Source organism: Carcharodon carcharias, chromosome 11 (assembly GCF_017639515.1).
Source record: "Carcharodon carcharias isolate sCarCar2 chromosome 11, sCarCar2.pri, whole genome shotgun sequence".
Classification (NCBI taxonomy): domain Eukaryota; kingdom Metazoa; phylum Chordata; class Chondrichthyes; order Lamniformes; family Lamnidae; genus Carcharodon; species Carcharodon carcharias.
Genome location: NC_054477.1, coordinates 20,672,268 through 20,816,446, shown reverse-complemented (window position 1 = coordinate 20,816,446; position 144,179 = coordinate 20,672,268). Strand labels below are relative to the sequence as shown.

The 144,179-nt window shown below is 43.8% G+C and overlaps 1 protein-coding gene across 2 annotated transcripts; it reads right to left on the bottom strand.

Moving 5' to 3' along the window:
- Positions 1-37,994: 37,994 nt before the first annotated feature.
- Positions 37,995-113,907, bottom strand: asmtl (acetylserotonin O-methyltransferase-like). 2 transcript variants are annotated; one of them, XM_041199874.1, is made up of 14 exons: positions 113,829-113,907; positions 104,895-105,030; positions 96,303-96,434; positions 79,543-79,590; positions 74,999-75,063; positions 72,497-72,561; positions 71,076-71,184; positions 63,623-64,058; positions 56,898-57,069; positions 49,354-49,520; positions 48,160-48,274; positions 46,100-46,243; positions 42,791-42,913; positions 37,995-38,392 (listed from the first exon to the last, which is right to left on the bottom strand). In XM_041199874.1, the coding sequence occupies exons 2-14, from the start codon at positions 104,985-104,987 to the stop codon at positions 38,178-38,180; spliced, it is 1,884 nt and encodes a 627-aa protein (XP_041055808.1). In that variant the 5' UTR covers positions 104,988-105,030; positions 113,829-113,907; the 3' UTR covers positions 37,995-38,177. The 2 variants fall into 2 exon arrangements, with proteins under 2 accessions (XP_041055808.1, XP_041055807.1); XM_041199873.1 differs by having other exon boundaries at positions 104,895-105,025; positions 113,829-113,897.
- Between the last annotated feature and the right edge of the window lie 30,272 nt (positions 113,908-144,179).

The following is a 144,179-nucleotide window of genomic DNA, read 5'->3' as shown; positions in this document are numbered from 1 at the left end:
TTTTGGAACTTTCTTCCTTTTTGTCTTCTTCTTCCTGCCACAGTGTTGAGTCTTAGCCTTATTTTTGACATCACTGTCGGCCAGACTTCTCTCAGTTGTCTTGTCTTAGTTCAGTAGTTGAGCTACCCATGACTTCATTATCCCCTCGCATCTTGGTAAGATCTATGACTTGTTCTATGGCTTAATTCAGCTGATTCTTCAGCTCTTCCATCTCCTTCTTGTTGGCTTCCTCCCGGAACCTTGAATATTGCTGCATCTTCCCTGCCAACTGGTTCTTCAGTTTGTTTAGAGTGGCATTAAACTCTGCCTGTTTCTCTTCATAATTTTCCAGAGGTACAAACTTTGACCTGGACGATCCTTGTAGTGTGTGAAGGTCTTTCAACAGCTTTTCCCTTTTTCAGTGAAGCTCATTTACTTCATCTTGAATTCCATAATTCAGCAGAGTCTCCTTGGGTTTCTTTTGCTGTTTTTCCATGCTGTTGCTTAAGATGGTCTTAATTTCTTCAGGTTGCTGAATGGCGACACACTCCTTTTTCATCCAGTTGCAGTCCTTGGACTCTCCAGGCTCTTTCTGAAGTACCTTGCCTTGTTCCTTTTTCAACTCAGGAACTTTTCCTGCTTCCTTTTGAAATCTTACTGGCCAATTAAGGTTAATTTCCCTCAACCAATTTTGATTTAGAAGGCTTGCTCCTCCATCTTCTAATACCATCAATGGTAGATGTGCCAAATGGTGACTGCAATGAACAGTTAGTCTGGTGATACCTTTTACCTGGATTTCTTTGCCTGTGTACGTACTCAACTTGATGGTTGTTTGTTCCAAGTTTAATTGTTGATCACCTTTATTTAAATATCTAAGTGTGTGTTCTCCTATTAGAAGCACCTGCCTCTACTTCCATTTTTAAGGGTTTACCATTCATTTGCACTGTGACAATAATTGGTTCTGTCTTCCCAATTTTCATGTTGAATATGGAATAATTGTCAGAATTGGTTGTTTCTGGCTCTTCTACACTATATACTTCATTAGACTTTGTTTGTTGCCTGGAAGACTGTTTGAATCTTGCTTTGCAATGTTTCAATATGTATCCATTTCTGTGACAAAAATAATTCTCTACCTTTTTAAATTGCCAATATTTAGGAGTATGATTGTTTCCACGTCAATAAAAATTAGTTTTCGACTTTGTTGCTAAGCTGTTTCCTCTAAGTTTTTGGTTAGTGGGGGCTGTTTCCTGCTTCATGGTGAAGTCCTGGCTTTTCGCATCACTTTCGGCTGAATGTCCCCATCCAGCTAGGAAAATAGCACCATTTTACGCCCCCGAATCGCTTGTGAATCCCTTACAGCGCGTTCCATCACCGGCATTATTTCTAACGCTTTCTTAAAATCGAGATCCACTTCAGCCAGCAATCTTCACTGAATAGTATCCTCTTACATGTCTCAGACTAAATGACCCCTAAGCATGTCTTTCAGGGTTTCACCAAAATTATAATATTCCATTAAATGTTTTAGCATTGCCATGTAGGTAGCGATAATCTTCCCTGGGGGTCTATTCTGTGAAATGAAGTTAAACCTCTGCATTGTGACTGAGGGCTTGGGTTGGAAATGTCCCTAAATGAGGTCTACTAATTCACTGAAAGACTTCTTATATATGGGGCACTGGGGGCCGTCAAGCTTCGAATTAAACTGTAGGTCTTGCTCCCACAAATACTCAGGAGATTCGCTCTCCTCTTTTCCTCCCTCATGACTTTGTTGGCTTGAAAGTAGAATGCAAGGCGTTCTATACTATGAGTCCAGTCATCTGTGGCTGGCTCAAATGGATTGATTCTGCCAAACTGTGGCATCTCAGATGAGTATATCTTCCTTTCTTTTTAATAAACTTAGATACTCACAATCATTGGGCGAGGTACAGCACCAATCCTGATTTATTCTCATTGCCAGTTTGTGATAGAGTTGATTTTCCAAGCAACTTTTCTTGGATCGACACATTTAAATTTATTTACAAATAAATAAAGCAGCAACTACATGTTTGCGTTGAACTCTATAACTAAAGAAGAATTCTCCCCAAGAGGTTCCCCACACTGCTAATTCATTGGTTTACCCAGATCATGTGATCTTAAAACACAGGATTATTCTTAAAGTTACAGTCCTACATTATCAAAACTATAATTATTACTTGAACCAACCACTCAATCTTTTATAAACTCTTTTTCATTGGTATTTGTTGTTAATTTATTATGCAAAACTCTGCATCCCTCAGCCATCTGGGCAGCAAAGCTAGTGCAGGCTGGCATTGCAAAGACGCAAGTTTATATTTTGCGGCATTATGTTTGAATCACAGAAAAGTAAGAGTATATCTTCTATTTTGCCTCATGATATGACGCTAAACTTGAATTCAACTGTTTCTACAAAGCAGCTTTTAAAAATAAACTTCAGTCGTTATTGTTATTAGGAAATATTTCCTTCTGATACCATGTACATGGCACAAGTCAGAAGTGCAATTGTCCGCTTGCCTGGGTGAGAGCAATTTGCCTAAAATCATTAAAACCAGCACAAAGTACGGCAGATTTTTAGGTACAAAATGTGTTTCCACAATCTTTTGCTCTAGTTTTTTAAATATACCACAGTAGAAGCTGGCCACACCCATGTAACTGGTCACTCCCTCTGATAAAATTAGATATCACGCCGAGTTTCTGCTTATTTTGCCCGTTTACAGGCCTCCGGGCAGGTTCTTAAAATTAAACTGGTTCTTTTGAGGTCAAGGACACTAATGGAAATGTTTTAAAAGCTTTGGGTATTTTCTTTTTCAATTTACTAAGAAACTAATTACTGTACCCCAAAGTAACTAGCACATGGTTCTGTATAGCTTGTAAGGTGTTATGTGAAGAATTGGGCACTATGATTAAAATGCTCATTTTTGGTGACAAACCCATTATCAACATTAACAACCAAATTACACCAACTTGCTCCTCTTAAATATACTAGAGAGAGTTGCAGAATTTTGACCCAGCGTCATTGAAAGAACGGTGATATAGTTCCAAGTCAGGATAATGAGTGGCTTGGAGGTGAAACTTGTACGTGGTGGAATTTCCTCAGAGTTGCTTACATTCCATTGTCGTAGCAATGACTCCACTGAAATTCTCAGACTTTGTCTTCCATTTTAAAAGAAAGGCCTTGCATTTATATAGCACCTTTCCCAATCTCAGGACATCCCAAAATGCTCTATGACAAAAGAAGTGCTTTTGAAATGTAGTTGCTGTTCAAATGTAGGAAACATGGCAACCAATTTGCTAACAGCAAGCTCCCATGAACAGCAACGAGATAATGACCTGATAATCTGTTATAGTGACTTTGGTGGATGGATAAATATGACACCCGGAAGAACTTTCCTGCTCTTTCCAATAGCGCCATCACATCTTTTACACCCACCGCAGACATGACCTCGGTTTGATGTCTCATCTGAAAGACAGTGCAGAGAGTAAAAAAAGTAATTCCGTAATAACTCTTTAAATTAAAATGCAAGATTAGGAAGGATTCAGGCATTGCAGACAGTGCAGAGATCAGCCACAAGACTGATCCCTAAAGTCAAGAGTCAGAGTTATGAGGACAGAAGGGAGAAATTTGGGTTTTTCAGTCCTGAAACGTAGTCAGATTGAGATGTTAATATTGTTAAAAGAATGGAAGAAGTAAACCTGTAAATTAAGTTGCAAAGATAGCACCAGAGAACAAAGGTTCAAAGCACTAAAAGGCAAAGAGTCATGTGTTGTTGAGATGGGAATTCATGATTTGATGAAACTTGGTTATTCTGGATGGGTATCCAGAATAACCAAAGGAAAACCTTGAATTATTTAAGAACGTTTACCTGGTGATCTTGATCCCTTATTGTCTCTCATTGAAGTGGCTAACTTGAACAATTTCTAAAATGTTCTACTTGAGTAACTGGAATTACCACCATCAAGAAACTAAGTTTTTTTCATTTTGAAGAAAAGCAGGGAAGCTGTCCCATAAATAAAAACAAAAAAACTGCGGATGCTGGAAATCCAAAACAAAAACAGAATTACCTGGAAAAACTCAGCAGGTCTGGCAGCATCGGCGGAGAAGAAAAGAGTTGACGTTTCGAGTCCTCATGACCCTTCGGTCGAAGGGTCATGAGGACTCGAAACGTCAACTCTTTTCTTCTCTGCCGATGCTGCCAGACCTGCTGAGTTTTTCCAGGGAAGCTGTCTCTGTCATTCTGGTCAATGTTTATTCAACATCTGTGAATAAAACAGATTGTCTGGTCATTAATACATTGTTGTTTGTGGGAGTTTGGGCTGAGCAAATTGGCTGCCACACTTCCGACGTCACAACAGTGCCTACTCTCATCCAAGTAGAGCACCTTGGGACATTTTGAGGTTTGTCTTCATTTAACACTGTAAAGTCCTTTAACACCCACAAGTCACCGGATCAACAGTTCTTTAACAAGCCAGGTTTCTCCTTTCCAAGAATGGGGGAATAAATTAAGCACAAAGTAATAAATTTGTTGTTCTGTGGGGTGGGATGGGGGAGGGGGGGTGGTGGGTGGTGGGGGGTGTTGAATGGAGGAACGCTGAGCTTAGATTGACCACATTGGAACAAAACAAAATGTGAGTCATCTCATTCATACTTTTTTTTAAAACTCCAAATTTAACTGTAAAACCTTGTCATCAATAGGATTAACAAATGGATTCTGAATAAATATGCCAGATGTTTTTATTGGCAAATATGACTTCCAAGGAAACTGACTGACTCTTTTCTGGTTCTGAATGATCATATTACCACAATATCTTTACAGTTCAGAAGGAAGTCATTTGGCCCATCAAGTCTGCACTGGCTCTCTGAAGCAGCATTCCACCTCGTCTCACCCCCCTGCCTTATCCCCGTAATCTTGCACATCCTCTCTTTTCAGGTAGCAATCCAATTCCCTTTTGAATACCTCGATCGAACCTGCCTCCACCACCCTTTCAGGAAGTTTGTTCCAGACTCCAACCACCCTCTGCATGAAAAAACTTTTCCTGACATCACATTTACTCCTGTTGCCAATTATTTTGAATCTGTGCCGTCTAGTTTTTGATGTTCTCTTGAGTGGGAACAGTTTTTCACTATTTACCCTGCCCATACCCCTGAGGGTCTTGAATACCTCTATCAAGTCTCCTCTCAGCCTTTTTTTCTCCAAGGGAAAGCAGTCACAACCTCTCCAATCTATTCTCAAAGCTATAATTCTTCATCCCGGGAATCATTCTTGTGAATCTCCTCTATACTCTCCCCAATGCCTTCACGTCCTTCCTCACATATGGCACCCAGAATTGGACAAAGTACTCCAGATGAGGCCTAACTATTATCTTATACAAGTTCAACATGACCTCCTTACTTTTGTATTCAATGTCCTTATTAATAAAGCCTAAGATACAATATGCTTTATTAACTGCTCTCTCAACATGCCCTGCCATCTTCAATGACCTATGTACATATACACTGAGGTCCCTTTCATCGTGCCCCTCCATTAGAGGCTCTCACTTTATTTTATGCTGTCTCACCATAACTTTCCTGCCAAAATGAATCATCTCACACTTCTCTGCATTGAACCTCATCTGCCACTTTGTCTGCCCAATCCACCAACATCTCTATGTCCTTTTGAAGTTCAAGACTATCCTCATCACAGTTGACAATGTTTCCAATCTTCGTATCATCTGCAAATTTTGAAATCATGCCCTGCACACCACAGCCTAGGTCATTAAAATATATTAGGAAGAGCAAGGGTCCCAACACTGACCCTTGAGGAACTCCACTGCAAACCTTCCTCCAATCTGAAAAACAACCACTTATCACTACTCCCTGTTTCCTGTCACTCAGCCAATTTCTTAACCAAATGCCAACTTTCTCTTTTATTCAATGACTTAGAATTTTGCTCACAAGTCTGTTGTGGGCACTGTACCAAATGCCTTTTGAAAATCCACATACACCACATCAACAGTGTTTCCTTTATCAACCTTCTCTGCGACCTCCTCAAAAACTCCGGCAAGTTAGTTAAACACGATTTTCCCTTCATGAATCCATGCTGGCTTTCTTTAATTATCCTGCACTTGTCTAATTGATTATCGAATTTATCCCATACTTTAGTTTCCAGAAGTTCCCCTACCACTGAGGTCAAACTGACTGGTTTGTAGTTGCCAGCTTTATCCTTGCACCCCTTTTTGAACAAGGGTGTAACATTCACAGTTTTCCAGTCCTCTGGCACCTCCCCTGTGTCAATGGAAAACTGGAAGATTATCACTAGTGCCTCTGCAACTTCCTCTCTCAATTCTCTCAGTACCCTTGGATGCATCTCTTCTGGTCCTCATACCTTATCTATTTTAAGTAAGGATAGCTTTCCAACACCTCCTTCCTCTCAACTGTAAGTTCCTCTAGTGTACCAGTTACCTCCGCTCTCACCTCGGCCTGGGTAGCTAGTTGTTCCTCTACAAAGACAGATGCAAAGTACTAGTTCAAGTTCTCTGCCATCTCTCCAGCCTTCACATGCAAGTCCCCTTTTTTGTCCCTAGTCCCATAGGCTCATAGACGTTTACAGCACAGAAGGAGGCCATTCGGCCCATCATGCCCGCACCAGTCAACAAATATTTGACTACCTTAATCCCATTTTCCGGTGCTTGGCCCATTGCCCTGGAGGCTGTGGCAACGCAAGTGAATATCTAAATACACCTTAAATGTTACGAGAGTTTCTGACTCAACCACCCTTTCAGACAGTGAGCTCCAGACTCCCACCACCCTCTGGGTGAAAAAATTTCTCCTCAATTCTCCTCTTAGCCTTCTACCTGTTACCTTAAATCTATGCCCCCTGGTTATTGATCTCTCCACTAATGGAAAAGTGCCTTCCTATCCACCCTATCTATGCCCTTCATAACCTTATACACCTCTGTCAGGTGTCCTCTCAACCTTCACTGTTCCAAGGAAAACAACCCTAACCTATCCAATCTGAGCCTTCCTATAATGTAGTGACCAGAACTGCAGTACTCCAGTTGTGGCCTAATCAGCATTTTATACAGTTCCAGCATAACCTCCCTGCTCTTGTATTGTATGCCGTGGCTAATAAAAGCAAGTATTCCATATGCCTTCTTAACAACCTTATCTACCTGCTCTGCTACCTTCAGGGACCTGTCGATGTGCACACCAAGGTCCTTTTTATCTTCAGTACTTTCCTACCATTCATAGTGTAATCCTTTGCCTTGTTAGCTCTCCCCAAGTGCATTACCTCACATTTTTCCAGGGTGAATTCCATTTGCCACTGGTCTACCCACCTGACCAGTCCATTGATATCCTCCTGCAGTTTACGACTATCCTCCATGATATTTACCACCCTGCCAATTTTCATGTAATCTGCAAACTCCTTGATCATATCCCCTATATTTAAGTCCAAATCATTTATATACACCACAAACAGCAAGGACCCCAGCACCAAGCCATGCAGAACCCCACTGGAAACAGACTTCCAGTCACAGAAACATCCCTCTACCATCACCCTGCCTCTCAGCCAATTTTGGATCCAGCGTGCCACTTTGCTTTGGATCCCATGGGCTCTTATTTTCTTGATCAGTCTGCCATGAGGGACCTTATCAACAGCCTTACTAAAGTCCATGTAGACCACATCAAATGCATTACCCTCATCAACACTCCTGGTTACCTCCTCAACAAATTCAAATTTGTCAAACATGACCTTCCCTTAACAAATCCATGCTAACTATCCCTGATTAATCTGTATCTCTCCAAGTGCAGATATATTCTGTCCGTCAGAATTCTTTGTAGTAAATTACCTGCCACTGAGGTTAGACTGCCTGGCATGTAATTTCCTGGTCTATCCCTTCCTCCCTTTTTTCATAATGGGATAACATTAGCAGTTCTCCAGTCATCTGGCACCTCACCCAAGGCCAGAGAGGATTTGAAAAATACTGCCAGGGTCCATGCCATCTCTTTCCTTGCCTCCCCCAACAGCCTGCATACATCTCATCTGGGTCTGCAAATTTATCCACTTTTAAGGCCACTAAACCCACTAGTATCTCCTCTCTCTCTCTCTCTATGAATTCCCTCTAATATTTTACAGTCCTCCACCCTGATGTCTATACCTGCGTCGTCCTTTTCCATTGTGAAGACTGACACAAAGTATTCATTGAGGACTGTATCCACATCTCCCAGGTCCACACACAGATTACCTCCTTGGTCCCTAACTGACCGTACACTTGCCCTAGTTATTCTCTTGCTCTTTATATATTTAAAAAACCCCTTTGGGATTTCCTTTATTCTACCCACCAATGCTTTCTCATATACTCACTTAGCTTTCCTAATTTTTCTTAAGTTCCCCTCTGTACTTTTTATACTTCTCTAGGGACTTTGCCATATTGAGCCCTTGGTATCTGGCATAAGCTTCTCTTTTTCCTTAATCCTAACCTTTATGTCCCTTTACATACAGGGTTCTCTGGACTTTGTCCCCTCCTTTGTCTTTACGGGAACATATTTGCCCTGTACTCTCGCCATTTCTTCCTTGAATGCCTCCCACTGCTCTGACACAGTTTTATCTGCAAGTAGCTGCTCCCGGTCCACTTGGGCCAAATTGTATCTCATCTTAGTAAAATTAGCCTTTACCCAGTTTAGAATGTTTATTCCTGGCCCAACCTTATCCTTTTCCACAACTATCCTAAATCTAACTGAGTTATGGCCACCATCTCCAAAATGCTCCCATACTGGTATGACTTCCACCTGCTCAGGCTCATTTCCAAATATTAGGTCCAGAACTGCCTCCTCCCTTGTTGGGCTTTCCCATTCTTTCTTTTACCACCCTTTTATTATTTATGTGTTGTTAGAAGACCTTGGGATTCCCTTTTATGTTTGCTGCCAGCCTCTTTTCACGCTCTCTCCTTGCTTTCCTTATTAGTTTCTTCACTTCCCCTCTGACCCTTCTATATTCAGCCTGATCCTCTTTTGTATTTTCCATTTGACATGTGTCTTATGCACACTTCTTCCTTTTCATCTTTACCTCTATCTCTCTCAATATCTAGGGCGCTCTGGAATTAGTTGTCCGACCTTTCCCCTTCAAGTGAATATACTTTGACATTATCTGCAATACTTTTTCTTTGAAGGCGGAAATTGTTCAGCCGTTGTCTTTTCTGCCAACATTTGATTCCAACTCACTCAACTCAGATGTATTCTCAACCCATTGAAATTGGCTTTTTCCCAATTATTTATCCCTGGTCTGAATTGTTCTCTGTTCTCTTCCATGATTAACCTAAACCTTATGATACAATGATCACTGTCCCCTAGAGACTCTCCCATTGATATTCGATCTACTTGGGCCAACTCATTCCACAGAACCAGGTACAATTAGAATGCAAACATACTACTGTAGAAAATTATCTGGAGCACATTCTTGGAGCTCTCACCCTTTTTGTCCTTTTGTACTATTCCTACCCTAGCCTGTATTTGGATAATTGAAGTCCTCTATTATGATTACTCTTTTACCCTTGCACCTCTCTGTAACTTCTTTGCAAATGTGTTTCTCCACATCCCTTCCACTGGTTGGTGGTCTATATACTACACCAATAAATGTTATTACACCTTCTCCATTCATTACCTCTGGAACACCTCTTTCCAGTACTATAATACCATCTTTAACCAATATTGCCACCCTCCCCCCTCCACCCCCACCAACTTTTCTTCCTTTTCTGTCTCTCCTAACCACCTTGTACCCAGGAATATTTAACTCCCAGTCTTTGAGCCAGGTCTCTGTTATAACAATAATATTATAATTCCATTTGTCAACCTGTGCCTGCAGTTCACCAATCTTATTAATCACACTCTATGCATTCATATTCATGCACATTAGCCCTGATTTAGGCTTTTTTTTTTACTTTCCTGCTTATTCTGACACCATCTAATGACTTATTGTTGCCTACTCTAATCCTACCAAATTCTCCAAGTATTCTATCTACCTTGATACTACTCTCTGATATATCCTCATTATCAGTTGATACTTCACTACTTCCCATTGCCAGTTTTTCTCCTCTGTACTCTGAATATCCCCCCAGGTTCCCACCCCCCTGCCAATCTAGTTTAAACTCTCCCCAACAGCACTAGCAAACCTCCCCATGAAGGCACTAGTCCCAGTCTGGTTAAGGTGTAACCCGTCCTCCTTATACAGGTGCCACCTGCCCCAGAACCAATCCCAATGCCTCAGAAATCTAAAGCGCCCCCTGCTACTCCATTTCTCCAGCCATGTACTGAACTGCTCAATATTCCTGTTCTTTTGCTCACCAGCAGTTGGCACAGGGGATAATCCTGAAATTACGGCTCTTGAGGTCCTGCTTTTTAATTCCCTTCCTAACTCTTTCAAATCTGCTTTCAGGACCTCATCCCTTTCCCTACCTATGTCATTGGTGCCAATGTGAAACATGACCTCTGGCTGCTCGCCCTCCCCCAAAAGAATGTTCTGCAGCCGCTCTGTAACATCCTTGACCCTGGTGCCAGGAAGGCAACATACTATCCTGGGGTCATGTCCACGGCCACAGAAATGTCTGTCTGCTCCCCAAAAAATGGAATCCCCTACCACTATAGCACCTCTACCCTCCCTCCTCCCCTCCTGTGCAGCTGAGCCACTTGTGATGCCATGGACATGTTCTAGCTGCAGTCCTCTGAGGACACAACTCACTCACCAGTATCCAAAATGGAAAAGCGGTTAGACAGCGAGATAGCCTCAGGGGATTCCTGCACCACCTGCCTCTTTCTCTGAGATACTCTGGCGGTCACCCATTCCCTCTCTGCTTGTGTACTTATTAGCTGTGGTGTGACCACCTCTCTAAACATGCAATCCATGTAATCCTCAGCCCTGTGGATGTACCACAGTGACTCCAGCCTCCGCTCAAGCTCTGCAACTCAGAGCTCAAGTTTCTGCAGATGGTGACACTTCCTGCAGATGTAGTCATCGAGGGCACTTCGAGATGGCTCAACTTCCCATATCTTATAGGATGCATATTCCACATGGTGAAGCTGCACTGACATACCTTATACTTTATGTAAAGCATTTACTACAGTATTTACTAATTTATTTTAATTATCTTAATTCAGAATAATTCTTATGTATGCTACAATTTACTATGTTTATCTCAGTCTCGCTCCTTCTCGCACTCTTTTAACTCCCAGATCCGGTCTCAATTTTGAAAACTAATCACAGAATAAAGTACATTCTTACCAACATGTTACACTTACCTTCCAGGAGGGAAGAATTTCATGAATATAACACCACTGATCGTTTTGTATTCTGTTTTTGCAATTAGTTACGTTTAGCTGAAGTACTACTTTTTACTGAAAAGTGAAAAAAAAGTTGATTTTGTAAAAGCAAAATACTGCGGATGCTGGAAATCTGAAACAAAAACAGAAAATGCTGGAAAAACTCAGCAGGTCTAGCAGCATCTGTGGAGAGAGAAATAGAGTTAGCGTTTCAAGTCTGTATGACCTTTCTTCAGAGCTGATTTTGTAGTTTGTCACCAGTTCCATGTCACAGAATAGGGAAACCTCTGTGAGACCAGCACATGTGGAAACTCAATAGATTAGCAGTCCATTGCCTTATTACCTCGACCTTCTTGCTCCAATCATTCAAAGGCCATTGCCGATAATGAACTGTGATGACGGAGTTATATTTTTAAAAGAACATCGTACTGAAAATTAATCCGATCAAGAAAAATGAAAGAAAGAACTTGCTTTTATAGGGCCGGATATTTATTCTGTGGGACTCCGACATCAAGAAAACTCTTGGGTCTTGACCCCATCCTGCATGGATTTGAGACACCCTCAACTAATTTCAAACCACCAGGCCAATTAATGGTCAAGGTGGAAGCTCACAGACAATTAAGGAAGGTGGATGGGTTCTGGAGGTTGGAGGGCCAATGAGCAGCTTTGCAGGAGTGACACATTTGCAGCTCTACTGGTCAAGGTGGGAGCTGCCGAGGTAGGCGAAGAGAGAGAGAGAGAGACCCTTAATATGGAGGCTCCCAATGAAGAGAAGGCTAGTTTTCATTGAAAAATGATAAGCTCCACGCCATCACTGTAGAGGGACAGCCATTGGATGTAGCTGTGGCTCAGTGGCTATAGCAGAGTGGGGTGGGATGGGTTGGGTGGGGTGGGGTGGGGTGGGGTGGGTGTGTTTCTAAAATGGCTTGGGGTCACGATCGTGATGATGAACATGAAATTCCAGGCTCACCCACTTCACGTCATGATCCTACTGGGATTTAACTGTTCAGCCCATATAATCTCTTTCATGACCTCAGGGCGTCCCACAGCACTCTATGGCCAATGAAGCACTTTTGAAGTGTAGTCATCGTTGTAATGTAAGAAAGTTGGCAACCAATTTGCACACAGCAAACTCCCACAAAGAAGCAATGTGATAATGATCATTTATAGCAATGTTGGTTGAAGAAGAAATATTGACCAGGGCACCATGGAGAACTCCCCCGGGGCCCTCAGTTTAATGTCTCCTCTGAAAGGCAGCACCTCTGACAGTGCAGCATTCCAGCAGTACTGCACTTAAATTTTTAAAATTAATTTACAGGAAGTGGGTATCACTGGCTATCCAGCATTTATTGCCTGTCCCTAATTGCCCTTGAAAAAGTGATGGTGAACTGCCTTCTTGAACCGCTGCAGTCCATGTGCTGCAGGTACACTCAAAGGATTTTGACCCAGCAACAATGAAGGAAAGGCAGTATACTTCCAAGTCAGGATGGTGAAAGGCTTGGAGCGGAATTTCCAGGTGGTGGTGTTCCCATATGTCTGCTGCCCTTGTCCTTCTAGATGGTAGCGGTTGTGGGTTTGGAAGGTGCTTACTAAAGAGCCTTGGTGAGTTCCTGCAGTGCATCTTGTAGATGGTCCACATACTGACTCCTGAAATATCAGCTTAAATGTTATACTCAAGTATCTGGGTTGAGCCGTGACCCAACAACCTACTGATTTTGTTGTAGGGTGGCTGAGTTGCTATTAGTGATAGAGCTGATCCTTGGATGAAAACATTAAGTTTATTTACAATGTACTCAGCAGTAACTACTCTTGTGTGCTTTCAACTCCAACTCCATCTCTACACTGACTGCTGAGGTAGCCCGTGCTACTCTCTGATTGGTTACTACAGATCATGTGATCCTCCTTAACAGGTATTACTCTCAAAAGGTACATTGCCCACTAAAGAAAACCATACTACAGATTTATTTTGCAAAAATATATCTTATTCATAAAATATCTACAAAAACATTTAAAAAATTTCAAAATGGCCATCAAATGTGCAATGATGTTCAAATGTTCTGCATAGGTGATGCTGCACTCTGAGGTGCTTCAATACAATAAAAAGAAACATTACAAACATTTCAAAATGGTCATTACTCAGAATATTGAAATTTTCTACACAGAACATGTTGCAACAACCTGCTGACAGAGAGATGAGACTGTTGCTCACTAACCATATCTGACATGTAAAAAGTCCCTTGTAAGAATGTCTCCTGTACTGTCATCTCTTTTAAGTGAGGCTAGCTGTACAAGACTTGTTGCAGGCTAAACCAAAGCAGACCTAACTGGATAACCAAAGACAGGCAGATAAAAAGTAAAGTAGGAATATTTGCAATTCTGAAAAGCTGATAAAATAAACAATAATTTGCATGTTGATGGTGCCAATAATGCTGCAGATCGTCCCAAATCATTGGGGAGTAAAAGAAGGCTGAAAGGTTTTGCTGCACAAGGTAAGTGTTTTTACAGCACTCCTTGTGGGCCAGGAGGAGCAAGAGTGCTTCCCCTCAACTCAGCAATCTCACCTGTTTGCATCTCCACAATTGCTGACTCATCACCAATCTGCTCCCCCCCAACCCCCAGTCTCCACCAACCTCCATGCTCTCCCCCATTGACATCAATCTCTTCCCCTATCCACTATCTCTCCTCCAATCACAATTACTCCCTTATTATGATCTCCCCACCATCCATCGTCTCTTCCCCTGATGACTATCCAATTTATCCAGGATCCAGTTATCTCCACAGCTATCTAATTTAAATAATTTCCAATTGCCAGCACAACTTTCCTCATTAATTTCTCTATTGCTGCTTGATTAAAGTGGGAACGGTCTCTTCTGTTCCCATCATTTATGTTATAAGAACCAGCTTTGTTATTCACAAAGGAATCATTGTTGTTTTGAAACCAGGTTTCTAACCATTTATGAGCATAACTAATTTGAATTAGTTAATTAATCAATTAACTGATTAATTTTACCAAATGTCACCCTTTTTCAAACAGTAGAAGTATACCATAGAACTTGCAGTGCTGTATATTCCCTATCTTTGCAACCATGTGTATGTGCTGTTTAATGCCCCAGACTCTATTTCAATGTGCTGTTAGCCCCTTTATAGAGTTTTTAAAAAATTCTTTCGCAAAAGGTGGACATTACCAGCAAGGCCAGCATGTATTCCCATCTCTAATTGCCCTTGAGAGCAGCAACAACTTTATATTCATGTAGCAGCTTTAACATAATGAAACACCCCAACACACTTCTCAGGAGCCCCACAGGAGCGAAATAGGTCAGATGACCAAAAGCTTGGTCAAAGAGGTAAGTGTTAAGCAGTGTTTTAAAGGAGGAAAGAAAGCTAGAGAGATGGACAAGTGGAGGCAACTGAACACACAGACAGCAATAGTAGATCAATTAAAATTGGGGATGGAGGAGATTACAGAGATATGGAAGGGTGAGATGGAGGGATTTGAAAAGAAGGATGAGGGTTTTAAAATCAAGACTCTGCTAAACCAGGAGCCAGCACAGGGGTGAGGGGGAATGAGACTTGCTGCAATTTAAGACAGGGACAACAGAGTTTTGGAAGAACTTAAGTTTACAGAGGGTAAACCAGCCAGGAGTACATTGGAATAGTCAAGCCTTAATGTAATGATGGTATGGGCAAGGGTTTCAGAAGCAGATGAGTAGAGACAGGGGTGAAGTCTGGTGATGTTACAGAGGTGGAAAAGGCAGTCTTATTGATGATGTGAATGTGAGCTTGGAAGCTCATCTGGGACGATTTAAAGGCAAGAGGGGCAATACCTGGGGTGACAGAACCGATTACAATGTCAGCTAATATGGGTGCTGGGAGGGAACATTGGGTGATCACTATTTTAGTGGAAGTAGGATCAAAGGGACAGGAGGTGGGCCGAATGGACAAGATGAGCCCAGGGAGGGCAAGAGGGGAGATAAGTGAGAAATGAGAGGAAGGTGTGAATCTAGGGTTAGGTCAGTGGGAGCATTAAAGGAAGTGAGAAGGTGATGGTGAGCCACGTTCTTGAAGCAGTTTAGTACATTTCTATGGCTTGTTAGGTCATTTTAGAGGGCAGTTAAGCTGAGGGCCCAGAGTCACATACAGTCCAGACCTTGTAAGGACAGCAGGTTTTCTTCCTTAAAAGACATTTGTTAACCAGATGGGTTTTATGACAGTCCAGTATTTCATGGTCACCATTGTTAGAAACATAGAAAATAGGAGCAGAAGTGGATAATTCAGCCCTTCGAGCCTGCTCCAACATTCGATATGATCATGGCTGATTCTCTATCTCAATGCCATACTCCTGCTCTCTCCCCATACCCCTTGATGCCTTTAGAGTCCAGAAATCTATCTATTTCCTTCTTAAATATATTCAGTGACTTGGCCTCCACAGCTCTCTGTGGTAGGGAATTCCATAGGTTCACCACCCTCTGAGTGAAGAAGGTGCTGCTCATCTCAATCCTAAATTGTCTACTCCATATCCTGAGACTGTGACCCCTTGTTCTAGAGCTCTCCCCCAGAACCAGAGGAAACATCATCCCTGCGTCCAGTCTGTCCATCCCTGTCAGAATTTTATACATTTCAATGAGATCCCCTCTCATTCTTCTAAACTCCAATGAATACAGATCTAGTTGGCCTGATCTCTCCTTAGATGACAATCCTGCCTTCCCAGAAATCAGTCTGGAGAACCTTCACAGCATCCCTCTATGGCAAGTATATCCTTTCTTAGGTAAGGAGACCAAAACTGTACACAATATTATAGGTGTGGTCTTACCAAGACTCTGTACAGCTGCAGTAAGACATCCTTGCTCCTGTACTCAAGTCCTCTCGCATTTGCCTTCTTAACTGCTTGCTGCACCTGCATGCTTGCTTTCAGTGATTGGTGTACAAGGGCACCCAGGTCCCTTTGTACATCAACATTTCCCAATCTTTCACCATTTAAATAATACTCTGCCATTCAGTTTTTCCTACCAAAGTGGATAACTTCACACTTATTCACATTTTACTGTATCTGCCATGTATTTTCCCACTCACTCAACCTGTCCAAATTACCTTGAAGCCTCTTAACACCCTCTTCACTGCTCACATTCCCACCAAGTTTCATTTTATCAGCAAATTTGGAAATATCAATTTTGGTTCCCTCATCCAACTCATTAATATATATTGTGAATTGATGGGACCCAAGCATTGATTCCTATAGTACCCCACTGGCCATCACCTGCCGCTCTGAAAAAGATCCATTTATTCCTACTCTCTGTTTCCTGTCTGCTAACCAATTCTCAATCCATGCCAATATATTACCCCAATCCCATGTGCTTTAATTTTACACACTAACCTCTTATGTGGGACTTCATCAAAAGCTTTCTGAAAATCCAAATACACCACATCCACTGGCTCTCTCTTATCTATTCTGCTAGTTATGTCCTCAAAAAACTCCAGTAGGTTTGGTAAACATGATTTCCCTTTCATAAACTTTGTCTAATCCAGTTGATATTTCCTAAATGTCCTGTTATCACATCCTTTGTAATAGGATCTAACATTTTCCCTACTACTGAGGTTAGGCTAACCGGTCTGTAATTCATTGTTTTCTCCCTTCCTCCTTTTTTAAATAGTGGGGTTACATTTGCCACCCTCCAATCTTCTGGGACTGTACCAGAATCTACAGAATTTTGGGAGATGACAACTAACACATACATTATTTCCATGGGCACCTCCTTTCATACACTGGGGTTTAGTTTATTGGGTCCTGGGGATTTATCAGCTTTCCGTTCCATTAATTTCTCCAGCACTATTGTTTTAGTAATACTAATTTCCTTCAATTCCTCCTTCTCATGAGACCATTGGTTCCCTAGTATTTCTGGGAAGTTATTTGTGTCATCCCCTGTGAAGATAGAACTAAAATAGTTGCTTAATTGCTCTGCCATTTCCTTTTTCTCTATTATAAATTCTCCTGTTTCAGACTGTAAGGGACCTACATTTGTCTTCACTAATCTTTTTATTTTTACATACTTGTAAAAAGTTATGCAACCTGTTTTTATGTTCCTTGCAAGTTTACTCTCATACTCTATTTTTTCCCTCTTAATCAATCTCTTGGTCCTCCTTTGCTGAATTCTAAACTGCTCCCAACCCTTAGGCTTGCTACTTTTTCTAGCAACTTTATATGACTTCTCTTTGAATCTAATACTATCCTTAATTTATCTTGTTAGCCATGATTGGCCACTTTTCCTGTTGTGTTTTTGCGCCAGGAAGAAATGTATAACTGTTGCAATACATACATTAGTTCCTTAAATATTAGCCATTGTCTATCCACTGTCATGCCTTTTAATGAATTTCCCCAATCTATTTTATCCAACTCACGCCTCATACTTCATAGTTTCCTTTGTTAAGATTTAGGGCACTAGTTTCGGATTGGATTACTTCACTTTCCATCTTAATGAAGAATTCTAACATGTTATGGTCACTGTTCCATAAAGAACCCCGCACAACAAGATTATTAACCAAACCTTTCCCATTGCACAATACCAAATCTAGGATAGCCTGTACCCTAGTCGGCTCCTCGACATACTGGTCTAAAAAACCCATCTCATAAACAGTCCAGGAATTCATCCACACAGTATTATTGCTAACTTGTTCTGCAGTCTATTTATAGATTATCAATACTAACTTTTCAATTACAGATTGATTTAATTAACTGAACGTAAATTTCCCAGCTGCCATGATGAGATATGAACTTATATCATTGGATCATTAGTCCAGGCCTCTGGAACATTATTCCAGTAACATAGCCATTGTCCTTCCATAGTTCTCCTACAGTGACCTGCACAGTATCATTTCTAAAATTTCCTTGTCACATACTGCTACTGCTCCAGTTAGACAGTTGTGGATCCCATCTTTCTGACAGTTGTGATTTTCTATGTTCCTGAACAAAGTGTTCCCATAAACCAGTTTCTCTGAGACCTATTGGGACTGAGCCCCTGTCCAACCTGTCTCCTCTAGCTATCTGGAAAAACTCAGCAGGTCTGGCAGCATCGGCGGAGAAGAAAAGAGTCGACGTTTCGAGTCCTCATGACCCTTCGACAGAACTAAGTAATTCTGTTTTTGTTTTGGATTTCCAGCATCCGCAGTTTTTTGTTTTTATCCTCTAGCTATCTGTTCTTTGGGGACTTGTGCGGCAGTGTGTAGTTTTCCAAACCTCCAGGATGGGTCTCGGCAGCTCTGCAAATTGAAGGTTAATCTCCAGGACACCGAAACAAGTACTATTGCACATGTTAAAATTGGGAGAAACACTGAATCCCTGGTTCCCATGCTATGATCTCATAAATATAAAACAGCGACAGTAGACAAAACTCCTGATGTAGGTATACAAGTGGAGTTACAGTAATTGCTGACAAGAACAACTTTGAGTCTAAAAGGACTATTTTACTGAAAAGTACTTCTAGGCCAGGGTTTCGAGATCGTTGAGCGGGCACGGCTCGCAGGGCCGGAAGCAGCTGCGAAACAGTCCACTGCCCGCAATCGGGCTCTGACCGCGAATTCATGCTAGCTGGCTAATTAAAGGCCAGCCAGGGTAAAAAAAGCGCGCTGAAACGCTCAGTGCCGCCGAGATGGGAGCAGGGGCTGAGGGCACTGAGCTGCCTCAGGGAGCTGAAGAATTGGAGAAGCAGAAATAAAAATTGTAAAAATGATATAAACATGTGACTCGGTCGCATGAAAAAGGGGGCCTGGTTAAAATGGCGTTCAAAAATATTTAATGGATTTTTATTTACCACGGAAAACCTCATCCCACCCACCATTAGGTTGGACGGTCAGCGAAAGATACAAACTAATTGGTTGCTTAAGGGCCTTACTAGGCCTCTTAACTGTCGGTGGGCTCGCTGCCGACTCTGGCGGTGCCGGCCGACCGAAAGATCGCGAGGGTGTGCAGTGATGTCGGGACGCTCGCCCACCGTCGTCGAGCCTGATTTTTATGCCCGATCAAGTCGGATGCAGGCCCACCCGACGAACGTAAAATCCTGCCCCTAATTTTTAAAATCTGTTCCATAGAATGTGGGCGTCCCCTGACAAGGCCACCATTTGTTGCCCATCCCTAATTGCCCTTGAACTGAGTGGCTCGTTGGGCCAATTCAGAGGGCAGTTAAGAGTCAACTTCATTCCTGTGGATCAAGAGTCATATGTAGGCCAGACTGAGTAAGGACGGCAGATTTCCTACCTTAAAGGCCACATTACAACTAACGAAACCAGGGACCAGCAGACAATTTGTCTTCCCAGGCTGCTCCTATAAGAAAGGGAGAGACATCAAAACTCATTATTCCTGCAGAGGTGCTAATAGCCACCATCTATTTCCTAAGGTGAACAATGGATTTTGATCAAAGGCATAGAAACTGCTTGTTAGCCTGCAATTGGCTCATTAATGGGAAACATCAAATGACCTAAGTTTCTGGCACTTTAATATTACATTTCTAGATTTACAAGTCATTCTGCTGTTTAACTTTCAGCCTGCAAACATCAAAGGAGGACTCCAGGCTGATCAACAGCCTACATCAGTCTAATCCTCCTCAAAGCCTGATCTCTGATAGATTCCTGCCTTCACCTGCTGAAAAGACAAAGTCCCTGTACACCAACCTAAGGAATTTGACAACTCCTGCTTCGGCTACCTGACCATGCCTGAACTCTAACTCCTCTGTGAAGGAACTCTTACTGGACTCTGACTTTCTGAACTCTGGCAATCACATGAACTGATATCTATATCTGTGGTCCTTTTTCTTTTAAGTTATTCATGGTTGTAAAAGCTCCTCTTTCCTATCTTCTAATTGTGTGTGCGTGTGTATGTCTGTCTGTGTGTGTGTGTGTGTGTGTGTGTGTGTGTGTGTGAAGTTGCCACCATTCCCTGGGTTTGAATGTATGAATAGACAATACTTCTGACTTAACTCTAAAGAGAGTCTGCTGCGAGTCAATTTAAAAATTGACCTCACAAATCAAGGGTTTGGGGAGACACGCCACAGCCTATTTCAAAAAAATAAAACACCTCTGCTTATGGACACATGCAAGAAAATAAAGGAGTTCAGATTTACCTCTCATCCCTGTCTGTATCACTATTCTTTTTATTCATTCAAGGGTTATTGGCATTGTTGGCAAGGCCACCTTTTATTGCCTATGTGGTAGTACACAGGAAACCCAAAAGTAAGTAGAGCATGTCTCTCAGTGGCTTTTGAACCCAGCCAGTGCATTAATATATTATTTCTGAGTTTCCAAACCAGTTAACGTGAGTGGGTGTGATGACAACAGTGTGAATTGATTTCAACTCCAATATTTAAAGGAACAGTACAAACATAATATTTGATGGATTTTGAAGTTGGGAGTAGAACACAAGGAAATGGCAGATTGTGCCCCCTAGCCTGAAACTCCCCAACCAGCAGAACTAGTTTCTTCATTTGCCCTATCCACCTCAGTATTGTTGAATGCACAAATATGTTCAAATAATATGCAAGAGTCCTCTTGGAAGAACTGAAAGAAAGCTCTTTCAAAGAGCTGGCTCAGACATGATGGATCAATGGCTTTTTCTGCTATAGGTGCCTACGGAAGAGCAAAAGCAGTGTGATCCTAGCAAGTCAAAAGGATACGATTTTGTTCAGTTCAAAAAGCAAAGCATACTCCCACAATCTGAATTAAACGCTACAAGCATTTGTGGCTTGTAATAGAAGATTAGTAATTCAATTCTGCTTAGAAGACAGTCTATTCTTCCATGTGTGGCAAAACAAAAAGTTGATACTGGAAAATAAAATCAAACTTTATTCCTCCCCTCTTTCGATCACGCAACCCACCCCTCCCCCGAGGAGACATGACACATAAATTGCATTGGACCTGCAGGTTTCTTAGTGATCACTTGTTTTAGTGATGCCTTCCTGGATGGTGCTGGGGCTGCAGGGAGATATAGTTTCCTATTGATGGGATGAAGTAACCTGCCAGCGAAATCAAGAATGTGTGGTTTTCGTAGCAGCAGGAATTGTAGTGCCATGGTCATAGATTCACCGCCGAAAGTGGTTTGATGACCAAAGCAGGCGAGGAAGGAGGCATGTGCAGTGGTACATTCAACTACATCCTGATACATGTTTCATGCTAATTCCTTCTGAAGCCTATTCCAATACATCGCTCCTCACACCAACTCACCTTGGAGGTGCACCCTTCCTCTCTCCTCTCTGTGTACTCCCACACATCCTCATTCACCCATTTGCAGGATGAAAGTATCAAAGTAGCTGCCCGGCAATCTTGCACACGCCTGCCCAAAGATCTTTTTGTAGCTGCGCACCAGTAGCGCACCGATGCAGTTGATCAATACTCCTGGGTGACCTGGGGATGATTAAATGCCTACATGCAGTTGACAATGCCTTGCTCCTGTGGGGAGCCAGCTACAGCCGTAAACACCAGTGCCTGCTCAGTCAGACTGGCATCATCGGTGGCAGATTTGACTGAGTTTCCTGCCCTGGCAAATGTCACCTGTCTTATGCATCTGTGGATGGCTGACTGTGAGATCCTTCAATTGTTTCAACTGGACCCCTGAAGGAGCCAGAGACAAAGAGGTTGGTGGTGATTTTTCCAGCCACCAGGTCCACTTGGCAGCAGGTCTTCTTCCAGCAGACTGCAAATGTCTGCCATCACTTAATGTGAGACTGAATCTGCCCAGACTCTGGTATTCAGACATATCCAGGAAGCTGTTTCTCTGCCTGCGCTCCCTCTGCAGCTGATAGAGCCTCCTGCAAACCTCACCTCTCTGCTCATCCCCTGTGGAGCGGCAGGTCTGTAAGGAGAAGGCTGCTGCTGCTCCTGTTGCTGCAGCTGATGAGGCGTTTGTTGTTGCCCTGTCTTCAGCTGGTGCTCTTCCTGCTGCAGCTGAAGCTGATGATGCCATTGGTCATCTTGCGCCTCATCTTAGGTCCAAGCGGAAACAGCTTAAGTGGCACACATGCTAATCTGATATAGTAGAAATGCAAGGTTGGATTTTACCAGCCCTCTGGAGATGGGCTGGGAGTAGGGAGGGACTTGTAAAATGGTGGCGGAAGGCACCGGGAGGGGAGCCGATAGTGGGAATGGACACAGCACAGACATTTGCTGACTGGACACAGAAGGCCAGTTGAACCAATTAATTGGCCAATTAGCAAACATCAGGACAGATGCAAAAATGCCAAATTTCAAAGGAAGCAACAATTTATACTGCAGGAGAAAAGATTATACTGCATTGCGCCTTATTTGAATTAAACAAAAAAGTGGGGGAACAATAGCTCTCTGGTGAATTCTCCATGGTATTGCCTCGACCAATTGGAGACAACTTGCCAACCAATTAGCACCCTTTTCTCATGCAGTATAAATTGTTGTCCCCTTTGAATTGCTAGTTTTGAGTCTGTCCTGATGAGTGCATGACGAAAGGCTTCGACAGCATATCTCTTTTTTCAGCAATACTCAAGTTCTGTACTACCAAGTGACAATTAGCAACTACTTCCCACCCCTGACAGCATTGTACTGAAGTCAGGAGAGGGCCATTGCTCCATGGAGAGGCTGCTAGGTAAACCAAGGCAGCCTCCCAACAGGTTCCTGTGGCTGCTCCATGGGCTTCGGAGGAGCCTCCTGGTGGAGAGTGCACCCCTCTGATCACCGGGGCCCACCTATGTGGCCTTGGGACAGAGAGAAGAAATCTTACCTGGCCTTTGAGGGTGCCTTAATGTGGAGGTGCCTTCTTCATCTCTCTGCTGCCTCAGCTGCCTTGGCTGTGGAGCACCTGCCCTCTGATTGAGTCAGTAGCTCTTGGAGGTGGGCGACTGTCCTCCATTGGGCGGAGGTCCTGCTGGTGGCCTCATAACTGGCCAGCGCCGTCTGTCTGCGTGGGCTTGGGACCTGCTTTCAATCCTGGCAATGGGACTAACTGCCTTTTGATAAAAGCCTGACCGCATAGTGGAGATCAAATGCACAAATCTCCCAAGCAGCGAGACTGATCTCCAAAGCAGTAGAAATTTCTTGTAAAAAGTAACTTGTAAAGAAGTGAAAATCAAATCTTAGAGCAGGTATTGCGACTGTAAGCCTTTTTTTACAATTGGGCAAGGAAGTCAATGTGCGATCCCAAAGCAAGTCATCCTCGACAGGTGAGCTATGGTGTGTGTCAGCAACCAATCAGATTGAAGAAAGCTCGCTGAGACACGCAGTGGGGGTTTTAACTTGCAGGAGTGAGTGAATTTGAGGGTGGTTGGAGGGATGGGGGTGGGGAGCGTGTGCTAAAGGCGCAGGAAATGAAGCTCCAAGATCTATGATGCAGGACACCAGCAAGGTCATAAAGGACAGACAAGAGCTAAGTTGAGAAGTAGTAATTCCACAAAATTTGGCTGAGAAAGCTAGTTGATTTGAGAAATAAGGAAACAATGGAGGAAAATAAGAAGTTTCACAATAATAAGGGCCTAGGATAATTTTGTCATCTTAATGCTGACTTCAGATAAGTCAGCAGTCATTAAGTAATGCCCTGGTCAAGTCTCTGAAATGATGGGACTTATTTTGCTGACAAATTAATTTTTAGAAGGCAGGCACTGTTGGTGATTAAGTGGTAAAGGAAACCATTTTCTTGGGTAATTTCTGTTGTTTAAAAACCCTAATATTGAAATGCATGCATAGTAAATACCAGAATACTGACATTAAAATGGTAGCATCTAACCTTGGGAATCATGCATGAGGTGTGGTAGTTTACAAAACAGTTCAGCACCCATGGGTTCTGCTATAGCCCAAATAATTGTTCACATAATTCCAATTGGTACAACGCTAGTTCAAACAACTAAGTATTAGACTATCATGGAAAACCCAGAATTTAGAATTGGCTGCATTGATTAAAGGATAAGGGAAAGTTTGAACATTCTGAAATCCTCACTATGAAGGAATAGGTGAAATCCATTAGCCTTGAAACTGCATTGAGAATAATGGAGAGGCTATGCTCAATGATACCGTGGAGAAAATTGGATAACAACTTCTGGAGTCTACACTGTGGAATTCCAGAAGTTAATGCCCGAGTTGTTCAGTTTGTTCACAGGCTTTGCTCTACCTGTAATTCGCCCATAGATTTGGCATTAAAATACATATAAGGGTTTGAAGTTGATAGACTTGCACATTAGTTAGCCACTAAACATGCTAGAAGCAGGTGCAGTCAGATATAAGTAAATTAGTAATAGTGGGATGTGTGATAATTACTGACAAACAACATCTCTGCCCCTGGAAATTTAATTTTAATGCAGGGACTCTCATTCTTTCAGAATTTAATTGGTGTTGGAGATTTTAAAAAATATATTTTTCTTTTACTTTTTCTTTCTGGCTCTTTTATCTCTCTCTCTCTTAATCCCATTTGTCTTTCTCTCTTTCTATTTTGCTTTCTGTGCATGATTTAACATTGAATTAAATGTTCTAATTTATCATAGAATCACAAAATCGCACAGTACAGAAGAGGAATCTTCACCGACACATGAGAAACACCTGGTCTACCTACCTAATCCCATTTACCAGCACTTGGCCCGTAGCCTTGAATGTTATGACATGTCAAGTGCTCATCCAAGTACAATTTAAAGGATGTGAGGCAACCCGCCTCCACCACCCTCCCAGGCAGTGCATTCCAGACCGTCACCACCCTCTGGGTAAAAAAGTTTTTCCTCACATTCCCCCTAAACCTCCTGCCACTCACATTGCACTTATGACTGACCCTTCAACTAAAGGGAACAGCTGCTCCCTATCCGCCCTGTCCATGCCCCTCATAATCTCGTACACCTCGATCAAGTCACCCCTCAGTCTTCTCTGCTCCAACGAAAACAACCTAAGTCTATCCAACCTCTATTCATAACTTAAATGTTTCATCCTGGGCGACATCCTGGTAAATCTCCTCTGCACCCCTTCCACTGCAATCACATCCTTCCTATAATGTGGCGACCAGAACTGCACACAGTACTCCAGCTGTGGCCTCACCAACGTTCTATACAACTCCAACATGATCTCCCTACTTTTGTGATCTATGCCTCGATTGATAAAGGCAAGTGCCCCATATGCCTTTTTCATTACCCCACTAACATGCCCCTCCACCTTCAGAGATCTATGTACACACACGCGAAGGTCCCTTTGTTCCTCAGAACTTCCTAGTATCATGCCATTCTTTGAATACTTCCTTGTCAAATTACTCCTTCCAAAGTGTATCACCTCACACTTTTCAGGGTTAAATTCCACCTGCCACTTATCTGCCCATTTGACCATCCCGTCAATATCTTCCTGTAGCCCAAGACACTCAAACTCACTGTTAACCACCAGGCCAATCTTTGTGTCATCTGCAAACTTACTAATCCTACCCTCCACATAGTCATCTATGTCATTTATATAAATGACAAGTAATAGGGGACACAGCACAGATCTCTGTGGTACACCACTGGACACTGGCTTCCAGTCACTAAAGCATCCTTCTGTCATCACCCTCTGTCTCCTACAACTAAGCCAATTTTGAATCCACCTTATCAAATTACCCTGTACCCCATGTGCATTTGCCTTCTTTATAAGTCTCCCATGTGGGACCTTGTCAAAGGCTTTGCTGAAATCCATATAAACTACATCAACTGCACTACCCTCATTTGCACACCTGGTCATCTCCTCAAAAAATTCAATCAAATTTGTTAGGCATGACTTCCCTCTGACAAAACCATGCTGACTATCCCTGATCAAATCTTGTCTCTCCAAGTGGAGATAGATTCTCTCCTTCAGAATTTTCTCCAATAGTTTCCCTACCACTGACATCAGACTCACTGGCCTGTAGTTCCCTGGCTTATCACTACAACACTTCTTAAATAGCAAAACCACATTAGCTGTTCTCCAGCCCTCTGGCACCTCCCCCATGGCCAGAGAGGAATTAAACATTTGGGTCAGCGCCCCTGTGATCTCCTCCCTTGCCTCCCTCAGCAGTCTGGGACACAAATCATCCAGACCTGGAGATTTGTCCACTTTTAAGCCTGCCAACACCTCCAATACCTTGTCACTCCCTTTATCAATTTGCTCAAGAATCTCGCAGTCTCTCTCCCCAAGTTCCATACCTTCATCCTCATTCTCTTGGGTGAAGACGGATGTGAAGTATTCATTCAACACTCTAGCGATATCCTCTGGCTCCACCCATAGATTGCCCACTTGGTCCCTTATGGGCCCTACTCCTTCCCTGGTTATCCTCTTCCCATTGATATAATTATAGAATATCTTAGGATTTTCTCTATTTTTACCAGCCAGAGCTTTCTCATATCCCCTCCTTGCTCTCCTAATTGCTTTCTTAAGCTCCACCCTGCACTGTCTGCATTCCAATAATGCCTCCGCTGATTTGTTTCCTTGTACCTGCTAAAAGCCTCTCTTTTCCTTCTCATCATAACCTGAATATCTCTGGTCATCCATGGTTCTCTGGGCTTGTTACTCATTCCTATCACCCTAGAGGGAACATGTTGAGCCTGTACCCTCCCCATTTCCTTTTTGAACACCCCCCGCTGCTCCTCTGTAGATTTCTCCACAAGTAGCTGTTCCCAGTCTACCTTGGCCAGATCCTCCCTTATTTTACTAAAATCCGCTTTCCCCCAATCCAAAACTTTTTTTGTAACTTGTCTATTTCTTTGTCCATAACAAACTTAAATGGTACCATGTTGTGGTCACTATCGCTAAAATGCTTCCCCACCACCACCTCAGCCACCTGTCTGACCCCAGAATTAGGTCCAGCAATGCACCGTCCCTTGTTGGACCCTCTACATATTCACCTAAAAAGTTCTCCTGTACACATTTGAAGAAATCCACTCCATCCAAGCCCTTAACACTATGTCTATCCCTATTAATGTTGGGAAAGTTGAAATCACCTAATATATTTACCCTGTTGTTATTGTTTTTACACACCTCAGCAAATTGTGCACATATTTGCTCCTCAATTTCCCGCTGACTATCCGGGGGTCTATAATAAACACCTAACAATGCGGCTGCCCTTTTTTTATTTCTAAGCTCTACCCACAAAGCTTCATTCAATGCCCCCTCCAAGATATCATCTCTCCTTACTGCAGTAACTGACTCCTTAACTAATAATGCAATGCCTCCTCCTCTTTTACCCCCTCTCCTGTCTCGCCTGAAGATTTTTTATCCTGGAATGTTGAGCTGCCAATCTTGCCCCTCCTTCAACCACGTCTCAGTGATGGCTACTATATCACAATTCCATATGTCAATCCTCACCCTTAACTCAGGGATAAAAGCAAAAAGCTGCAGATGCTGGAAATCCAAAACACAAACAAAAATACCTGGAGAAACTCAGCAGCTCTGACAGTATCTGCGGAGAGGAACACAGTTAACGTTTCGAGTCCGTATGACTCTTCAACAGAAGTAAGGGAAATAGAAAAGAGGTGAAATATAAGCTGGTTTAAGGGGGAGCTGGACTCATCCCTTAACTCATCCATTTTACCTGTAATACTCCTGGTATTAAAGTAGAGGCCATCCAGCCTTGCCTTACTCCCCTGAAACTTAATGCATCTGTACTCCCTCTGACTTGATTGTTTTACTGTATTATGATGTGTCCCTATTCTGCTAATATTCTGTGTCCCCTCACCCTGCCAAATTAGTTTAAATTCCCCCCAACTGCACTAGCAAACCCGCCTGCAAGGACGTTAGTCCCGCTCTGGTTCAGATGTAGACCATCCCGCTTGTACAGGTCCCACCTTCCCCAGAAACAATCCCAGTGATCCAGGAATCTAAAACCCTCCCTCCTGCACTAACTCTTAAGCCTCGTATTCATCTGCGCTATTCTCCTATTTCTGAGCTCGCTAGCATGTGGCACTGGGAGTAATCCAGAGATTACAACCCAAGAGGTCTTGCTTTTTAGTCTACTGCCTAACTCCCTGAATTCTTGATGCAAGGCCTCATCCCTCTTTCTACCTATGTCATTGGTACCAACATGTACCATGACCCCTGCCTTATCACCCTCCCCCTTCAGCATGTCCTGCAGCCATTCAGTGACATCCCAGACCCTGGCACCAGGGAGGCAACACACCATCCTGGAGTCACGTTGACGGCCACAGTAGCACCTATCTGTTCCCATGACTATAGAATCCCCTATTACTATTGCTCTTTCTCTCTTCCTCCCCTTCTGTATGGACAGGCAGCTTGTGGTGACAGAAGCTTGGCTCTGTCTGCACTCCCTGGAGGAACCAGCACCCTCATCAGCCTCCAAAACGGAATACTGATTTGTGAGCTGGACCCCAGAGGACTCCTGAACTACCTGCCTGTTTCTCTTGGACTGCCTGGTGGTCACCCATTCCTTTCCTTCCTCAAGTCCCTTGAGCTGCAGTGTGACCACCTCTCTAAACGTGCTATCTACAATGCTCTCAGACTCACGGATGCTCCACAGTGTCTCCAGCCGCCGTTCCAGCTGTGAAACCCAAGCTTCCAGGAGCTGCAGCTGGACACACTTCCTGCACACATGCTGGTCCCGGGCACTGGAAATGTTCCCAGCTTCCCACATGGAGCATGAGGAGCACACCATGGCTTTGAGCTCTCCTACCATGACTTATCCCTTTAAATTAAACCTGTTAAATCAATTACTCTCGGGCCCTTCTTTCCTGATCCTCATTCCTACAGAATATACAAACTATAAACCACAAAAAGACCTTAAACTATAAGCAATAAAAGTAGTAAATACTTACCCAACCTTACCCACTACTTACCAGTGATTCCTTTCCCTTGTAGCCTCTACTGCTGCAGAAGGGCAAGACCACTCTCTGAAGATTTAAGAAGTTGGATAGCAAAGAAAAAATGCAAAGAGCACCTCTTCCCCTCTGCACCAAATTCCCACTGTGCATCAAATTGCCAATACCCACACTCACTCCGGCTGTGTCTCACTCAGGATGAGGTCTCTTCCCTGTTCATGTGCAAGCACACTGTAGTGTATTACAAATCTTGGTTTAGCATCTGCACCTCCTGGAAGTGGCTCAGCCAAAATGTTAATGCTACCCAAAAAGCTTTTTTTAGAAACTTTACATTCTCGTGTGTACCCAGCACAGGATTACTCAAAGCCAGGGTCCGCAAGTGTAAGACCAAGTGCTGCCCTCTTCTTTTCCTTCTTCTCCCTGTTTAGCATCCCCTGGACCTGAACTGCAAGGAAGGCAGAAGAGTTAACAAGCAGAGACAGATGAGTGGCTTCAGAAAACAGTTGCACTTTGTCATGACTCATGTGTATGTGTGAGATTTAAGTGAGAGGTAGTGAGGGGATAGTTTTTCTCTCCGTCATGCCCACAACCTGCTCTTCAAGTGGGTCTAGCATTTGCATGATATGCAAACTCCTTCTGTGGCTGCCAACTCCCTATTATTGCTTCTGACTTTTCCCTGCAAAAGAGGGAAGGCAGCAGGTTAAGTAAAGGCGGAATAGTTTTGCTGTTGTGTGTGAGATGGTAGGTGTGTGAGGGAGGAGATGAAGGAAGGAATAGTGAGGGGAGTAGCTGGTGCAGATTGGGATAGGGTGAGCTGAAAGAGGTGTAGTGAAGTGTACTACAGTGATTGCAGCTGAGGGTTAATGATGGAAATAGGGGAGTGGTAGTGAGAATTGGAGCAATAGGAAGTTCAGGGCTATGCATAGAGTAATGAGAATGAGGAAACTTAACTTATCCAGCCTTGTAAGATCTTTGAATTTCTTTCTACATTGCAACCATGGCCTGGGGCAAGAATCCCCACAAGGACATGGGAAGCTTGCCCAGAAAACTTCCTGCCATATGGTGGATAGGAAGTCAACCCCTATCCTATGACCTCTTCACCAAAACCTTCAAGTTCACTGCCCAAAAATCTAGATGACCCTTGGACCCTGATCACTTGGCTGCCATTGTCCACAGAGTTGCCTGAAGTCAAAGTTTGAGCTGCAGGCTTTCTCATCCGATGCTGCTTGAAGCTCAGTAAATGCACCTTTTTAATGTGTGGCTGGTGGTTGGAAACCAGTCACGAGAAAGAAGCAGATTACTACAGTTTTCTTTATTTATCCAATTGGACAGAGGTTCAAATATCCAAATGTGAATCTACCGCACAGAACTCGTTTTGAACAATATGTGATGGTTTGTGAAGTTGTACGTTTGTGCTTGAGGAGGGGAGGACCTATGGAATGTGCATCCTGGGGAATGTGGGAAGTCATGCAGGCGCAAAGTGCCCTCAGTGATTATGTCTGCAGGAAGTGTCATCAGCTGCAGAAACTTGAGCTCTGAGTTGACGAATGTGACCAGTGGCTGGAGTCACTGTGGAGCAGCTGCAAGGCTGAGGATTACATGGATAGCATGTTTAGAAAGAAGTAGATAGACAGAGAGGGAATGCATGACCACGAGAGTACCTAAGAGAAACAGGCAGGTAGTGCAGGAAACCCCCGAGGCTATCTTACTCTCTAACCACTTTTCCATTTTGGATACTGGTGAGCAAGATGGTTCCTTGGAGGACTGTAGTGGGGGCCAGGTTCGTGGCATCACAGGTGGCCCAGCTGCACAGGAGTGGAGGTGGAAGAGTGGAAGTGCTATAGTGGATTCCATAGTTAGAGGAGCAGACAGGCATTTTTACAACTGTAGACATGACTCCATCATGGTATGTTGCCTCCCAATGACATAGGCAGGAAAAGGGACAAGGCCCTGAAAGCAGATTTTAGGGATTTAGGAAATAAATTAAAAAGCAGGACCTCAAGGGCACTAATCTCAGGGTTACTCCCAGTGCCATGTTCTAGTGAACATACTAATGGGAAGATTGAGCAGTTCAATACATGGCTGGAGAAATGGAGTATGATGGAGGAGGGCTTGAGATTTCTGAGGCTTTGGAACCAGTCCTGGGGAAGGTGGGACCTGTACAAGGAAGACGGATTACATCTTAACGTGACTGGGACTAGTGTCATGGCTAGAGGTAAGGAATGAAAAAGGTGCAATAACATTGATCGGTGTAGTATATAGACCACCAACTAGCGGAAGGGGTGTGGAGAAATTTGCAAAGATATCACGGAGATGTGCATGAATTATATAACTATTATAATGGGCAGCTTCAATTATCCAAATATAGACTGGGATAAGAGTAGTGCAAAGGGATATGAAGGGAGAGTTCCTGGAGTGTGTTGAAGATAATTTTCTGCAGCATGTTTCCAGTCCAACGAGAGGGCAGGCACTGTTGCACCTAGTTCTGGAGAATGAGTTGGCCCAAGTGGATCAAAAAAGAGTGGAAGAGCAGGGAACCACAGTGACCATTGTATTATAAGGTTTAGGTTGGCCATGAAGGACAAGGAGCAATCCAAAGCAGGGATAATTAATTGGGGGAGAGCCAACTTCGATAGGATGAGAATGCATCTGAGTCGAGTGAGTTGGCATCAAATGTTGGCAAAGACGGCGGCTGAACAATGGGCTACCTTCAATATTGCAAGCAATATCAAGGTATATTCCCTTGAAGGGGAAAGGTAGGACAAGTGAATCTAGAAAACCCTGGATGATGAAAGAGATAGAGGAGAAGATGAAGAGGAAGAAGTACGTGTATGACAGACATCAGGTAGAATATACAATGGAGAATCAGGCTGAATATAGAAGGACCAGAGGGGAAGTGAAAAAAACTGATCAGAAAAGCAAGTGGGGAGCATGAAAAGAGACTAGCAGCTAACATAAAAGAGAATCAGAAGGTCTTCTACAAGCATGCAAATAATAAAAGGATGGTAAAAGGGTAGGGCCAATTAGGGATGAAAGAGACTTGCATTGGCAGAAGTAGCGGAGGAATTAAGCAAGTATTTGCAACTGTCTTTACAAAGGAGAAGGATGCTACCCAGGCTGAGATGAGAGTAACTGTACACTCAAAGTATTTACAATTGAGAAGGAAGAGGTATTAGAAAGGCTATCTTTGCTTAAAATTGATAAGGTACCATATTATGACACAGCTGATGGTAAAGGCTGGGTTGTTCAAATCTCACAGGGAAACTTGAAACAACTGTCATAACCCATTTTTGCAATTTGTAATTTCGAGATACAGACTAGGAATAAGGTCCAGTCCTGTGATTTTTATATAAAACTGAATTAAACATTTATTAGTTTAACAACCAATTAAACACATACACATGGCTACAAATTACTACTACTATAATAACTTTTTAACCAATCCCCAAATTAATCATCTCCAGGTAAATCTCCACTAAGGCACAGTAACACACAGACTTTAAATGGACACCAGGCAAAACACATTTGACCTTGCAACTTCCAAATGAGGTTCCTTTGCAAGTTTTTTGGAGGCGTACAGGCTAGTTAGATCTTAAATGTCTTTACCTTACACATACAAACTCCTTTCTTTATATACCTAGCTTTCCCTTTGAATGTAAATTTTCCATTGTATCACTAGGTCTTTCGAACTTCTGCTCTTCTAACAGTAAAACTCCTTTCATCGCACTAATTTTAATAGTAAGCTGAAAAAAATAAATACCTCGTTGGCTTCTAGCTAGGTGCAAGATTTTACCCGCAGTCTTGAATGGTTTTTTCAACAAATGCAAATGAACACTTTACCTTACTTTTCTCCTTATTGTTCACCCAATTGACATCTCAAAACTACTATACATCAAAGCACTCAGAATGACTGGCTTTAATCCAATTAAGACACATACCTAGACACAGACCACCACCAGAATTCTACTTTAAAACATAATTTCCAATAACATTATATACATGAATATCTTTTAATGACATTGTTGTCCCCCAGGGGTCTGTGTTGGGACCCTTGCTCTTCTTGATATATATTAATGACATAGACTGTGGTGTGCAAGGCATGATTTCAAAATTTGTGGATGATATGAAGATTGAAAGCATTGTCAACTGTGATGAGGATAGTCTTGAACTTCAAAAGGACATTGGCATATTGATGGATTGGGCAGATGAAGTTCAATGCAGAGAAGTGTGAGGTGATTTATGTTGGCAGGAAGAATGTGGAGAGACAGTAGAAAATAAAGGAGGTGCAGGAACAAAGGGACCTTGGTGTATATGTACATAAGGCATTGAAGGTGGTAGGGCATTTTGAGAGAGCCGTTAATAAAGCATATGGTATTCTAGGTATACTAATGAGGACATTAAGCAAGGTCATGTTGAACTTGTATAAGACACTAGTTAGGCCTCATCTGGAGTACTGCACCCAGTTCTGGGTGCCATACTTGAGGAAGGATGTGAAGGCATTGGAGACAGTACAGAGGAGATTCACAAGAATGATTCCAGGGATGAAGAACTGTAGCTATAAGGATAGATTGGAGAGGTTGGGACTGTTTCCTTGGAGGAAAAGAGGCTGGGAGGAGACTTGATAGAGCTATTCAAGATCCTGAGGGGTGTTGACAGGGTAAATAGTGAGAAACAGTTCCCACTCAAGAGAACATCAAGAACCAAAGGGCACAGATTCAAAATAATGGGCAAAAGAAGTAGAAGTGATGTGAGAACAAAATTTTTTACTCAGAGGGTGGTTGGAGTCTGGAACAAACTTTCTGCAAGGGTGTTGGAGACAGGTTCAACTGAGGTGTTCAAAAGGGAATTGGATTGCTATCTGAAATGCTCTGGGATGCTCTTTCAGCGAGCCAGTGCAGATTCGACAGGCCAAATGGCCTCCTCCTGCACTGTAAAGATACTGTGATATGCTTTTAGTGACACCTTTAAATGGAAAAATCTCATTAGATTACTCCACTAGACAAAATAATTTTTTCCCATTTATCCCGACAACTTACACCATGGTACCTTAAACATAGCAAAACGTCCTAAAGTGCTTCACAGCAACGTTATGAAACAAAATTTGAAACCTGGATAAAAGAAATATTAGGGCAGCTGATCACAAACCTGGTCAAAGCGGTAGGTCTTTAAGGAAAAGAGATAGAGGTGGAGAGGTTTGGTCCAGAGCCAAGGGCCTAGTCATCTGAAGGTGTGGTCACCAACGACGGAGCTTTAAAAAAATGGGGGTCGGGGGTGAGGGGTGCTGTCAAGCAGCCAATATTGGGGTGCAGAGTAATACTGCCCTGCATACCAATGGTAGAAAATCTAGCAGACCGATGGAAACAAACAGAGAGAGAAAAAATATTACAAGTTTGAATCGAGCAGTCTTGTTGGTTTCAGAAGTGTATCCTTTTTGTGGAGCTGTCTGCAGTAAGGGAACTGATTAATGAAAGCTGACAAAGCAGAAGCTAATTAAGACTTTAGCGGAAGGAAAAGAAAGACTCCTCTCAGTTTGCTACACTGCCTATAGTATACAGAAAATATTCAGTTTAATGGGGCATGAGTCTTCAAGTCAACTCAAACATCAATCATATTCAACCTCAAAACAAGGTTTGTGAAGATTATCATCAACGGCACAGTCTGCAAATGGTGGGGGACAGGAAGATGCGCACAGATTGTCCACTGTCACATGAAAGGACTTTTGAGAGCATTAAAATAAAAAGGAAAGAGTTGGTGACTCAGTAGCGACACAGACACTGTAAATCATAAGGCAAAGCTTTGAACACAAAATGTCAGCAAAAATCAATTTGCTAACATCTGGCTTAGTTTAGTGTAAGCCCTCAGGATGAAGATGAGCCCATTAACTTCATTTTGCACGTGCCAGCATTGGTAATTGCCATGGCAACACAGTGCCATTTGCTGTCCCCTCCAAACATGTCAAGTCCTATGATGTTTTTTTGAAAAGAAACTAGGAATAATTAGCAATCTGGTGGACGTAAAAAGAAAACAAAAAAAAATCCTTTGTTACATGTTTCTCTAACATTTCTGTTAAGACCTTGCTAGGTTTGGGGTTACCACCCTAAGCGTGCCTCAGCAGACTGTCATCCCTCTGGACTTAATTGCATCCCCATATTACACATCTTTTATTTCCCCCATCCCACAAGTGCTTCTTTTGGAGAGATACTTGCTATGTTGGAAACCCATGGTTTCAAAACACCACTCCTAAATGTTAAGAAGTAATTTGAATCAAGTGAATATCCCACTTGAGGGCAGGTTGTTAAAATAATGCATGATGTATGTTCTCACAAATCGTATGTGGTTTGTACATTTCATTCCGCTCTTCGCCCCCACCCTTATCGTTACTGACTTTGTCAAGTGCTGATCTGATGCTATACAAAGTATGTTACGGATCTACAAACACCAAAAGGCCCATATACAATTTATCAGCAGCTCACATCATCAGATTTTTGTCCAACTGGGACTGAGCATTCCGTGTCTTAGAATTTTGTACTCTAACAGTATTCTATTTCTGTATTTGTTGACATATTAGGGAGCTGACTTAAAAGCAGGAAATGCTCGACATCGACTAGTAATCCAGAAGACCCAGGGTAATTCTCTGGGGACCGGGGTTCAAATCCCACCCCAGCTGAAGGTGAAATTTGAATTCAGTAAAAATCTGAGTACCATGAAACCATTGCTGGTTGTCGTAAAAACCCATCTGGTTCACAAATGTCCTATAGGGAAGGAAATCTGCTGTCCTTACTTGGTCTGGCCTACATGTGACTCCAGACCCACAACAATGTAGCTGACTCTTAAATGCCATCTGAACAGGCCAATTAGGGATGGGCAATAAATGCTGGCCTGGCCAGTCATGCCCACACCCCATAAATGAAAATTTAAAAAAGCAGCATCTATGAAAAGACTTGCAGTATTAATGTAGCTCTTCACTAGTAAAAACAATGTTTTATCTGCAATAGCATTGGCTTCCTTTCAATAGCTGACCCTGCCTTTCTGAAGCTAGGATGACGGGTTTGAGGAGTGTCAATATTTGTAAGGGATTCTCCCCTCTCTTCTCCTATCCCCTGTGCTCTTGTAAAGGACCCTGCTGGAAAGGGACTGCGTGGGAGAAATTTTCACTCGGCGGACGGGCATGCGCCCGATCTGCTCAAGCGTGAAATGATGCGCGTCGACGTTGGCCGAGTATGCCGAAGTCAACGTGCAGTCACGCAATAGTTCAGTCAGTGAGCATGTGCTGGAGTCGGCAGCGCACCCACTGACAATTAAAAGGCCTGTTAAGGCCATTAAATAATCAATTAACCCAAATTTTACACTGCCCAGCAGGTGAAAAGGCCAAGTGGCCTTTGCATTATTTTTGGAAGCTTCATCAACGGGCAGCATGAGGTTTCCAAAAGCAAATCAAAAGTTTTATAACATGTCCCTGTTCATGTGACAGAGTCACATGAGGGGGCATTTTTTATTACATTTTTATTTTTTTTTTAAACAGCGCTTGATCTCCCTGAGGATGCCCTGTTCCTCAGGGAAATTATGAAGGGCTCACTCATGCACATGCCTGAAGTTGGCACTCCTCCCCACTGCTGCTCGTGTTTCACGCTGGGCTGGCCTTAATTGGCCCACCGGTGTGGAATCGCGGTCCTGTGCCAATTGCGGGAGGCGTTTGGCTTCCCTCCCGTTCCCCAGCTGAGCCTGCATGCCAAGGGTAAAATTCCGCCCCATGTGTCAGAAGGTAGGAAACAAACAAAAATTTGCAGTGGAGCCCTGCACAATGCTCAACAGTGGGATATGCATGGTATAATGTACATGCCTGAATGTTGAAGTACTAACATACAGCACCATGGAGTGCCAGGGTTCAAAACCCCAATCATGCTAACTTCCCGTTCTTGTCCATGGAAGGTAAAAGTTGAGGAGTTTCCTGGCAGAAGAGAAGAAGGGGAGAGGATATTTGTGTGGGGTAGTAACTTATACTTTTTAAGATGTACATCTGGAGTGAGCTGTCTGGCTGCTCCCTTTGCAGCAGAACAGAAAATTCAGACTTAAAAATAGGGGAAAACTTACCTGAAATAAGAATCGCAAATAATAATATAAATAAATGGCAGCATGTGCAGGTGCAGTGCTGGTTTCTCTTTATGAAAGAAGCATAGAGGAATTGAGAAAAGAGAATCAAATTAACTGCACCACCTTCTCCATCACTATTATCACCAGTGACACCAGCACTGCCCTCTTTCCTACTTCTTATGTGCTAATACAATTCATGTGCCTTATTTATAACAATTGATCATTAACTGGGGTCCTCCTTTGATGCTGGTGCTCTATCCACATGTTGAGCAACTTCTCCATTTCCTCCAAGTGTGGATCTCTCCTACTTATAAAAGTTAACCTGGCAGTACGACTGCCAGAAACACTAACACTGGCCCTTATTTTTTCTTTAGACTGCTGATGTACCTGATTATGGATTCATTGACAAAGTATTCTTTTCCCATGGTGGCACTTGCACCATTTTTTAGTCTATCTAAGATTGTGCCTTCTTGTGCAAGTGTCATCACTTCCCAGGGATGTTTTTGGTTGGCTCTGACTCACTCATTTTCAGGAAAGTGCTGCACGGTACCTGCACTGCAAAATACTGGTCGGGAATTATCAAATCCTGTAAATCACAGCAAACCATGTGCAGTTAGAGACATCGCATGAACAGTGCGTACTTTCTACATGGGAAATACCTCGTTTTCTATGGTTTCTAAATGCTGACTTTTCTTCCTTTCGGGACCAACGTATGTTCAGGTAAAAACTTTTAATGTTTAAAACGCTGACGGGCAAAGATTTGGGGTCGCGATGGGTGATCAGGTGTACAAACACTTCCGCCTGGGTAAGCGAATTTGAGAAAGAAAAAGGTTGCGTATGGCGGGAGTTTACTGTATATAATTCAAAGTCGCAACTTAATAAAAAAAAAGCAATCATTTAATATCAAGTTCATTTTACAGAAACCACAATGTTACCAAAAGTTTAACCAACCTTACTGCCCCACTCCATTGGAATCAAGTGCTCATGTGCTCACAAATACATTTTGCCCTTCATTTAAGAAAAAGACCACCATTTATTCATAAATTGCAATGAGAAAATTATTGCTTTATACAGAAGATGGCATCCAGAAAAGCTTCTGTGTGCTTGATCTGTACAGCTGTGAAGCCATACTTATTTAAGAGCTTCCTGTACTCTGATCCACCCCTCTCTCTCCCAGCACTTTGCACAAACGTGTTGAGGGACTGAAGTGCTGCCCTGCTGGACTTGGTCTTCCGGTCACACAGCACAAGCTCAGCTAGGAGTAGGCCACCTCCTAAACATATCCAGAACAGATTAACCAATCAGCAAAAGTTCAGAACAATTTAAATTGATCAGAAATATTTCAGAACAATTTAATCAGCCAAAATAACATCACATTTTGCAATAAGTTAAAACAAAGTTGCAAAAACAATGAACAGAAAAAGAACAGAATAATGCAATATGTCTGGGCCATGGTTATGGGGAACAGGATCTCAGGCAAAGTGCTTAATGCTGTGATGATTAACACCAATGAGGAAAGAACTATATGAATATTTAGTTAAAACTGTTTATATTTGTTGCCCATCCCAAATTGCCCTTGAGCAGGTGGTGGTGAGTTGCCTTCTTGAACTGCAGCAGTCCATGTGGTGTAGGTACACCCACAGTGCTGTTGGGGAGGGAGTTCCAGGATTTTGACCCAGCAACAGTGAAGGAACGGCAAAGGAAGGAACACCAAATCAGGATGGTGTGTGACTCGGAGGGAAACTTAATTAAATAAAATTGGAATAAAAAGCAAGTATCAGTAATGATGACAACAAAGCTAGTGGATTGTTGTAAAAACACATCTATTTCACTAATGTCTTTTCTGGCATGGACTCAATGACTATCTTCTTTGCTTCAATGACAAGAAGTTACAAGCAAGTTGTTTTTGCCAAAAACTATTATTAGCAGGAATTGGTGCCAGGAATGGAGAATTTTAATTACAAGGAAAGACTGGATGGGCTGAGGTTGTTTTCTTTCAAAAAGAGGACGACGCGGGGGGATTTAAGTGAGGTGCATAAAATTAAGGGCCATACACAGGCTGGATAGGAAGGGCCCTTTTCCCTTAGCCAAGAGATCAATAGCCAGGAACACGGACATAATGTAATTGGTAGAAGGATTAGAGAGCAAGTGAGGAGAAGATATCTTCACTCAGGGTGTGGTATGGGTCTCGAATTCACGCTTCAACGGAATGGTAGAGGCAGAAATATCGCATTTTTAAAAAATACTTGGATATGTGCTTGAACTGCCATAACTTACAGGGCTATGGACTAAGAGCAGGAAAAGGGTGGATAATTCTTTGTCAGTCAGCACAAACATGATGGACTGAATGGCCTTCTTCTTGATAGAAACATGATAGGGTCCCCCTTGTCCTCACTTATCTCCCCACCAGCCTCCGCATTCAAAGGATCATCCTCCCCCATTTCCGCCAACTCCAGCATGATGCCACCACCAAACACATCTTCCCTTCACCCCCACTATCGGCATTCCGTAGGGATCGCTCCCTCCAGGACACCCTGGTCCACTCCTCCATCACCCCCCTACTCCTCAACCCCCCCTCCTGTGGCACCACCCCATGCCCACGCAAAAGATGCAACACCCGCCCCTTCACTTCCTCTCTCCTCACCGTCCAAGGGCCCAAACACTCCTTTCAAGTGAAGCAGCATTTCACTTGCATTTCCCCCAACTTAGTCTACTGCATTCGTTGCTCCCAATGTGGTCTCCTCTACATTGGAGAGACCAAACGTAAACTGGGCGACCGCTTTGCAGAACACCTACGGTCTGTCCGCAAGAATGACCCAAACCTCCCTGTCGCTTGCCATTTTAACACTCCACCCTGCTCTCTTGCCCACATGTCTGTCCTTGGCTTGCTGCATTGTTCCAGTGAAGCCTAACGCAAACTGGAGGAACAACACCTCATCTTCCGACTAAGCACTTTACAACCTTCCGGACTGAATATTGAATTCAACAACTTTAGGTCTTGAGCTCCCTCCTCCATCCCCACCCCCTTTCTGTTTCCCCCTTCCTTTTTTTTCCAATAAATTATTTCGATTTTTCTTTTCCCACCTATTTCCATTATTTTTAAATATCTTAAAATCTTTTATGCTCCCTCCACCCCCACTAGAGCTATACCTTGAGTGCCCTACCATCCATTCTTAATTAGCACATTCGTTTAGATAATATCACCAACTTTAACACCTATGTGTTCTTTTGTTCTATTGTTGTTGCCATCTTTTGATGATCTGCTTCTATCACTGCTTGTTTGTCCCTACAACCACACCCCCCTCCACTTCTCTCTCTCTCCGCCCCCCCCCACACACCTAAAACCAGCTTATATTTCAACTCTTTCTTGGACTCGAACTCAAGTTCTGTCGAAGGGTCATGAGGACTCGAAACGTCAACTCTTTTCTTCTCCGCCGATGCTGCCAGACCTGCTGAGTTTTTCCAGGTAATTCTGTTTTGTTTTGGATTTCCAGCATCTGCAGTTTTTTTGTTTTTATTTCTAAATTTTATGTTTTAGTATGCTCAGAGTACAACGTTTTGTTTCATGGAGCATAATATTAATTCAGATCATTCCAGAACAGCCTCATTTAATTTCTATTTCTTTCTCTTGCAGTCAATTTTTTCCCCTTTTCTTTTACCTCTCTGTATATTTTTTCATTACTTTTCATTTTCCGATTTCTGAAACCTGTCAGATAATTTTTTGTATTCCATTTTCACTGGTCTCAGTTTTTCAAAAACATATTCCATCTCCTTTACTTTTATAACGCATATTCACATTTTTCAGATTGGATCCTGGGTTTCCAGCAACATACATCAGGCAGCGAATCTGAAATGCTTAAACCAACTTTGAACCACAGAATGGTTACAGCACAGAAAGGAGGCCAGCTGGCCCTTCATATCCATGCTGGCTCTCTGCAAGAGCAATTCACCTAGTTTCACTCCTCTGCCCTTTTCCCTTGGCCTCACAATTTATTTCTCTTCAAGTGCTTATTCTTTTGAAAACCACAGTTGAAGCCTCCACCACATACGCAGGCAGTTCATTCCAGATTGTAACCACTCACTCGTAAAAATATTTTTCCTCATGTTGCAGTTGCTTATTTTGTCTTTCATCTTAGCGTCCTCTGCCAATATAACAATGGAGTTCCTAACAGACAAACCCCATTCTGACAGTTACAAAGCACAGAATCGTCAAACATTTCTAAGTTCCTCCAAAACAAATTATCCACCCTTTAACAACAGTAAAATAAAATCATGCAACTGGTTCTGATACTGTACTTTTCCTGCTTCCGTATACTTCATAATTTTAAACCTCACATCCGCAAAGTTAATGCAAATAGAAATACGTTCTGGCACTCAAAAAAAAACTCTGCTCATTATGTTGCTTATCTGTAACTTCCAGTTAAGTGCCTACAAATGTTTAACTTTTCTTAGGAAAAAAGAAATGCCTGATGGCCACAATCTCCTACCATCAGTTATCTGTCCCATTTGTTACACACACACACATTTTCTTTGATTTTATTTGCTCCTTTTTAATATTTTCTCAATTAGATGTCCATCTCTCCAATCTGTCACCAGCTGCCTTTCCTTTGAAGCGCCCGCCTTCAACAGACATGTTTAATCCGTTCCACGGCACTGTGCATTGCAATTCTTCAGTTCAGTGACATGATCTCGTCGGACCAGCGCTTGGGGAAACTTGCAGAAAAGTGGCGATAAGTGCAACGTTGTGAAAAGTTAATCACAACCAGGAGGGGAATGTGACACAAAGTGACCTGTTGGTTAAATCTCAGAACCATCATCTGGGGGAAAACATGTTGAAAGTGAAAAACAGAAACTTTGCTGATGATGGAAGGGGTATCCCAAAAGTGGAAATGGACGCTCTTCATATAGGGAACCAAACTCATCACAACATACAGATAACAAAAGAAACTCATTTCTGTACCTACAGCATGCAATTAAGATGGTAAGAGAGCGTGAAACATATATAAAAAAATAAAGTGGCATTCTCATGGTATCTCAGCGTATTCTGCTAGAAAATGAGTACTTTAAGTATACACTGGCACTGTTCACGGTTCTTGGGAAGCCCTTTTTTTGTCTCAAGACACATTAGGGCAAATGTTAACTTCTGGCATAAGATAAACTGCCCATCCAAATTATATCCTGCCCGATTTTTCCTGTCTTATTTTTAAAAATTTGTTCACAGTACATGGGCATCATCGGCAAGGCCAGCATTTGCCACCCATCCCAAATTGTCCTAGAGAAAGTGGTGAGCTGCCTTCTTGAGCCACCGCAGTCCATGTGGTGTATCCACACTAATAGTGCTGTCAGGAGTTCCAGGATTTTAATCCAGCAACGATGAAAGAACTGTGATATACATCCAAGTCAGGGTGCTATACAACTCAGAAGGGAGCTTGCGAGGGTGGTGTTACCATGCACCTGCAGCCCTTGCTGTTCTAAATGGTAGAGACGGCGCTGTCAAAGAAACCTTGGCAAGTTGCTCACTTGATACGGCCCAAAGTTAAAATTACTGTCAACTGGTTTGTAAAACGTTTAAATGTGGGCAGTGTTTTCCTAGGAGGAAGAATTATATATATAAAAAAAAATAAAAAGACAACTTGTGCTGAAGAGGATTGATGCAAGAAGATTCTATTACCTGGCTTGCACCTCTGAGAGAGTCTGCTTAATAAGAGATCAATCTCGTCTTCCGCCCAGAGATGAAGAATATTTGACAGAATGTAAAGGTCTGCCTCTGGTAGGTCATCTGTGAAGAGGTCTCCTTAAAAAAAAAAGGGTGGGGGGGAGGGGGCAGTGACAGAGGGAACAAACTGAAATGTTAAAACATTGCTTGGCCTGCTGAATATTTCCACACTTCCTGTTGTTACTTCAGAATTCCAACATCTACAGTATTCTGCTTTTGTTCCATGGGGGGAAAAACCCTTAAAATTGATAACTGTTAGTTCTTGGTGTTGGCAAATGACTATGTTTAGAGTATAGCCCGATTTAGCAACATTTCCGATGCATTTGTCATTCATCATTTATGCAGTTTTTACAGCTGCAGCACTATGATCACCAAAGTGATTTGCCTAAAATGAACACATCTAAAAACCAATGGGATCAATATCACACTACATTCTAAATCTAAGGCTAATTTTGCATACATTTTTTGCAACAGATCAGCTTAGGAGTAGTTATTAAACGTTTTGGGTCCACTTCAGGTATTCTCTCGGGCATAGCCATGTTGGTCAATCCCGTTCGTGGTCCAAGAGTCTCACATCCAGAAATGTGCCCATACTGCCCAATATCATATGTGATAGTGTAACCAGGGATGGGACAATAGGGTCCTCTGTGATCTGAAGTGGATACAGTATTCACTGCACATCCACTTGTGTTTTCACTATCAGCAGCTGGACTGAAAAACAGTTTGGTGAGAGGAGGTCAGCTCCAATCATTAAATGGCTCCACTTTAGGCTGCAAGTGAATGTATAGGGTCAGTGTTGTAAGAACATCCCAGTTACTTTGCTCAAATGTAATTTTCCTGAAAAAAGGAAGAAAAATAAGGCTGTCCTCTTCATAAGCCGATTTAACTGTTTTTGGTCTTTCTTTCTAGGTAACTTCGAACTAGACTACAACTTCCAGCTGCAAGCAAAGCACATATATTGCAGTCTCCCGTTTAAAACCTGACTTACTGCCCCATATCTTGCTTTTCCTCTGTGCTCTGAGCAAATACAAGGGCACTTGCCTCCAACCTCTTTTCATTTAGCACTTCTTTAGTAGCCCCTTTACTAAAAAAAACACCCATTCCTCCTCAACTGGGGCCTGGGTCTCAAGGAACCTCCTCTAGCTGCCTTCTCAAAATAAACAGGGGCCATCCTCGCTTAATGAGCCTGGAGTGAGTCACCTTACCCCATTTCAGTTTGAGTAGATTACGAACGGTGACATTTTACATACTGACTTGGTTTAATCCACATTTTCAATGCATGGACCATTTAACAGATAAACTCTGTGCCTCAGATGGAGCCTGTTTTTACACATGTTTGAAATTATTTAAAACATGAAACACAATCGTAACTCATTCCCAAAGCCTTCGCTGAAGGAAAAAAAAAATCAAACATCTCAATCATAGAACAGATGTGTGCAAAGGGAGTGGGTGGTTCCAAGTCACAAATATTAGGTTTTTCAGTGTGTCTTGTGAATATGGATCTTTTATTGCCCTTAGTGAGAATATCCTGTGGGTGCAGGCTTCATTTCTGAGTGATCAGGGGCTAGCACACTTTTCTCAAACTTTGGTGCCTGAAATTTAATTTAACTAAGATTGTTAATGTCAGGTAAAGGAAGCGCTGACCTTGGTTCTGATCCATACTCACTAACCGAATGGTTTGTCAATAACTCACCGTCTAACAAATATCGAAAACGGTGAGCTAGTGAACTCTGACCAACATCACTGGAGTGGCACCTCAGGAGGTGAGAGTGGTGAGAAAATTAGCAAAAAAAAAAGTAAATCTTTAAAACTTGGATACTTTGGTGAGGGATTCCACCACCATACTCGCTGAGTAGAACAGAAGATTGATGACAATCATTCTTTGCCCTCCAGCTTCCCAACCTTCTCCGGCAGTATCTTCTTAGACTCTATTTTACTATTACAACTATGGTGAGTAATCCTGTGGACTTTGTTCTTGTTTCTCCCATGCCACAAATATGCTATGCAGATTCCCATTACAGCAGTTAAGCAGGTAACCCAGGCAGACAAGCCCTGCATTGCCAGGGACAGTATCCTTTGGAGGAGATGTTAACTGAAGCCTCTCTGCCTGATTCAAGTAGATATCAAAAGCTCTCATGGCATTATTCAAAAGGCAGTGAAACCTTCTGGTCTCCTGCCAACATCTGTTCCTCAACTAAAATCACCAAACACAGATTAGCTGGTGATTCATCCAATTAATTAGCAGGATTTTTTTTTGTCTAAGAACTGGTTGACAATTTATCTTTACAATTAGTCAGTATTTCAAAGTAATTCACTGAATAAAACGCTTTGGGCAGAATGCTCTGGTTGGCATGCGGGGGCAGGCCCTGCACACTGACGCGTAGTGACATTGGGCATGCATCCAGAGTTGGCTGCGTGTCCGCCGAGCAGTCAAAGGCCAGTTAAGGCCATCAATAAACTAATTAAGCAATTGTTAGGGCTGCCCATCCAACCTTAAGGTTGGCGGGCAGGCCAAGAGCCCAGGCAGCTTTCACATTTCTCATGAAACCTCATCCATGGGTGAGATGAGGTTTCATGATTGGTTTATTAATTAAATAAAATGTTTTATTAAAATTCATAAACATGTCCCAGCTCATGTGACACTGTCACATGAGGGGACGTCTGAATAATTTAATTTTTTTAAGGGTAGAAAGCAGGACAAGCAAGGTCCCTTATTTTTTCCAATAATTTATATAGATATTTCTTTTCCCACCTATTTCCATTATTTTTAAATGTATTTTTATCCATTGTTTTATCTCTACCTTTCAGCCTTTTTTGATTCCTTCACCTTACCTCACCCCCACTAGGGCTATCTGTACCTTGCTTGTCCCGCTTTCTACCCGTAATTAGCACATTCCTTAGATAATATCACCACCTTCAACACCTCTTTGTCCTTTTGTCTGTGACATCTTTTGGTTATCTATCACCGGCCCTCTATCCAGCTCTACTTGTCCCACCCCCCCTTAAACCAGCTTATATTTCACCTCTCTTCTATTTTTACTTAGTTCTGTTGAAGGGCCATTCAGACTCGAAATGTTAACTGTGCTCCTCCCCACAGATGCTGCCAGACCTGCTGAGTTTTTCCAGGTATTTTTGTTTTTGTTCTGGATTTCCAGAATCTGCAGTTTTTTGCATCATAAGATGCTCAACAGTTATGAGAGAAAAAAGGTAAAGTCCAACATCTGAACCAACAGTAAAACAAAGCCAAATGTTGCTAAGAGTTACCTTCTTTGAAAGTAATTCGACACAGGTTTTGGCCTTGTGGTTGGAAGTACTTAATCTTCTCCAACATTTGTGGCTGGTTAAATACTATGAGTGTCATATCTTGATATGCATTTGCCATTTGATATGTTAAAGCTCCAGCGCATCCTGCAAAAAAAAGGAAAAAAAAACATTTTGGTCATAATTATAATGTGCTTAATATCAAAACTGACTGAAGAAATATCATTAACTTCTTTAAGATCTATTTTGTTGAGCTTCGGGCTGACAGAAGATTCATCTATTAACCTGATCTGCATTGGAAAAGGCGGGACATGGACTGGCTGAACATTATAAGTGCAGTCTTGAAAAATGAAGGCTGAGACATGACCTAATAGAGGTACTTAAAATTATGAAAAAATTTGATATAGTGAATTCAAAGAAACTTCTTTATTCAGAGATTGATGAGAAGGCAGAACTAGGGGAGTGCTTGAATTGAATAGTATAGATGCATTTAAGGGGAAGCTAGACAATCGTATGAGGGAGATGGAATAATGGGTTATGATACAGGTTTAGATGAGGAAAGATGTGAGTAGGCTCGGCTTCAGCATAAACATTGGCAGGGATTTGTTGGGCCGCATGGCCTGTTTCTGCGCTGTATATCCTATGCAATTCTATGCAAACTTAGGGAGTCAAAAAGGTCAGCCAAAAATTCTTAAACCTGAGAGGGCCATCCACATCTCTGAGCAAGCCACTCATAATGAGAGTTCTCCACAATTCTTGATAGCCTGGTTCAAGCATCAAAATTGAGACCTTCACCAACACCACTCTCTTAATTGCCATAACTCCTCAACACACTCTTCAAAGACTCCCCCAAACACTACAGTTTCCCCTCTGAATGTTCCTCCAGCCCTCCTCAGATTAATTTCCTCAAACTTTCACCTGCCAGCGCAGTTTCTATCTACCCAAATGTTAATTCCTGATTCCATGCTCAAGTCTCCATTGCATGCATCTTGCAGCTCAGTGGGTACTTCTGATTCTAGAAGTGAAGACGACCATCAGCAGCATTTCCGTTAAGCTGTGTAGGTGCATGGGTGTCCAGCAGTCCCTACAGGAGACAGACAGGCTGATCTAAAGAAATGGTTCCTTTAAAATGTGCAGCCATGTGACTGTCTTAAAGGAATCATACAATGCAACCAATGGGCCACGAACAGCATAAGAAAATTAGAGGAAATATTACTGGGAGCCCCTAGGATATGCCAGGGGCCTTAAAGATGATGCACAGGAATGAAAATATCACACATAGTACCAATGATACTTGTCTGAGGCTAGAATTAAAATATATTCTCAGAGCAGGGACGGGGTGGGGGGGGTCAACCACAGTTCATCTCTGATTATATAAACCTTCCCAAGCACCGCAAGGATTCAAGGCAGAGTCTCAACACCACTTTCTCAGGGAACGAGGTATGGGAATTACATTTTGGCCCTGTCGGTGCCTCAGATATCGCAAGCGCAACAAAATAAAAATGGCAACACTGAGATTAAAGCTCAGGTACTACACTTTATTTTTATACGAATTAGGAGCTGTAGTTGGCCACTCGTCCCCTTGAGACTGTTCCACCATTCAGTAAGATTATGGCTGATCTGACTGTGATCTCCTGCCTATCCCCAATAACCTGTTACCCACTCGTTTATCGAGAATCTATCTACTGCTACCTTAAAAATATTGACAAAGACTTTGCTTTGGAGCTCTGTTTGAGGAAGGAGCTCCAAAACCTCACTAACCTCAGAGAAAAAAATTCTCCCCCAACTCTGCCTTCAATGTTTTTAAACAGTGACATTAGTTCTGGTTTGTCCAGAAACAGCCTCTCCACATCCTCATTTCCTATTGCAAATTTACTGTTGAGGCATGAGGGGCCAAATGGCTTATTCCTGCTCCTATATCTTATGATCAGCCCACTTTGGGGACTGCTGTACAACAAAGTATATCACTTGCCTGGATGGAGGGGAGTGAAGAAAAATTCACCAGCTTAAAAAGTTCCATTCATAAATTTAAAAACATACAATTAAATTTTTAAAAATCATACCTAAGTCACAAGCTGTTTTAAATGATGAAAGATCAAATGCCGTGACAATGTCATTTCCTGTCACTTTGATAAGGCAGTTAATTGCAGACATAAAGGACAGTGTTTGTTCTGAATTCTGTTGATAGAAAATCTTAAGTTAAAGGGGCACTAAAAAGAAATGACTCAGTGGAGACAACTTAGGCCAATGATTGAATGTTACTACAAAGTGATACCAAATTAATAAATACATATCACATGGCACTGAACTAAGTGTAGTCTCGAGGGATGAAGTGAGATTAGAAGAGAAGGGTCGCTTAGTCCAGGCAGAATTCTTCCCCTACTTTAATTTCATACATTCTTTTACACTTCTGATGAAACATTAACTTTGTTTCTCTCTCCATAGTTACTGCCTGAACTGCTAAGTATTTCCAGCATTTTCTGACCTTATTTCAGATTTCCAGTATCTGTGGCATTTTGTTTTTGAATCTCTTTCTAGTTGTTGGCTGGTTGTGCCACGGGATCTTTTACTGAAGAGGCCAGACAGGGTCTCGGTATAACATCTTATCTGAAAGAGGGCACCTCCAAAACTCCAGTGCTGCACTGGCGTGTCAACCGAAATCAAACAGACTAATCGTGGCTTGCTTTTTAAACAATGCACTGGCTAATGCAAACACAATGGTTCATAAGATAAAATGTAGAATTCCTTATGAATTGAAACTTGGCAGAAGCTGGATTTGGTCACAATTACTGTTGACAACTTTTTCAAGACAGGTTTCCTCTCAACAATAAGCATCACTTTAGAAGAACTTCTGCATATACAGCAGTCTTCGTCACGAAGCTCTAGTGAGACCTGAAAAATGCAATCAGTACTACAAATGGAGTCTGTTGGCTTTTTGTCAATTCGGTCTGTAATGTGAATGCCATTGGCTGGACCAGCATTGACTGCCCATGCCTAATTACCCGAGAAGGTGATGGTGAGCCACCTTCTTGAATTGCTGCAACCCAGGTATACCCACAGTGCCGTTAGGAACAGAGTGCCAGGATTTTGACTGCAAACCACATTGTACAGATAAAGGTCTCTAGATGTTTACTATGTTAAAGGTGCTATATCAACTAAAGTTGTTGTTGTCTCACATTGATACCCAAAGGATAATGGCAGAAAAGGATTGCTGAATTATATCTGGAGTTTCAATGACAAAAACCTAGGCACTTTACCTGAAATAAATTGTCAGCCGTTTTTCCATAGGAGCCTTCCTTTATGGCTGAATCCAGATGTGTGAAAAGTGGCCAAATGTGGTCATTAGCGTAGATAATATAGTCATGTATAGAATTTTCACTGTCTGACACCAGATATGTGTCAGCAAATTGTGTGTTCTTGTACACTGCGAAAGTAAAGTGGAAAGAAAGGAATCCATGTATGGATTACTTGACTTACTGCTGTGCCAAAATGGTACAATACACCCACCCATCTTTTTGCAGGTTGTTAATGACTGTTATTATGTTATAGCTAACTACAAATCCTTGTTTGTTGGAAATGCACAAAGTGCAATTCAGTATTGTGTGCAATTCTGGGAACTCTACTATAGAAAGAGTATTTAACACGAACATGGAAACATTACAAGATAGATTTTATAGGACCGATGCAAGAATGAGAGGAGCAAAGAATATGATGATAAGAAAGGAACAGGACATTTGGCTCTTTAAGCCTGCTCCACCAGTCAACAAGACCATGGCTCATAACAACCACAACTCCACCTTACCGCACTATCCCCAAATCCGTTAACTTCTTAGTATCCAAAAATATATTGATCTCTGTCCTGAATATATGCAATGAGAGAGCCCTGTGTGATACTGAATCCCTAACATCCACAACACTTTTTGAGTGAAGAAATCTCTCCTCATCTCAGGCCTAATTGGCCAATCCCTCATTCTGAGACTGTCACCGCAAAATCTAGGATCCCCAATCAAAGGAAACATCTTTCCAAAAATCCATAAATGGGGCTATCCTGGTAGACCCATCGTTTCAGCCTGTTCCTGCCTCACTGAACTAATTTCTTCCCATCGTGACTATCTTTCTCCCCACTTGTCCATAGACTTCCCACCAACACGTGATTCCTCTGACACTCTATGTCATTTGAACAATTTCTGGTTTACTGGCCCTATTTGCTTCCTTTTCACTATGGACGTCCAATCCCTCTATACCTCCATTCCCCATCAGGAGGGTCCGAGGGCCCTCCGTTTCTTCCTTGAATGGACGCCCGAACAGTCCCCATCCACTACAACTGGCTGAACTTATTCTCTCATTGAATATTCTCACTTCCTCCAAATAAAAGGTGCTGCCATGGGTATTCGCATGGGCCCAAGTTACGCCAGTCTTTTTGTGGGGTCTGTGAAACATTCCTTGCTCCAGTCCTTCTCAGGCCCCCTCACACAACTTTTTTTCCAGTACACTGTTGACTTTTTAAAATTCATTCATGGGATTTGGGCTGCCTAGGCCAGTTATTACTGGTCATCCATAATTTCCATTGAGAAGCTGGTGCTGCACTGCCTTCTTGAATCGCTGCAGTCCATATGTTGTAGGAACATCCACAGTAATGATAAGAAGGGAGTTCCAGGATTTTGACCCAGCGACAGTGAAGGAACAGCAATGTGGTTTCAAGTCAGGATGGTTTGTGACTTGGAGGGGAGCTTGCAGGTGGTGGTGCTCCCATGCATCTGCTGCCCTAGTCCTTCTAGGCAGTAGTGGTTGCAAGTTTGGAGGGTGCTGTCAAAGGAGCCTTGGTGATTTGCTGCAGTGCATCTTGTAGATGGTACACACTTCTGCCACTGTGCATCGATGTTGGAGGTAATGAACATTTAAGGTGGTGGTGGGGGGCCAATTAAGCCTGCTGCTTTGTCCTGGATGGTGTCCAGCTTCTTGAATGTTGTTCGAGCTGCATTCTCCCAGACAAGTGCAGAATATTCCAACACACTCCTGGCTTGTGCCTTGCAGATGGTGGACAGACTTTAGAGAGTCAAGAGATGAGTTGTCTACATAAAATTTCCAGCCTCTGACCTGCTCTTGTAGCCACAGTGTTTATGTGGCTGGCCCAGTTAAGTTTCTGGTCAATGGCAACCCCCCTCCAGGATGTTGATAGTGGGGGATTCAGCGATAATAATGCCATTGAATGCCAAGGGAAAATGGTTACATTCTCTCTTGTTGGAGATGGTCATTGCCTGGCATTTGTGTGGCATGAATGTTACTTGCCACTTATCAGTCCAAGCCTGGCTATTGTCCATGTCTTGTTGCATATGGACATGGACTGCTTCAGTATCTGAGGAGTCACAAATGGTGCTGAGCATTGTCCAATCATCCGTAAACATCCCCACTTATGACTTTATGATGGACAGAAGGTCATTGATGAAGCAACTGAAGGTGGCTGGACCTAGGACACTATCCTGAGAAACTCCTGCAGTGATGTCTTGGGACCGAAATGATTGAAATCCAAAAACCACAACTATCTTCCTTTGTGCTAGGCATGACTCCAACTTTAGAGAGTTTCCCTCCCAACCCCCTATTCCCATTGACTTCAGTTTTGCTAGGGCTCCTTAATGCCACATTCAGTCAAATGCTACTTTGATGTCAAAGACAGTCACTCTCACCTTACCTACTGAGTTCAGCTTTTTCATCCAAGTTTGGACCAAGGCTGTAATGAGGTCTTGAACTGAGTGGTTTAACCCAAACTGATTGTCAGTGAGCAGGTTATTGCTGAGTAAGTGCCACTTGATAGCACTGTCGATGACACTTTCTATCATTTTGCTGATGATCAAGAGTAGACTGATGGGGCAGTAATTGGCTGGGTTGGATTTGTCCTGTATTTTGTCAACAGGATATACCTGGGCAATTTTCCACATTGTCAGGTAGAAGCCAGCGTTCTAGCTGGTCAGGGGCGCAGCTAGTTCTGGAGTACAAGTCTTCATTATTATTGCCAGAATATTGTCAGGGCCTATAGCCTTTGCAGTATCCAATGCCTTCTGATGTTTCTTGATATCATGTGGAGTGAATCAAATTGGCTGAAGACTGGCACTTGTGATGCAGGGGACCTCAGGAGGAGGCCAAGATAGATCATCCACTCAGCACTTACGGCTGCAAATACCTTAGCCTTGTATTTTGCAATGATGCGCTGGGTTCCCTTGTCATTGAGGATGGGGATATTTGTAAAGCCTCCTCCTCCAGCTAGTTGTTTATTACCATTCATGACTGGATCCGTTGGTTGTGAGATCACTTAGCTCTGTCTATTGCATGCTGCATGTAGTCCTGTGTTGTAGCTTCACCAGGTTGACATCTCATTTTTAGGTATGCTTGCTGCTACTCCTGGCATGCCCTCCTCTGCTCTTCATTGAACTGGGGTTGAACCCTCCCACTTGATGGTAACGGTAGAGTGGGAGATATGCTGGGCCATGAGGTTACAGATTGTGGTTGTATACAATTCTGCTGCTGCTGATGTCCCACAGCACCATGTGGATGCCCAGCTTTGAGTTGCTAGACTAGGTCTGTTCGAAATCTATCCCATTTAACATGGTGGTAGTGCCACACATGATGGAGACTACCCCCACTGCAAAGACAGGATTTCATCCCCACAAGAACTGTGTGGTGATCACTCCTACCAATAATTAAGTCATGGACAGATGCACCTGTGACAAGTAGATTGGTGAGGGCAAGGTTAAGTAGGTTCTTCCCTCGAGGTGGTGCCCTCACCACCTGCAAAAGACCCACTCTAGCAGCTACGTCCTTTAAGACTCAGCCAGCTTGGTCAATAGTGGTGCTACCGAGTCACTCTTGCCGATGAACATTGAAGTCCCCTACCCAGAGTACATTATGTGCCCTTGGCACTCTCAGTGCTTCCTCCAAGTGGTGTTCAACATGAAGGAGTACTGACTCATCAACTGAGGGGGAATGATGGGTGGTAGCCAGCAGAAGGTTTCCTTGCCCATATTTGACCTGATGCCATGAGACTTCATGGGGCCCATAGTCGATGTTGAGTACCCCAGGGCAATTCCCTCCCAACTCTATAACACTGTGTCGCTACCTCTGGTGCCAGGTGGTCCGCCGGTTTCATTCCTTTTAGCTTTCATAGCCGTTTGATACAACTAAATGCCTTGCTAAGCCATTTCAGAGAGAATTTAAGAGTCAACCACATTACTGCAGGTCTGGGGTCACGTGTAGCCCAGACCAGGCAAGGATGGCAGATTTCTTCCCGACAATAGTTTCGTGGTCACCATTTGACTAGCTTTTAATTCCAGATTTATCAATTGACTTTAAATTTCACCAATTGCCATGGTGAGATTTCAACCGGTGTCCCCAGAGCATTAGCCTGGGCTTATGTTAATTCAGTGACATTATCAAGATGCCGACTGTATTGGTGCTGCTTTCTGATCTTGCCAAGAAGTGGATAAATTAATCAGTTTAACTTCCAATTTCCATCCTTCTCTCACCTTCACATGGTCCATCTCCGACACTCCCTTTCCCTTCCTTGACTTCTCTGACTCCATTTCTGGGGATAGGCCGTCTATTAGTAATCATTGTAAACCCACCAACTCCCACAGCTAGCTTGACTACTCTTCCTCACAACCTGCCTCCTGTAAGGACTCCATTCCATTCTCTCAGTTCCTCCCTCTCTGTTGCATCTGTTCTGATGATGCTACATTCCATATTGGTGCTTCTGACATGTCCTTCTCCTTCCTCAACTGAAGACTCCCCCTCCCAAACTGTTGGTGACAGGGCTCTCAACCAAGTCTGACCCATTTTCTGCACTTTTGCCCTCACCGCTTTCCCTCTCTCCCTCTCTCCCAGAACCACAACGGGGTTTCCCTTATCCTCACTTTCCACCCCACCAGTCTCCATGTCCAAAGGGTCATCCTCTGCCAAGTCTGTCACCTCCAGCGTGATGCCACCACCAAACACATAATCCCTCAACTCCCCTGTCAGCATTCCAAAAGGACTGTTCCCTCCGTGACACCCTGGTCTACTCCTCTATCACCCCAACACCTCGACCCCTTCCCACTGCACCTTCCCATGCAATTACAGGGAGTGTAACATCTGCCCTTTTATCTCCTATCTCCTCAGTGTCCAAAGCCCCAAACCCTCCTTCTAGATGAATCAGTGATTTACTTGTGCTTCTTCCAATTTGGTATATGTATTCGCTGCTCACAATGAGGTCTCCTCTACTTTGGGAAGAGCAAACAAAATACCTCTGCTCAGTGCGCAAGTTCGACCAGGCCTTCTGGTCGCTTGGCATTTTAGTTCATCACCTTGCTCTCATGCTTACATTCCTGTCCTCAGCCTGTGACAATGTTCCAATGAAACCCAATGCAAGTGTGAGGAACAGCACCTCATCTCCCGATTAGGCACTTTATTAAGTCTGGACTCAACATTGTGTTCAACAACTTCAGTCTGTAAACTCTGTCCTCCACTTTGATTCTTTCTTTTGCTAAGTGAAAGTCTATATCCTGTTTTCATGTTTCTGCTTTCACACATCTGTCCTTTATCCTGCCATTAACATCGACTCTGAACCAATATTTTGTTTCTTTACTACAACCATTACCGCTTCCTTTGTCATTTAATCTCTTCCACCCTCTAACCTGTCACTGAACTTCCTTTTTGTTCCAAATTCCTCTGAATGTCAACATCTCCCAGGTTCTCACCATTTCAAACATATTGAGCTTTTCTACCCTTCCTTCCAAAGTCGATAACGTGACAAGTCCTAAGATGCAGCCCATCAGGTTCAGGGGACTGATCAGCCTTTAGCCCCATTAGTTTCCCTAGTTCTTTTTCTCTAGTGATGGTTATTGTATTTATTTTCCTCTCCCCCTTTTGCCCCATGATTATTTAGTAGCTGAGGTTCAAGCAGTGACCATTGCTAATTATTGCCTGTCAACCTGAAAATGGCCCATTTATTCCTATACTGTTTCTGTTCTTAATTCAGGTTAAAATATTCTTTCCAATTCATTGAACCCTAATTTTGTCCAATACCATCTGGCATGCCATCTTATTAAATGCTTTTTGAAAATCCAAAATACACTACCTCCATTGGTTCCCTCTTATCTGCCTTGCTAGGTTACAATCTCAAAAATGTAACAGATTTTTAAAACCCAATTTTCCTTTCATAAATCTGTGTTGACTCTGCCAATCATATTATGATTCTTTAAATGCCCTGTTACCACATCACAAATAACAGATTCTAGCATTTTCCCTTCTACTGATGTCAGGCTAGCTGGCCTACAATTTCCCAATTACACCCCCTCCCCCTTTCTCGAGTAGTCGAGTTATATTCACTACCTTCTAATCCACGTAGACTGTTCTACAACCTATGAAATTCTGGAAGATCAAAACCAGTGCATTCACTATCTCTTTGAATCATAACATGATCTTCCGGCCCGATCTGCCACTGGGATCATCTGGTCCTGTTGAAAGTCAATGGAATTTTGACTGGGCCGTCGAATCTCCCGAGGCATTCCCACTACAACGGGGCCAGGAAAATCCCTGTCCAAGTTTCAGCAGGGCTTGACCCCGCAACCTGCTGACTCCGAGGCAAGAGTTTCACCATCAAGCCAAGTTAGAAAAGCATTCAACTGCTACATTTCAAGACTTACTTTGATAACTTTTCCACCAAGCCAATTTGGAGAAAAATTGTTGCATTTAATGTTTGTGTTTTAACACATAGGAGCTTCACCCAAGTATAAAAGCGTAGGGATCAAGATAAATTTTTTTCAAGCGTTGAGTGAGGATCTGATATTATCTGCTGTTAAGTCTTTTGGGGAACAATTTGTTAACCTGTCACAGCAACTGATTAACTGATATAAATGGTGCTAGGAAGTCTCTGGTCCATGGTGTTTGATAGGGTGTGTCTGGGAACACAAAAATTTATACAAAAAACATATCGGAGCAGAAAAGGTCAGATCCAGCAATGGCTGCAAGATCCATCTGGACTTTAAAAAGAAAGCTTCAAAGGCAAACTTTTCCCTGGAGAAAGCAGGAGGATAGATACAAGTTAAATCAAGAAAGGTGACGCATTCTAGCATTTTCTGTTTTTACTTCAGATTTCCAACATCTGCGGTATTTTGCTTTTAAAGGTGACCCATTGATCCAGGGAAACATAGCATGCTCACTTTTTTTTATATTATAATGATAAGGTTGTAATAATTGAATTACATGAATTGGATCACAACCGTCCTTCTACCTGTTCACTTGCTCTGAAAGAACACAACTTAACGACGGTATCCGATCTCATCTTACCCAGTGTTTTTCAAACCAACTTTGAGAAAATTGGAATCAAATGCGGACATGTGAAAAAGAAGCAAACATGTAGTTCAGATTACATGCTACTGTTACACCGTTGGCTTACACTAATAGCCAAGTAGAGATTGGGCAGGTTCAGTCTACCTCTCCAGATAAGGGCATGAGATCACTTACAGAACTGACAACAATGAAGCAGGGAAGATATCAAGGCAGACTAAATTAGTAACAAATCTTCCTTTCCCCAATTTCCTTCATTCCTGGTTGATATTCACATCTCCTGTACAGTAAAGCACCCCAACAGTGTCTATTTTACAACCTGCTCTATAAACGCATAAATAATAAAGTCTTCAGTAAAAACTGCACAAACATGCGCAGAAGAGCACGGCAATAAGGAACAGCAAAGGGACAAATGGGGATAGGATCTACACAGACACCCATTAGCACTAAACACAGGATTACCTGAAGAGCATGTGTCACTCACCCTGTGAAGTTCCTGAGGATTTTTTAAGCAAGTTAAGTGATACACAGGCATCCAGGAGGCATTCTGTCCCTTCCACTGTGGCCTCTAATCTCTGAGCAACTTTTGAAACATGTAATCCATATTGTGTACTCAATACATCAAATACTTTCAGTTTAGAAGCTGTGAATAAGACCTGTAAGGTAGAAAAACATTATAGTTAGCTTCTGGGCAAAGGTAGAGCTGGAAAATGCAAAGGAGATTGGTGAGGAGCCTGTTCTTCAAGAAGACAAATGTAACAATATAATTGCAGATACAGATAAACCCCTGCATCATCTTAAAAGCTGAAATAAATGTTGAACGAGAGGGCATTTCAAAAATAACACGAGAAGCTTTGATCTGAAATGCTTCCAACTCACTTTTAAAAAAGGCTCAAAGAGCACTTCCACATGAATAACAACAAATCATTGCTCCATGATCCATGATATTGAGCAGAGTCAAAACTTTAGGTAAACATACAAATGTGAGTAAACAGAAACAGGTTTGCTCCAAGCTACACGACAAAATAATTGTACTTTCCCTTTTAATATGCATTCCACTTTTGACCGAAATCGAAACGTGATTCTTGCCATTGTATAAATCAGAGATGCTGCCAGTCTAATACGAACATACGACTAAGGAGCACGAGTAGGTCACTTGGCCCTTCGAGCCTGCTCCGCCATTCAATAAGATCATGGCTGATCAGAATGTAACCTCAACTCCACATTCTTGCTTACCTACCCCCAATAACCTTTCACTCCCTTAGAACCATAGAACACGACAGCACAAAAAAACAGGCCATTCGGCCCTTCTAGTCTGTGCCAAAATATTATTCCGCTACTCCCATTGACCTACACCCAGTCCATAACCCTCCAGACCTCTCCCATCCATGTATCTATCCAATTTATTCTTAAAACTTAAGAGTGAGCCCGCATTTACGTCAGATGGCAGCTCGTTCCACACTCCCATCACTCTGAGTGAAGAAGCTCCCCCTAATGCTTTCCCCTTTCACCCTAAAGCCATGTCCTCTCGTGTTAAGCTCTTCTAATCTAAATGGAAAGAGCCTACCCACATTTACTCTGTCTATACCCCTCATAATTTTGTAAACTGTTCCTTGTTGCCTGTCCTGCTATACACCTCTCTCTTCTTCTTAACCAGATCGCTAATATCCCTTGAAAACCAAGGTTCCCTATGCCTGTTAACTTTGCCTTTAATCCTGACAGGAACATGCAAACTCTGCACTCTCAAAATTTCGCCTTTGAATGCCTTCCACTTACTGAAAACATCCTTGCCAGAAAACAACTTATCCCAATCCACTCTTCTTCGATCCTTTCTCATTTCCACAAAATTGGCCTTTCTCCAATTTAGAATCTCAACTCGAGGACCAGACCTATCCTTATCCATAATTAACTTAAAACTAATGACATTGTGGTCACTGGACCCAAAATGTTCGCCTACTTTTGTCACCTGATCTGTCTGGTTCCCTAATAGGAGATCAAGTATTGCAGCGTGTGAGCGGCCCAGTGAAGGAGTGGAGCTTTGAGGCTTTGGCTCGAGAGGCTTCGGCAAGCAGAGGCTGAGGATGAGCTTGCTCCCAGTGAAGTAAGGCCAGGTAAGTTCCTTTAACTAAATTAGGAGTAGGTAATGGAAGCAGCAGTTAGGGCAGTCGAACCTTAAACCTTGTTAATCAATAATCTATCTAGCTCTGCCTTAAAAACATTCAAAGACTCTGCTTCTACCGCCTTTTGAAGAAGAGAGTTCCAAAGACTCTCAAACCTCAAAGAAAAAAAATTCTCCTCAGCTCTGTCTTAAATGAGTGACCCCTTATTTTTAAACAGTGGCCCTGAGTTCTAGATTCTCCTAGAAGAGGAAACATCCTCTCCACATCCATCCTGTCAAGACCCCTCAGGATCTTAAAGACGTCAATTAAGTCGCCTCTTACTCTTCTAAATTCCAGCGGATACAAGCCCAGCCTGTCCAACCTTTCTTCATAAGGCAACCTGCCCATTCCTGGTATTAGTCTAATAAACCTTCTCTGAACTGCTTCCAAAGCATTTACATCTTTCTTTAAACAAGGAGACCAGTACTGTACACAATACTCCAGATGTGGTCTCACCAATGCCCTGTACAACTGAAGCATAACATTTTTAAAATTCATTCACTCGATGAGGGGTTCGCTGGCTGGGCCAGCATTTATTGCACATCCTTGTTGCCCTTGAGAAGGTGGTGGTGGGCTGCCTTCTTGAATCGCTGCAGTCCATGTGGTGTAGGTACACCCACAGCGCTGTTAGGAAGGGATTTCCAGGAGTTTGACCCAGCAACAGTGAAGGAACTGTTATTGTGAGGGGAATTGATTAATGATAACAATCTATTAGCTATATTAATTACTTGCTGTACCTGCATACTAAACTTATATGATTCACACACAAGGACACCCAGATCCCTCTGAATCTCAGAGCTCTGTAACCTCTCACCATTTAGATAATATGCTTCTTTTTTATTCTTTCTGCCAAAATGAACAATTTCGCATTTGCCAACATTATGCTCTATTGGCCAGATCTTTGTCCATTCACTTAACCTATCTATGTCACTTTGTTGCCTCCTTACGCCCTCTTCACAATTTACTTTCCTAACTATCTTTGTGTCGTCAGCAAATTTAGCAAACTTTCCTTCGGTCCCTTCATCCAAGCCATTTATATCAATTGTAAAAAGTTGAGGCCCCAGCACTGATCTCTGTGGCACACCACTCGTCACATTCTGACAAACAGAAAAAGACCCATTTAATTTTCCAAAATTCCTGTTAGCTAGCTAATCTTCTATCCATGCCGATATGTTACCCCCTATACCATGAGCTTTTATTTTCTGCAATAACCTTTGAAGTGTCCCTTTATCAAATGCCTTCTGGAAATCTAAGTACAGTACATCCGCTGGTTCCCCTTAATCCACAGCACACGTGACTCCTTCAAAGAACTCCAATAAATTGGTTAAATATGATTCCCCATTTACTCTACCTGATTGCCTTGAATTTTTCTTAGTGCCCTGCTATAACATCTTTTATTAGCTTCTAACATCTTCCCAATGACAGATGTTAGGCTAACTGGCCTGCATATTCCTGTTTTTTGTTCCCTCCCTTTTTGAATAAAGAAATTACAGTTGCTATTTTCCGATCCAATGGAACCTTTCGCCAATCCAGGGAATTTTGGAAAATTAAAACCAATGCATCAACTATTTCACTAGCCACTTCTTTCAAGGCCTTAGGATGAAGTCCATCTGGACCTGGGGATTTGTTAGCCTGCAGCTCGACCAATTTGCTCGATACCACTTCCCAGGTGATTGTAATTTTTCCCGAGTTCCTCCCTCCCTTCCATTTCCTGATTTACAGGTATTTCTGGGATGTTACTTGTGTCCTCTATAGTGAAGACCAAAGCAAAATACCTGTTTAATTAATCCGCCATCTCCCCACTTTCCATTATCAATTCCACAGACGCACTTTCTATAGGACAAAGCTCACTTTGATAACTCTTTTCTTATTTAAATACCTATGGAAGCTCTTACTATCCGTCTTTATATTACTGGCTACCTTTCTCCCTGCTCTAATTCTTCCCCCCTTATTAATCTTTTTGTCATTCTTTGCTGTTCTTTAGATTCTTTCCAATCTTCTGATCTGCCACCCGTCTTTGTGTAATTATATGCTTTTTCTTTAAGTTTGATACTGTCTTTAACTTTTTTAGTTAACCGTGGATGGTGGGCCCTCCCCTTGGAATTTTTCTTTCTCATTGGAATGAATCTGTTCTGTGTATTTGGAAATATCCCTTTAAATGTCTGCCACATTTAAGAAGTATTTGGATGTGCACTTGCGACGCCATGGCATACAAGGTTATGGAAAATGCTGGAAAATGGGATTAGAATAGTTAGGTACTTGTTTGATCGGCGCTGACTCAATGGGTCGAAGGGCCTTTTTCTGTGCTGTAGACCTCTGTGACACTGAACCTCCACTGACCTATCCCTTAACCTCTAAGATAAAAGCAAAAAACTGCGGATGCTGGAAATCCAAAATTAAAAATACCTGGAAAAACTCAGCAGGTCTGGCAGCATCTGCGGAGAGGAACACAGTTAACGTTTCGAGTCCATATGACTCTTCAACAGAGTCCCTTAACCTCATTTGCCAGTTCACTTTAGCTAGCTCCGCTTTCATGCCTTCATAATTGCCATGATTCAAGTTTAAAATACTAGCTTTGGACACACTCGTTTCTCCCTCAAAATTAATGCAAAATTCAATCATATTATGATCGCTGCTACCTAGGAGTGTCTTCACTGTGAGGTTATCAATTAATCCAATCTCGTTGCTCAATACCAGGTCCAGCATAGCCTGCTCTCTGGTTGGCTGCAGAACGTGCTGTTCTACGAAACTGTCCCAAAAACATTCTATGAATTCCTCATCTATGCTAACTTTGTATATCTGGTTTTTCAGGTCTATTTGTAGATTAAAATCCTCCATGATTATGCTGTACGTTTCTGGCAAACTCCCATTATCTCTTCTTTTATACTCTGTCCTACCGTTTAGTTTCAATTAGGGGGCCTGTACACCATTCACATAAGTGACTTCTTGCCCTTATCATTCCTCATCTCAACCCAAAATGCTTTTACATCTTGGTTTCCTAAACTTAGTTCATACTTCTCTAATGTGCTAATACCATCATTAATTAACAGAACCGCCTCTTCACCTTTTCTCAATTTCCTGTCCATCCCAAATGTCACATATCCTTCAATATTCAGGTCCTAATCTATGTCATCCTGTAGCCATGTCTCTGTAATGGCTATCAGATCATGCTTATTTATTTCTATTTGCATTATCAGTTCATCTGTTTTGTTTCAAATGCTACATGTGTTTAGATAAAGAACCTTTAGTTTTGCCCTTTTATTATTTTTGTAGTGTCTAGCCTTATGATTTACTCAGAATTGTACTTTCTGTCCCTTCCTGTCACAGTCTGTTTATCATTTCCCATATTAATACCTTTCTCTTTTGCCTTGACTCTACCCTTTGGTTTACCACGTCATCCCAAATTTGATCCCTTGCCCCTATTCAGTTTAAACTCTATTTCCCTAGTTAGGCGGCTCATGAGGACACCAGCCCCAACACAGTTGCGGTGTAGACCATCCCAAGGGTACAGATGCCACTTTCCCCAATACTGGCGCCAGTGCCCCGCAAACTGGAACCCACTTCTCCCACACCAGTGTTTGCGGCATGCATCCATTCCCTAATCTTATTTGTCCTATGCCAATTTGCACGTGGCTCAGGCAATAATCCAGAAATTATTACCTTTGAGGTTCTGCTTCTTAATTCGGTGCCTGGCTCCTCATTTCTGACTATGCAGAGCCTCCCTCCTCATCCTGCCTATGTTGTTGGTACCTACATGGACCATGACCACTGGATCCTCACCCTCCCACTGCAAGTTCCTCTCTAGGCCTGAGCAGGTGTCCCAAACCTGGCACCGGGCAGGCAACACAGCCGCCTGGACTCTCGCTCTTTGCTATAGAGAACAGTGTCAATCCTCCTCAGTACACTGTCCCCTACTACCATTACGTTTCTTTCTGCTCCCCCCACTTGGATGGCTTCCTGTGCCATGGTCAGTTTGCTCATCCACTCTGCAGCCCCCAATCTCAGCCAAACATGCTGAAACAACATCAAACCTATTGGACAATTGCAGAGGCTCACACTCCTTCCCTCTGGGTCCCCTTTCCTGCCTCACTCGCAGTCGCACCCTCCTGTCCCTGACTACTGACCAAATCAGAAGACCCTATCCTAAGTGGTGTGACTGCCTCCTGGTACAAAGAATCTAGGTAACTTTCCCCCTCCCTGATGTGTCGCAGAGTCTGCAGCTCAGCCTCCAGCTCAATGACTCTGAGCCGAAGTTTCTCAAACTGCAAACGTTTTCTGTAGACGTGTTTGCCCTGGAGCACAATGTTATCCAGGAGCTCCCATATGCTGCAGCCTTGACACATCACCTGTCCTGCCATGCTTAAGGTGTTTTAAATAATTACTTAATTATATTAATCTCTTATTTATGTTGCTTTCTTATAACTTTATCACCAGTTTGTGATCTCTTTTACAACTTAGGGATAGAATAGAACTTAACCACTTACCAGACACTCAGCAAACAGCTAACTCCTTTCTTTGTAATAAAGCAAGAACCAATTTCTATGGGGTGAGAAAGACAGGAGAAACAAACACGTCCTCCCCCTCCACCCCCTCACCGAACTCCCTTCTCACCAAACTCAGTCTTCAGTCAGTTAGCTCAGCTGCACCTCCATTTGTCCAGAAACCAGTCTGAACTGTCCGTTACTCCCATGTGAGCTTGGACAGCAGACTGTTTGATTCTGGGGATGGGGCATCTCAGTCAAGGTCAATCTAGCGGTTAACTTGGGTATATGCATTTCTCGCCTTCCAGCAGGAATCTCTGGATTGAAATGTGGAGAGGAAAAATTGGCTTATTCTCTTCCTATGAAAACCAGAGAGGCAGACGCCTATTAGAGCGTGCCTGCTGCCTCGGCTAACTGAACATCGAACTTAAATCAAGCTCAAGAGCATTCCAGTTTATGGGTTAACGTTACAGATGGGCAATGCTTCTAGCTTTTCGAGCACCCATTGAATTACTTTAATACCTTCAAAACAAAATATATTCATGATTTAATCTACCTCCTCTCATTACCTTTGATGCTTTAAAAGCATCCACTAGGTCTCCGATTTTATGAAGCCACTTCACATTCATCTCATTAATGGTAAAGGCATCTGGTAAAGAGTGGAGCAGTTCCGCTGGACCCTTTGCCTCAGGAAAACTGTGTGGTTTCACCATGCTCAGGCCACTTGCCACCTCTTCTGATGCTCCAACTTGGTCAGCTTTCAGCTTCTTTTCAGCTGTTTCACTCTCCTTGTGGTTTTCAGAGTCATGCTGAAGATCACTGAGGCCTTCGCAACTGGGAATAGAGTGGTCTGCGATACACTGACTTACAGGTGGGTTGTAGATTTCACCCAGCTTCTTGCAGAAGTGATTTAAGGGAAATCCTACAACATTTAGAAAGTCACCATGAACATATTCAACTAGCATTCCACCAAGCGCCTGGATTCCATAGCCACCGGCCTTGTCCCTAGAAGAATAAGGAGCAGAATACTTCATGAAGAACTACTTGTCAAATATATGGTACATAGCTTTTCAGAAACCTTATGAAATAAAAATAAAAACAAAACCGAAAATCAGAAAAAAAAATTACATAAGTGCTGAATTTTATTTATTCATTCATAGGATTTAGGCATGGCTGGAGAGGCTAGCATTTATTGCCCACCCCTAATTGCCCTTGAGAAGGTGATGGTGAGCTGCCTTCTTGAACCGTTGCAGTCTCTGTGGTGTAGGTACATCCATAGTGCTATCAGGGAGGGAATTCCAGGATTTTGACCCATATTGGTAATATATTTCCAAGTCAGGATGGTGAGTGGCTTGGAGGGGAACTTCCAGATGGAGATGTTCACATGTGTCTGCTGCCTTTGTCTTTTCAGATGGTAGCTGTTGTGGGTTTAGAAAGTGCTGTCTAAGGAACCTTGGTGAGACCCTGCAGTGTATCTTGTCGATGGTACACACTACTGCCACTGTGCACCAGTGGTACAGGGAGTGAATGTATGTGGATGGCATGCCAATCAAGCAGGCTGCTTTGTCCTGGATGGTGTCAAGCTTCTTCAGCGTTGTTGGAGCTGCACTCATCCAAGTGGAGAGTATTCCATTACACTCCTGACTTGTGCCTTGTAGATGGTGGACAGGCTTTGGGGAATCAGGAACCGAGTTACTCACCATAGGATTTCTAGCCTTGACCTACTCTTGTAGCCACAGTATCTATATGGCTAATTCAGTTCAGTTTCTGGTCAATGGTAACCCCAGGATGTTGATAGTGGGGATTCAGCATTGCCAATGCCATCGAATGTCAAGGCGCAGTGGTTAGATTCTCTCTTTTTGGAGATGTTCATTGCCTGGCACATCTGTGGCGCAGATGTTACATGCCACTTGTCGGCCCAAGCCTGGATATTGTCCAGGTCCAGCTGCATTTGGATATGGACTGATTCAGTAACTGAGGGGTCACGATTGGTGCTGAACATTGTGCAATCATCAGCGAACATCCCCACTTCTGACCTTATAATGGTCATTGTTGAAGCAACTGAAGATGGTTGGGCCTAGGGCACTACCCTGATGAACTCTTGCAGTGATGTCCTGGAATTGAGATGATTGATCTCCAACAGCCTACAACCATCTTCTTTTGTGCCACGTATGACTCCAAACAGCAGAGAGTTTTCCCCCCCAATTCCCAATGACTCCAGTTTTGCTAGGGCTCCTTGATGTCACACTCGGTCAAATGCAGCCTTGATGTCAAGGGCAGTCACTTCCACCTCACCTCTGGAGTTCAGCTCTTTTTACCATGTTTGAACCAAGGCTGTGATGAGGTCTGAAGCTGAGTGACCCTGGGGGAACCCAAAGTGAGCAGGTTATTGCTAAGCAAGTACCACTTGATAGCACTATTGATGACCCCTTCATCATTTTACTGATGATCGAGAGTAGACTGATGGCGGTAATTGGCCTAGTTGGATTTGCCTTGCTTTGTGCATACAAGACATACCGTGGCAATTTTCCACCTTGCCACTTAGCTGCCAGTGCTATCAATGAAAACAGGCTAACACTTATCAAACCATCGTCAGAAGGGAATACACTATCAGATATTATCAGCGTTTTGACACAAGGTCAAACACAGATATTTTGGGTAACACGGAGCTACAAGACAAGCATTCGCACCTACAATTATCCATGGTAGTGAGAGAGCTATCCCAACAGCATTTATAAAGCATGGATAATGTAGCAAAAGGTCCCAACGTTCTACACAAAGGCATAATCAGGCAAAAATAATGCCAAGCAAAAGGGGCCGATATAAGGATGGGTGACCAAAAGCATGATCAAAAGTGCGTATATGAAGATCCCAAAACAAAAATGTCCCTTGATGTTTAAGGAGGACATCCAAGAGCAAACAGCCTGATGGCTGAAGGCCTGACAGCCAACGCTCCTCAAAAAAAAAGATCTTCAGTACGACTCATAACACAAATCTTCTCTGATCGCAACAAGAACTTACAAATGTAGTGATCTAGAGAGGTGGTCACACCACAGGCTAAGAGTCCACAGGCAGGAAGGGAATGGGTGACCACCAGGCAAAGCAAGAGGACTAGGCAGGCAGTGCAGGAATCTCCTGTGGCTATTCCCCTGCAAAACAGATATACCGCTTTGGATACTGTTGGGGGGAATGGCCTCTCAGGAGAAAGCAGCAACAGCCAAATTGTTGCACTGCGGTTGGTTCTGCTGCATAGGGGAGGAATAAAAAGCGTGGGAATGCAATAGTTATAGGAGAGTCAATTGTAAGGGGAATAGATAGGCGTTTCTGTGGCTGCAAACGAGACTCCAGGATAGTATGTGGCCTCCCTGGTGCTAGGATCAAGGATGTCTCAGAGCTGCTAGAGGACATTCTGAATGGAGAGGGTGAACAGCCAGTGGTCGTGGTACACACTGGTACAAACAACATATGTAGAAAAAGGGATGAGGTCCTAAAAGCAGAACATAGGGAGTTAGGAAGTAAGTTGAAAAGTAGGACCTCAAATGTAGTGATCTCAGGATTACTACCAGTGCCACGTGCCAGTTAGAGTAGAAATAGCAGGATATATCGGATGAATACGTGGCTGAAGAGATGGTGTGAAGGGGAGGGTTTCAGATTCCTGGGGCATTGGGACCGGTTCCAGAGGAGGTGGGACCAGTACAAACTGGACAGGTTACACCTGGCACTGATGTCCTCGGGGGAACATTTGCTAGAGTGGTTGGGGAGGGTTTAAACTAAAATGGCAGGGGGATGGGAACCTATGTAAGGAGTCAGAGGAAGGGGAATCAAGGACAACAACAAAAGACAGAAAGCGGAATAAGAAAAGTGATAGTCAGAGAAATCAAGGGCAAGAATCAAACAGGGCCTCAGTGAAAAATAGTGGGAAAGGGACAAGTAATGTTAAAAAGACAAGCCTTAAGGCTTTGTACCTTAACGTGAGGAGCATTCACAATAAAGTGGATGAATTAACCACGCAAATAGATGTAAACAGGTGTGATATAGTCGGGATTACGGACACATGGCTGCAGGGTGACCAGGGATGGGAACTGAACATCCAGGGTTATTCAGTATTTAGGAAGGACAGACAAAAAGGAAAAGGCAGTGGAGTTGCATTGCTGGTTAAAGAGGAAATTAACGCAATAGTGAGGAAAGATATTAGCTCCGACGATGTAGAATCTGTATGGGTAGAGCTAAGAAACACAAAGGGGCAAAAAATGTTAGTGGGGGTTGTATATAGACCCCCAAACTGTAGTGGTGATGTTGGGAATGGCATTAAACAGGAAATTAGAGACGTTTGTAATAAAGGAACATCTGTAATTATGGGTGACTTTAATATGCATATAGATTGGGCACATCAAATTAGTAACAATACCGTAGAGGAGGAATTCCTGGATGTTTACAGGATGTTTTTCTGGACCAATACATTGAGGAACCAATGAGAGAACAGGCCATCCTCGACTGGGTATTGTGTAATGGGAAAGGAATAATTAGCAATTTAGTTGCGAGAGGCCCCTTGGGGATGAGCGACCATAATATGATAGAATTCTTCATCAAGATAGGAGAGTGACGAAGTTGGTTCTGAGACCTGGATCCTGAATTTTAATAAAGGAAACTACGATGGTATGAGGCATGAGTTGGCTATGATGGATTGGAAAACGTTACTTAAAGGGATGACGGTGGATAGGCAATGGCAAACATTCAAAGGGCTCATGGGTGAATTGCAACAATTGTTTATTCCTGTCTGGCACAAAAGTAAAACAGGAAAGGTGGCCAAACCATGGCTTACAAGGGAAATTAGAGATAGTATCAGATCCAAGGAAGAGACATACAAATTGGCCAAAAAACAACAGACCTGAGGATTGGGAGCAGTTTAGAATTCAGCAAAGGAGGACCAAGGGATTGATTAAGAAGGGGAAAATAGAGTACGAAAGTAAGCTTGCAGGGAACATAGAAACTGACTGTAAAAGTTTCTATAGGTATATGAAGAGAAAAAGATTGGTGAAGACAAATGTAGGTTGCTTCCTGTCTGAAACAGGGGAATTTATAATGGGGAACAAAGAAATGGCTGACCAACTAAATACGTACTTTGGTTCTGTCTTCACAAAGGAGGACACTAATAACATTACGGAAATATTGGGGAACACAGGGTTTAGTGAAAGGGAGGAATTAAAGGAAATCAGTATTAGTAGGGAAATGGCGTTGTGGAAATTGATGGGATTGAAGGCCGATAAATCCCCGGGGCCTGATAATCTGCATCCCAGAGTACTTAAGGAAGTGGTCTTAGAAATAGTGGATGCATTGGTGGTCATCTTCCGAGATTCAATAAACTCTGGAAAAGTTCTTACAGATTGGAGGGTAGCTAATGTAACCCCACTATTTAAAAAGGGAGGCAGAGAGAAAACAGGGAATTATAGACCAGTCAGCCTGACCTTGGTAGTGGGGAAAATTCTAGAGTCTATTATAAAAGATTTGATAGCTGAGCAGGTGGAAAACAGTGGCAGAATCAGACAGAGTCAGCATGCATTTATGAAAGGGAGATCATGCTTGACAAATCTACTGGAATTTTTCGAGAACGTAACTAGTAGAGTTGATGAGGGGGAGCTAGTGGATATGGTTTATTTGGATTTTCAGAAGGCTTTCGACAAAGTCCCACATAAGAGATTAGCATGTAGAACTAAAGTGCATGAGATTGGGGGTAATGTATTGAGATGGATAGAAAACTGGTTGGCAGACAGGAAACAAAGTGTAGGAATAAACGGTTCTTTTTCTGAATGGCAGGCAGTGACTAGTGGGGTACCGCAGGGATCGGTGCTGGGACCCCAGTTATTCACAATATATATTAATGATTTAGATGAGGGAATTAAGCATAATATCTCCAAATTTGCAGATGACACAAAGCTGGGTGGGAGGGTGAGCTGTGAGGAGGATGCAGAGATGCTTTAGTGTGATTTGGACAAGCTGACTGACTGGGCAAATGCATGGCAGATGCAGTATAATGTGGATAAATGTGAGGTTATCCATTTTGGTAGCAAAAACAGGAAGGCAGATTATTATCTGAATGGCTATAACTTGAGAGAGGGGAATGTGCAACGAGACCTGGGTGTCCTTGTACACCAGTTGTTGAAGGTAATCATGTAGGTGCAGCAGGCAGTAAAGAAGGCAGATGGTATGTTAGCCTTCATAGCTACAGGATTTGAGTACAGGAACATAGGGATTTCTTGCTGCACTTGTACAGGGTCTTGGTGAGACCACACCTGGAATATTGTGCACAGTTTTGGTCTCCTTATCTGAGGAAGGATGTACTTGCTGTAAAGGGAGTGCAGTGAAGGTTTACCCGACTGATTCCTGGGATGGCGAGACTGACATATGAGGAGAGATTGAGTTGATTAGGATCATATTCGCTGGAGTTCAGAAGAATGAGGGGGGATCTCATAGAAACCTATAAAATTCTAACAGGACTAGACAGGGTAGATGCAGGAAGGATGTTCCCAATGGTGGGGGAGTCCAGAACCAGGGGTCACAGTCTGAGGATATGGGGTAGATCATTTAGGACTGAGATGAGGAGAAATTTCTTCACCCAGAGAACGGTGAGCCTGTGGAATTCGCTACCACAGAAAGTAGTTGAGGCCAAAACATTGTACGCTTTCAAGATGGAGTTAGATATAGCTCTTGGGGCGAAAGGGATCAAAGGGTATGAGGAGAAAGCGGGAGCAAGCTATCAAGTTGGATGATCAGCCATGATCATAATGAAAGGTGGAGCAGGCTCAAAGGGCCGAATGGCCTACTCCTGCTCCTAGTTTCTATGAAACATGATGGACGTTTCAGAGAAAGGAGTACACCTTTGGGTACAAGGTCTTAAATTTCATTAAATGGATTTGGCAGCACAGAATGCTGTGTGGGCTGCATATCATGTGCACTAAACCCTGGCTAAATTCACAGAGTGCGGTCCCATCACATAAAGCTCTGCACTAACTCAAAATTTACTAGAACATGAAGCAATGTCGGCCATTTAAGGATAAACTCTCATTCACAATACATCTTAATTGGCATGTGTTAGCCATGGCTAAGCACTCTTGCCCAAATCAAGAGAGCGTGGGTTCACCATCCACTTCAGAGCCTTGGGCAAAAAATCTAGACTGACATGCCAGTGCAGTACTGAGCGAGTGCTGCACAATCAGAAAAACTGTCTTTTGTTTGAGACACATCTGAGGCCTCATCTGGCTCTCTAGGGTTAATGTAAAAGATCCCATGGTACAATTTGGAAGAAAATTGGGGGTGCTCCCTGAAGTGTCCTGGCTAATATTTACCCAACAACCAACATCACGAAAACAGATTATTTGATGAGAAGAGAAATGTTTTTCCCTCAGAGGGTTGAGTGTCTTTGGAATGCTCTTCCTCAAAAGGCAGCGGAAGCAGAGTCTTTGGATACTTTTATGGCAGAGCTAGGTAGATTCTTGATAAGTAAAGGGGTGAAAGGTTATCAGGGTTAGGCAGGAATGTGGAGTTGAGTTTATAATCAGATCAGCCATGATCTCATTGAATGGCGGAGCAGGCTCAAAGGGCTGAGTGCCCTACCCCTGCTCCTAATTTGTATGTACATTCGTATCTATGATTATCACATTGATATTCGTGGCTGTCATGTTTCCTTCACTATAGCAATGACTACAAACATCAAAAGTACTTTATTGGCTGTAAAGCACTTTTGGAAGCCCTGAGGTTGTGAAAGGTTGTGTATGTTATTTTGAACATAATATACACCAAAGTTTTATTTGGCTAGCTAAAGGAACTGGTGAGAAATTTTCAGTTTTTGTTTACAGAGAGTTGTATCTGTGGCCATTCAACTCTTAGAAGCAGCCGGGGTAGAACACTGCTAACTAGAACATGGGCAAAAGGCCTTTTTTTTTTGTTTACTATAATGGGGGACTCTGCAATATCATACTCCTACACTGGCCTTATCTGTGGGTATAGGAATGCATCTGCACGTACATTGGCTCACCACTGTGAATGTACTCCCAGAGAAGTTCTTCGGACAGATCAGAAAACTTTACTTTTGTTTCTTCATAAAAATCATCAATTTTGGTCTCCAATTGGTTATCTGGAACAATAATGTTGATTTGCATTACCACTTCCAGTTTCTCTATCTCTTGCATTGGGGTTAAGTATTATGCTAATATATTAATCACATATTGAGCGGTGTCAAAACACCAACAACGAGTTCAGTGAAAAATAGGCCAGTTCTCTCAATAAGAGCATAAAAGATATTCAAATCACACAAAAACATTGCACTTTGTAAAGTAAAAAACTTTGAGATGAAAAACACCATTACAGTCAATAGTTTCAGACCCATTCTATTTCTTAGAGGTTTCATTTTCAGCAACGATTTAGCACATTAAATATCCCGTTTAACTCATGAATAGTACTGTAGTAGCTAGCCCCTGCAACAAGTTCTGCAGATGGGAATAGAAAGCAACAAGTGTGCCCAGGCAGACTAAGTGAATGGGGAAAATCACAGCAGGTGGAGCTCAACATGGGGTAGTGTGACATCATCTACCATGAATACAATAAAGAATGGTCAGAAAATTTTCTTAATGCTCCAAGACTGGGAGCTGTGGAGGACCAAAGGGATTTAGATGTCCGTGTGCACAAGTCACTAAAAGCTTGTACACAGGTGCAAGATGTAATCTGAAAGGACAGTGCGGTGTTGGCTTTCAGCTTGAGAGGGCTGGAGTACAAAAGTGAAGCTTTAGTTATACATAGCTTTGGTCAGGCCCCACCTAGAGCACTGAGTTCAATTTTGCACACTGAACTTCAGGAATGATATATTGGCCTTGGGAACAGTACAGCACAGATTCAGCAGAAAGATAATATGGGTTAAATTATGAAGACATATTGCTTAAACATGACTTGTATTTCCTTGAATTTAAAAGGTTGAGGTGTGATCTAATCAAGATATTTAAAATGAAAAGAGATAGATAGAGAGAAATAATTTTCTTGGGGGTTGGGGCTGGAAATTAAAACAAAAAAGGGGCCGGGACAATAAAATTAGAACTAGGCTATTTTACTTCCCAAAAAGGCCATGGATACATCAGTGACTGAGATTAACAGATAGTTAGGTAAATGCATCAAGGATACTGAACAAGACAGGTAAATGGAGGTGAGTGCAGATCAACCATCATCTAATTCAATGGTGGATCAGGCTCGAAGGACTGACCTAAAAGTTCATGCCATCCAGGTGTATGGAATTTTGTTTTTAATTTTCTTAAAATCACTAATTTAAATAAGTGGTAATTAAACGACATGAATGCAATGACAATTCACAGAACGTACTGGAAAATTCCATTCTCAAAGCATAATCAAAAAGTAACAATCAAACAGGCAATTCCACGGTAAACATACAAATACATCACCATTTTTGCAGCTGCATTGGATGATTACAACCCCGGTGAAGACACTATGTTCTTTATTGCTCAGTCTAAATAACCAAAAAAAAACACAAAACATTACAACAAATTGCAATAGATGCACAAGGCCAGAAAGTAAGAAGTGCTAAAAAATTATTACAAAAGCAAAATATTTCAGATGCTGGACAGACCTGACATGCCAACTCTGCATCTCTCCCTTCAGATGCTGCCAGACATGCTAAGCATTTCCTTAAAAATTAACTTAGGTGCATTCGCTCTCCTCATCTCCTCTTCAGCTTTTGACAATCAACCACAGTATCACCTTCTAATGCTTTGCCTCCACTGTGCAGCTTACTGGGTTTGCACTCAATTGGTTCCTCTTCCTTTTCCGATTGAAGCCACAACATTTTCAGCAATGGCTTTTCTTTCCACCTTGGCACCGTCACCTCCTGACTCTCTCCAGGACCTATCCTTCCCCCAACCCCCAACACTCCCCACCCTTTCTCACCTACGTACTGCCCCTTGATGTCAGTCTAAAGAGAAAAAGCAGAGGAGTGGCACGAAATGAATTGCTCCTTCAGAGGACCAGCACAGAGAGCACAGGCTAAATAGCCTCCTTCAATGCTGTAACAATTCTACGATTCTATGATTAAGCTGAGCCAACCCAGATTCATGAAAGAGAAATTGTGTTTGACAAATCTATTACCCCACTTTTTTGCGGATGTAATTAGCAGGTTGTATAAGGCAGGGCCAATGGGTGTAGTGTACTAAATTTGATTTTGCAGAACACATTCAATAGAGTGTCACACTAAAGATTATCATGGAAGATAAGAGCTCCTAGAGCTGGGGGTAATATATAAGCATGGATGGAGGATGGGTTAATGGACAGAAGATGAAGGATAGAAATAAATGGCACATTTTCAGGTTGGCAAGCTGTATGTAACTAGTGGGTAACCACAAGGATCAGTACTTGGGCCTCAGCAATTTACATTCAATATTAATAAATTAAACAAGGGTACTGGGTGCAATGTATACAAGTTTGCTGATGATACAACATTAGGTTGGAGAGTAAGTGATGGGGAGGATGCAAGGAAGCCACAGAGAGGTGTTGGCAGGTTGAGTGAATGAGCAAGAACATGGCAGATGGAATACAATGTGGCAAAATATGAAAATATTTGGTAGGAAAAATAAAAAAGCGGAATATGTTTTGAACAGTGAGATACAAGGAAAAGTTTGCATTCAGAGGGATCTGCCGTCCTGGTACATGAATCACACAATGTTAACAAGCAGGTACAGCAAGCAATTAGAAAGTCAAATGATATATTACTTTTTTGTTAGAAAGGAACTAGAGTACAAGAGTAAAGACATTTTACTACAAATGTGCAGGGCATTTGTAGGCCAACTTGGCACACTGTGTATCATTTTGGTCTCATTACCTAAGGAAAGGCCCTAGGAGTTTTGCAATAAAAATTCCCTGGTTCCTGGGATGAGAGTGGTTGTCGTGTGAGGAGAGACTGAGTAGACTTGGCCTATATTCCTGTAGTTTAAAGGAATAAGGGGCGATGTAATTGAACCAACTAAAATTGTTAAGGTGTTTGACAGGGTAGATGCTGAGAAAATGTTTCCCCTGAGAAGAATCAAGAACATGGGGTCACAGCCTCAGAATAAGAGGTCAGCCATTTAGGACTGAGATGAGGAAAAATTTCTTCACTCAGTTGTGAGTCAGTCGTTCAGCATATTCAAGACAAATACCAGTGCTTTTTTATGTGCTAAAGGAACATAAGGATAGATTGGGAAGGTGAAGTTGAGGTAGAAGATCAGGCATGATCTTGTTGAAGGCCCAAATGACCTACTCCAGCTCCTATTTCCCATGCTCAGTATGAAGCTTAACTTTCAATCCCATAACTTTCCATCAAAAGATGGCCTAGTTCTATTTTCAGCAACATCATATGCCACACCCCTACCTCAGTCCATCTTCTCCTGAAACTTTCATCTATGTGTCTGTCAACTCCATATACAATGATTCCAGTGTTCCGCCAGCCAGTCTCCTGTCCTCCGACCTTTGTAAATGTCAGCTCATCCAAAACTCTGCTATCTGCATCCTACACTGCATGAGGTTCCTATGATCCCTGTCCTTGCTAACTTACATTGGCTCCCATTCTCCACTTTAGAATTTTCATCCTCATGTTTAAATCCATTCACAGTCTTGTCCTTTCCCACCTTTCCTCCAACTCTGATCTTTTGAGCATCTTGCCATTGGCAGCCATGCCTTAAGCTGCCTCTGCTCTGGCATTCCCTGCCCAAAATCCTTCAGCTCACCTCCTCCCTTACTAATCCCCTATTTGACCTTATTTTCCAGCAGCCCCTCACTTCAATTTCACCTCCTTTGGCTTTCTGTGAATTGATGCCTAATGAAGCCTCTATGAAGCACTTGTTCTGTCTCTACATTAATGCATATTTATGTAACACGTATTGTCTGCCAGAAACAGGTAAAGAAGAACAACAAACCTTGACAGCATAGTGTGCGCAGCTTGTTTATCTGCAGGCTTCTCAAGAATGTCACCGTCAATAGACTGAAAAGGGGAAAATAAAATCACAAGCACCTCTAATAAAGTGAAAAGTAATCTCCAAGAAAAAATTCATATCACTCAATCTTTCGCAACTTTAAGAGGACTCTTTGTGCAAATAATTAAAGGTTCTAAAACTTCGGCTGGTGTGTGGAAGGGGAGATGGGGCAGTGTGTGGGAAGGGAGATCAGCCTGAATGCTATCCAGTGACCCCTGTTTACAAGTGCACATGTATGTACAGCAGTCAAGGATGGGCTGAATTGCTCAACATGAGATGCTGATACTCAAAATAACTTTATAACTTTCTTTGGGGGGGGGGGGGGGGTTAGCATGTGTAAAACCTAAAGCACAACATAAGAACAACAAGCAGGCTGTTCATACTTAGATGATGGCTGATCCATATCTGAACACCATCTATCTGCATTGGTTCTGTAACTCTTAATACCCGTGACTAAGAAAATCTATCGATCTTAGTTTTGAAATGTTCTACTGACCTATCTCAATAGCTTTTCAAGAGTTGGAGGGGGGTGGTGAGAATAGGGACTGCCAGGTTTCAATTAGCCTTTAGGCAAAGAAGTGTTTCCTGATATCACCCCTGAATGGCCCAGTTCTAATTGTTAGGTTATGCTCCCCTTGTTCTGGACTCTCCGACCAAAGGAAATAGCTTCTCTCTATCCACCCTATCAGCTTTTTTGATCATCTTAAAACATCCTAATTAGATGGTTCCGCAGTCTAGGGAATGCAAGCCTAGCCCATGCAACCTGCGTTTATAATTTAATCCTTTTAGCCCCAGTTTGGCATGCTCATGGGCAACAGCAAAGGCAATAAGATAGAACTTCACTATTGGATCTTGTCCTTTTCACAGTAAACTGTTTTAATTTACCTGATCACTGTCAACTTTGCCAATATTATCAAATTAGAAGCAGTATTCTAAGGAATCAAGCTGCACATTTTTAAGTCATAGCACTATAGCACAAATCAGGATTTGGAAAGTTACAAGCAAAACAAATTTTCAAAGTAGAAAATGATAAGGATACGTGTGCCAGCTATATTTTAGATTAATAAAAACAATTCCTGGATCATAACTCAAAAATAAAAAAATGTTTGCGTATGAATATGACAGAACCTTGAATCAAAATTTACAACTGTTCCCAAAACAAAAGCATGTAAGGTAAAAAACATCATCTACTACCTGCAGAACAATGTAGGACTGTAGAGATTTACAATACAGGGCAGGGGTTTGGCGGCGAGGGGGGTGGAGGGAAAACCAAAATTAATCGCTCTGGGCTGCATTCCACAGATAAGTTTGTACTTGCGACTTCTGCAAATATTTACCCACTTTTCCCTGAATCAGTCCAGAGCAGGCTTGTCCAACTGGTAGCCCAAGGGCCGAGTTGTGGCCCCCAGAGTGATTCTATGTGGCCCCGGGGCCAGTACTTAAAATGCCGGTCAGGTAGGTAGGCAGAGTAGAAGATTCTGCAAGGAGCTGCTCTTCCAATCATGAGCCATTCCTCTCCCATTAGTGAGCCTATCAGCATAAAATATGGGAGAGAAACAGTCTGTGATTGACAGAGCAGTGAACACCAGCGGCAGTGAGTTTGTGGGGGGGGGAGAGAGGTTTTCTTTCAGGGGGTGGACCAGTGCCAGGGGCCCGACCAGAGTGCCAGGCAGCAGGCAAGGCTGCCAGTGGCCCTGGGGAAAGAGAGGCTGGCTGACAGGCCAGGAAGTGAGACGCTGTGGAGCCTGGAGTCAGAGGGTGGGTAGGGGGGTGATGAGGCTGGGTGGTGTGTGTTTGAGTGTGGGAGTGGGAGTGAGAGACAGCGAGAGAGAGAGTGAATGAGAGACTGAGTGAGAGCATGTGTGTGTGGCAATGAGTGAGTGTGTGTGTGTATAGGAATGGGTGTGTGGGAGTGAGAGTCAGTGAGTGTGTCACAAAGTGAGTGTTTGTGTTTGGCAGTGAGAGAGTGTGAGTGACTGTGTGGGAGTGAGAGAATGAGTGTGTGTGTGTGGGAGTGAGAGAGAGGGAGGAGAGAGTGAAAGAGTGAGTGAGAATATGTGTGTGTGTGTGTGTGTGTGTGTGTGTGTGTGTGTGTGTGTGTGTGTGAGAGAGAGAGAGATTGAGTGAGTGAAAGGGTGAGTCTTGTTTGCCTTACTCCGAGTCTCAGGTTTCTCACTCGCTCTCACCACCACACTCCAACACATACAAACACCCATTCACAGTGAGCGAGGGTGAGGAAGTGAGCACCCTGAGACTGGGAGTGAGCCCGACACCCACACTCTGACCCTCTTACACTCTGGTCATTTTTATTAATTATTATTTTTTTAAACTTAATAATTTCTTGCCGATACATTGCTATATTTTTGTTCAGCAAATGTTTCTTCTCTTAATCCCTGAACTGTTTTTTGAAATTCTGTTTGTCATCCCAAACTTTATGGGCAGGATTTTACCGTCGGCGAGCAGGGGCGGGGCCTGCTCGCCGACACGTAAAAAAGCGTGTGGTGACGTTGGGGGGAACTCCCGACATCACCGCGCCCCATTTAAACTTTCAGAAAGGTGGGAGCGCAGCAAAATCAGCTGCGCACCCACTGACCTGTCAATGGCCAATTGAGGCCACTGACAGGGTCAATTAAGCAATTAATGAACCTGCCCGTCCAACCTTAAGGTTGACGAGCAGGCCAGAAGCCCCGGCGGCAAATAGAAAAAACATGAAACCTCATCCACAGGCGGGATAAGGTTTCATGTAGGCTTTAAAATTTTTCAATAAAGATTGTGTAAAAATTATGGACATATCCCAACTCAATGTCACATGAGGGGACACGTAAGGGAAATTTTATTTTTCTAATTTTATCTTTCTTACATGTAGAGCTGATCTCCCTGAGGCTGCACTTAGCCTCAGGGAGATGAGTGCGCTCTTTCGTGCGTATGTGCCAAAGAGCACACACTCAATTTTCTGAAAGCCCCCTGCCTGCACAGGGAGCGCACAGCGCTTCCCTGCGGATGTCACGCTGGGCAGGCCTTAATTGGCCCGCCCACGTAAAGTGGTGCCACGCCTCCGATCGGGGGAGCCGATCAGAAGTGCACCCGCCCATCAACTTCCCCGGAAGGGGGGAAAATTCTGCCCTCTCTTTCCACAATTTGCTAATCAGCCCCTTGAGTAAAAAAAAATGGAAATGTGGGCACCCCCACCCTCCCTTCCCCAAGCAAAAAGGTTGATAAGCCTGGTCTAGTGGTTATCCTATAAAGCAGCTTGCTTATCATTCAGTTCTAAAGAAGTGTTTACACTGGACTCTTATGTACCAAGGCCAAACTCTGCTATATGTATCCTATGCTGCATGAAGTTCTTTTGACCCCTGTCCTTGCTAATTTACATTGGCTCCCATGCCCCACTTAGAACTTTCATCCTCTGAATTAAATCCATTCAGTCTTACCCCTTCCCACCTTTCCTCCAACTCTGATCTTCTAAGCATCCCGCCATTGGCAGCCTTAAGCTGCTTCTGCTCTGGCAATCCCTGCACCTCACCTCCTCCCTAACTAATCCCCTATTTGACCATGTTTTTCAGCACCTCCATCCCGAATTTCACCTCCTTTGGCTTTGTCAATTCATGTCTGATTAAGCCCTGTTTATGATTTAGTTCTAAAGAAGAGGCTACATGGGAAACATTTCTCTTTATGGGTGTGATTAATCTGCGGTTGGTTTTCAGTTTTTATTTCAAGTTTCCAGCTTTGGGAGTTTTGGTTTTCTAATTCATTATACTTTACTTAGTTTCAACTCTGTCAAAATGATTAACCTGAACAGTATTCAGACATAGTTTGCAACGCTCGCTGTTATTCCTTTAAGAAAATTTAACTTTCATTGTAATTGCAGACCACTGCCACATTAGTACTTTGCCTTTAAGTTTGTTCATTTTTTTTTTACTGTCACAAGTTTTTAGATATATTTCTTCTGAAGGACTAATAGTTTGTACTTTCAGAATTCAGCCCAAATTAATTTACATTTCCTGAAGAATGTGAATAACCACAATTAAAACTTAATGCAATCAAATGAAACTCCAAGGCATCAGTCTAGCACTACAAACTATAGAGATTAGATTAAAAGGGACAGAAAACATTCAGAAAGGGAAAGAAACAATTAAAATCTAAAGTCTTCTAGGAACATCTGCTTTCTGCAGGAATGAGGATTCACAGTTTTAATTGTTCCCTTTCTGGTCTGGACAGGCTGAGAAGCATTGAAGGAGCACAAATTTTGTCATTAAAAGGGTTCTTACATCATTAAGCACCACCTCCAACTTACCACAGTGAGTTTAATTTATTTTAGTAACATAAATGCTGCAATTCCTTGAAAAATAATAAGGAGGGTGATGGTGATTTTTTTTTAATATACATTATTTCTGAGCAGATGTCCATTAACTAAAATTCAAAAAGAGAATTCAAACCGACACATCAGGAGATTTTTCCTGCAAGTTCCATGTTCTACTTTAGCTCACCACAATAGTGTCTGCTCCAATTACGATATCTGGAGTCTTGAGGTGTTTCTGTTGGAGAAGAAAAATTTAGATTCTCTCATTGCCTTTTTTCCAAGAAGGATATTAAGGCTAAACTTCACTTTATAAATTTAAGTAATTATTTTCTGGCAAAAGCTATCCCAATTGGTAAAATAGTTTATCATTGCAGTTTTTAAAAATGTATTTAAAAATAACAGGTGTTGAATAAAACTAAGAACTAATACTGTAGGCTTTTTGTCAGACAGCCATTATATTTGGGGCTGTCCGTTACGTTTTGCCTCTTCATTACTGTTCAGTGATAGATTTCTACGCAGATTTTTTAACCCTTTGCTAAGAGTTTGATGCACAGCAATATTTACATAGACATAACAACTCAACACAAAGAAACATCTCAAGCCACTTTACACAATTATTTCCTTTTGAAAGGCAAATTTCTTTTCAAGTGAAAATTAACTGATAAAATGTCCTCTATTCTTAATGAAGAAATACAGCTTCTACCAGCAGCTCCTCCCCAATCAGTGTGACACTTTCCAATCCCCAAACTCCTCAAGATTCTATCAGAATGGACAAAAGACTGCCAACAATTTGCCTCAAATTTGGTTACTTGTGGTTACTCAACCAGATGTTAGTGTGTCCAACACTCAATTTATACAGAATTCACATAGGGCTAGACCTTGTGGGAAACAATGGTAAGGCTACCAGTGCTTTATTCAAATGTAAATTACACAGAAACTTCCAGTGACCACGCATACAAAGTTAAGCACAAAAATGAAGAAGCTGCTGTTCGAGATTCTCTACTCCGCCAGTTTTATTAACACAGTAGGCAATTTATACTCAATCAATTACACCGCTCCCCCCCACCCACCCCCACCCACCCCCCCCCCCCCCCCCCCCCCCCCCCCCCGCCACCTTCATCTTTTACGCTGGATTTAGGATTCAACTGGGTGGATCAGGCAGCCACAAAACCAGCCACGCCCTAAATTGACATTGTGGGTTGCTGCCCATTATACTGATTTAGGATTGGGAAGACTCTTCAGAATTCCAAAGGTTCATCACCCTCTGAGTGAAGAAGTTTCTCCTCATCTTTGTCTTAAATGACCTGCCCTTTACTCTGAGACCATGTCCCTGCCCCCAGTTCTAGATTCATCAGCCAGGGGAAACATCCTACCTACATCTACCCTGTCATGCCCTGTAAGAATTTTGTAAGTTTCGATGAAATCACATCTCATTATTCAAAACTTAGGCCCAGTTTCCTCAATCTCTCCCCATAAGGCAACCCTGCCGTCCCAGCAATTAGTCTGGTGAACTTCCATTCCCCTCCCTCTGCGGAAAGTATATCCTTCCTTAGATAAGGAGACCAAAGCTGTACACAATACTCCAGGTGCAGTCTCACCAAGGCTCTATGCAACTGCAGCAAGACACCTTTATTCCTGTACTGAAATCCCCTTGTAATGAAGGTCAACATATTATTTACTTTCCTAAATGCTTGCTGCATTTGTCTGCTATCTTTTAATGACTCATGAACAAGGACACCCAGGTCCCTATGGACCTCAACACTTGCCAACATCTCACCATTTCAGAAATACTCTGCCCTCTTGTTTTTTCCTAACAAAGTGGATAACTTCACACTTATTCACATTATATTCCATCTGCCATGTTTTTGCCCATTCACTTAGCCTGTCCGAATCTCTTTCTTGGTCCCTCAGACTAAAGTAAGCTTTGGTCCCTTAGAAGCAGAGACAGGAGAAATTTTAATGGGGAATGAGGAGGTGGTGGAAGCATTGAAAGGGTATTTTGTGTCTGTCTTCACTGTAGAAGGCACAAATTCCATACCAAAAATAGATGATCACCTAGGGGCTAAAAAGAGTAAGGAAATTAGGGGAATTGATACCAGCAGAGATAAGTGTTGGAGACTGGAGACATTTAGGAGAGTAAAATCCAACAAATCCCCAAGCCTCTGATGGCCTACACCCTAGGGTTCTTGGGGGTGGTTGGGGGGGTGGGTATGGGAATGGCTACAGAGATAGAGGATGCACTAGCTATGATTTTCCAAAATTCTTTAGATTCAGGAACAGTCCCACTAGATTGGAACTTGGAAAACGTTGCATTGCTTTTTGGGAAGGGAGGGAGAGAGAAAACAGAGAACTGCAGGCTGGTTAGCCTAACATCAGTTATTGGAAAAATGCTGGAATCTGTTATTAAGGAGGTCTTAAGAAGGCACTTAGAAAAGTATAGTGTGATTGGAACAAGTTGGTATGATTTTATGGAGGGGAAATCCTGTTTGACAAATTTGTTGGAGTTTTTGAGGATGTGACTTGTTGGGTAGGTGGAGGGGAAGCTCTTATCACTGCTTGCTTGTCCTTACAACCACACCAACCCCCACCCACCCCACTTCTCTCCCCCCAATACCCCCCACCTTAAACCAGCTTATATTTCACCCCTCTCCTAACATTGAAGGGTCATGAGGACTCGAAACATCAACTCTTTTCTTCTCCGCCGACGCTGCCAGACCTGCTGAGTTTTTCCAGGTAATTTTGTTTTTGTAATGGATGTGGTGTGCCTGGGTTTTCGGAAGGCATTCGGTGGGGTGCCGCGCAGGTTGGTGGGCAGGTTGGGGGTTCATGGAACTGGGGGATATATGTTGGCATGGATGGATGGAGGATTGATTGATGGATAGAAAACTGAGAGCAGACATGGGTGGGGCTTTTTCAGGTTGGCAGGCAGTGGATAGTGGAGGGCCACAAGGATCAGTGCTGGGGCCTCAGCTCTTTACAATCGTTATTGATGACTAAGATGAAGAGACAGAGATTAATGTATCTAAGTTTGCTCAAGGAATGCAGCAAACAATTAGGAAGGCAAATTACAAGGGGCTTTTTGGAGTACAAGAATTAAGAAACCTTTCTAGTTGTACAAGGTTTTGATGAGGCCTGATCTGGAATACTGTGTACAGTTTTGGTCTCCACACTTAAGAAAGGATATACTTGCATTGGAGACAGTACAGTGAGGTTCGTAAAATAGGTCTGTGGGATGAGGGAGTTGTCCTATGATGAGAGGCTGAGTAAATTTGGCTTATACTCTCCGGAGCTCAGAAGAATGAGAGGCGAACTCACTGAAACCTACAAAATTTTGAAAGGGCTTAATGGGGTGGGCACTGAGAGATTGTTTCCATTGGTCAAGGAGTCTAAAACATGGGGCACGGTCTCAGGATAAGGGGCCGATCATTTAGTACTGAGATGAGGAGAAATTTCTTCAAAAGGGTGTAAATCTTTGGCATTCTCTATCCAAGGGTTGTGGATGCTCCATTGTTGAATACATTTAAGGCTGGGATGGACAGATTTTTGGTCCCTCAGGGAATTAAGGGATATGGGGAGCAGGTGGGAAAATGGAGTTGAAGTCCAAGATCAGCCATGATCTTACTTAATGGAGGAACAGGCTCAATGGGCCATGTGGTCTACTCCTACCCCTATTTCTTATGTCCTTAAACCTCCTTGCATCCTCCTCACAAATTATTTCTACCTAGTTCTGTGTCATCAGCAAATTTGGAAATATTACATTTGGTTCCTACATTCAAATTATTCAGCCCCAGCACTGATCCTTGCACTACCTGCTAGTGATGACATGCCATGCTGGGAATGACCCATTTATTCCTACCCTGTTTTGAGTCTGTCATCCAATTCTTGAGCCATGTTGGTATGTTGCCCCCAGTCTCATGTGCTCTGGTTTTGATTGCTGGCCTCTTGTGTGGGACCATGCCAGGGGCCTTCTGGAGGTCCAGGTGCATCGCATCCACTGTTTGTCCTTTGTCTATGCTACGGGTGGCATCCTCAAAGAACTCCCAGCGGATTTGTGAAACATGATTTCCCTTTCATAAATTCATGGTGACTCTGCCCAATCATATCATTATTTTCTAAGTGTCCAGTTACCACATCCTTTGTAATAACAATCTAACATGTTCCCTACTACTGCGTCCTTGTAGTTCTGTTTTCTTTCTCCCTCCCTTCTTGAAAAGTGGGGTTGCATTGCCACCTTCCAGTCTGCGGGAACCTTTCCAAACCTTTAGAATTTTGAAAGATAACTACCAAAGCATCCACTAGCTCTGTTGTCACCTCCTTCAACACTCTGGGATGTAGTTCATCTGACCCAGGGGATTTATCAACCTTGAATCACATTAATTTTTCGAGTACTACCTCTTTATTGATAACAATTACTTTCAGTTCCTCACTTTCACAAGACACTTGTATTTCTAATATTTTCTGTGTGTTCTCCCATGGAGACAGATGCAGGGTAGTTGTTTGGTTTCTCCGCCATTTTCCTATTCTCCATTATGAATTCTCCTGTCTCCGCCTGTAATAGACCAGCATTTATCCTAACTAATCTTTCCATTTTCACATACCTAAAAATGTTTTTACAGTCTGTCTTTGTGTTACTCGCTAGCTTGCATTCATATTCTCTTTTCCCTTTCTTTCAGTTTCATGGTCCTCCTTTGCTTAATTCTAAATCGCTCCTAATCCTCAGACTTGATACTTTTTCTGGCAACCCTATAAGCCACTTCCTTCAATCTAATGTAATTTTCTTTTGTTAGCCATGATTGATTCACTTTCTCTGTTGGGTTTTAGTATCTTACAGAAATGTATATTTGTTGTAGGCCATGGAATACTTCTTTAATAGCCATCTTCTTTTTTAGCCATTGCCTGCCGACTGTCAAATTTTTTAGGGGAGAATTTTCCCCTTGTCGGACAGGCTGAGCAGGAGCAGGAGGATGCAGACCCGATCACTGCCCGCAATTGGGTCTGCACCGCCATTTTACATGGGCGGGCCGATTAAGGCCCACACAGCATAATGCGCGGCTCCTGAGGATATCTGGAGTGGGCGGACAGCAGCGGGAGTGCAATGACCACCGGGTCCAATGGCGACCCGGCAGCCTGTTTAAATGAAGCACTGGCAGGCTGATCACAATGGCAAGTAGAAGGGCTCACCAGGGGGCTTTCGGAGAGCAGTCCAGGCCAGGCTGGAGGGTAGGGCAGGGGAGCAGGACAGGTCGGAGGGTAGGGTAGCGGAGCAGGCCAGGCCGGAGCTTAGGGCAGCAGAACAGGCCAGGCCAGATTTTGCACTCGGGTATCGAGTATGGAACCTGCAGCCCTGGGTTGTGCTGGAAGTCCATCTGTGGTGGGCTAGCTGAAGGTTAGCTGGATTAAAGCCTCCTGGGTATCCCTGCCTCCCTGGAGTAAGCCTGGGCCAGCGTCTACCCCCTCAGCGTTCTCCTGTGCGTGCTCATCCTCGGACTCACTACTGAACTCATCGTGCATAGCAGCAGCAACTGCGTTTACATCTTTGTCCACCATGTCGCCCCTTTCCAGTGGAAGATTGTGGAGAGCGCAGCATAGAACCACTATCAGTGACATACGATCTGGAGGGTATTGGAGTGCACCCCCTGAATGATCCAGACATCGGAAGCGCATCTTGAGATGACTGATGATTCTCTCCCCCTTGTGGTGCCGTGGATCCTTTTGTACCACTGCTCAGTCTCTGTTCTTGGATGGTGGAGAGGCGTCATGAACCACCTTTTGAGGGGATAGCCCTTGTCACCCAGCAGTCATCCATCCAGCTAGGCTGGAGCACTGAAGAGCCTCAACACCTGGGAGTGTCTGAGGATGTAAGCGTCGTGGGAGCTGTCTGGGTACCTTGCACAGACTTGCAGAATCTGCATCCTGTCGACATACACTATCTGCACCTTCATGGAGTGGAAGCCCTTCCTGTTGACGAAGACACCCGGCGCCCCCGCTGGCGCCTCGATGGCCACATGCGTGCACTCGATTGCATGCTGGATGTGGGGGAACCCAGAAATCGCTGCAAAGCCTCTGGCTCACTCTGTCTGGCTGGCCTGGTCCCAGCAGTAATGGATGAAAGTCAATACACACCTGAACAGAGCGTCTGTCACCTGCTTGACACAAGGTGTCAAGCTGATTGGGAGACTCTGCAAAGATCACCCGCCGACCCCTGGAAAGAGCCGGGGGCATGGAAGTTGAGGGCAGCTGTGACTTTCAGCGCCACTGGCACGTGGTGTCCACCCTCACAGTTGGCGCAGATCTCAGGGCCAATCATCTGACAGATGGAGGTCACTGTCTCCCTTGAGAGATGGAGCCTCCTTCGGCACTGCACCTTCAATATATAGAGGTAGCTGCTTTGCCGCTTGTATACACTGGCAGCAGGATAGTGGCATCTTTTGCAGCTCCTTCCGCCTTGGACTTCCTGTTGGCCCTGCGCCCCTTGTGCCTGCACTTCTCCTCCCAAAAGTGGCTCCCCTGGAGGCTGAATGTGGACTCCTGGCATCCTCCCCCTTCTGACCCTCCAGAGGAAGTGCCTCCAATGGATAGCACAGCTCCCATTCCCAGGCTAAGGGAAGGCTTCCTGAAGCCTGCAGGCCCCAGAAACGATATTTCCTGTACAGTGCTGACCTGAAGTCTGTTACTCCTGTCCAAGCAGCTGTGAAGAATTTTGAAGTATTCCTGCTCACACAGGCAAGTGTCAGCAACTTTCACAATTAAATATCTAACAAATATCATTCGTGACCCCACTCACCCCTCTTATCCCACTCGTGGATGAGGTTTATACAAATGTGTCCTACCCGTATGTCCATTGCGCCCATGCGACATCCTGAAGATCACACGGGCCCCGAAAAATAACAGACAATTGCTACCTCAAGGGCCTTAAGTAGTGATTAATTAATGGCAGGCATGCATCTGAGAACATCGGGTGCCCGCGCATCTGAGAACATCACATGCCCATGTATCCTAAATATTGCGATGGTGCGCAGTGATGTCGGGACGCTTGCCCAACGTCACCGTGTGTTATTTTACACATCCACGTGCGGGGGCAAAATTCTGGCCTTGGTGTATTTTCCCAATCTACCATAGCCTATTTGCCCCTCATAGTTTCTTTGTTCAGATTTAAGACTCTAGCTTCAGAGTGCACAAGATCACTTTCAACCTTAATGTAAAATTCTATCATGGTCGCTTTTTAAAAATTCTTTCACGGGGTGTGGGCATCACTGGCTAGGCCAGCGTTTATTGCCCATCCCTAATTGCCATTCAAATGTGGTGGTGAGCTGCCTTCTTGAACCGCTGCAGTCCCTGTGGTGCAGCAGGTACACCCACAGAGCTGTTAGGGAAGGAGTTCGAGGATTTTGACCCTTTATTTCCTCCCTTACAGCAAGGTTATTAATTAACCTTACATAATACTAATCTAAAATAGCCCAATCCCTAGTTGGTTCTTCAATGTACCACTCAAGAAACCTATCTCGTACGCACTCCAAGGATCCATCCTCTGCAGCTATCTTCTCAAATGAAACAACAAGTGCTTCTCAAGGGCAACTAGGAATGGGCAATAAATGCTGGCCCAGCCAGCATTTCCTCAAACATTGGAAGAGCTTGTACAAATTTAAACATCTCCCCACTGGGTTCTGATCTGGAAATAAGTCCTTCCTTGCTAAGACTTGTCTGGGAGTTGAAGTTATAATTTTGGCTGATTTATAAAAAGTAAAGAAAGCTAAGTTACCGGATTGGCAGATAAGTTACACTTAGGATTACCTGTAGGGGCTAAGAAAGTAGACGTAATTGAACAGCATTTGAAATTGGAAGGAATATCTGAGAGACCGAGTTCTCCAAGGGGTGGTTCTTTGGAATGGGCTCAGACTCAGTTGCAAATGAAACAAGGGGCAGCAGAAAAAGAAAGAACATTTCAGAGGGAACAGGCAAAAAGGCAGGAGGGAAATCAAAAAAGGGAATTAGAAATGACAAGGTTAGAAAAGGAGGAAAGAGAGAGAGAGAGAGAATTCCAGCTTAAAATGCTGGTAGTTAAAAAAGAGACACCAGTAGGTGAGGAAGAACTTTTTTCTAGATCAGAACCCAGTGGGGAAATAAGTTGACGGTTCGAGTCCTCATGACCCTTCAACAGAACTGAGTGAATACTAGGAGAGGGGTGAAATATAAGCTGGTTTAAGGTAGGGGGGGGAGAGAGAGAAGTGGGGGGGTGTGGTTGTAGGGACAAGCAGTGATAGGAGCAGATAATCAAACGATGTCACAGACAGAAGAACAAAGAGGTGTTGAAGGTGGTGATATTATCTAAACGAATGTGCTAATTAAGAATGGATGGCAGGGCACTCAAGGTACAGCTCTAGTGGGGGTGGGGTGGAAAGGCTAACAGGGCATAAAAGATATAGATTTAAAAATAATGGCAATAGGTTGGGAAAAGAAAAATCTATATAAATTATTGGAAAAAACAAAAAGGGGAAAGAAACGGAAAGGGGGTGGAGATGGAGGAGGGAGCTCACGACCTAAAGTTGTTGAATTCAATATTCAGTCTGGAAGGCTGTAAAGTGCCTAGCTGGAAGATGAGGTGCTGTTCCTCCAGTTTGCGTTGGGCTTCACTGGAACAATGCAGCAAGCCAAGGACAGACATGTGGGCAAGAGAGCAGGGTGGAGTGTTAAAATGGCAAGCGACAGGGAGGTTTGGGTCTTTCTTGCGGACAGACCGAAGGTGTTCTGCAAAGTGGTTGCCCAGTTTACGTTTGGTCTCTCCAATGTAGAGGAGACCGCATTGGGAGCAACGAATGCAGTAGACTAAGTTAGGGGAAATGCAAGTGAAATGCTGCTTCACTTGAAAGCAGTGTTTGGGCCCTTGGACGGTGAGGAGAGAGGAAGTGAAGGGGCAGGTGTTGCATCTTTTGCGTGGGCATGGGGAGGTGCCATAGGTGGGGGTTGAGTAGGGGATGATGGAGGAGTGGACCAGGGTGTCCTGGAGGGAACGATCCCTACAGAATGCCGCCTGGGGGGTGGTGAAGGGAAGATGTGCTGGGTGGTGGCATCATGCTGGAGTTGGCGGAAATGGCGGAGGATGATCCTTTGAATGCGGAGGCTGGTGGGGCGATAAGTGAGGACAAGGGGGACCCTATCATGTTTCTGGGAACGAGGAGAAGGCGTGAGGGCGGATGCGCGGGAGATGGGCCGGACACGGTTGAGGGCCCTGTCAACAACTGTGGGTGGAAAACCTCGGTTAAGGAAGAAGGAGGACCTGTCAGAGGAACTGTTTTTGAAGGTAGCAGAACAGATGCAACGGAGGTGAAGGAACTGAGACAATGGGATGGAGTCCTTACAGGAAGTGGGGTGTGAGGAGCTGTAGTCGAGGTAGCTGTGGGAGTCGGTAGGCTTGTAATGGATATTGGTGGACAGTCTATCACCAGAAATTGAGACAGAGAGGTCAAGGAAGGGAAGGGAAGTGTCAGAGATGGACCATTTGAAAATGATGGAGGGGTGGAGATTGGAAGCAAAATTAATAAATTTTTCCAGGTCCCGACGAGAGCATGAAGCAGCACCAAAGTAATCATCGATGTACCAGAGAAAACAGTTGTGGGAGGAGGCCAGAGTAGGACTGGAACAAGGAATGTTGAAGGGTCATGAGGACTCGAAACGTCAACTCTTTTCTTCTCCACCGATGCTGCCAGACCTGCTGAGTTTTTCCAGGTAATTTTGTTTTTGTTTTGGATTTCCAGCATCCGCAGTTTTTTGTTTTTATCCTAGTGGGGAAATGTTTAAATTTGTACAAGCTGTTCCAAAGTTTGTGGAAAGAGATGTTGAAATATTCTTTATTTAATTTGAAAAGATAACTAAACAGATGAAATGGCCACAGGAAAATTGGTCGTTGTTGTTACAATCCAGGTTGGTGGGTAGAGCACGAGGTTTATGTTTCACTGTCAGGAGAGGTATGGGTGAACTATGATGTGGTAAAAAAAGCTATTTTGAGTGCATATGAGTTGGTTCCTGAGGCATACAGGCAGAAATATAGGAATATGAGGAAACAGGCTGGACAAATTTATATTGATGTTTGAGAGAATAAAACAAAGTAATTTTGACCGGTGGATACAGGTGTTAAAAATAGAGATGACGTATTCAGCTCTTAGAGAAGTAATTCTTTTGCAAGGATTTAAAGATTCAATTCCTTCGGTGGTGAGAACTCATGTGGAGCAACAGAGTTGAATCTGTAAGGCAAGCAGCAGAGATAGCTGATGATTATGAGTTAGTTCACACAGCTAAACTTTTTTTTTGTCACCCTTTTAAATCAGAAAAGGATAGAAAGTGGGAAGGTGAAAGGAAGCTGGGTATTCAGGGGAGAGAAGGAGTAAGTGGAAATTCGCAGGAAGTTTTTACTCAGAATAAAAGGAAGGTGCTGAGGGTAGAAGTGACATTCGAACATTGAGGTGTTTTTATTGTAATAAAGCTGGACACACAAAGTCGGGTGTGCTGGAAATTGCAGGGAAAATCTTTTGGAATTATAGGGGGGCAGAAAAGTTCTGGAAGTAAAATTACTGTGGGTTCTGATGTTCAGGAAAACCAGGTCGTTTGCGTACAGGTAAGACAGGAAGAATCAGTGATAGGTAAAGAAGTGGGAATGTGTTCACAATTTACCCAAGAGAATTCTGAGGAGCAGATTGCAGAGATGCTTAAAGATTTTGTATGTGAAGGGAAAGTATTTCCATGTGTACAGGGTGGAGTAAGTAAACTTGTTAAAATTTTAAGAAACACAGGGGCTAGTCAATCCTTAATGTTATAGGATAATGATATTTGTTGTTCAGAGGGAGTATTGCACGAACAGGTGATAATAAGTGGGGTTTATGGAGATGCTAAACCTATTCCATTGTGGAAGGTAAATTTAAAGAATAAGTGGAAAACAGGCCAAGTGACTGTTGGAGCAGTGGAAGAATTGCCCATTGCAGGGGTTCAATTTATTCTGGGTAATGACATAGCTGAATCACAAACGTGGGTGATGCCTCTGGTAGTTGAGCAGCCTGTAAAGGTGTCTTCAAGGGAAGTGTTGCAGAGACAGCATCCTGGATAGTCTCCAGATTGTGTGATAACGAGATCACAGGCTCATAGGTTGAAGCCAGAAAAACAAGGACAGGCAGCTCAAAGGCAGGAAGAAGGTGCTGAAATCCAATTAACCAACACTGTGTTTGATAACATTGTTCAGGAAGAAAGACTAGAGGGCAATTCAGCTGAAGTGTTTAACTCAAGGAGGTTAGAGGAGCTACAGAAAAAAGATTTGCAAATTCAACGTTTATATCAAACAGCTTACTCAGAAACAGAGGCAAAATGTATTCCAAAATGTTATTACCTTAAGGGTAATATTTTAATGAGAAAATAGAGGCCTTATCATGTTTTAGCAAATGAAAGCTGGATAGAGGTACATCAGGTTGTTATCCCATTTGGGTATAGAAATGAGATTCTGAGGATAGCTCATGAAATTCCAATGGGGGGGGGGGTCATTCAGGAATTAGAAAGATACAGGGGCAGGTGCAAAAACTTAATTTTGGCCTAGGTTGCATAGGGATGTAGTCAAATTCTGTAGAACATGTCACACATGTCAGGTGATAGGGAAACCACAAGCAGTGATTAAGCCAGCACCTTTTATTCCAATTCCAGCATTTGAAGAACTTTTACAACATGATTGATTGTGTAGGATCCCTCCCTAAGGCTAAAAGTGGAAATCAGTAAGTACTGACAATAATGGATGAGTCTACCAGGTTTTCCGAAACAATACCTTTGAGAAATATTACAAAGAAGATTGTGGAAGAGTTAACTAATTTTTTTTTTACAAGATATAGTTTATCTAAAGAAATGCAATCAGATCAGGGTTCAAATTTTATGTCACGGCTGTTTAAGGAATGTAACAGTTTGGGGAACAAACAATTTAAGTCAACAGCTTATCATCCTGAGTCACAAGGGGCTTTGGAAAGATGGCATACTCTAAATGCTATAATGAAAGCATAGTCAGGATTCTCCACAGGATTGGGATAGAGGAATTCCATTCTTGTTATTTGTTATTAGGGTCTCTCCTAATGCATTGACAGGTTTTAGTCCTTTCGAACTTGTCTATGGTCGTGTGGTACTGGGCCTTATAGGATTGAAAAGAAACTGAGTGAAGTAAATTATTTAATAAATACTCTAGATAGGAGGGAGAAGCAGAGGCTGTGTCATGCAAATATGCTTAAAAAGTACCTTGACAGGGAAGAGAACCAAAAGGAGGTATTAGTGGTTGTAGATAATGAGAAAGAAGTAGAAATGCAGGATACTCAAATTGATTTTCCTCTAATCAAATTGGATAACGAGGGGGTACTTGAAAATTTAAATGTAATATTGAAATACTTTCCAGATAAGTGTCAGTAATTTGGAAAAGCTATCACAGCCAAATAAAGCTATTTGTGGAAACAAGTAGGGGAGGACAGATTTAGCTATACGTGATGAGTCTGTAGAAGTTGCATCTTCAGTAAGGTAACATCCTTAAAGGTTAAATCCAGCACAATTATCACAAGTGCAGAAAAAAATTGCCTTTATGCTTCAAAATATCATTGAGTCTAGTTGCGGTAACTGGAGTTCACCTATTGTACTGGTACTGAAACCAGACGGAACGCAAGGACTATATGTAGACTATCAAAATGCGGTAACAAAAGTGGATTCATATCCTATACCAAGGTTGAAGGATTGTATTGAAAAAGTGAGACAATCGAAATTTACCAGGGCTGACTTGCTAAAAGGATATTGGCAGGTACCGTTATCGGACAGAGCAAAGGAGATATCGGCTTTTGTGACTATATCAGTTCCAAGTCATGCCATTTGGCATGAAGAATGCACCTACGACATTTCAAAGACTGACAAAGCATGTAATTACAGGTCTGAGCAATTGTGCCGTTTACATTGACGACTTAATAATTTCCAGTCCTATGTGCGAGGAGCATTTATAACATCTGGAAGAATTATTTACTGGAAGAATTATTTACTCGATTACAAGAAGCTAATTTAGTGATGAACTCGGCTAAAAGTGAATTTGCGAAAACGCAAGTTACGTATCTAGGCCACGCTATTGGGCATGGTAAGGTGGCTCCGAGAGGTGTGAAAGTCAAGGCTATCGTGAATTTCCCAGTGCCTACAACAAAACGAGAAATTTTGAGATTTCTGGGCACAAGTGGATTTTATCGGAAACTTGTACCAAATTTGAGCAGTGTGGTTGCTCCACTGACTGAACTATTAAAAAAGAACAAGACGTTTCAATAGACACAGGAGTGTCAGAAGGCATTTGATAGTTTCAAAACTGTATTAACCACAATACCAGTTTTGGCAGTACCCAATTACGCCAAGCAATTTAAGCTTGCTGTTGGCACAAGTGATGTAGGCATAGGGGGCCGTGCTGTTACAAAGAGATGACACTGGAATTGAAAAACTGACAGGGTATTTTTCACGGAAGTTGAATGCACAACAGAGAACATATTCAACAATTGAAAACGAGACTTTAGGTTTGGTGTTAGCATTGCAGCATTTCAAAATTAATGCGACAAACAATTTGTCAGAAATAATTGTATATACAGATCACAATCCTTTAAAGTTTCTGGACAAATTTCGAGAGAAGTTCAAGACTATTCAGATGGAGTTTATCACCGCAACCATTTAATCTACAGATTATACGTGTCACTGGATGAGAAAATCTGATTACAGATGCTTTATCAAGAGTTTGAAGCTTAAAGGGAAAATTGGGACATTTAGATATCTGGACTCTGAACTGGAATGATTTCTGTTGATGCGAAGGATTTGGATATATATTGTTATGTTAATGCATGCATCTGGTAATGTAATAGTGTAAGTATATAGATAAGAATAGGAGATAGTATAAGATGGGTTAATAAAAACGAAGCCATCTTTTAAATTATGACGGTTCATTTTTCAATATGGAGGGGGATGTCAAGAAGATATAATAATTCTCATAATATTATTGGAATTTATTGTGAAATAGAGTAATAGTGGGATGTGTCTATGTATCCATGTGCGTGTATTTAAGACTTAATTGAATTAGAAGAGTCATACGGACTCGAAACATTAACTGTGTTCCTCTCCGCAGATGCTGTCAGACCTGCTGAGTTTTTCCAGGTATTTTTGTTTCAGCTAGTCTGGGTGTTTTGATGTAAGAGAATGAGTTAGGTTTGAAATGTTAGTTAGGTAAACATGGGGAAGTTTAGAAACATAGGTGTCAAGGGAACAGTTGCATTTTAAAATAAACCAGACGAGGTTGTTTTCAAAGGAGGGAGTGAAATGTGTCACCTAGCCAGGGACTGAAGTGAAGGGAACTCATTTTGAATTCGACTTGTTCAGGATATCATGTTTCTTTGCTTGGGTCTTTTAAAAGCTGTGTCTTACTGTTGCCTTAATGAAAGTGTAACTGGGAGTTAGACTGATGAGGAGATTTAGAAGTTATCATTGTAGTAATTTGTAGATCGATATATGTATTTAAATCATTTCTCTTATTAATAAATGTTTAACCTAGTTTTGCAAAAACCTTTAAGACATGGTGGTCTTATTACTACTGAATTCAAGGCACGCATCTCGAAATTTATACAATTTGAAAATTAGTTGTGCCAGTTGTTAAGTTTCCCTCTGAGATTTGAACAACTCAGCATTTAACATCTGTTGTGTCATAAGTGTTTCTCATGTTACATGCAGCTCTAGTTTGCTGATTTATACAATGCCCAACATTACCACTACAGTTTGTTTAATTATAAACAACTCCCACCAATGTTTGCTGCCCTTGCCGTTTCTTAGCCCCACCCAAACTGAATCAATGGGTGGCAGGAAATTAGGCTGGTCTAAATTACGTCTGTAAATGCATGGTGCGCAGCTATCCACCCTCACTTCACTCATGACTTTGAGGTGAGTGTAAAATTCAAAGCCTAGCTGCAACAGTGCTGCTCTGGGTTCTCAACAATGCCAGTAGGACACCTCACTGGTGCGGGTGTAGGGTTGGTCTGCTCACTGGTTTCCTCCATACTCCGGCCAAGTGTGTTCTTCGAGCCTCAGGCAGGGGCTGCACTCTGAAACAAAGACCAACATTGAGACTGGAGGTGGTGTGGGGGAGGAGTACAGAGAGAGACATGGGGAACATTGGACTATGGTGAGGTTGGAGCAGCGGGTGAAGGGGAACAGAGATATGGGGGCCATTGGGCTATGGTGGGGTTGTGGGGGGGAGGGTGGCAATGGCAGGCAGAGGGGATGCCAAGGGTAGAGAAGCTGGAGCCCAACCTAGAAAGCTGGATCGCAAACACGGAAGTGAGTGGATGGGAATCAAACTTTATGAATGGGAGGGGATGAACACAGGTTCAGAATACAAGTCGGTGGGCAGTTCTGTTTATGTGGCTCATGAGGGATGGGTTGCACAGAGGCTCATGGAGGGAGTTTGGGGGAGGCAGTCTGTGTTGTCATGAGTAAAGAAGAAAGGGGGGGCTCATTGAAAGTCATGATTTTTGGTTTGAGGCCAAGAGTTTGGGGTGAGAGCTGAAAGGCAGTCCTGGGGCTTTGTGGACCTCTTAGTCAGGGTGAGAGATTAAAGGCAGTCCTTGGGCTCTCTGGGCCATGCCACAGGGTAATGCATGGCATGCACATCATAGTCCCACCCTAGGGAGGGGCAAGGCCTGTGTGTTCAATTGGGATAAGGCACAGCTTGTTGTGCAGAGCATGGTCATGGTCTCACAATTGGTGGCCATGGAATTGTCTGGCTCACTACTAGGCTGTAGACGAGATGGAAATGCTTAGAGGAGGCATCTGCAACTTGTAATTGGGAAAATGTAATAAAAGGGTATTCAAAGCTCTCCTTGGTTGCGGGGGGGGGGGGGGTCCTCCACTGTAACTTTTCTATGGTTCTATGTGCTGTAATCTGCAAGGTTGTGGACCAGGTGCTGAAAAGTGGGATTAAAAATGAACAGCTAGCTTCTTCTTTCTCTTTTTAGGGCCAGCGCAGACACGATGGGCTGAATGGCCTCTTTCTGCACTGTAACTTTTCTATGATTCTAACAGCCAGCAATTTAACCACATCAACTTGGCACATGACCACCAGAGGCTCAGGCCCTGAAAATACACCATGAGATGCTGACCCTTTCATAGAATCATACAACACAGGTGGCGGCTATTCACCACATGTCTACACAGCTTTCTCTAAGAGCTCCTCAGCTAGTTCCACTCCCCTTACTTTTCCCATGTAATCCTGCAAACATTTTCTCTTCAGATAATGATCCAATTCCCTTTTGAAAGCCACAATTGAGTCTGCATCCACCACAATCTCAGGCAATGTATTCCAGATCCTAACCACTCGCTACATGAAATAGTTTTTCGTCATAACCATGTCGCTTCTTTTGCCATTCATCTTAAAACTAGTTCTCAACCCTTCAGCTGATGGGAACAGTTTCTCCCTACCCAGTCTGTCCAGATCCCTCATGATTTTGAACATCTCTATCAAATCTCCTCCCAAATCTTCTTTTCTCTAAAGAAAACAACGCCTGCCTCGCCATTCTGACCACGTAACTGAAGGCTTTCATCCCTAGAGGCATTCTCGAAAATCTTTTCTGCAATCCCTCCACTGCCTTCACATCCTTCCTAAAATGCGGTGCCCTGAATTGGACACAATGCTCCAGTTGAGACTCAACCAGTATTTGATAAAGGTTCACCACAACTTCCTTTTCTGAAATTCTCCCTCCCCTATTTCAGCAGATATGTTAAACCATTTATTTTAAAGCATTCAAATGTTAATTTCCCATTGAAAAAATTTCAGGGCCCCACTGCAAACAAAAACAATTACATTGGCGCTCAGATGTAGTAGAAACAGGCAACTGAAGGACTTTCAGTACACAATGTGATCAGCTTTTTATTACATACCAAGTGCATCCTTTTCGCCACTTCAAGGGCTTTTTCCCTTGCGGTTTCTGTTGCATAATCATATGGCATTTTAAAAGAGGACTTGTCAAGCGTCTCCCTAAACCATGATGGCACCACTTCAAACCTAAGACCCTGCAAAATGAGAAAAACAACATAGGTTACAAAACTCTGGGAAAAACAAACATTGGAAAATGGTACCGAGCTAAATAGGTTACATTATGAAGACTGGATGCACACTGAATTCCCTCTAACGCGGAAGATTAATGGGTGATCTAAATGAGCTGTTGAGGATGAACGCAGGATCTAATAGGATAAATAGAAAGAAACAATCTCCTTTAGTGTAGGATCGAGAACAAGGGGTCATGACCTTAAAATTGGAGCTAGGCCATTCAGGGGTGATGTTCTTCCTCAAAGGTTGGTACAGATCTGGAACACTCTCCCCAAAAAAGCTGTTGAAAGTAGGTTAAGTGAAAATGTACAAACTGAGGATGATATATTGTTAGGGCAGGATTGTAATTATTAGGGATCCAAGATGCTTAAATTAAGTTAGGATACAGATCAACAATGATTTGATTGAATAGCTGAACAGACTTCAGGGCAGACAATCCCTATCTACCTTTGTTCTTGTGCTCCTAACTGTTAACCCTTTAAATACCATGAACAAATTACTGCAGACATCATTATTTGAGGGTACTTGGTTTTAATGCTGAAGATACCCAAGATCAATAGTACTGTGCCCTAGAAACAACCCAATCCTAGCAACAGGTATTTTGGTTAAGGTTGTTCCCAACTCCAATCCAGGACCAAGGAGAGAGGGAGATTTCAATTCAAGAAGTAATGAGAAAAATAAGACAGACCAAATGGAAATCAATTCAGAAAAGAGTCAAATTAAAGCTGAGGTACAAAAACGGGACAGGGAAAAGAAAAAAAAGATAAATGTTTAAAAAATATATTTTATTTTTATGCTAAATTTAGCAGTCCAATGGTGAAATTGCATTCAAGTTACAGCACACTCTTTATGCTCTTTAAATTGTTTGTTAGCTCGTGGGTGTGGGCAATGCTAACAAGGAGCTCCTGTAGGGAGTTGCAGCACAAGTCCTTTTGTTATGAATGTGAGCATTGCTGGCATGGATAGTATTTATTGCCCTTGAACTGAGGGGCTTGCTAGGCCATTTCAGAGGACAGTTAAGAGTCAACCACATTGCTGTGGGTCTGGAGCCACATGTAGGCCAGACCAGGTGAGGAAAACAAATTTCTTTACCTGAAGGACATTAGTGAACCACAGAATGTTACAGAACAAAAGGAGGCTACTTGGCCCATCGTGTCTGCACCGACTGTCCGAATGAACTTAGTGAATGACTCAGTGCCATTCTCCTGCCTTTTCCCCATACCCCTGCAATTTATTTCTATTCAAATAATCATCTAATATCCTCTTGAATGCTTCAATTGAACTTGCCTCAACAGTTCCAGGCAATGCATTTCAGACTCGAACCACTCGCTGCGTGAAAAACTTTTTTCTCATATCACATTTGCTCCCTTTGCAAATCACTTTAAATCTGTGCCCTCTTGTTCTCAATCCTTTTGTAAGCGGTAGCAGTTTCTCCCTATCTACTCTATCCAGCCTCCTCACGTTTTGTCAATGCCTCCATCAAATCTCCCCTTAGCCTTCTCCTCTCCAAGGAGAACAGTCCCAACCTCTTCAATTCATCTTCGTAATTGAAGTTTCTCATTCCTGAACCATTCTTGTAAATCTCTTCTACAGGGTCTCCAATGTGTTCAATCCTTCCTACAGTGTGGCACCCAAAACTGTACACAATACTCCAGCTGAGGTCTAACTAGTGTCTTATATAAGCTCAGCATAATCTCCCTGCTCTTATATTCTATGCCCCTATTAATAAAGCTCAGGATACTGTATGCTTTATTAACCGCGCTCTCTGCCTGTCCTGCCACCTTCAATGATCTATGCACATATACACCCAAGTTCCTCTGCTCCTGCACCCCTCAAGAATTGTACCCCTTATTTTATATTGTCTCTCCATGCGCTTCCTACCAAAATGTATCACCTCACACTTCTCCGCATTGAACTTTTTCTGCCACCTATTTCTGTACTCACTTGCATGTGGCATTGGGGGTAATCCGGAGATGACTACATGTTAGGTTCTGCTTGCTAATTTTTGACCTAGCTCCCTAAATTTCAATTGTAGGACCATATCCCCCTTATTACCTAAGTCATTGGTACTAATGTAGACCATGACCTCTGGCTGATCACCCTCCCCCAGAAGAATGTTCTGCAGCCACTCAGTGACATCTTTGACCCTGGCACCAGGGATGCAACTTGCCATTCTGGAGTCACATCTATGGCCACAGAAATACCTGTCTGTTCCCCTAACTGATGAATCCCCTATCACTATTGCTCTTCCTTCTTCCTTCCTCCCCTCCTGTACAGCCGAGCCACTCGTGGTACCACAAGCTTGGCTCTGACTGCATTCCTCGAAGGAGCCAGTGCCCTCACCAGCTTCCAAAATGGAAAACCGATTTGTGAGCGGGGCCCCAGGGGACTCCTGCACTACCTGCCAAGTTCTCTTGGACTGCCTGGTGGTCACCACAACCTTTCTGTCTCCAGACTCCTAAGCTGCAGTGTGACCACACCGCTGAACGTGCTAGCCACGTGGCTCTCAGCCTTGCAGATGTGCCACAGTGACTCCAGCCAGTGCTCGAGCTCTGAAACCTGGAGCTCAAGTTTCTGCAGTTGGCAGCACTTCTTGCAAACGTGGTCATCTAGGGCACCAGTAGCATCCATGACTTCCCACATATCACAATACACACATTCCACTCAGTTGAGCTGTCCTGCCATGTCTTAATTTTATTTTACTATGGTTTATTTATGTTACTTTGGTATACTGACCCTGACTTTCCCTTATTCCTGCCGTTTCTCACTTAAATCCAACTTTTTAAAAAATAATGCGCTTTCCTAATTTATAGTAATTTAAAGACAGTCCCTAACAGCAGTTTCTTACCAACCAATGAACTTTGGGTTTTCCTGTGATGTCATTATGTTTTTTCTCACTCTCCTTTTGAACTCAGCGTGGGCTGGCTCCAAGCAGCTGACTGGTCACGCTGCCTCTCCAGCTCTTAGGTAAGCAGTGTAGGCCTCGAGACTTGATCCCAATTTATAGTCTCTCGCTTCAGGCTGCTTCCTTGCAGGTCTGCCCCCTCTCCGACTTCCAGATAAGTGGTGAACCAGATGGGTCGTTTCATGATCATTATTAATGACTCTGGCATTTTTTTCCAGATTCGTTAATTGAATTTAAATTACCAGGGCTGCTGTGGTGGGGTCTGAATTCATATCCCTGGAGCATTAGTCCAGGCTTCTGGAATACTTGTCCAGTAGCTTTACAACTATGCTCCCACCCCTTCTAGTCATGGTCCTCCCACGGGGTACAGAATTAGAGGATTTTTACGTAGCAATGAAGTAAAACAGCAAAGTAGAAAACGGTGCTATGAAAAATTTGAATTGTCAGACAAGTTGAATAAAATTTAAATTAAGAGGCAATCCCTGATAATTGGGCAGATTAAATACATTTTTTCCCCCTAATGTTGCTGTATGCAAGTAAGAAATTAGCCATCCTAAGAATTAAGGAGAATGATTTTACCTAAAACACAAAACTGTCTTCTAACTTCCTAGAGGTTGCCTCGCTGACAAATATATTTCTGGAATTGGTTGTCTCTGTTTAGGTGTTCCCCAGAATTTTAGTCAGGAACTCAGGAGGGTAGTTGGAAGGGGGTGGGAGTGGGGGTGGCGGTGGTCAGAAGGATAGTCGAGGGATGGGGGTGCCTAGAAGTGGTTGGGGTAGTGGTAGTCAGGGGGTAGTTGGGGGAGAGGTGGCAGTAGTAGAACTACCCAAGAGTTAGAAGTGATTTTAATTCTTCTAATTTTTCCGAGGTAGCTATTTCTTCCAAGACAGTCAGAACCATCTGAGGCCTCTGATTTAAATTGGAATTTGGGGTGGTTCCCAGTGCGGAGTAATTGCCCATCAGAAGTTTGAACTTCTTGGGCAATTCCCGTGCAGCCCTTGCATGGAGACTTCCAAGGGGTCCCCCAGCACACCTTCTGGGGTACCTCCCAGCTACAAGCCCCCAAGGATCGGAAGTTCTGTACCAAAATCTGGTATGAAACATTCTTTGCCATAGTAATACTCTGCTCAATGCAGTACAGCAGTGTGGAGTCACCGTCCTGAAAAGTCAGGGACCATTAATCTCTGAAGGTTATAAAAACAGAAAACACTGGAAATATTCAGAAGGTCAAATGGAAGACAGAAAAGTGTTAACGTTTCCGGTCAAAATGATCTTTCATCAGAGCCTCTTAGGCATTTTTTTTTGAGTAAGTGAACTTGTTTTTTATTGATTCAAGTTGGTTGCACTCCCTCTAGTGGTGTAATAATGAAACTTTTTTTAATTACAAAGAACACGAGTAGGGATGGGACAGGGAAAAGTTGAGACGGTAATGCCTATACGACACTCTCATCATCTGGTTTCAAAAAAAGTAACCAGCTTGCTGCACAGCCAGCACATCCTGAACAGCTTCTCGGATAACAGGAGTGACAGGTCTTTCCCTAACCAGCTGCATACAAGGCTCCATTGACACTGGATTTCCATTGATACCTTCAGGACTATGAAGGGTCTCAACTTGTGCCACAACGAGGCAAGGTTTCATTCATCGTTAAAACTTTGTTTCCCCTTGGTTATTACTGAGTAGTTGTTTACATATGAACATACGAACAAGGAGCAGGAGTAGACCATTCGGCACCTCAAGCCTGCTCTGCCGTTTAATAAGATCATAGCTAATCTGATAGTAACCTCAAATCTGCATCCCGCCTCCTGCCAATAACCTATCACCCCCTTTCTTACCAAGAATCTATCCACCTCTACCTTAAAAATATTCAAAGACTCTGCTTCCACCACTGTGTTTCTCTTTTTTTCTACAGCCCCAGCAAAGCAAAACACCAGTCTAATTGGACGGCCTAATGGTGTTGACACACTCCTTCCATGGGTACAGACCATAAAAATTGGGTAAATTTTCCAGCATTGCTCAAATGCACTTTAGTCACCCAAAAATCAGCACTATTGTTCAGATAATTTACTATTACAATAAGCCTTGATTGGAACAATTCTGATCAAGCATTACTGCTAAACCTTAAAACATCCCAATCCCCAAGGTTATTCCCTCCTCTCTTGAAGGACTTAATTACATTGAAATGCATAGAATATACAGCACAGAAACAGGGATTCATCTCACTTAATCTGTGCTAGTTTTATACTCAAGTCTCCTTCCATTTTATCTACCTCACCTTCATCCTTTCAGTATAGTTTTCTATTCCCTTCTTTCTCATGTGCTTATTTAGCATCCTATTTGCCTCCAGCATTTGTCGTGGTAGTGAGTTCCACATTTAAACCACTCTCTGAGTAAAGAAATTTCTCCTGATTTCCCTATTGCATTTATTAGGAACTACCTTGTATTTGTGGCATAAAACATAAAATGCTGGAAACATTCAGCAGGTCAGGAGGCATTTGTGAAGAGAGAAACAGGGTTAACATTTCAGGTATGTGCAGACTTGAGACATTAACTCTGCTTTTCTCTCTGCCGATGCTGCAAGATCTGCTGAATACTTCATGCATTTTCTGTTTTTATTTCAGATTTCCAGCACCCACAGTATTCTGCTTTTATCTAGCTTTGATTCCTCCTACAAGTGGAAACATTCACTCCACATCTACCCTGTCCAATCCATTCATAATTTTAACATCCTCTTATCAGCTCACCTCTAAGTCTACTATTTTTCCTAAAAAAAAGTCCCAAATTGTTCAATCTTCCTCACTATTGTGATCTCTCATCCTTGGAAATCTTTTTTTTGTACTTTCTCCGGTGTTTCTACATTTGTTTTGTCCCTAGATCTCTTTGCCCTACCTTTACTTAAAGTGAAGGTAGTGTGTCTAATTTGTGTACAAAACATTTATCTATGTTCACGTTCAATTGCCACTTAACTGCACGGTCTGCAAATTTTCTTAATGTCTTTGCATAATACATTGCATTCTTCCTCTCTGTTAGCTTTACCCCAGTTTGGCAACATTTGAAAGTTTTGATGGAGTTACTTTTTCCCTCGTTCAAATCATTAATTTACATTATGAGCAAGAGAGGTTTGAGCACTGGTACTTGTGGAACATTACTTTCTACCTTTTACCAATCTGAATGGCCACCCTTTATCGCTACTCTGCTTTCTGTTTTTTAGTCAATTTGCTATCTAATCAGTTATTTGTCCCTTGTCATGAATAATTTATCCTGGGATAGTGTGAATTTGAATGTCACTGCAAAGAGAGGCGTGTTGCTGAAGCTTTAACATTGTTGTGATCGTTTGAAATTTGGCATTCTTGCATTTGTCACGATGAATGCAAGACGAAAGCCTTTGACAACATGTCTCTCTTTATAGCAATATTCGTCCTGGTGTATTAGCTGGTATATCAGGTTGTAAAAACTCTCCTGCACCATGGTCAGCATTAGTATGATAGCCCCGACAGTCTAATAAAGAAAGTTGATTTAAGTACTGCTTTTATAACCTGGATATGTCCAAATTAAGATAATTGGAGAAAGAACCAGAAATGAGGAAAACAACTTTTTTTTTGTTATATTCTGGAATGCACTTCCTGAAAAGGTAATGGAAGCAGGCTCAAACATAACTTTCAAAAGAGAATACTTAAAGAGCATAAAACAGTTACAATACAAAAGGAGATGATTTTGCCTTTTGCATTATGCTGGCTACAGGGAAACTTGATGGGGAAGTATTTACAGGGTTAAGAAGAAAGAGCAAGAAAGCAGGACTAACTGGGCAAATCTTTCAAAGAGCCGGTAAGGACATGATGACTGAATAGCTTCCTTTTGTGCTGTATGATCCTAAGTGCAAACATGTATTTAATTTAAGCACAGCAAGATCCCAAATACAGCAACTGAATAAAGGACCAGATAGTCTGTTTACAGGTAAAGGCAAAATACTGCGGACGCTGGGAATCTGAAACAAAAGCAAAAAATGCTGGGAAAACTCAGCAGGTCTGACAGCATCTGTGCTTTGAAGAGGAGCCATACGGGCTCGAAATGTTAACTCTATCTTTCTCTCTGCAGATGCTGTCAGACCTGCTCAGTTTTTCCAGCTTTTTTTACTTTTGTGTCATTTTTTAGGTGTTTATTGTGTTTATTGTGGGCTCAGTGTCGGTCAGGATACCAGGAGAACACCCTTGCTCTCCTTTAAATAGTGCCACTGATCTTTACGTCCATTCAAGAGGTACATGGTTTAACATCTCATCCCAAAGTCGGCACACTGGACAGTGACCTTCTCACTCAGAGGACAGTGCTACTCTTGAGCCTAGCCTGACACCTAATATTCTGCCAATACTAAACATCAAGGTTCATAAATTTGCTCATAAATTAATAACTATTTGGAAAAGTTATCACAAAGTGAGCAGTATTTTTGGAATTGCACCTCGGCAACAAATCAAAATCTGGAGTTTCCTTTACTTTGATACAAGTGATAATCATTAGCAGGGTTGCGACTGGTCTAAAATTAATCAGAAACTCTAGGGAATTTTTTTTCAGAAAGGAACGAAGAGGATTAAGGAAGTTAGCAAGAAATCCAAAAACAATAAATCGCAGAATCAAAAAAACACTGCAGAAGAGGTCCTTCGGCCCATCAAGTCTGTACCGACAAGTGAGAAACACCTGACCTACCTAATCCCATTTACCAGCACTTGGCCCATCACCTTGAATGTTATGACAAGCTAAGTGCTCATCCGGGTACTTTTTAAAGGATGTGAGGCAACCCGCCACCACCACCCAGGCAGCGCATTCCAGACCGTCACCACCCTCTGGGTAAAAAGGTTTTTCCTTTCCCCCCCCTAAACCTCCTGCCTCTCACGTTGAACTTATGTCCCCTCGTGACTGACCCTTCAACTAAGGGGAACAGCTGCTCCCTATCCACCCTGTCCATGCCCCTCATAATTTTGTACACCTCGATTAGGTCGCCCCTCAGTCTTCTCTGCTTCAACGAAAACAACCCAACTCTACCCAACCTCTCTTCATAACTTAAATGTTTCATTACTTAAATGCAACATCCTGGTGAATCTCCTCTGCACCCCCTCCAGTGCAATCACATCCTTCCTATAATGCGCCGACCAGAACTGCACACAGTACTCCAGCTGTGGCCTCACCAAGGTTCTATACAACTCCAACACGACCTCCCTACTTTTGTATTCTATGCCTCGATTGATAAAGTATCCCATATGCCTTTTTCACCACCCCACTAATATGCCCCTCCACCTTCAGAGATCTATAGGCATGTACAAAATGGAAAGTGAGTTCACTGAGTATAAGTTTCACGAGGTGGGATATATAGCTTGGTTAAGAACAGTTAAAAGCAAACGTACATATGGCAAAAGTCTTCGCATTCCATTTTCAGCAGTATTACATTACTGAGTTTTTAAACCGCTTTATTTCAGAGCATAAAGTGCAGCCACAAGTAAACCATTGAGTAACAGTAAACCTGTACTTACAACGTTGGTCAAAATTTCCCTTCGGCGTGGTGAAGCACTGGCAAGGACCACACGCTTCCCTACAAGTTTGGAAATGACTGGATTCAGCACCATGATGTTTATCAACTATTTTTATTTTTCAGTTGTCTCACCTTCGCTTAAATAGAGAAAAAAAAAAGAGGTAATTATTATAAACCATACAGGTAGGCTGTATATCATGTGAAACAAAAACAAAAATACCTGGAAAAACACAGCAGGTCTGACAGCATTTGCAGAGAGGAATACAGTTGACGTTTCGAGTCCGAATGACTCTTCATCAGAACTAAGGAAATAGAGAAATGAGGTGAAATATAAGCTGGTAGAGTGGGGTGGGGCAGGTGGAGCTGGATAGGGGCCAGTGATAGGTGGAGCAAAAGAAGAGATTGCCAAAGATGTCACAGACAAAAGGACAAAGGGGTGTTGACGATGGTGATATTATCTAAGGAATGTACTAATGGGGACATTAAGGGTAGCAAGCAGGACAAGCTAGAGGCAGATGGCCCTAGTGGGGGTGGGATGGGGGGAGGGATCAAAATGGGCTAAAAGGTGGAGATAAAACAATAAATCGAAATACATATAAAAATAGATGGGAAAAGAAAGATTTTTTTTGTAAATGATAAATTATTGGAAAAAGGGGGATCGGAAAGGGGGTGGAGATAGGGGAGAGAGTTCATGACCTGAAATTGTTGAACACAATATTATGTCCGGAAGGCTGTAAAGTGCCTAGTCAGAAGATGAGGTGCTTTTTCTCCAGTTGGCGTTGAGCTTCACTGGAACATTGCAGTAGGCCAAGGATGGACATGTGGGCACAAGAGCAGGGTGGTGTGTTGAAATGGCAAGCGACAGGGAGGTCTGGGTCATGCTTGCAGACAGACTGAAGGTGTTCTGCAAAGCAGTCACCCAGTCTGCGTTTTTGGTCTCTCCAACGTAGAGGAGACCGCATTGGGAGCAGCGAATGCAGTAAACGCTGCTTCACTTGAAAGGATTGTTTGGGCCCTTGGATGTTGAGGAGGGGTCAAGTAAAGGGGCAGGTGTTGCACTTTCTGCGGTTGCATGGGAAGATGCTGTGGGAGGGGGTTGAACAGTAGGGGGTGATGGAGGAGTGGACCAGGGTGTCCTGGAGGGAACGATCCCTGTGGAAAGCCGCCGGGGGAGTGAAGGGAAGATATGTTTGGTGGTGGCATCATGCTGGAGTTGGAGGAAATGGTGGAGGATGATCCTTTGAATGCGGAGGCTGGTGGGGTGATAAGTCACGACAAGGAGGACTCTATCATGGTTCTGGGAGGGAGAGGAAGGTGTGAGGGCGGATGCGTGGGAGATGGGCAGGACACGGTTGAGGGCCCTGTCAACTACCATGGATGGAAAATCTCGGTTAAGGAAGAAGGAAGACATGTCAGAGGAACTGGTTTGGAAAGTGGCATCATCAGAACAGATGCGACAGAGGCGAAAGAACTGAGAAAATGGGATGGAGTCCTTACAGAAAGCGGGGTGTGAGGAGCTGTAGTCGAGGTAGCTGTGGGAGTCGGTAGGCTTGTAATGAATATTGGTGGACAGTCTATCACCAGAAATTGAGACAGAGAGGTCAAGGAAGGGAACGGAAGTGTCAGTGATGGACCACGTGAAAATGATGGAGGGGTGGAAATTGGAAGCAAAATTAATAAATTTTTCCAGGTCCTGACGAAAGCATGAAGCGGCACCGAAGCAATCACTGATGTTCCAGAGAAAGAGTTGTGGGAGGAGGCCTGAGTAGGACTGGAACAAGGAATGTTCCACACATCCCATAAAGAAACAGGCATAACTGAGGCCCATGCTGGTACCCATATCCACACCTTTTATTTGGAGGAAATGAGATGAGTTTAAGGAGAAATTGTTCAGTGAGAGAACAAGTTCAGGCAGATGCAGGAGAGTAGTGGTGGATGGGATTGTTCGGACCATTGTTCGAGGAAGAAGCGCAGAGCCCTCAGACCATCCCGGTGGGGAATGGAGGTTTGGAGGGATTGGACGTCCATGCAGAAGAGGAGGCAGTTGGGGCCAGGGAACTGGAAATTGTTGATAAGATGTAGGGTGTGAGAGGAATCGCTGATGTAGGTGGGAAGAGACTGGACAAGGGAAGAGAGAATGGAGTCAAGATAGCAAGAAATGAGTTCCGTGGGGCAGGAACAGGCTGACACGATCGGCCTGCCGGGACTGTCCTGTTTGTGGATTTTAGGTAGGAGGTAGAAGCGGGCCGTCCGAGGTTGGGAGACTATGAGGTTGGAAGCTGTGGAGGGAAGATCTCCAGAGGAGATGTATATCATATGAACTTTCACACATACATATTTACACCAGCATGGTTCAAAACCTGGAGCACCGGAGCCATAGGTGCATCATTTGTTAACCTGAGATCTGAGCCTATCTTTTCATTTGCTCAAGCACCTGCCAGATATCACCAAACTGTGTTTGAACTGGTAAACTTCAACAGTGCTTTATAATCTCAGACAGACAAAACAGGGAGAGACATATTAACCTTTCAAAAGTGGTTAAAAAATTTTTAAAACACAACAATTTTTCAGCAAAGATGTAAAAGCAAATTTTATAGTAATCTGAAATTCTTGAATTGAGAAAGTTTAAGCAAATTACATTTGCTTCTGAAGAATATGCTGATGTTTTTAATTTAGATTTATGTTTAAGGTTAAATAAAGCTTTACATTGCTTACTTCACTATCAAGCCAACAAGATGAGCCTGGAGCCTGCATGAAGAACCCACAGTGAACTCCAATCTAAAGCCTGCCCCATCGGGCTTCTTTAAAAGGTTCAGCTAATGCAAATAAAATACACATACACACTGACATTACAGCTCTGACAAAAGATCATTGACCTGAAACATTAACTCTCGTTTTCTCTCTCCACAGATGCAATCAGCCATGAGAATTTCCAGTTTTTTCTGTTTTTAAATTTGACAGCAACATACAGGCACAAACCCAGACCTATACTGACAGAAAGATACTGGCACATTCACAGACACTTGCTTGCACAGTCACCAGCACACTTGCACTGGCACATGCAGACACTGGCACACATGCAGACACTGGCACATTCAAAGGCACTTGCACACTCACAGACACTGGCACATTCATCAACACTTGCATGCACAGTCACTGGCACACATGCAAACATGGCACACACTGGCACGTGCAGACACTGGCGCACACACACACTGGCACAGTCACAGACACTAGCACACTCATCGATTACATGCACGGTCACTGGCACACACACAGACACTGACACACTGGCACATGTGCAGACACTGGCACATTCATAAGCACTTGCATACCCAGTCACTTGCACATTCGCAGACATTGGCACACATACACTAGCAAATGTGCAGACATTGGCACATGCACAGGCACTGGCACATGTGTAGACACTGACACAGTCGAAGACTGGCACATTCATCAACATGTGCACATGCAGGCGCTGGCACAAGACGCCAGCGCACGCGCAGGCGCTGGCACAAGACGCCAGCGCACGCGCAGGCGCTGGCACAAGACGCCAGCGCACGCGCAGGCGCTGGCACAAGACGCCAGCGCACGCGCAGGCGCTGGCACAAGACGCCAGCGCACGCGCAGGCGCTGGCACAAGACGCCAGCGCACGCGCAGGCGCTGGCACAAGACGCCAGCGCACGTGCAGGCGCTGGCACAAAACGCCCGCGCACGTGCAGGCACTGGCACAAAACACCCACGCATGTGCAGGCCTTGGCACAAAATGCCCGCGCACGTGCAGGCGCTGGGACAAAACGACAGCATACGTGCAGGCGCTGGCACAAAACGTCAGCACACGTGCAGACACTGGCACACGCGCAGGCACTGGCACACACGCTGCCATATTCGTCAACACTTCCATGCACAGCCACTGGCACACACACAGACCCTGGTGCATACACACAATGGCACATGTGCAAACACTGGCACAAACACAAACTGGAAAACACTGGCACACATGCAGACACTGGCACAGACAGGCACATTACTCGACACTTGCATGCACAGTCACTATCACATGCACAGGCACTGGCGCATTCAACAACACTTTCATGAACAGTCACTAGCACGCACACACACCGGCACACATGCAGACACTGGCATATGCACTACACTGACACAAAAACACTGGCATATGTGCAGACACTGGCGCAGATACTGACACACACATCGACACTTGCATGCACAGTCACTGGCACATGCACAGATACTGGAACACACACTGGCATATGTGCAGATGTTGGCACGTGTGCAGACACGGGCACACACATCGACACTTGCATGCACAGTCAGTGGCACACGTGCAGACACAGGCACACACATTGGCATATGTGCAGACATTGGCACTTGCAGGCACCAGCACAAGCCCGGGCAATGGCACAAGCCCAGACACTGGCACTCACACACACCCAGACACTCGCACAGATAATGGCACACAGCCAGACACTGGCACTCACACACACCCAGACACTTGCACACAATCAGATACTCACAGACACTGGCACACACCCAGACACATACCCAGGCACTGGCGCACACACACAAACACTGGCACATGTGCAGACACTGGCACATGTGCAGACACTGGCACATGCGTAGACAGTGGCACATATGCAGACATGATTACTCACATACTGGCACACGCACAGACACTGGCACATGCGCAGACACTCACACACATAGATACTGGCACACACACACACAAACACACTAGCACAAGCGCAGTCACTGGCACACACACAAACACACTGGTAAAAGCACAGACACTGACAGACACGCAAACACACTGCCACATGCACAGACACTGGCACATCCGCAGACACGATCACTCACACACACTGGCACACGCGCAGACACTGGCATACACCCACACACTGGTGCACACACACAGACACTGGCACTCACAGACACACATTCACACACATACTGGCACACACAGACACACTCGCAGACACTGGTTCACGTGCAGACTCTGGCACACAAACTGGAACACACAAACACTGGTGCTCACACGCACAGACACTGGCACATGCACAAACACACTGGCACACGCACACACAAACACACTGGCACATGTGCAGACACGATCACTCACACACATACTGGCACACGTAGACACTGGCACACACACAGACACTGGTGCACAGACACAAACACACTGGCACTCACACACTGGCACAAACCTAGACACTGGCATTTACACACAGGCACTGGTGCACACCCAGACAATGGCACTCACACACACAAGCACACACCCAGACACTGGTACTCACACACGAGCACACTGGCGCACACACACACACACACACACCCAGACACTCACACACAGACACACTGGCTCATGCCCAGACACTGGCACTCACACACACTAGCACACACCTAGACACTGGCACACGCACAGACACACTCACAGACACTGGCACACAGTCAGACACTGGTGATCACACACACCGACACTGGCACACATACAAACACACTGGCACATGCACACACAAACACACTGGCACATGTGCAGACACGATCATTCACACACACACACACTGGCACACAGACACAAACACACTGGCACACACCCAGACACTGGGATTCACACGCAGACACTGATGCACACCCAGACACTGGTGCACACCCAGACACTGGTGCACACCCAGGCACTGGTGCACACCCAGGCACTGGTGCACACCCAGGCACTGGTGCACACCCAGGCACTGGTGCACACCCAGGCACTGGTGCACACCCAGGCACTGGTGCACACCCAGGCACTGGTGCACACACAAACACTGGCACACGCACACGAGCACACTGGCGCGCGCACACACACACACACACAAACAAACACACTGGCACGCACCCAGACACTTGCACTCACACAGACACACTGGCACACACACACACAGACACAGCGGCACATGCACACACATTGGCACGTGCACACAGACACACTGGCACGCGCACAGACACACTGGCACGCACACACAGACACACACAATGGCAAACACATACACAGGCACACACAATGGCAAACACATACACAGGCACACACAATGGCAAACACACACTGGCGTACACACACACTGGCACACTGGCACTGGTGCACACACAGACACTGGCATTCCCACACAGACACTGGCACACACAGGCACACACAGGCACACAGACACTGCCACACACAGGTCTAGGCACACACACACACAGATGCTGGCACACCCACACAGACACTGGCATACAGGCGCTGGCACATCCACACAGACACTGGCACACAGGCACTGGCACACAGAGGCACAGACACTGGCACACAGACACTGGCGCACACACACGGACATACACTGGCGCACACAGACACGGACACACTGGCGCACACAAACATGGACATACACTGGCACACGGCCATACATAGACTGGCACACACACATACATACACTGGCACACACACATACATACACTGGCACACACATACATACACTGGCAGACACAGGCACTGGCACGTGCACACAGACACTGGCGCACGCACACAGACACTGGCGCGCGCGCACAGACACTGGCGCGCGCGCACAGACACTGGCGCGCGCACACAGACACTGGCGCGCGCACACAGACACTGGCGCGCGCACACTGGCACACACACATACACTGGCACACACACATACATACACTGGCACAAACATGCAGGCACTGGCACACACACTGACACACACACATGCACTGGCACATACACACACATGTTCTGGCACACACACTGGCACAGACACTGGCACATATACTGGCACAGACACTGGCACACAGACACTGACGCAAACATACAGGCACTGACACATACACTAGCATACATACACTGGCACACACATACACTGGCACGCACACATACACTGGCACGCACACATACACTGGCACGCACACATACACTGGCGCGCACACTGGCACTGGTGCGCACACTGGCACTGGTGCACACACTGGCACTGGTGCACACACTGGCACTGGTGCACACACTGGCACTGGTGCACACACAGGCACTGGCATACCCACACAGACACTGGCACACACAGGCACACAGACACTGCCACACACAGGTCTAGGCACACACACACACACCGGCACACCCACACAGACACCAGCATACAGGCACTGGCACACGGAGGCACAGACACTGGCACACAGACAGAGACACTGGCACACACAGACAGACACAGTGGCACACACAGACAGACACAGGCACGCACAGACAGACACAGGCACGCACACAGACACTGGCGCGCACACACGGACATACACTGGCGCACACAGACATGGACACACACTGGCGCACGCACACACGGACATACACTGGCGCACGGACATACATAGACTGGCACACACACATACATACACTGGCACTGGCAGACACACAGGCACACGCACACACACAGTGGCACACACAGACACACACACACACACAGACACTGGCACGCACACACAGACACTGGCGCGCACACACCGACACTGGCGCGCACACACCGACACTGGCGCGCACACACCCACACTGGCGCGCACACACCCACACTGGCGCGCACACACCCACACTGGCGCACACACACACACACTGGCGCACACACACACACACTGGCGCACACACACACACACTGGCGCACACACACACACACTGGCACACACACACACACACACACACACTGGCACACACACTGGCACACACACTGGCACACACACTGGCACACACACTGGCACACACACACACTGGCACACACACTGGCACACACACACTGGCACACACACGCACACTGGCACACACACGCACACTGGCACACATACATACACTGGCACACATACAGACACTGGCACAAACACGCAGGCACTGGCACATGCACACTGGCACAGACATTGGCACAGATACTGGCACAGACACTGGCACACACAGACACTGACGCAAACATACAGGCACTGGCACATACACTAGCACACATACACATACACTGGCACACACACACTAGCACACGCAGACGCACACACAGACACTGGCGCACACACAGACACTGGCACACACACAGACACTGGCACACACACAGACACTGGCACACACACAGACACTGGCACACACAGACATACACTGACACACGCACACACTGGCACAAACATAAAGGCACTGGCACACATACACTGGCACACACACACATACACTGGCACACACAGAGACACTGGCGCACAGACACTGGCACAAACCCACAGGCACTGACACAAACATAAAGGCACTGGCACACACAGACACTGGCACAAACATAAAGACACTGGCACACACACACACTGGCACGTGCGCGCACACACACACACAGGCGCGCGCACACACATACATACACTGGCACACACACACGTGCACTGGTGCAGACACTGGCACAAACCCACAGGCACTGACACAAACATAAAGGCACTGGCACGCACATAGACACTGGCGCGCGCACACACATACATACACTGGCACACACACACATGCACTGGCGCAGACACTAGCACAAACCCACAGGCACTGACACAAACATAAAGACACTGGCACACACACACACTGGCACGTGCGCGCACACACACACACACAGGCGCGCGCACACACATACATACACTGGCACACACACACATGCACTGGCGCAGACACTGGCACAAACCCACAGGCACTGACACAAACATAAAGGCACTGGCACACACACAGACACTGGCGCGCGCGCACACAGATAGACACTGCAAGAGTTTTGTCAATGCGGCCCACTCTTGTCAATCCTTCACAGGACTTTGCTCCTGGAATCACCCACCGATTCCTCTCTCTCGGCACAGCCCTGCCCCACACAAATCCCACCAGTCCCGATCCCGCTTCGCCTGTTACTTTCCCCACCTCTCTCCCGCTCCCTCTCTCACCTGTTATCAGGGGATATGGAGGGACTGATGGTGGTGCACTGTACGCCTGCGCAATGCGCATGCGGGTGTAGGAACGCCGGGACCGCGGTGCGCATGCGGGTGGAGGAACGCCGGGGCCTCGGTGCGCATGCGGGTGGAGGAACGCCGGGGCCGCAGTGCGCATGCGGTTGTGGGAGTTCTGGGCCCGCTGAAGTGGAGTAGAGGAGTACGATGCGCCTGCGCCATTCATTGCTTTATTTTCTCTCTGTCCTTTTCTTGGCTCTGTGATTGACATGTGGTCCAGATCAGATGGGAATAGTTAAAGACAGGTGGTTGAGAGAGTTCCTTGAATTCTGAAATTAGCTTTTTTCAGAGCTGAAATTTGATTTCAAAATAGACTCCATATTATTCAGGAGTCAAAGTATGAGGAAAGTATGTTCTGAAGATGTCATGAGGTTGCAGATGGACATAGATAGGTTGTGAGTGGGCAAAGACCTGGCAAATGGAGTTTAATGTGGGAAAATTGAAGTTGTTCACTTTGGCAGGAAGAACAAAAAAAGCACAGTGCCACTTAAATGGAGAATGGCTGCATTATTCTGAGGTGCAGAGGGATCTAGGTGTTCTAGTACGAGTCACAAAAAGTTAGTATGCGGGTAAGAAGGCTAAAAGAGTGCTATTCTTTATTACGGGAGAGATTGAACATAAAAGTAAGGATGTTATGCTTCGGTTATACAGGGCATTGGTGAGACCACACCTCAAATACTGTGCACAGTTTTGTTCTCCTTATTTAAGGAAGGATGTAAATGCACTGGGGGCAGTTCAAAGAAGGTTTATTAGATTGATACTTGGAATGTCTGCGTTGTCTGATATAGATGGTGGAGTGGGTGGTAAAGTGACAGATGGATTTTAACATAGAGAAGTGTGAGGTCATACATTTAGGGAGGTCAAACAGTTACAGGGATTACAAAATAAATGGGAATATACTAAGGGGTAGGTGAAGTGAGAAGTCTTGGCGTACAAGTACACAGGTCCCTGAAGGCAGCAGTTCAAGTAGACAAGGTTGTAAAGAAGGCATATGGAATGCTCTCCTTCATTGGCAGAGGTATAGAATGTAAAAGTAAGGATATAATGTTGGAATTGTATAAAACACTGGTGAGGCCACAACTGGAGTACTGTGTGCAGTTCTGGTCACCACATTACAGGAAGGATGTAGTAGCTCTGGAGAGAGTGCAGAGGAGGTTTACTAGAATATTGCCAGGGTTAGAAAAGTGTAGCTACAAAAAGAGATTGGATAGGTTGGAGTTATTTTCCTTAGAACAAAGAAGGCTGAGAGGTGACTTGATTGAGGTATACAAAATTATGAGGGGAATAGATAGAGTGGACAGGATAAAATTGTTTCCCTTTGTAGAGAGTTCTAGAACCTGGGGACATAGATTCAAGATAAGTGGCAGAAGGTGTAGGAGGGACATAAGGAAGAGCTTTTTTACGCAGAGGGTAGTGGGTGTCTGGAATTCGCTGCCCAAGTTGGTGGTAGAGGCAGAAACTTTAAACTCTTTTAAAAAGTACCTGGATCTGTACCTAAAATGCTGTAAGCTTCAGGGCTATGGGCCGGGTGCAGGAAGGTGGGATTAGAAAAGGTGTCCTCAGGCTGGCATGGACAAGATGGGCTGAATGGCCTCCTTCTGTGCTGTAACTTTTCTATGGTTCTATGGTCTTATGAGGAAAGGTTGGAGAGACTGGGCTTGTTTCCACAGGAGTTTAGAAGAGTGAGGGGTGACTTGATTGAAGTATATAAGATCCTGAATGGGCTTGACAAGGTGGATGTTGAAAGGATGTTTCTTCTTGTGGGTGAGTCCAGAACTATGGGGCACTGTTTTAAAATTAGGGGTTGATATTTTAGGACAGAAATGAGGAGAATTTTTTTCTCTGAGGGCTGTGCAACTTTGGAACTCTGTCTCAGAAGGCGGTGGGGGCGGGGGTCACTGAATATTTTTGAGGTAGGTAGAGTCTTGTTAGGCACAGGGATCATAGGTCATCAGGGTTAGATGGGAATCTGGAAATTTAAACACCAGAAGATCAGCCAGGATTTTAGTGAATGGTGGAGCAGGCTTGAGTGGTCTACTCCTGTTCCTATTTCTTATGTCCTTATGAAAGAATAAATAACCTAGTCTTTTATTCTTTGTAATGTAGAAGGTTAAGGGATGATTTGCTTGAAGTCTTTAGGGTTTTGAAAGAAATTGATAGAGTAGATAGAAATGTTTTTCCATTGGCGGTGGAGTCTTACAAAAAGAAAGAAAAATTTACATTTATATAGTGCACGTCACAAGTCCCAAAGCACTCTACATCCAATGAAGTACTTTCTGAAATGCAGTCACTGTTATAAAGTAAGAAACACAGCAGTCAATTTTGTGCAAGGTCCCACAAGCAGGAATGTGATATTGTCCAGAGATTTTGTTTTAGTCTTGTTAGTTGAGGGATATATATATTGGCCAAACCAGTGTCAGCTGGTATGGTGGGATTTAAACCCGTGCCCCCAGAACATTAGCCTGGCACTCTGGATTACTAATCTACTACTGGGGATCTGGTGTCTGCACTCAGAGGGTGGTCAACCTGTGGAATTCTCTACCACAGAAGGCTGTGGAGGCCGGGTCACTGAGTATATTCAAGAAAGAAATTAATTTTTTGGATATTAGGGGCATCAAGGGGTGTGGAGAGAAAGTAGGAATATAGCGTTGAGATAGAGAATCAGCCATGATCATATTGAATGGCAGAGCAGGCTTGAAGGGCCGAATGGCCTACCCCTGCTCTAAGTTTCTATGTTTCTAGCCCACTATGCCACATTTCCATGTAGACCCTTATCAAATGTCTCTAGAAGTCTATATAAAATACATCCATAGTAAGAACAGAAGAAATAGGAGCTGGAGTAGGCTATTTGGCCATTTGAGCCTGTTCTATCATTCAACAAGATCTCCTACCTCAACTCTATCTTTCCAGATTTTATCCACATAACCCTAAATTCCCTTTAAGTGCTCAAAAATCTATTGATCTCATTCTGGAATATATTCAATGTCTGAGCATCCATTGCTCTCGGGGTAGAAAATTCCCAGGACTCAAACCTTTGTGTGAAGAAATGTCTTCTTATCACAGTCCTAAATGGTCAACCTCTTATTCTGAGACTGGGACCCCATTTAGAATATTGTGAGCAAATATGGGCCCCGTATCTCAGGAAGGATGTTCTGGCCCTGGAAAGGGTCCAGAGGAGGTTCACGAGAATGATCCCAGGAATGAAAGGCTTAACATATGAGGAACGTTTGAGGACTCTGGGTCTATACTCGATGGAGTTTAGAATGATGGGGGGGGATCTGATTGAAACTTACAGAATACTGTAGGGCCTGGATAGAGTGGACGTGGCGAAGACGTTTCCATTAGTAGGAGAGACTAGGACCCAAGGACACAGTCTCAGAGTAAAGGGAAGACCTTTTAGAACAGAGATGAGGAGAAATTTATTTAGCCATAGAGTGGTGAATCTATGGAATTCATTACCACAGAAGGCTGTGGAGGCCAGGTCATTGAGTGTATTTAAGACAGAGATAGATAGGTTCTTGATTGGTATGGGGATCAAAGGTTACGGGGAAAAGGCGGGAGAATGGGGTTGAGAAACTTATCAGCCATGATTGAATGGCGGAGCAGACTCAATGGGCCGAATGGCCTAATTTTGATCCTATGTCTTATGGTCTTATAGAATGTATTGCCAGACTGGGGATTGAGGTAGTTTGTTTGAAGCTGGGCTTTAGGAGTTAATTTGACGTGGAGGTGGTAGATTCCATAATGGAGATCAAATAGTTGGAATTTGACAACATGTTTAATGCTTGAATAAGCTCCTTACAACAGTAGGGAAATAGGAACTGTACATTCAATAAGTTGGGCATGGAAAATTAGCTAAGGTTTCCACCTGTAATTCCTCCGTATCAGCCACTACTGAAGAAGTATTTGATCAGAAGGCAGGTAGGGACAGGATCAGGTTTGATTGTGATGGCCTGCACTATCAAATAGCCTGCTGGTACTTGCTGTCAAGACTTACACAATAATAACCACTTGGGTGAAGTACCTAAAGAATCCCAGTCTCTGTGGAACGATACATTATTGGTAGGGAAATGATTGGAGAAGATTCTTCATGACAGGATTTACTACCATTTGGAAGCAAATGGGCATATCAGTGAGAGGCAGCATGGTTTTGTGAAGGGGAGGTCGTGTCTCACTAACTTGCTCGAGTTTTTCGAGGAAGTGACAAAGATGATCAACGATGGAAGGGCAGTGGATGTTATCTACATGGATTTCAGTAAGGCCTTTGACAAGGTCCCTCATGGCAGACTGGTACAGAAAATAAAGTCACACAGGGTCAGAGGTGAGCTCACAAGATGGATACGGAATTGGCTTGGTCATAGAAGACAGAGGGTAGCAGTGGAAGGGTGTTTTTCTGAATGGAGAGCTGTGACTAGTGGAGTTCCACAGGGATCAGTGCTGGGACCTCTGCTGTTTGATTTGGAGGAAAATGTAACTGGGGGCTAATTACTAAGTTTGCAGACGACACTAAGGTTGGAGGAGTTGCAGATATTGAAGAGGATTGTCAAAGGATACAATGGGATATAGATCAGTTGGAGACTTGGGCAGAGAAATGGCAGATGGAGTTTAATCCGGACAAATGCGAGGTAATACATTTTGGAAGGTCTAATACAGGTAGGAATTATACAGTAAATGGCAGAACCCTTAAGTGCATCGACGGGCAGAGGGATCTGGGTCACTGAAAGTGGCAACGCAGGTGGATAAGATAGTCAGGAATGCATATGGCATGCTTGCCTTCGTCGGCAGGGGTATTGAGTATAAAAGCTGGGAAGTCATGCTGTATAGAACCTTGGTTAGGCCACGTTTGGAATATTGCATGCAATTCTGGTCGCCACATTACCAGAAGGATATGGAGGCATTGGAGAGGGTGCAGAGGAGGTTTACCAGGATGCTGCCTGGTCTGGAGGTTATTAGCTATGAGGAGAGGTTGGAGAAACTCAGATTGTTCTCAATAGAGCAACGGAGATTGAGGGGCGACTTGATAGAAGTTTACAAAATTATGAGTGACATTACAGAGTAGATAGTCAGAAGCTTTTTCCCAGGGCGGAAGAGTCAATTGCTAGGGGACATAGATTTAAGGTGAGAGGAGAAAACTTTAGAGGAGATGTGCGGGGCAAGCTTTTTACACAGAGGGTAGTAAGTGTCTGGAATTCGCTACCAGAAGAGGTGGTGGAAGCAGGTACGGTAATGGTGTTTAAGAGGCAGTTGATAAATACATGAATAGGATGGGAATAGAGGGATACGGATACCGGAAGTGTAAAATGTTTTAGTTTGACAGGCAATATGATCGGCGCAGGCTTGGAGGGCCAAAGGGCCTGTTCCTGTGCTGTACTTTTCTTTGTTCTCTTTGTTCTTTGTAGAACAGTGAGGAAATCAGTGCCTTCAGAAGGGAAGGGGAAACTTCTCTACCTTTCTACCTCTTTCTCTTTCTTTAAGGTGCTCCTTAAAACCTACCTCCTTGACCAAGCTTTTGGTCGTCTGCCCTAATGCCTCTTTATGTAGTTTGGTGTCAAATTTTGTTTGACGATTCTTCTGTAAAGTGCTTTGGGAAATTTCACTACATAAAAAGTGCTATATAGATACAAGGTGTTGTTGGGAAGAATCTGGAGGGAAATTTGTATGGATGTTTGAGCAGCAGATGAGCTGGGGTAGGGGTTGTACACGGGGGGATTCAGTCCGACTTTATCATGTAAAGGTATTTGGATGCTTGTGCTGTCTTGTACTTTGTGCTATCTTATATTGACATGGAGCAAACAGTATTTGCAAATAACTGACTACCTTAGCTTGACCCAGTGTCACTGTACTAGAGTGCAGCAAATTAATGATTGTGTTTCAACAACTTCAGGGAGTTGGGAAATCCAAATTTCGATCATGTTTGCATGATGTGGGGCAAAAGAAGTGTATGCCAATGTCCAAATAATCAAATCAATGTTCTTTAAAACCATTTTCAGAATATGGGTATCATTGGCAGGGCTGATATTTATTGACCATTGCAAAGAATTTATTCGGAGGAGCATTGACACACCAAATATTCTGCTGTCAGGAATGATTTGGGCAGAGATCATCACTTGTTTGGATAAATATTTGAAGCAGAACAAAACACTGGACAAAGGAAAGAGATTTTCTCAGCGGGATTAGTTTTGAATTTTGCCAGCGTGGACACATTGCCCCAAATGGCTGCCTTGGCTCCAAGGTAAAAAGTTTGGAAAAAATCCACAGCTCTGTACATGACTTCCAAAAGTTTCAAACATGGGCATAGTTTCTCCTTTCCACGTGCTTCTCAAGTTAAGTTGACTTCTGAAGAACACCAAGCCAGCAAGTGAAAATTGCAGAACAACAGGGAAAATAAGTTGGCAAGAGGGCATCTCAAGGCTGGTTTAAAAAGTGATATTTTAAGTCAAACCAGGAGGTAGCAAGAAGAAGCGATTTTGGGAGAGAATTCCATAGGGCAGACCAGCCACAGATGACGGAGCAAACAGAATGGGAAACAGAACTGTCATCTGGATTCAGAGAAGGGGCAGATGGTTGCAGAGATGCACAGCTGGAAGTAAAGAAAGAAAGACTCGCGTCCATTTAGAGCCTTTCACAATCGCAGGACATCCCAATCCACCTTATAGCCAATAAAGTTATTTTGAGGAGTAATCACTGTTGCAATGTAGAGTGGAGTAAAGCTGTAAAGTGACTGGAAAATAAAGATGAGAAAATTGAAGAGGGAACAATATAATTTTTTGCGGTATCCAGTTTCACAAAAGGGAGTAGACAGAAAAGGACATGTAGTTGCCATATGCCAGACCCAACTGCCATACATAGAGGGCAGGATTTTACCATCGGCAAGCAGGGGGCAGGGTCCACTCGCCGATGCATAAAATGACGTGGGATGATGTCGGTGGGGCGGGGGGGGGAGGTGCTCCTGACGCCACCGCGCCCAATTTAAGTTTTCAGGAGGTCGGGGATGCAGCAAAATCAGCTGCGGGCCTGCCGATCTATTAATGGCCGATTGAGGCCATTGACAGGATCAATTAAACAATTAAAGGACCTGCCCGTCCAACCTTAAGGTTAGCGAGCAAGCCAGGAGCCCCGGCGGCAACTAGAAAAAAACATGAAACCTCATCCAGCGGCGGGATGAGGCTTCATGTAGGGTTTTAAAAATTTTAATAAAGTTATTATGGAAATTATGAGCACGTCCCAACTCATGTGACATGTGACTTAATTTGCCCGCTCGCGCAAAATGGCACCGCCGCCCGCGATTGGGTGAGCCCCACCTGCCCGACGAATGGAAAATTCAGCCCAAAGAATCAGTCCGGGGTGGGGGCAGCGGGAGGATGGTAGTAAACTATAAAACAAGCTATACTGGTGAGATAAGCTTAATAAGGAAAATTCAGGCAAATACTAGGGGTATTCTATATGACCTCCATTTCACTGAGAGAACGGAGGCAGATTTATTTTTGACTGGATAAGAAGCTAAGTGAAAATAGGAAATTGCTTAATCAGAAAGTTGGGAAAATCCAAGATACAAATAATATTCTCTTTGACAGTGATGGTGATGATCTCTCTTCTTACTTCCTGAATGTAGGCTGTGACTCAGTTGGTAATCCCCTTGTCTCTGAGTTACAAGGTTTCTGGCTCAAGTTCCACTCCAGGACTTGAGTATAAAAATCAAGGCAAGTATGCCATTGTAGTACCGAGGGAGTGCTGGTCTGTCAGAGGTGCTGACGATTGGATGAGACATTAAGCTGAGGCCCTGTCTGTCCACTAAGGTGGACGTAAAAGATCCAATGCCAATACGAGCAGAAGAGTTATCCCTGATGTTCTGGTCGTTATCGCTCAATCACACACAAAAACAATCTGTTCATTATCATATATTTTTTATTCATTCTTGCAATGTGGGTGTCGCTGACCAAGCCAGCATTTATTGCCCATCCCTAACTGCTGCTGAGAAAGGGGTGGTGAGCTGCCTTCCAAAACGACTGCAGTCCCTGTGGTGTAGGTACACCCATGGTGCTGTTATAGAGGGAGTTCCAGGATCTTGACCCAGTAACAGTGAAGGAACAGCGATATAGTTCCAAGTCAGGGTGGTGTGTGGCTTGGAGGGGAACTTGCAGGTGGTGGTGTTCCCTTGCACCTGCTGCTCTTGCCCTTCTAGGTGGTAGCAATCGTGGGTTTGGAAGGTGTTATCTAAGGACCTTTGGTGAGTTCCTGGAATGCATCTTGTCGATACTACACACTGCTGCTACTGCGCGGTGGTGGTGGAGAGAGTGGATGTTTGTGGATGGGGTGCCAATCAAGCGGGTTGCTTTGTCCTGGATGGTGTTCAGCTTCTTCAGTGTTGTGGGAGCTGCACTTATCCAGGCAAGTTGAGAGTATTCCATCACGCCTGATTTGTGCCTTGTAGATGGTGGACAGGATTTGGGGAGTCAGGAGGTGAGTTACTCGCCACAGAATTCCCAGCCTCTGGCCTGCTCTTGTAGCCATAGTATTTATATGGCAAATTCAGTTCAGTCTCTGGTCATTGGTAACCCCCAGGATGTTGATAGTGGGGATTTCAGCAATGGTAATGCCATTGAATAACAAGGGGCAATGGTTTCATTCTCTCGTATTGGAGATGGTCACTGCCTGGCACTTAAGTGCCGCAAATGTAAATTGCCATTTGTCAGCCCCAGCCTGGATATTGTTCACGTCTTGCTGCGTTTAGACCATTAGACCATAAGGCCGTAAGATGTAGGAGCAGAAGTAGGCCATTCGGCGCATCGTGTCTGCTCCACCATTCAATGAGATCATGGCCGATCTGATAATCCTCAACTCCACTTTCCTGCCTTTTCCCCATAACCCTTGATTCCCTTTCTGATTAAAAATCTGTTTATTTAAGCATTGAATATACTTAGCAATCCAGCCTCTACAGCCCTCTGTGGCAAAGAATTATACAGATTCACTACCCTCTGAGATAAGAAATTTCTCCTCTTCTCTGTCTTAAATGGGCGCCCCTTTACTCTGAGGTTATGCCCTCTGGTCCTAGTCTCTCGCACAAGGGGAAACAACTTCTCAGCATCTGCTCTGTCAAGCCCCCAAGAATCTTATATGTTTCAATAAAGTCACATCTCATTCTTCTAAACTCCAATGAATACAAGCCCAACCTACTCAATCTCTCCTCATCAGAAAATCCCTCCATACCTGGGATCAACCTAGTGAACCTACTCTGGACTGCCTCCAATGCCAGTATATCTTTCCTTAAATAAGGGGACCAAACTATTCACAGTATTCTAGGTGTGGTCTAACTAGTGCCTTGTATAGTTTTAGCAAGACATCCCTATTTGTATACTACATTCTCTTTGAAATAAATGCCAACATTCCATTTACCTTCCCTATTACCTGCTGAACTTGTATGTTAGATTTTTGGGATTCATGTATGAGAAATCCCAAATCCCTCTGCACTGCAGCTTTCTGCAATCTTTCTCCATTTAAATAATATTCAACTCCTCTATTCTTCCTGCCAAAATGCGTGACTTCACATTTTCCCACACTGGCATATTCCATCTGCCAAGTTTTTTGCCCACTCACTTAACCTGTCTATATCCCACTGTAGACACTTTGTGTCATCTTCATCACTTGCCTTCCCAACTATTTTTGTTTCATCCGCAAACTTGACAATAGTACATTCACTTCCCTCATCTAAATTATTTGTATATATTATAAATATTGGACATGGACTGCTTCAGTATCTGAGGAGTTGCAAATGGTGCTGAACATTGTGCAATCATCAGAGAACATCCCCACCCCTGATCTTATGATGGAGGGTAGGCCATTGATGAAGCAGCTAGAAGTGGTTGAGCCTAGGACTCTACCTTGAGGAACTCCTGCAGTGATGTCCTGGGATTGAGATGATTGACCTCAAACAACCACAACTATCTCCCTTTGTGCTAGGTATGACTTCAACCAGTAGCAAGTTTTCCCATTAATTCCCATTGGCTGCAGTTTTGCTAGGGCTCCTTGATGCCACACCCAGTCAAATGCTGCCTTGATGTCAAGGGTAGTCACTGTCATCGCACCTCTTGAGTTCAGCTCTTATGTCCATGCTTGGTTTAATTCTGTAATGAGGCCAGGAGCTGAGTGGCCCTGGTGAAACCCGAACTGAGGGTCAGTGAGCAGGCTATTCCTAAGTAAATCCTGCTTGGTAATTGGCCAAGTTGGATTTGTCCTGCTTTTTACAGAGAGGACATACCTGAGTATTTTTTCACATTGCAGGGCAGATCCCCGTGTGGAAGCTGTATTGGAACAGCTTGGCGAAGGGCATGACTACTTCTGGAGCACAAATCTTCAGTACTATTGCCGAATGTTGTCATGGCCCATAACCTTTACAGTATCTAGTGCCTTCAGCCATTTCTTGATATCACGTGGCTGAAGATTGGTGCCTGTGATGCTGGGTTCCTCTGGAGGAAAGAGAGATGGAGCATTCACTCAGCACTTCCAGCTGAAGATGGTTGCAAATGCTTCAACGTTATTTTTTGCACTGCTGTGCCGGGATCCCCCATCATTGAGGATGAGGATGTTCATATTGTCCACCATCATTCGTGACTGGATGTGGCAGGACTGAAGAGCTTAGATCTGATTTGTAGGTTGTGGGATCGCTTAGCCCTGTCTATCACATGCTGCTTTCACTGTTTGGCATGCAAGTAGTCCTGTGCTATAGCTTCACCAGGTTGATGCCTCATTTTTAGATGTGCCTGATACTGCTCCTGACATGCCCTTGTGCACTCTTCATTGAACCTGGTTGATCCCCTGGCTTGGTGGTAATGCTAAAGTGGGGGATATCCTGGGCCATGAGGTTGCAGTTCTGTTGTTGCCGATGGTCTATACTACCTCATGGATGTCCAGTTTTGAGCTGCTAGATCAGTTCAACATCTATCCATTTAGTATGGCGCTAGTGCCACACAACATAATGGAGGGTATCCTCAAGGTGATGACAGGACTTCGCCTCCACAAGGATTATGCAGTGGTCACTCCTACCAATACTGTCATGGACAGGTGCATCTGTGACAGGCAGATTGATGAGGACAAGGTCAAGTAGGTTTTTCCCTCTTGATAGTACCCTCACCACCTGCTGCAGACCCAATCTAGTAGCTATATCCTTTAGAACTTGGCCAGCTTGATCAGTAATTACCGAGCCACTCTTTGTGGTGGACTTTGATGTCTCCCAGCCAGAGTAATTCTGTGCCTTTGCCACACTCAGTGCTTCTTCCAAATGGTGTTCAACATGGAGGAGCACTGATTCATCAGCTGAAGGGGGTGGGTGGTAGATGGTAATCAACAGAAGGCCTTCTTGCCCATGTTTAACCTGATGCCATGAGACTTCATACAATGTTGTCAATGCCCAGAGCAACTCCTTCCTGATTATATACCACTGTGCTGCCACCTCTGGTGTATCTGTCCTGTTGATAGAACCGGACATACCCAGGGATGGTGATGGTGACATCTTGGGCATTGTCTGTAAGGTATAATTCCATGAGTATGACTATGTCAGGCTGTTGCTTGACTAGTCTGTTAGATAACTCTCCCAATTTTGGCACAAGCCCCTAGATGTTACTAAGGAGGATGTTGCAGGGTTGACTAGACTGGTTTTGCCATTGTCATTCCTGGTGCCTCAGTCGATGTCAGATGGGCCATGCGGTTTCATTCCTTTTAGACTTTGTACTGGTCTGATAGAAATGAGTGGCTTGCTAGGCCCTTTCAGAAGGCATCTGGGGGTCAGCCACATTGCTGTGGGTCTGGAGTCACATGTAGGCCAGACCAGGTAAAGATGGCAGAATTACCCCTAAAGGGCATTAGTGAACCAAATGGATTTTAACGACAATCGACAATGTTTTCATCATCATTATTATCGAGTGATCTTTTTCATTCCAGATTTATGAACCAAATTTAAATTGCACCAGCTGCCATGGTGGGATTCAAACTCATATCCCCAGAGCACTAGCGTGGGCCTCTGGATTACTGGTCCAGTGACATTACCCCTACAGCAGCTGCCATGTTCTTGCCCACTCAATCAGCTGGTCCAAATCCTCTTGAAGCCTGTTCATCATCATCCTCACAACATACGCTCCCACCTAATTTTGTGTCACCTGCAAACTTGGAAATATTACATTTGGTCCCCACATCCAAATCATTTATACAGATTGTGAACAGCTGTGGCCCAAGCCATTGATCCTTGCAGTCTTCCATACGTCACAGCCTGCCAAATTGAGAGTGAACTGTTTATTCCCACTCTCTGTTTTCTGTCCAATAACCAATCCTCAATCCATTCCCGCATATTATCCCCCTATCCCATGCTCGTTTATGTTCCATATAGAATGGAGCAGTAATTCGAAATAAAAATGACTACCCTTAAATTGATTTTTTTCTTTACTGCCCTGTTTGTTACCATTCTTACTGAACAATTGCTGTGTAAATGATTAAAACATCTTTCACATCATACTGCTTTTGCATTTATTTAACAAACCAAATGCTTACCATTCAAAGTACACACTCTTATCACTGTCACAATCCATGCAAACAAGAGAGGCTGCTGTTAATTTACCAGGTAATGTATTTTTATTCCATCGGTTCTGAAATGGTGCCTGCAGATTGAATGGTTGCAAATGTAATCCCACCATTTGAGAAAGGAGAGAGGGAAAACAGGGAATTACAAACCTGTTAGTCTAACATCACTACTGGGGAAAATACTTGATTCTATTATAACAAGACATACTGTTGAAGATTCTCGTCCTGCACTGATCAGGACAAATTCGCGAGAATACCAAAGGGAACAACAATTTATTCCGTATGAGGAGAGGGTGCTGATTGGTTTGCAAGGGGACCCTGATTGGTAGAGGTATTGGCGTGGAAAATGCACCGAGGAACAGTTAACTACCAAGCTGCTGTTTAAATTCAAACCACTAGGTGGACTCTGATTAGTCAGGGGATTGCCACAGAAAATGCACCAGGGAACAGTTAACTGCCAAGCTTTTGTTTAAATTCAAGCCACCAAGTGGACTCTGATTTGTCAGGTCATTGCCATAGGGGATGAACCAAGAAATGGTTGTTACTCCAATCTTTTGTTTAGTTGAAAAAGGTGCAATGTGGGGATATGTTCTTTTTGCTTGCAAGGGACAGGGCTCTGTGTATGAATGTATGTAGCTTCTAATACATGTAAGTGAGCCACACTGTGAGCCCAACTGATCATCTTAATTTTAAATTGATTGTTGGTGTAATTCTTAGCACAATCAGGATTGCTTAGCAAGTATTCTCCAAATGCAGAAACACATTTAATGTTGGACACTATGTTCTGAGTTTTGCAAGCATGAGCTGGTTGAGTATGGTCAGTACTTTGCCTGCTCTGAGCAGCTGAAGGGACATGCTGTTTGTCAAGAAGATATAATAATTCTCATAATGTTATTGGAATTTATTTTAAAGTAGTGGTGTGTGTGTGTGTGTGTGTGTGTGTGTGTTTGATTAACGGCAGTTGGTCTGAAGGCTTTTATGTAAACATGGTAAACATGGGGGAAGTTTAGAATGTATGGTGTAAAAGGACATTTGCATTTTTAAATAAACTAGACTAGATTGTTTTCAAAGGAGAGGTGAAATATGTCACCTTGCCAGTTAAAGTTTAGAAGCAGTGTGTTTATTTTCTCAAAGATTACCTGTAAAACTTAGTGCTATGAGAAATTTTTATTACTAGGAAGAGAAAGCCCAAAGTGAAATGATGAGAATTTACATTTGCAATTTGCAGTATGTGAAAAGGATCGAAGGCTGTGTGTAAGGGTAGGCATTTTTAAGATTTAACATGTGTGAAAAGCCTTCAGCATCTATGCTTCAAGCTGCTGTTTTCAAAGAACTGCAGTTAAGAAAACTCGCTTTGAATTCGACTGCTTCAGGGTACTTCAGACACACCTTGCCTGGGGTCTTTGAAAATTTATGCATCTTACTGTTGCCTTAACAAAAGTGTAACTGGGAGTTAGTAGTAATTTACAGGTGTATCTATGCATTTAAAATCATTTCTTCTATTAATAAAGGCCTAATTTAGCTTTCTAAGTCTACAAGACTTGGTGGTCTTATTACTACTGAATTCAAGGCACGCATCTTGAAATTTATACAAATTGCAAAACCAGTTTCAGCAGTTGTTTCAAGTTTCCCTTTGGGATTTGAACAATTCAGCATTTACTGTCGGCTGTGTCATAACATGTTTGATATGACCCACCAGCTATTGGGATGGACAGCCTATATACCTGGTATAATACTAGAAGTGAAATTCGTACACCACATTATTCATTTGTGTGGTAGGCAGAAGATCTTTTTGACTTGACAGTAGCATCCTGTTAGTGGATGCTACTCGTGTTGCCACTGCAAAGGAGCATGAAAAGCCTAGCTTCACCTGTTGTTCAAATTTGGAGACACCTTATCCTCCCAGGGTAATCTGAGGTGGACTGGGCACTTTCAGATTCGAAAATGGCAGCCTTGGGCCCATTCATGAGTTTGCCAAATATACAGTGGGCAATGATCTCATCAGGGAAGCCATTATCCTGCAGGATAGCTTTGAATTCAGCATCAAGCTTGCATGGTGAACAAATGCTTTGGGCCCTATTTACAAGGTAGCTGATAAGGCCAATCTCACAATGCAGTGAATGCATATATTGACCAGTGAAGGTGGGCTTGCAGTAGACAGTATTAAAGAACCCAATGGCTTTTTCACAACTAGCACATCAAGGAAAGGGGGCTCATTTGACTGCTTCATTTCAAAGGTGAATTTGAGTGCCAGTTGCAGCGTATTAAGGCGTGTAAATAAATTCTTAGATGCTGCTGCAGATTCAAATATAGCAAATGTATCATCTACCTATTGGAAATGCACAGAGGGTAGAAGGTTAGGGGTCATTCTGTTGAAGACACATTTCTTGTGGAAACTGACGAAGATGTATGCGGGAGCTGGGCCTAGAGGGGATCCCGTAACAACGACATTTACTTGGGCATACATTATGTGGTTAAAATTGAACTCAACTGCACGAGTAGCTGATTTCATAAGTTCAATGAATACAGATTCAGGCAATGGCAGTGCATCTATATTGCCATGATATAGTTATATGTTGCAAATGTCAATGGCTTCCTTGAGCAATACATTAGTGAATAGGTGAGCAAAGTTGAACGAGCACTTGGACATGGCATTGCTACCGATATGCAAGTCCTGTATGGTCTTCACAAAGGTGAAGGAACTCTTCACCATCCATGTGGAAAAATTGCTCAGAACTGGTTGTAGCAACTCGCTTAACCATTTGGCCAATTCATGTTATACAGAACCAGTCATAGATAAGATAGGGCGTAAAGGGACATCACTTTTGTGTGTCTTGGGCAGCCTGTACATGCATAGATGCAGTGAACAGTGAGAATGAATCTTATCATATACACCACCAAGCAGCTCGCTACTCTTACACAAGTCCAACACGCATTTTTGTAACTTTCTTTTTTGCGCAAACTCATGGATGAGCCTAAGACAATTTTCAGACAATCTCAGATTACCCTAGAAGGGTAAGGTGTCTCATAAATTTGAACAACAGGTGAAGCTAGCAGTTGCATGCTGTTAATGTGCAGTAACAACGCGAGTGTTATTCTCCATTAACAGAATGCTGCCATTAGGCAAAAAAAGTTGTTGTGCCTACCACATAAATAAGCAATGTTGTGTATGAATTTCAGTGCTGGTCTGATGCCAAGTATGTAGGCTGTACATCCCAATGACTGGTGGATTGTATCTAACAGCACATCCCTTCAGCTTCTCATGACAGGTAAAGGACTGAGCTTACTCAACCAGCCCTGCTTGCAAAACTCATAACACCATGTCCTACATTAGATGTAATTCTGTGATTGGGCAACACTTGCTAAAAAATCCTGATTGTGCTAAGAATTACACTAACCACCATTTAAGATTATCAGACAGGCTTGTAGTGCGGCTCACTTATGTGTGCTAGAGGATAGATGCATTCACACAGAGGGCCCTGCCCTTTGCAAACAGAAAGAACATTGTGCCTTGCATTATGCCTTTTCAGCTAAGTAAAAGCTTGGGGGACAGCCATTCACTGGTTCATTCCCCATGGCACTGCCTTGACCAATTAGAGTCAAGGCGCCTAGTTTGAACAAAAGATTGGCAGTTAACTGTTCCCTGGTGCATTCACCATGGAAACGCCTCTTCAAATCAGAGCCCACTTGTCAACCAATCAGCACCGTCTTCTCATACAGTATAAATTGTAATTCTCTTTGAGATCTTGTATTCTTGTGAATCTAGCCTGATGAGTGCAAGGTGAAAAACTTCAACAGCATGTCTCTTTTCTTCAGCAATACTCAATTGCTGTACTACCAAGCAGCTAATCTATTATAAAGGATGTGATAACTGGACATTTCTTTTTAAATCATTCACAGGGTGTGGGCTTTGCCAGCTGGGACAGCATATATTGCCCATCCCTAGTTACCCTTGAAAAGGTGGCACTGAGCTGCCTTCTTGAGCCGCTGCAGGCCATGTAGTGTAAATACACCCACAGTGAAGTTAGGAAGGGAGTTCCAGGATTCCAACCCAGCGACAGTGAAGTCATGGCGATATATTTCCAAGTCAGGAAGGTGGGTGACTTGGAAGGGGACTTCCAGGTGGTGGTTTTCCCATCTGCCTGCTGCCTTTGTCCTTCTAGTTGGTAGTGGTCATGGGTTTGGAAGGTGCTGTCGAAGGAGCCTTGGTCAATTCCTGCAGTGCATCTTGTAGATGGTACAGACTGCTGCTATTGTGCGTCAGCGTTGGAGGGAGTGAACATTTATGGATGTGGTGCCTATCAAGTGGGCTGCTTTGGGAAATCACGAGGAAATCATGCTTGACAAATCTGCTGGAATGTTTCGAGGGTGTAACTAGTAGAGTTGATGAGGGGGAGCCAGTGGATGTGTTTTATTTGGACTTTCAGAAGGCTTTTGGCAAAGTCTCACATTAGACATTAGCATGTAAAATTAAAGTGCATGGGATTAAGGGTAATGTATTGAGATGGATAGAAAATTGGTTGGCAGACAGGAAACAAAGAGTAGGAATAAACGGGCCGAATGGCAGGCAGTGACTAGTGGGGTATCACAGGGATCGGTGCTGGGACCCCAGCTATTCACAATATATAATGATGATTTAGATGAGGAAACTAAATGTAATATCTCCAAATTTGCAGATGACAGAAAGCTGGGTGGAGGATGAGCTGTGAGGAGGATGCAGAGATACTTCAGGGTTTGGACAAGCTGAGTGAGTGCGCAAATGCATGGCAGATGCAGTATAATGTGGATAAATGTGAGGTTATCCACTTTGGTAGCAAATCTGAATGGCTATAAATTGAGAGAGGAGAATGTGCAACGAGACCTGGGTGTCCTCGTACCAGTCGTTGAAGGTAAGCGTGCAGGTGCAGCAGGCAGTAAAGAAGGCAAATGGTATGTTGGCCTTCATTGCGCGAGGATTCAAGTACAGGAGCAGGGATGCCTTACTGCAATTATACAGGGCCTTGGTGAGACGACACCTGGAATATTGTGTGCAGTTTTGGTCTCCTTATCTGTGGAAGGATGTTCTTGCTATAGATGGAGTGCTTCAAAGGTTTACCAGACTGATTTCTGAGATGGCAGGACTGACATATGAGGAGAGATTGAGTCAGTTAGGATTATATTCGCTGGAGTTCAGAAGAATGAGGGGGGGATCTCATGGAAACCTATAAAATTCTAACAGGACTGGACAGGGTAGATGCAGGAAGGATGTTCCCAATGGAGGGGGTGTCCAGAACCAAGGGTCACAGTCTGAGGATACGGGGTGGACCATTCAGGACTGAGATGAGGAGAAATTTCTTCACCCAGAGAGTGGTGAGCCGGTGGAATTCACTACCACAGAAAGTAGTTGAGGCCAAAACATTGTATGTTTTCAAGAAGGAGTTAGATATAGTTCTTGGGGCGAAAGGGATCAAAGGATATGGGGAGAAAGCAGGAGCAGGCTATTATGATCATCCATGATCATAATGAATGGCGGAGCAGGCTCAATGGGCTGAATGGCTTAACCTTGCTCCTATTTTCTATGTTTCTATGTTTGCCCTAGATGGCGTAAAGTTTTTTGAGTGTTGTGGGAGCTGCACTCATCCAGGCAAGTGGGGAATATTACATCACACTCCTGACTTGTGCTTTGTAGATGGTGGACAGGCTGTGGGGAGTTAGGAGATGAGTTACTCATCGCAAAATTCCTAGCCTCTGATCTGCTCTTGTAGCCACAGTATTGACAAGTTCAGTTTCTGGTCAATGGTAACCCCCAGGATGTTGACAGTTGGGGATTCAGTGATGGGTAATGCCATTGAACATCAAGGGGTGATAGTAGATTCTCTCTTGTTGGAGATGGTCATTGCCTGACACTTGTGTGGCACGAATGTTACTTGCCACTTGTCAGCCCAAGCCTGGATATTGTCCAGGTCTTGCTGCATTTGGATATGGACTGCTTCAGTATCTGAGGAGTCGCGAATGGTGCTGAACATTGTAAGATTGAATTATCAGCGATTTATCACCCACTTCTGACCTTATGATTGAAGGAAGGTCATTGATGAAGCAGCTGGAGCTCGTTGGGCCAAGGACACTACCCTGAGGAACTCCTGCATTGAAGTCCTGGATCTGAGATGACTGACCTCCAACAAGCATAACCATCTTCCTTTGTGCTAGGTATGACTCCAACCAGTGGAGAGTTTTCCCCTCAATTTCCATAGACTCCAGTTTTGCTAGGGCTCCTTGGTGCCATACTTGGTCAAATGTGGTCTTGATGTCGAGGGCATTCACTTTCACCTCACCTCGGGAGCTCAGCTCTTTTGTCCATGTTTGAGCAAAGACTGTAATGAGGTCAGGAGCCGAGTAGCCCTGGCGGAACCCAAAATGGATGCCAGTGAGCAGGCTATTGCTAAGCAAGTGCCGCTTGAAAACACTGTTGATGACCCCTTCTATTCCTTTACTGATGATCGAGAGTAGACTGATGGGACGGTAATTGGCTGGGTTGGATTTGTCCTGCTTTTTGTGTACAGGACATACCTGGGCAATTTTCCACATAGCCGGGTAGATGCCAGTGTTATAGCTGTACTGGAACAGCTTGGCTAGAGGGCAGCAAGTTCTGGAGCACAAGTCTTCAGTCCTATTGCCGGAATGTTGTCAGGGCCCTTAGCCTTTGCAGTATCTAGTGTCTTGATATCACGTGGAGTGAATCGAATTGGCTGAAGACTGGCACCTGTGGTGCTGGGGTCGTCCAGAAGAGGCTGAGATGGATCATCCACTCAGCACTTCTGGCTGAAGATTGTAGAAAATGCTTCTGCCTTATCTTTTGCACTGATGTGCTGGGCTCCTCCATCATTGAAGATGGAGATATTTGTGGGGCCTCCTCCTCCAGTGAATTGTTTAATTGTCTACCACTATTCCTGACTGGATGTGGCAGGACTGCAGAGCTTAGATCTGATCTGTTAGTTGTGGGATTGCTTAACCCTATCCATCACTTGCTGCTAATGCTGTTTGGCACACAAATAGTCATGTGTTATAGCTTCACAATGTTGACACCTCATTTTTAGGCATGTCTGGTGCTGTTCCTGGCATGCCCTCCTGCACTCTTCATTGAACCAGAGTTGATTCCCTGGCTTGATGGTAATTGTAGAGTGGGGGATATGCCAGGCCATGAGTTTACAGATTGTGTTTGAGTACAATTCTGCTGCTGCTGATGGCCCACAGTGTCTCATGGATGTCCAGTCTTGAGTTGTTAGATCTGTTCGAAATCTATTCCATTTAGCATGGTGGTCGCGCCACACAATATGATGGAGAGTATCCTCAATGTAAAGGTGGGACTTTGCCTCCACAAGAACTGTGCAGTGATCACTCCTACCGAAACTGTCATGGACAGATTCAACTGCTGCAAGCAGGTTGGTGAAGGTGAGGTCACCTATATTTTTCTCTTTTGTTGGTTCCCTCACCATCTGCTGCAGACGCAATTTAGCAGCTATGTCATTTAGGACTCAGCTAGTTCGGTCAGTAGTTGTGCTACCAAGCCACTCTTGGTGATGGCCATTGAAGTCCCCCATCCAGTGTGCCTTCTGCACCTTTTCCACCATCAGCTAGAAGGGTAACTCAAATTAGGCATTTCAAGTACAGTTGTGAACTGTGAACAACAATCAGATGTCCCGATGCAGCTTATCGATTGCGGCCTTAGATGTTATCAGGTGTTGAGCAAGCCTGCAGATAGGTTCTAAATTAGGGGGAGGAGGAATGGAGGGCAGACACAAGCCTGTTATGGCAGCAGCCCACCGTATTTTTGTGGCATCAGAAGGGGCATTCTTGCTACTTCTGCATAAGTGACATTCTAAAAATATTTTCTTAGCTTGTCATGGGCATCCTCCTGTGGACCTGTTAAGGATCGCAGACTAGGCTGCCAAAGATCCGGAATAATTTGGCATAGTCCAACAGCTGCCACATTAACATGGAAGACCAGGTATTGTGTCTCAAAATTTGTCCACCCAACAATAATCGTTTGTCCACCAAAAAGGCGCAATGATATATAATTTCTACCTCTGTCCGCAGTTGATTGACAGTCAAGTTAGGTTAGATCAAATAACGTTAAGCTCACGGAGGATGAAATTGATAGAATAAAATGAACTATCATGCCTCTCACCCAAGCCCAGGCAAAAATAGTAAGAGCTCTATTGTGCACTGAACTGCACTTTGAGTCGATGGCAAATTTTGATATTCACTTTGAGCACACAAAATGGAAAAATCCTCAATTCCTTAGTGCTGATATTCCCCAACTTGATAGATAGAAGGATTTAGTTTGTCTGAAAAGTAACCAACTCCCCTTATGGTTCAGGACATTTCTCCGGTGAGTAGCTGAGGGATACAGACCAGGAATGATTGAGGTTTTGTCCTTTGTCATGCTGAGTTAGTTAATCTTATTAATATATTGACAATAGGAACTCAATGAGTGGAGTGAGTTTGGCATAAGTATTGAGAAATCAACCATGGTTCTCACAAATTAGTCCTTAGTGATTGTCATGAAGCTATTAATGTATATAATGTTAATGGAAATGTTTTTTTTTTAAATAGAGGTTAAGTCTGTTCCTATGTGTGTTAATTGGATTAAGGCCAGCTAGTCAAGGTGCTTTGATGTATACTAGTTTTGAGATGTAAACAGAGGTAGGGGTACATTTGCATTTTGTTGAATAGAACATTCAGGAGTGGGAGTGAAATCTTGCACCTAACTAGAAGATACCCCAAGCAATATGTTTATATTACTAATAGAATTGGTACCAAGAAAGGGGTTTTATTGTTAGAAGAGGTGGAGTTCAAAGAGCCTGGTGATACAATGAGAATTTGCATTCAAAGAGAAGTGCTGGGTATAGCAATTTTGTATGTGCAGGGCAGAGGCATGTAACATCAAAGCAGCTGTAAGCCTACAACTGTCTGCAAAGGAGCAAAAGTGAAAGGAACCTCATTTTGAATTTGTAAGGTGAAAATGCTTTGCCTGGTGTCTGCTTAAAGTCTATAGGTTGTTGCTGCCTTGGTGGAGATTAGTTTGGGAATTTGTTAAAATTATGATAGTAGTAATTTGTAGCCATGTGTATATGTTTAATTTGTATAAATTAATAAATGTCTCATGTAGTTTGATATAAAAACCTCTCGAGAACTGGTGGTCTTATTCCTGAATTTAGAGCTGCAACTCAAAACATACCACTTGAAAATATAGGTTATGACAGTTGTTTAAAGTTTCCTTCTGGAAATTTAAATAACAGCCTTTACCAACTGCCTGTGTCATTACAGTGATCCCTGAATTGGGACTGCATGTTGATGCAACCTCTTATACTCCAGATAGCCAATCATTGAAGATAGAAAACCAGAGCCAGTCTTTACGTGAAATAGATGTATTCACAGAATGAAACATTACAGCTATAGACCTCTTGATTCCACTCTCCTTCTCTGTCCGTAAGTGTAAGTAACCATCCAATCAATGTCCTTCACCTGTATGTACTTAACCTTAATTGACTTGAATATCAGGTTAAGAAATATTTGCATTTACATAGCATCTTTCACAACCACCAGACTTCTCAAAGCACTTAACAGCCAATGAAGTACTTTTGAAGCCTAGTCCCTGTTGTCACTTTTTTCCTTCTTTACTTTTTCATGGGATGTGGGCATTGCTGGCAAGGCCAGCATTTGTTACCCATCCCTAATTTCCTTTGAACTGAATGGCATGCTAGGCCATTTCAGAGGGTATTTAAGAGTGAACTGCATTGCTGTGCATCTGGAGTCACATGGCAGATCTCCTTCCCTAAAGGGCATTAGTGAACCAAATGGGTTTTTATAACAATTGATGATGGTCCCGTGGTCATTTTTTAAACTAATGAATTTAAATTCCATCAGTTGCCATGGTGAGATTTGAACCCCTGTCCCAGGCAATTAGCTTGGCTGCTGGATTACTAGCCTAGTGACATTATCACTTGGAGAGCAACACCGAACAAGCAGGGGCACATCGGAGCTAGTTTACCTGATTTTCCTATTTCCCTTGACTTTTATCCTCATGAAAGATGGTCACTTGGGGCAACATGCTGGATGGTGTGACAATTATAGAGGTGCCAGGGGACAAAAATCGACACCTCATGAAACACTTAAGTTTCTGAAATTTGAACAAGATGATTTTGAAGGAGTTCCATGGTAGTAGTCTGGTAATAACTCTACAATCTATAAGCTGCACAGCCTCACTGTTGTTTCTCGCTGATTAATCTACAGTTCACAATTGGCTCACTATAATCCCCTGATCTAACAGAAATGAATATTTCAAACCTGGGTTTCCAGTTTTTACATGTTCCTTTCACTAATGATGAATTAACTGAGTTACTGTGGCTGCAGTATGTACTATCTACAGGATACACTGCAACAACTCATCAAATTTGTTTTGACAGTGTCTCCAAGCTCCATGCCCTCTCCTGTTGAAGATAAGAGCAGCAGGGTTAGGAGACCACCATCACCAGCAAGTACCCCACCGCGTCGCACAACATCCTGTTTTGGATATGTTGTCACAGGCTCAAAATACTGGTGACCCTGCCCGACACCAGCATGGACGCACAATCAGCACAACAACCCAGAGTTTCTCAGGGCAACTGGGAATAGCCAATAAATTCAGTTGTGCCGGTTTTGTTCACATCCCAAGAACAGATTTTTAAATTTTGTTTCACTAAAAAACCGAGGAGGCTATAAGGTTGATTTGATAAAGGCGTTTAAAATTATGAAAGGATGGGACAGAGTGAACTGTTTCAAAAATGATTGAGGGATGCAGAATGAAGTGTTTTTGAACAGTAGAAAGTTCAAGATAGCAGTCGATAGCTATTAACACAAAACAGTTATAGCAGGGACCATTTCAACATTTAAGAATAGGTCAGGTAGGTGATTAAAAGAGAAGGAATTAAAGATGTTATGACCAGGTGAGAAGGGATGAACTGACTCGCCTCTATTCAACACCCTCGGTTGGTCACAAATAAGGTTTAAGCTTCTTTTTAACGTGCATATGTCTTTTCCGAATCAGAACGTACTTAACTATTTGAGTTGCGAGCTATAAGGAGCCAATTAAACAAGATTTTCTTGAGTCAAAGATGGAGCACATTTATTAAACCCGAGGAAAAAAAATGATAAAAGTGGGATGTCTCACCACACAGAGATATAAGAAATAAGAGGTTAGAGTCCAGTTAAAGAAAAGTTAAAAGAATATACAGTTGTGTCCTTTCATTGTCCTTGAGGCGTAGATTTTAAACGTTGCGGCCGATTTGGATGAGCTGGTTTCATGGAAGTGGTCAGATGCAGAAGATGTTGCAATTATTATGAGATCTTGGTTCGCTGGTAGAATTCTAGTAACATTGGCTTCCAAACCAGGGGATACGCTTATTCCAAATGAGGAAGAAAGCTTTCTGCATGTCTCTTCTGCCGAAGTCTTTCTGCAATCTCTCTGCAGTGGCTGCAGACTGACTTTGAAATATTCCACCCATTACATATTTCCAAGAGGGTTTGGCTGCGTCCACCTGCGTCAATAACCAGTACTTTGCATTTTAACGTCTCTTCCTTAGACAATTGCGAGTTTTGGTGGGTCTCTGAATTTTAGGAAATAGCTCCCTCTCCACACTCCCCTAAGGGTGGTTTCTTTGTTTTTTTCACCTTCACCTGGGAAGGTGGCTTTCCATTCTTAAGTAATTAGTTTTGCCTCATTTCAAATTGCACAATTTCTAACCCGTTGAAAGTTGAAAAATCATACTTTCAAAAACAAAAGGGCGTAGCCTCATGACAAAGGGAAAAAGTAACATGAAGGTGCATGGGCTTAGGATTACTGCCTCTTTTTTATTCATTTACACGATGTGGGCTTCGCTGGCTGGGCCAGCATTTTTTGCCCATCCCTAGTTGCCCTCGTTCAGGGGCATTTAAGAGTCAACCACCTTGCTGTGGGCCTGAAGTCACATCAGGGCCAAGCGTATGGGTAGGACTAAATGGTCAAGTTTCTTGTTGCGATTTAGATGCAATTTAATGTAAATGGACACATCACATATAAAAGAACATCAACACATGTACCATCTACAAGATGCACTGCAGCAACACACCAAGGCTCCTTCGACAGCAATTTCCAAACCTGTGAGTTCTACCACCTAGAAGGACATGGGCAGTAAGGGCATCTGAACATCACCACCAAAAAGCTCCCCTTCAAGCCACATACCAGCCTGACTTGGAAGTATATCATCATTCATTACGCTTTACTACGAAGTCGCTTTGCTTGTGAACCGGTGCACACTTATCTGTCGGCAGGTGAGCCGATTACAATATAACTGCAGACGCTGAGACCAATATGAAATGGAGCATGTACTATTTATTTACACAAACAACAGAGCACTAACATAATGTGTGCTTCTGCAACCCGACCATACTCCAGACTAACGTTAATGTGGTACCCTGCTCTACACAGCTATTGGGTCTTACAGTCACGTGATCAATTTGCACACATTCTCTTAAAGGTGTATTACACCTCAGATTACCACATCCCCCCCGCGTTACTTGAAAGCAAATTTTACAATATATTAACTATTCACATAAATAAACTATTTACAAATTCAGCCCCTCAAGAGATTTTTTCAAACATGTTGACTATTGCCGTTCTCCGACTTCGGATGGCTTATCCGAGGCCTCCCTCTCAGGAGTTATCTGTCCATTAGGCTCTCCAGTAGGAGCCTGTAAGTTTGCCTCTTCAACTCTCTCAGGCTCAATGGGTTCTGCAGGTATTTCCAATGCAAGAGGACTTCCTTCTACCTGTAGTGCAGACTCCAATGGAAATGTTTTCACACTCTTTCAGGTGGCATCAAATGTACTCCTGCTGCCCCTCCCCTCCAAGTTCAACAATATGAAAGGCAATTGTCAGGCAGGTTCTGAGAATTAGGACATAGGGCAAGGCTAAATTTAACACAAAACCTCTTGTGTAATAAAAGATTTCGGGGCCTTGTTAGTAATTTCACTTTGTCTTCCTACATGACTTCTTTTGATGGGTTTTCTTCTTGGCAGTACTGACTTTAACCTCAACTTTCTTTTCAACTTCCCTATTGGCCAGACTAGGCTCAGGTATGAGCTCAACCTGAGTGAACTCAGTGGTTGAGTCTTCCAGCATTTCCTCATCTGTCAGCTCCTTTGAAAACTCAGGGGTCTCTATTTTTAAGGCTTCTTGGCTTCCAGGTAGCTGGTTCTTCAGCTCTTCCATTTCTTTTTTATATTTGTTAGTTGTTTTCTGGAGAATTAAGTATTGTTGTGCTTTCTCGGCTAATTGATTCTTCATCTCGGCCAAAGAAATGAGGAATTCTTTCTATTCTTCCTCATACCTTTTTAGTGGTACAAATTGAGATCTGAGGGAATCTTGCAATATGTGAAAGTCCTTCAGCAGGTTTTGTTTTTCTTTTTGAACCCGGGAGCCCAGAGCATTAGCCTGTGGATTACTAGCCTAGTGACATCACCGCCATCGCTCCTACTTTTGATCCACATCCTTTGATACCCAAAATAAATTTACTGATAAAAGCAAAAAACTGCGGATGCTGGAAATCCAAAACACAAACAAAAATAAAAATACCTGGAAAAACTCAGCAGGTCTGACAGCATCTGAGGAGAGGAATACAGTAAACATTTCGAGTCCGTATGACTCTTCAGATGCTGTCAGACCTGCTGAGTTTTTCCAGGTATTTTTATTTTCTGTTTGTGTTATAAATGTACTGATCCCAGTCTGGAAAATTTCAATACACAACTGGAAAGAGTTTCACATTTCCACCACCCTTTTGTGTGGTAAGATCACATTGACACACAAAGCCATGTTACTAGCCTGTAATATTCCGTTTCTAAACTACTTTTTAAATGGATTTTTAGAAGCTGCATCGGTTCAAAACGTATGGGCAGAATTTTCCGGCTGGGGTGCGGGTGGTGGAGCCGGCAGGCCAGCGCTTAAAATGTCACGCGAGCGTGCCAACGTCAGCACGCGGCATCGCGATATTTCAGTCAGCGGTCACGCTCAGCAGCGGGATGCTCGAATGCTTGCCCGACATTAATTGAAGGCCTCGTTAAGGCCCTTAACTTGCCAATTGTCCAGGTTTTTGAGGGGCCCGTGTGATCTTCAGGTCGGCGCACGGGCCCAACAGGCAGGCGGGTAGGAGGCTTTTTAATAAAACTCATGCACTGGTGGCATATGTGGGCTCAGAGGGGTTGTTCATGTTTTACATGAAGTGTTGATTGCAGAAAGTGTTTTAAAGTTGCCCGTGTGATTGTGAGCAGTTCTCATCGATTTCTAAGAGCTTCTTGTGTCTTGCAGATTACTGCAGACAGTAATCTTTCTCGGGCCTGCAGCTTTCAGAGGTCCCCATTTAGCCTGCGGGGTATGGGTTCTGACATCTCCTCTGAGGAGGAAGGGAGGGATAGGATAAGGAGGAGGCCAGGACTGGACAATCAGCCTCCTGGGGAGCCACCTTTGGGAAGCCAGGCGCAGACACAAGGGGCGCAGGCCAAGAGGTTGTCCAAGGTGGAAGGGACTGCAGAAGAAGCCACTATCCTGCTGCCAGGGTATACAGCGGCAAAGCAGCTACCTCAATACGATTGAGGTGCAGTGCTGAAGGATGCTCCGACTCTCAAGGGAGACATATCCGTCAGATGATTGACCCTGAGATCTCCCCTAACTGTGTGGGTGGGACACCCCATGTCAGCGGCTCTGAAGCTCACAGTTGCCCTCCACTTCTATGCTTCTGGCTCCTTCTGGAGCTCGGTGGGTGATCTTTGTGGTGTCTCTCAATCAGCTGTCCACATTTGAGTCATGCAGGTTACAGATGCTCTGTTCAGACGGGTATTGACCTTCATCCACTTCCGCTGGGACCAGGCAAGTCAGACACAGTGAGCCAGAGGCTTCGCAGCCATTGCTGGCTTCCCCCGCGCCCAGGGTGCTGTAGACTGTACACATGTGGCCATCAAGGCGCCAGCAGGTGATCCTGGTGCCTTCGTCAACAGGACGGGCTTCCACTCCATGAACATGCAGGTAGTGTGTGATTACAGGATGCTGATTCTACAAGTCTGTGCAAGGTACCCAGGCTGCTCCCACAACACCTACATACTCAGACACTCCCAGATGCCAGGGCTCTTCAGTGCTCCAGCCCAGCTGGATGGTTGGCTACAGGGTGACAAGGGCTATCCCCTCAGAAGGTGGCTCATGACGCCTCTCTGCCATCCAAGAACAGAAGCTGAGCAGCGGTACAATAGGAGCCATGCCTCCATAAGGGCTGTGGTGGAGAGAACCATCGGTCTTCTCAAGATGCGCTTCCGTTGCCTGGACCACTCAGGGGGTGCACTCCAGTACTCCCCAGATCGCGTCCTTCTGATAGTGGTAGTCTACTGCGCTCTGCACAATCTTGCGCTGGAAAAGGGGGATGCAGTTCACGATGAAGACCCTGATGCAATGGATGAGGCTGCACATGATGAATCCAGCAGTGGCTCGGAGGCTGAGGAAGCACAGGGCGATGATGAGGGGCAGCACACCAACCCGCTATTACACCAAGGAGGCAGGGATACCCGGGACACTTTAATCTAAAGAACCTACAGCTAGCTCCACACACATGGATCAGCAGGACCAGCATTGCCTGGCGCTTCCAAATGTGGCACTTAGGTGCTACATCTTCCACCTCATCAGCTGCAACTAAGGGCTTAGTACAGAAACAATGTCCACTCAAACACTCATGATATTTCTGTGAAAAAGAAAAATGCACCACAAAGAAAACACCCTCAGCCATGGTAAGAAAAGTGGGCTTTATTATGTCCAAAAAATAACACAGACTTCTTCATTGCAAACAGAAGTATTTTGTTCCCTATTCTAAGGCCAACGCAAAATCACCAGTGACATACCCGTTGAGTGCCTAACGTGCCTTATGCTTACGTTTGCGGGTGCTACGTCTAGGTGCCACCCCATCGCTCGGAGTGGCTTGTGAGACAGCCTGCTGACTCTGCTGTCCTGTTGGCCCCAATGACCTTAGCGGGCGTCCTCTGGCCCGTGGAGACGGTGATGGCCCCGCCTGGGAGGGAGTGGCTAGTTCCAGAACTGGCACCTCCCCAGTTGTCACAGCCTCAACGGAAGCAACGTTGACCGGCAGAGGGCTGGAGGAGCTGCCGCCCTCATCCGGAGCGCCCTGAGAGGAGCTCACAGCGACTACGGACAGCTGCTGCGCTGACCTGAGGTCACATTGGACCTCCCTGCTCACCGCAGATGCATGGGTACCGAGCGCCAATGCTTGGTGCCCAGAACATCTCCCACATTGGGAATGACCACCCGTGGCCAATACCGCTGTGAGGGCTTGCAGGTCAGAGCGTAACCCAATCAGAAGAGTCTCCATCCAATCGAAGCCCCTCTCTATGAGAGTCGCCAATCTCTCAGTGGACGAAGTGTGAAGTTCTGTCCTGAGGTTCATGCCTTCACGTGCACTCTGCCTGGACACCTCCATCGCAGAGACCGAGTGAAACATACCCTCATGCAACCCTGCCACATGCAAACACGCTTCCTGCCGCTTGCCCTGCAGCTGCTGCATTGGTGACAACTCCAGAGGCACGTCATCAGTGCTGGACTCAGTGTATGCCTGGTCCCCTGCAACCCTCCAGCTGCTGGCGCCATCGGCACTCTGTCCCTGCCATCTCCTCCAGCTATTGTGAAGTGCCCTCTCCACTGTGACCCAGGACTCTAGCCGACGGTAAATTCCCCACTGAGGTGTTTGTGTCTGCGCTGGTGCCTGGCTGGCTGAAAGGATGTGCCGCAAGTTGCACGTCTTGGGCCTCAGGTGTGGAGGGGGACGTTGCGGTGTCTATCGGCGTGGCCATGTGGTGGTGATGCTGAAATTGACAACAAGGACAGTGTATCAGTTAGTGTACAGTCAGTTAAACCCTTCATCCCTTCCCCCCCCACAGCCCCACAAGTCGCTCACCCTTCAAACCCTAAGGAGACGAATATTGGTGGGGTGGAAAAGAGTCAAGAGTAGCCCCAACCATTTAACGCACATACAGACAAGCTAGTCAGATGGCCTCAGGGATACCACATGACACGATCATCAGTGGTTTGGATGGTGGGCAGACAGAGTGGATGGGACTGTGGACCTCAAATTCCTGCCCGCCGGACTGCAGCCTCGCCGCCACCTGCCACCCTGGCCTCCTGCCTCCTCCCCAGCTCCATGGCCTGCTCCTCAAATATCATGAGATGCTGGAGCACAGCATGCCCACCTCCAGTCCTCTGGCGCTCCCACTGATTGTGTTGACTTTTTGCCTGCAGAAGAGGATTTATTGGGGTTGATCGCTCATGTACTCTGCATGCGCATGCCGCAGCCCAACCACAGTGGCCCATCTGAGGCCTCCAGCGGCTCCTGTCCACACTACTGGTGATCAGTCACCAGGAGATAGTACGGCTGGTCCCAAACCCCTCCCCCAATGGCCACCTTGGACACATTAGGCATCCATAACTTTGAATAACACACGGGTCTTAGCGCCCATGGCAAGGAGGCGCAACTAGGTGCAGCGCTGAGCCCAGCAGATGCCACTTGACCAAAACACCTTGAGGCACCCTTTGCACCATCTCACCAACATCAATAAGACATGTGTTGGGGTTCTGAGTATATGTCTAGCTGCGTCCCCTGCAGTTTGCCCCCAGACTAC

Coding starts and splice junctions, on each gene's coding strand:
- asmtl (XM_041199874.1), bottom strand. CDS start 104,987: ATGGTGCTGAATCCAGTCATTTCCAAACTTGTAGGGAAGCGTGTGGTC. Junction 71,185..72,496: donor CCAATGCAGCTGCAAAAATG/GTGATGTATTTG, acceptor TTATTGTTCCAG/ATAACCAATTGGAGACCAAA. Junction 46,244..48,159: donor TAAAACAGCTTGTGACTTAG/GTATGATTTTTA, acceptor TTTTTTTTGCAG/GATGCGCTGGAGCTTTAACA.